The sequence below is a fragment of the Lissotriton vulgaris genome, chromosome 6 (genome assembly GCF_964263255.1).
Source record: "Lissotriton vulgaris chromosome 6, aLisVul1.2, whole genome shotgun sequence".
NCBI classification, from domain to species: Eukaryota; Metazoa; Chordata; class Amphibia; order Caudata; family Salamandridae; genus Lissotriton; species Lissotriton vulgaris.
In genome coordinates, this window is record NC_141694.1 from 612,736,458 (window position 1) to 612,880,636 (window position 144,179).

Here is a 144,179-nt window from a genome sequence, read left to right on the forward strand (position 1 = left end):
ACTTCCGAATTAACGTATAGATCTATTGATAATGGATACATATGTGATCTAGATGAAAGACAAACTTGTATAAACTGCTTCTGGAATAAAAAAAATCCCACAAACAGGTTTACTCAAGTTCTTGTCAGGATCACATAGAAACTTTATAATAATAATAATAATAATAATAATAATAATAATAATAATAATAATAATAATAATAATAAAGTTTATTGTTTTAGTTATTAAAACCAAAACAGGATAAATATACCTGAACAGTAAAATACAGGATAAAACAAGCACAGAATGCACACATTAAAAGGATTCATATGATAAAAACCAAAATTCTCTAGGAAGCATATATTACTTTCATATGGTCTCAGGTGCATTATGATCATAAAGTGCCTATTACTCTTTATCTTATGTATGCTTGGGTTTCCTACTCTAATAAAATACCTACTGCTCTCATTTCACTCCTGGGAGAAAGAAAAGTGCATTCTCCCATGTTTGTGCTGGCTGCTTCTTAGTTTGAAAGGTGACAATAGTGGAAAATGCCATATAAGGTGTTTCTGCAAATATTCATGAAGCAAGATTTAACCCAACATCTCTGGCTTAAGGGAATCTGGTATAATCGTCATTAGTAAAGTGCTTTGTGCAAATACCCTAAGGTAGATAATATTCTGACATATATTAACATCTCCTGACATTTAGAATGAGTTGACAGGATTCTTTGTTGGATGCATTTAGAGATAGCTGTAGTGTGATAATGAGAACTGTTAGGGGTATGTTAGCTCGGTGGGATAGCAGAGGTGTTGATTGTACTTGTCATACTCCACTAGCAGTCACACATATGGGTAGTTATAATCACATATGACCGTGGGCCTTCCCTCAAACACCCTCAATCTTGCTGACTCCCCCATACAAAACTAGTGTGCAAATTCAGATCTGTTGATGATAATAGTCTGTTATCAGTGTTTGTACCGTCCTGGGAAGTGGTGCGTTGTCGCTTGCAAGCACAACAAGGCTCTGTGGTTCATCTAAAACTTTCCCCACCTAGCTAGAACACATGGGTTTGATTGTGAAAAGCAGAGCACTGATGCTTCTTGGCAGGTGTGAATGCCTTGTGCTAGAGGGATTGATTTCAGCAGTCCACTCCTGGGTTGATCTAACTTGGGGCAGCAGACAGGAGGGGCAACCATTATTCATATTTGTAATCGCAGAGTCTTCAGGCTCCAGCCCCATCCTGATGGACCCATGCTAGATTAATTCTGTAACTGGTAAACCTAATAGTCTCATATAAAGAATTGGTCTGCTGGCCCTTTCATTTATTGTTTCCAGAAGGTATGGTTGAGTTTTCCCTTCCGCATAAGGGTTGCTCAAAGGGAGAAGGATAACCAAGTTCTTTATTTATGTTAAATCCTGCACACTTGAAGTTGTTTTCACCTACCTGCCTGTTTAGAGCCTTTTTTCCAGGCTGTGTAGGAAATTTCCCCATTCTGTATCGTCAATTGTTCAATTTGGAAGGAGTTAATGACATTGTGCAGATATTGGTGCCAGGAGTTGCCTTGGATCACAAAGATGATTTTCAGGGGGGCTGTAGTGAGTTGGCAGGTGCCATTAAGACTCTGACATAATAATGTGATGTAAGGTCACCAAATTTATATAGCACACTTTCATCCAACGGATATCCTGGCGCTGAGAGAGTTACTTTGTTGTTTGAGTGTGTAATTATTCGCCATCCCGAGGATAAGGCACACAGATAGGAGGGGGAGGAGAACAGAATAGGACATCATGATCAGTCAATGACAATAAATCTGTGTATTACTCCTCCCTCGGGAACAGCCAGGTTTTCAGCTTCTTCCTGAACTGCATCAAATTCTCAGTCTGCCTAACGTCAATTGGGAGTTCATTCCACAGCTGTGAGGCCGTGGAGCTAAAGGCTCCCTCTCCTGTCCTAGATCTTTTACATTTTGTTGTTTTCACCAGGTTTGCTGTTGACAAATGGAGATTTCTCGGGGGGGATACCAAGTAAATTTACTCTGCAGTGGTTTAGGACCTGAATCGGCAGCCAATGAAGATCCCTTAGGGCCAGGGATGGGGAGGCCCTGCGCTGCAAATTCCGAGCGGATTTTGCTTTTATTTTTTGGATTATTTGCAGTTTCAGTATCAGGGAGTTTGGTGCTCCAAGATACAGGGAGGTACAGTAATCCAACCTGCTCAGAATAACGCTCCTCATTACTTGTGCTCTGGCAGAGATTGGCAATAGTGGGAGAATCTTTCGTAGAACTCTACTCAGGGAAAAACAGATACCAACTGTTTTATTTACTTGTGAGTCCAGCTGAAGATTGTTGTCCATCATTACCCCTAGATTACATACTGTTTTAGCTGGAATTAACGGAGTATCTGTGGAGGTGAGCCGAAAATCAACAGGAAGAGAACAAGCTATTCTACTCGTGGTGCAGAATACAACTTCTGTCTTTTCCCCCTTAAATTGGAGGAAGTTATCTCTAAGCCAATTTGTGGTGTTTTGCATGCACTTGTGAAATTTATTAATGGAGATTGTTTGATTCCCTTCCAGCGAAAACACCGGCTGTGTATGGTCAGCATAGTTGATTAATTCTGCTCCAAAAGATGTAATAATAGGAATAAGTGTATGCAGGAATATGTTGAATAAGATCAGACTAATTGCCCACCCCTTCAGGACTCCAAGTTGGACGGATGTCTTCATGGATGTGAAAGGTTGAATACTCACTGCCTGTGTCCTGTCCGATAGATGGGACTAAAGCTATTTTAATGCCTGACCCTTAACTCCAATGTTCCTAAGTCCTTTCAGCAGAATGCTGTGGTTTACCATGTCAAATGTGGCTGACATGTCCAGCAGCACTAATACAACTGATTGACCATTGTCAGCTCGCATTCTCAAATCGTCAAACACAGTCACTAGTGCTGTTTCAGTTCCGTGATCAGGACGGAAACCAAATTGCAGATGATTGCAGATGATTATCCTCTAACTAATGAGACAAGGATTTACTAACTACTCGTTCAAGGATTTTTACCGGGTAGGGTAACAGGGAGGTAGTATTTCACTATGGCTAATTCGCAAGCCAATTCTTGTTTTTCCACCCAAACTCCAGTCCGAGACTTGTACGACAGATGTAACGTGGTTGCTGAAATATTTTCCTGAGCCCTGTGCAATGATAAGATTCCAAAGCTGGTGTGCAGGGCCCTGGGAAGGCCTTGCAATGAAACTGCAGAATAGGAACAATGGTTGCATTCACAACCCTAAGTATGGGTGCAGCTGAAACACTAATTAGTGCCCTATTTAATTGGTTGATGCTATATATGATTGCTGCACCTTTCTTTTTCAGGGAGTTTAGACAGACGTTATGTTTTGAGTTTTCTGAAAACCATACTCCCAGATAATTATATTTCCTCGCTGTATTTATGGTCTTTTTTCCTTATGTATCAAGTGAGAAGCGTCTTAGTCTTATTTCTTCCAAAGATGACAACCTTAGTCTTGTTCTGATTTACCCTGAGATGAAAAAGAAACTTTATGAATTTTACAGAGAACCCAGTCCTCTCGCATTTTATCACTGACTTTTCTCCCAGTTAACCTTTTCTTGTCTTCATGCCATGCACTTTTTTCCTGCTGCATCTCATCTTTTCTTCCCTCTTTCTGAAACACCTTACACTCCTGCTCCTCTGTGTCATTCTCTAAATTCCGTCACCTCCACTGGAGTCTTTCTGGCAATTGTCATGAGCAACATAAACAATTCAATGAATGATTACTGCGAGTAAAAATAATTATTTATGGAAGTCTGAAATGTTGAATTTTTGTTGAACAGTATTTTTTAGTCGCTGAGGACACTACTTCATTCTGAATGTCATTAATGTCAGCGAACCCAGTCTTCTTCAGCTCTTGTGAAGGGATCTATTGCAAATAATACGTGAGGCTCCATGTTGGATGCCCTTATTTCAAGCAAACTCATTTTTCTGTGGTGCCAGGTCAACAATCAATATTGCAGCCTTGATTTGGTTACTGATGAAATTATTCCCACCTCCAAAGACCATCAGATGGTTTGTGTTACTTGAGACTCACAAAGCTTTCTATTCTCCAGTAAAATACGAATATCCTTAAAGGGAAAACAGGATGCATTTCAAATATAAAAATAATACTTTGCAGTTTCATTTTTTAAGAGCAGGCAGTCATCCGTGGGACCACTGCCTGCTCTTTAAAATGTGTTTGCTGCCAATCACAATGGGAAGGTGTCCCCTGGGGAGCCCTTCCCCTTTGCAAGTGGTGTACCACCTACTTGAAGTAGGCAGTAGACTATGATTGTTTTGCAACCACATTCCAGTCACAAAACAATTGTACATGCCCTTGCGACTCGCTATTAGGAAGGGGCACCCTTGGCACCCCCCTTCCTAATATGAACTCACAAACCTTATTTTGCGAGCAAGTAACAGGTTACAACTCACAAAATAGGGTGGATACATGCTACAAACCTTTTTAGCAGTCGCAAACAGCCAGAATCTCCATTTGCAACCACTAAAAACGGGTTGGACATGTGGCCCTTGATTAGGAAGGTCAATTGCCATCCCATTGGGAATCTGAGACACGTTAGTACAATTCATTTTGTGTGTCAAAAAAATATCGCAATAAGAGAGTCGCAAAATGAAATGGTCATACATCTGCCACAAAAAGTTTTGTAAACTTGCAGAGATTTCCACTGAACTTTGTGATGGTTACAGCACTAAATTTTTACATTGTAGTTCAGAAACTTATCAAAGTCTTCTCCTTCTTTTCTCTATTTTGTCTCGAGGAGGAACCGTAATACCCTTTTTCTCTGTTGCTCTAGTGTTCCAATTATTTTAACCAATACTGTCTGATATGCATAGTTCCATTTATTTATTTTGTATGTATCAGCCATTGTTTATCTCTATGTTATATTTCAAATGTACCAGTGTTGTGTGACTCGTCACTGACGGTCAGTGCAGATGGATAGATGCACATCACGCTCCTCGCCACTTGATCTATATCATAAGACACTGACTTGGAGTCTGCAATGTAGGACCTGACTATACGGCTAATTAAGAATATACGTACAGGCAGATTGCTTCATGCCGTTTTGGTTGGTGAGATTGGAATCTCGACTTAGGATTGGTGGTTGGCTCGGATGAATTTAAATCACATGTATTAGACTGTGGATGGTGGCAACTCAGTTTTGGGAATAAGTCAGGCGTCAATTGTCCTGAGGAGACCACAAAACTCAACAGGGTTAAAAACATCGACATTTGTTTCACTTGGTTGCTTCAATTATTAATTAGTTGTCATGCTGTGATGTGATACATATTTACAACAAGGGGTGGTGAGGGACAGAGTCTCTGAATTAAACAGAATACTCTCACCCAGTCAAGAGATCAGGGCTAGATCCAACACCGTTTTTTAGCTCACTGCACCATCCCAGTTTCAGAACCTGGCTGTATGCAAATTAGTCTGTTCCTGTCCCAGTGCATGATGGGAACAGGGCAAACCAAACTACAAAAGCCAATTCTTACACTGGGAAGGAAACAAGCTACCGGGGACCGGTTTCTGGCATTTCAGCCTCTTCGGCCCGGCTTGCTTGAATCCTGATGGTGCAATGAGCAAGGGACTCACATCTGAGTATACCCTTCCACGCTTAGGGTGGACAAAAATATTTACAACAAGGGGTGGTGAGGGACAGAGTCTCTGAATTAAACAGAATACTCTCACCCAGTCAAGAGATCAGGGCTAGATCCAACACCGTTTTTTAGCTCACTGCACCATCCCAGTTTCAGAACCTGGCTGTATGCAAATTAGTCTGTTCCTGTCCCAGTGCATGATGACACAGGGCAAACCAAACTACAAAAGCCAATTCTTACACTGGGAAGGAAACAAGCTACCGGGGACCGGTTTCTGGCATTTCAGCCTCTTCGGCCCGGCTTGCTTGAATCCTGATGGTGCAATGAGCAAGGGACTCACATCTGAGTATACCCTTCCACGCTTAGGGTGGACAAAAATATTTACAACAAGGGGTGGTGAGGGACAGAGTCTCTGAATTAAACAGAATACTCTCACCCAGTCAAGAGATCAGGGCTAGATCCAACACCGTTTTTTAGCTCACTACATGAGTCCCTTTCTCACTGCTCCATCAGGATTCAAGCAAGCCGGGCCGAAGAGGCTGAAATGCCAGAAACCGGTCCCCGGTAGCTTGTCTCCTTTCTGGTAAAGAATTGGCTTGGTAGTTTAGTCTGCCCTGTTCCCATGATGCACTGGGCCAGGGACAGACTGATTTGCATATAGCCAGGTTCTGAGCTGGGATGGGGCAGTGAGATAAATAACGGTGATGAATCAAGCCCTGATCTTTGGACTGGGTAAGAGTGGTCTGCTCAATTCAGACACTCTGTTCATCACCACCCCCTTTTGTAAATCGATTTTGGCCACTATAGGTGTGGCAGGGTATACTCAGACATGAGTCCCTTTCTCACTGCTCTATCAGGATTCAAGCAAGCCGGGCCGAAGAGGCTGAAATGCCAGAAACCGGTCCCCGGTAGCTTGTCTCCTTTCTGGTAAAGAATTGGCTTGGTAGTTTAGTCTGCCCTGTTCCCATGATGCACTGGGCCAGGGACAGACTGATTTGCATATAGCCAGGTTCTGAGCTGGGATGGGGCAGTGAGATAAATAACGGTGATGAATCAAGCCCTGATCTTTGGACTGGGTAAGAGTGGTCTGCTCAATTCAGACACTCTGTTCATCACCACCCCCTTTTGTAAATCGATTTTGGCCACTATAGGTGTGGCAGGGTATACTCAGACATGAGTCCCTTTCTCACTGCTCCATCAGGATTCAAGCAAGCCGGGCCGAAGAGGCTGAAATGCCAGAAACCGGTCCCCGGTAGCTTGTCTCCTTTCTGGTAAAGAATTGGCTTGGTAGTTTAGTCTGCCCTGTTCCCATGATGCACTGGGCCAGGGACAGACTGATTTGCATATAGCCAGGTTCTGAGCTGGGATGGGGCAGTGAGATAAATAACGGTGATGAATCAAGCCCTGATCCTTGGACTGGGTAAGAGTGGTCTGCTCAATTCAGACACTCTGTTCATCACCACCCCCTTTTGTAAATCGATTTTGGCCACTATAGGTGTGGCAGGGTATACTCAGACATGAGTCCCTTTCTCACCGCTCCATCAGGATTCAAGCAAGCCGGGCCGAAGAGGCTGAAATGCCAGAAACCGGTCCCCGGTAGCTTGTCTCCTTTCTGGTAAAGAATTGGCTTGGTAGTTTAGTCTGCCCTGTTCCCATGATGCACTGGGCCAGGGACAGACTGATTTGCATATAGCCAGGTTCTGAGCTGGGATGGGGCAGTGAGATAAATAACGGTGATGAATCAAGCCCTGATCTTTGGACTGGGTAAGAGTGGTCTGCTCAATTCAGACACTCTGTTCATCACCACCCCCTTTTGTAAATCGGTGATGTGATACACGCATCTGTTTTATCAGCCATACATAGAACCACTAGAGTACTGCTTCACCTGTACTTATGTTATTAACTATATTATCACCTGCACATGAAATGAAATATGTTTTGATACATAATACAGAAAAATAACCACAGAAACCATTGTCAGCATTTTTAACCAATTTGTTTCACCTATTTTTCGATTAAGGAACCTCAAAGTGTGTAGATACCACTTGGAATTTTAGTTAATGCATTGAATTAGAGCTTCCCCAAATGGAGGAAGAGGGTTGCTCATGATTTTGAAAAGAGTCCCACTGTGGACGCTGTTTGCATATACGTACTAGTAACCCTGGTCCACATGGGCAGATAAGGGGTTGTCCTTGTGAGAATATAGACTTGTGGGCTTGTAGCACTGGTTGTGCCACCCATGTGAGAATCTCTGTAGGCTGCAGAGTGTGCTTTTGAATTGAGAAATTTGGATCTCTGAAATAAAACAAGGAACCAACATTACGTGTACTTAAGGACTTTGGTGTCTGATTTGGAATTGGATTGCAAATGGACTTGTATCTTCAACTACATTTGAATGAACTCTGAAATAAGGATAATTGTCATTTGAATGCTCGGCAAGAAATTCTGTTAATTTGTACACCCTGAGCTTCTGTTCAGGGAATATTGGGGGAGTGAGGTGACCTTCCCTGCCTTGCCTTGAGCATCTACTGTAATTTGTGCATCTTTACTTAAGCCAAACTTCTTGCAGTGCGCCCTCTTTAACCTGTTACCTATCTTTTTGTACAAAAAGAGCAAAGGACTGTTTAAGGAACGCTGCCTTTCCTGAGTGAGGGATGGGTTGACCTGCAGTTGCTGCTTCAGCCTGTGGTGGAAGAAAAGGACTGACTCCTTTTGCCCTGCTGTGGTATCCTGCTTGTGAAGAATCTCCAAGGGCTTGTGTGTGCTGCCGCCCTTACTACCCCTGAGGACCAGTTGGGGAAACCTTGGACTCTTTTGCACCTCCCCAAAAATACCACAAAGGAGAACTGGTGCAGGGAGTTAGAAGGACCAGATTTTGGAGGACAGCACCACTTTAGAGGTGAGGAAGGTTGCTCCCCTGTGGATAGAGTTGGTCGCCAGGAGTAAAAGGAGCCCAATATCATCCAAATTGTCCCAACAAGGCCTAAGTTATGCCCTTCGAAGGTTTGGTGACCTTTGACCTTTCTCACCGGGAGCGCGTGGAGCTCCACTGCAGTTCGATCGGATTCTACTGGGTGTACCAAGTCCCGAGGGAGAGTGGCTGTGGTAACGTGTTATGTTGGGGGAGGGGGCATGCATGAGTCCCCCCGTTCTTCCATCTCGCCAAGGAACCTTATCCGCTTTGCAGACTCATGGTAAAGGGGGCTGTGTGCCCCGTGTGCTTCCTGGGGTGGGGAAGCACTTTCCTGAGTCTGCGCTTCCCGAGAGTAAGGACAGGGGAGGGTCAGTGCCTCCCCAGCATGGTCCACCCTCCCTGCTCCCAGTGCCCTTGTCTGGGGGGAGCGAGAGGCGACCATGGAGTGCTGCTGGCTGCCTGCTAGAGCAGTCAGACCTCCATACCTGTTGCCGGCTCCTGCAGCAGCACATGTGGGTGCTGCTGGGGCAGGGAGCTGGCGAGGACAGCAAGGAGAGGACTCTCCGAGCTGCCCTCCACCAAGGATCACCGTTGAGGTACCCGGTGGGATGGGCACCTCCATAAGACCCACCAGACCCAGAGGAAACAATTCCTGAAGCTTCAATGGCACCCCCTGGCTCAGCAGGAGAGCCAATACTATGATATTCACTGTACTCTAGAATCTCGCCCCATATTGTTTTTCGGGGCCTTTGGTCGGGATTGTATTTTTGCCCATATTTTGCTTGGGGAGGTCGTAGGGGGATAGGACCACTACTGAATCGTTCAGCATAATGTTCTCTTTGTGTTTATGTCATCTGCTTGATCATCGCCCTAGGTTAGGGGGCCCCCAAAATTATAAACCTTCCTCACTGTTTGATATGTTTTGAAGCTTCATTTTGTTGGGACTATATGTTCTTCAGCATGTAAAGATAGATTTACTTTACCAAAGGTGTGTGTGATGTTTTCAAATGATTACTGTATTGTGATTTGATAAGATGTACTCTTAATCAGGTACAGGTTGATTAAGAATTATATTGTATTCACAAAATTATTCATGAATGCATGTGCCCCTTTGTGACAAGCTATGTGGTCTAAATGTGTTTTATGATCTAATGTGTGTTATGTGTATATAATACAAAGGGTATTTTTTATTTACCCTTGTGGGCAGTCTCTTTTGTGATATGCCTAGTGTGTCACTGGTGTGTGTGTGTGTGTGTGTGTGTGTGTGTGTGTGTGTGTGTGTGTGTGTGTGTGGGTGTGTGTGTGTGTGAGTGTGTGTGTGTGTGTGTGTGTGTGTGTGGGTGTGTGTGTGCGTGTGTGTGTTTGTGTGTGTGTGTGTTGCACAAATGATTTACACATTGCCTCTGGGATAAGCTTGACTGCTCTTCCAAGCTACCAAGCTACCAAGTGGGTTCGCTGGGGTAATCTTGGGTGTGTAAATCCCTTACCCAGACTAGAGTGGTGGGTTCAGCCTGGCTTAGGTATATACCCCAGCCAACCAGAAAACCCATTTCTAACAGAGACCATCTTTTATTCATAAAAGAGGCTTAAATGGAACAGTTGATTATGAATATTATATTGCCCTTCAGTGGGCTCTTTCTTTATGAAAGATATGCAATCTGCTGTTCTTACTCTAAATAATAGTTTAAATGATTTTATATATTAAATGTTTGTATTGGCCCAAATTATTTGAACATTAGAAAGATTAAGGGCCTCATTTATTAGGCTGCGCATCACTTTTACGCCACCGGTGCATCACTTTTTGTGACGCACCAGTGATGTAAAAAATGCGTCTTGTTGCGCCATATTTACAAAGTGAGGCGTCTAGGTAGATGCGTCACTATGTAAACCCCTGCGCCACATTATACCTGCACCAGGTATAATGTATGCAAGGGGGGCGTTTTGACACAAGAAAGGGTCATAAAAGTGGCGCAGTGAAATTTGGCTAAATCCCACCTCTGAGCTGGAAACTCCGCCTGCAAGCTCCGCCTACGGGCCGTAAGCTCTGCCCCCAAGCCGGAAGCTCCGCCTCCGGGACGGAATTCCCGGCCCGAGGGCGGACGTAAAGTTGGTAGTCCTAATTCTATTCTGTGAATACCGAAAGTAGTACGTTCATTCTGTGAATCCCGAAAGTAGTAAGTTCACTCTGTGAATCCCGAAAGTAGTAAGTGCATTCTGTGAATACCAAATAGTAGTAAGTTTAGGATTTAGTCTTAAATTCATTCTGTGAATAGGGCCCTGTGGATTTAAGGTAATAAACAAATCAGAGGCATGATTATATGGTTGACCATCTTGAAACTATAATTTGTCTTAATCAACAAGAAGAATTTTATTCCTCCACTTTTCTAACACATCATCGTATGCTTCTTTCATTTCTATCATTAGATTATTTTCCAATCTGAATTACACTGTATGTATACATGCCATTACAATGGAAGAAAGCCTATTACAGCCATGACCAAAATCTACATCTCGTTATAATGTGCTAGCTTTAATGGACTTTGTTTCTGAATTTCCAACTCCAGTGTGGTAGTTGCAACATTTTTTCTCATGTTGCGGCCAGCCAATCGACACCTTTCAGAGATGCAGATCCAATTTTGGATCCACAGATCTTAAATGACTGATCGGGGAAAATGCTCCCTGAACCATAAAGGGTTTGAGTATTCTTTGAAACGTTTAATACAAAGATGTTTGTGGTAGTTCAGATATCTATTACCTATTTTAAAATATAACCTCTTCATGCCCTATCCGAGACCCTCTTTAAATGATAATTTCTCATAAATTACTGAGCAGATTTACATGAAACCAAACAAAGTACTTGCATAAGTGAAGTTGTAAAATCATGCCAATTTTGGTGTCAATCCAGTTGCCCATTTTTTCTGCATCAAAGATCGAAACTTCATATGGGAATTTAAATGGGAAATGTTACCTTTGGTATCCGTCCTCCTCCACCTTTTCTTGGCCCCCGCTAGGTGGATCAGCAAGAAACTTGCCAGTAAAGGCCCAAAGAGGATAAACACATTTTGGAAAGTTTAGTGAATATTTGTTCAACAACACAAACATTATTAAGAACATTAAAAAATGCCTTTTCTATGGTAACTCTAACTCACCTATAATTACAGATGTGCTAATTCTGCCTCTGAGATAGATAGAGAGATAGATATAGATAGATAAATAGATAGATAGATAGATAGATAGATAGATAGATAGATAGATAGATAGATAGATAGATAGATAGATAGATAGATAGATAGATAGATAGATAGATAGATAGATAGATAGATAGATAGATAGATAGATAGATAGATAGGTAGAGAGATAATGTTGCAACATTTCACAAAAAAAAAAGTCTGAAAATTGATTTTGGATGTTGCTGAGTTCACCTCACTTTTATTAAATACAATGTAATTTCCACCCCTATTAGAGCTCGAGGAAGTTTAAATTGTGATGTATTCTAGGGAGTAATGTATTGTCTTTAGGAGCGTTTTAAGGTTGTGTGATGGTGTCACTAAGTTGTTGTACCAACAATTTTAACTTTCCTGAAAGGTGTGTGTCTAGTAAGAAGTATGGAGTCAAGAGTGTGTTTTATCAGTGTTTTAAGCGGGTGTCTGTATCATGTGAATTGTGTGTGCTAAGGGTGTACATTACATGAAGTGTATATACCAGTTTTGTATATCAGTTCCAATGTATGTAAGTAAGGAGGGGGGCTGTTTTATCAGTATGTGTAAAAAACTATTTTGAATTACCAATAATTGTGTTTAATCAACAGGAATGAGCTCCCATTAATGTAAATGTATTGTATTGAGCATAGTGAAGCTTCTAAAGTTGACATAACGGGGCCTGGCACTACACACGGAGGACCGGTGGGCCCTAGACAGAGGCCCTCGCCTGCGGCCCTCAAGCCTGGCGGGCGGCTAGCCAAGATCCCGATCAGAGACTGGGGATACACGACCACTGAGCCTGGCTCACGGACCTTGCCCACCCACCCCTCGGCGTTGCGCTTGCCCTGCGCCGACCCACGCCTTCCAGGCCCGTTCCGCCGTGAGTCGGCCCCCGGCCAAACAGCTTCAACTTTCGGGCCCCAAGCCTGACTCACTTGCGGCCATCAACTGGCCCTATAGCGCAAGGAATAGGAGACCGGACCTTGGCACACCATAGGGGAAGGGAACACGCAAGCAGCGACAGAACAACCCCACTGGCCCCCATTGCCTGCAGCCGCGTGCAGAACCCCAAAGACCACCGGACTGGGCGGTAAGTGGAGGATACCTCGGCCCTGGACAGCACCATCCCGGTCTGGCTGACCTCCCCGGGGCGTCCCCTCTGCACCCGCTTGCAACCAGCGTCACCCACCGAGACTCCGGGACGCACTCTACCTTTGGAGCCCTCCTGACCCGCTCCGGTGACTGGGGTTATGGCAAACACAAGCCGCAGGGCAGGCCGCACCATACTGGATATGCTAGCCAAGACCGCCTCGAAGGGAGACAGGGCCCGCACACCCCCATCACCTACCACCCAGGCCACCACTACATCGCAGGACGACGGGAGCGCCGCAATCACGAAGGCGTTCCTGGAAACCCTATTCAACACCCTGCGGGACGACTTTACAGCCTTGAAACAGGAGCTGGCCAGGGAACAACGAGAATTGCGCAGGGATGTGGACAGCTTGGGTGAACGGGTGGAGGCGGTGGAGACAACAGACCAAGCCCACAGCGAAGAAGTAGAACTCCTGCGACAAGAGGTGCTCCAGCTCCAGGAACAACAGGTAGACCTTCAGGCACACACGGAGGACCTCGAAAACCGTTCCCGGAGGAACAACATCCGCGTGCGGGGAATTCCATTAAAGGCCGAGGGGAACAGCGTGACGTGCTACCTACAAGAGCTCGTCAGGGAGATCCTGGGGGAACCAGCCGACTTCGAGGTTCGCATAGACCGGGCTCACAGAGTGGGTCTGGGTGGACGGGCCCCAGCCCCTCCACCAGACGTTCTTGCCTTCCTCCCCGATTTTCCGCGGAAAGAACGTATCCTGAGGGAGGCACGCCAGAAGCAGCATCTCACCTTTCGAGGCCACTTGGTGGCCCTATATCAGGACCTCTCAGCCATCACACTCCAGAAACGGAAATCCTTCTGCACTGTCACGACCTTCCTCCAAGAGAAGGTGATACCATATTCATGGGGCCATCCTTTTTGAATAATCTTCAAATGGCAAGGTGCCCTACACCAGATGAGATCCTACCGGGACACCTGCACCCTGCTAGGCCTCGACGCCGAGGAAGGGGAACCGCCTGAGGGGCTGTCGCAGAGGCGGTGGAGCGGGAGCCCCTCCCCATCGCAAGCTGATGGCTGGCAGCAAGTATGGAGACGGCGCCACCCTAAGAAAGGACTCAAGCCAGACCCCGAGACGGTGGCCCAGGAGCAGGCTGCTGCTATACAGGAGGTAGTCAAGGACACGACAAGCCCGGGCTGATGGAATGAGGTTTGGGGGATTTTCTATGGCTTCGTTTTGCTGAAGGGGGGAAGGGACCGGGGTGCCATGAGGGTTCACGCTGCCAAGCTCCTCTACATTGACTCTTCACTTACTGACTCTACAGGCCTGTTTGACTCTGGATAGGTCTGGGACTATGACTCAAATTTGGGACTTTCAAGTTGTGGTTGGGGGGAGAGAGCGGAGTGGGCGGTTGGGGAGAAGTTGGGGGGGTTCTCTCTGGCTTTTGGGGGTGCAGAATTTAGAAGTTGGGGTTAGGGTGAGATCCGGGGGTGTTTGGGGGCGGGGGAGTGGTGGGGTAGAGGGTGGGGTGGGCTCTCCTTGTCCAAGGCCATTTTATTTTGCTGCTCCAAGTCCTGTTCGGCGAGATGCGCTACCTGGCACAGACCACGATAACCAGTTAGAATGTCCCGTCCACTGAATATACTTTCCCTCAATGTGCAAGGGCTCAATTACCCCATTAAGCGCCGAGCGGTCCTCTCCCTTCTAGAAAATACAGAAGCTGATATTTGCCTCCTACAGGAGACGCATCTGCTACCAAAGGATCATCACCGCCTTAAATCCCGAGCCTTCCCCTTGCAGTTCTTCTCCTCAGCGTCTAAGAAAGTGGCAGGAGTAGCAATATTGGTGTCTAGATCCTTTCCGGGTCAGGTCCTACAGAAGGAAGCGGAACTCAAGGGCAGGCTGCTAGTGCACCGCTTCATGATGGGGGGTAACACATTCCTAATAGGTTCTATATATGCACCTAACGAGGGCCAGGAGAAATTCCTACACGCAGCACTAGAGTCAGCCACCGCCAACACACACCCACACTTGCTCCTGGGCGGAGACCTCAACATAGTGTTCCACAACACAGCTGACCGCTCTAACCAGCTATACGGACAAGTAGGGGCACTCTCTGATGCAGCTCGCACACACCTGACTGATCTGGGTTTGACTGATTTATGGTGACACTTTCACCCTCAAACCACGGCATACACCTACTATTCGGCAGCTCATAAGACATATGCAAGACTTAATTACCTTTTATGCTCCCCACAGCTGCTCCTCCGCGCACAAGATGTGGACATCCTACCGACCTCACTATCGGACCATTCCCCGATACTGGCATCCTTTCTAAACCCGAGCACGCCCGGCCTGCAGCGGCACTGGCGACTTCGGGACAATCTGCTCCAGAGCCCTACTCACGTTAAGCAGATAGAGTCCGCCATCTCTCAATTCCTCGCTCATGACGCTAATGACGACACTTCCAAAGCCACTCAATGGGCAGCGCTTAAAGCAGTTCTCAGGGGAGAGTTTATTTCCAAAGCCGCGGCTAATAATAAGGACCGGGCTCAGAAATGGGCGGAGTTAACCCAGCGGGTTAGGGAGCTGGAGCAGATGCATCCGCGCACGGAGGCAGCACGAGCGCGCCAACTTTGCGTAGAGAGGAAGCTATTGGCGGCCCTAGACCAGGATGTGGCGGAATATGCCGCGCTCCGTCTCCGGCACGCTTACTATACCGGAGGGGACAGATGTTGGAAATTACTCGCGAGCAGGCTACGAGATCACCGCCAAAGGCAGAGTGTCCACGAGCTTAGGACAGATCAGGGCGAGCAGATCATAGACGACGCGGCCATCGCCGCGACATTCGGGGACTTCTATGCCGACTTATACACAGCAGATGTACCCGATACGTCAGCGAGCCAAAGATACCTGGACGAGGTGCCTCTCCCGTCGCTGAATGAGGCACAGGCGGAGCTCTTAGATAGGCCTATCGGACTAGAGGAGGTGATATCAGCGATATCCCGCCTCAAACTAGGGAAATCGCCGGGCCCTGACGGCTACTCAGCGGCCTTCTATAAGACACTCTGCCATCAAGTTGCCCCGATATTGCGGGACCTATTTAACACCTTTGATCAAGCAGGGGCGATCCCGGAGGATCTGCTGGAGGCGGCGATATCAGTCATACCCAAACCTGGCCGTGACCCTACCCGCTGCAGCTCTTATAGGCCAATTTCCCTCCTGAATATTGCCTTAAGCTCTATACGGGTATTCTTGCCCATAGACTGGCACCATATATGCAGCAACTAGTGGAGCCTGACCAGGCGGGCTTTATTCCCAGCGCCAGACCAGTGACAACACCAAACGAGTCCTTCATCTCATAGAGGCAGGATCCCGGGCACGGCCGGACTGCATGCTGCTCACGATCGATGCAGAAAAGGCCTTCGATAGGGTACATTGGCCCTATCTAGAGCTGGCATTGCGGCGATTTGGTCTGGGAGAGACGCTATGCAACCGCATATTCAATTGCTACCGCCGCCCTAACGCCACAGTTCGAGTCAACGGCCACACATCCCCAAGATTCTCGATAGGCAGGGGCACCAGACAAGGGTGCCCCCTCTCCCCGATCCTATTTGCGCTTTATATGGAGCCGCTGGCGCAGCGGATCAGGCAACACAACCTTATCAAAGGGATCAAATTTGGCGGGGACATGCACAAAATTAGCCTGTATGTGGACGACGTCCTGCTCTCGTTGACCGAACCGATGCAATCCCTTAGGACCCTTTTTATTGAGCTCCATGCCTTTGGAGCTGCTTCAGGTTTTAAAGTCAATATTGAGAAATCAGAGGCCTTGAACATGTCCCTATCCGCGGAAGTGCTCGCCGACGCCAAAGGAGAATTTGACCTAAAATGGTCCGACTCCACAATCCCGTATCTGGGGGTCCTCCTGTGCCCGACCCTGCAAGCTACCACGGAGGGGAATTACACCAGGCTGCGCTCCCGTTTCACTGACGACCTCCGGAGGTGGAAGCAACATTCCCTTTCCTGGCTGGGTCGGATAGCGGCCGTCAAGATGACCCTGTTGCCGCAGTTTCTGTATGTGTTCCAGACACTCCCGCTGCGCCCCCTAATGGGCTGCCTTCAACGGGCACAGGCAGATCTGACGCGTTTCATATGGAACGGCCGCTGCCCGCGATTTAAGCGTACGGTCGCAACGCTTCCCCCCGAGCACGGGGGAGTGGGGGTTCCTGATCTCACTCTGTATTTCCAAGCAACGCAACACCGCACCTTGGTTGAATGGCACCAGCTGGAGTCAGGTAAAACCTGGCTCTTTCAAGACCAAGCGGTGGCAGCCAGGCCTCTCCAAGGCATCCCGTTTCTGCCTAAGGGACATAGACCACCTAACCTTTATGCGTCCTACATCACGAGCACAGTCCTGGAGGTGTGGGACAAGGTCGCGGTCCGGCATGAACTGACCTCATTTCCCTCACCGATGACCCCGCTTTTTGATAACCCTGACTTCACCCCAGGCCTAGACCCCAAAGCCTTCACGGATTGGAGACGCACCCCCTGCAGGGAACTGGGCCACATGTTTGATTTAAACGGGATCCTCTCCCTTCAGAAAGTGAAGGAGGATTATGGCATTACGGAAAATGATCGTCTGCCCTACTTACAGGTACGACATTGGGCCTTACAACCCACGGTCAAACCTTGTGCACAACGCTTCCTCACCGCTTACGAGAAGTGGCTCCTAACGCGCTCTTTGGAAAAGAAATTGATCTCAGACTTATACCAACAACTCCTCCTCACGTACCAATTCACACACAACGCAGGGAGGGTCCGGTGGGAGAGGGACCTGGGAAGGCAACTCACACACAAAGAGTGGGGGGGCATATATCAGAGGGCCAGACACTTGGCATACCACACAGGCCTCACAGAAACCCTGACTAAGGTAGCCACCTATTGGTACCATACACCAGAACGCCTACACCAATGGGACCCCCGGGTTAGTGACAGGTGTTGGAGGGGCTGTGGAGAACAGGGCACATTGGAGCACCTACTATGGAGCTGCCACTGCTTGCAGCCCTACTGGAAATCCATACTAGACGAAATAGACTCCCATCTGGACACTCAACTTCCCAGATTCCCAGCATATGTCTTGCTCGGTCTCCCTAACACACTAATGTACCCATTGAAGTCCAGGAGAGGGCGACTTATAACAATAGCACTGGGGGCAGCTGTTCGGAACATTGTGGCGCACTGGCGGTCTGCTCAGCCACCCCCGCACAATGGCTGGCTGCACAGACTCTGGACGATATTGGGGATGGAAAAGTTATCTCTAGCTAGATCAGGACAGAGCGAAGAGTTCGCTGCTCTTTGGCGGCCGTTCCTGACCCTGCTCACCGGCGAGGTCAGAGAACTAAGTTGCCCCCGTTACTTGCGCTTATTGCGGCTAGCTGACACTCCAATTGAAGAAGCTGCAACTCGACCACGGAGACGGGAATCTGTCCCTAGGGTTTAACATGCTTCCCCCCGCCAGAGACTGGGACTATCTTCCTGCACTTGGCTTTTTCTCTTTTTTTTTCCCCTTATGGCTTGGTGTTACTGGACAAGGAGGGGTCGAGGAAGGGGAGGGAGGGGGGTGGGGACCGAGACCCAAGCATTCTACGACAGGGGCCCTATTCTAGGGATTCTGCTTGTATTTCCCTTGCATTCCACATGATAGAAGCGCCCTGTAAGTGGCTCAGCACTGATATACTGATTGACATTTGTGGTCTCTTTGTTTTTTCTGTTCTGCTGAAAATAAAAGATTTAAACCATAAAGTTGACATAACTAGGCCTCAAATCCATTTTGCTTATATTGGACTGACAATAATTAAAATGAGATTTCTTTTTTCTGTGTGGCTCGAGTTAAAATATGTCCTTCAGTGTTTTGTAAAAATATTCTTAAGTCAAACTGTTTTACGGGCCTGTTCTGTTGTAACATAAATTTCATTTTTTTCTTGTTTGTGATGTTTCTGAAGAAAGGAGCAGAGCTCGACTGCATCGTCGAATCCCCTCCAACTTGGCCCACCTGAGGTTCCGTGACAATTGTAAGTGGTGTTTTCGACTCACACGAATATGGTCGAGTCTAGTATCTATGAACCGCAAATGACGAGTTTAGCAAGTGTGCGCAGTTTCGCTGTGCTAACTTAAACCGTTCGTTTGTTATGTGGGTTTGTCATCTGTACCCACGGGTTCCATCTTAGATACGGCATCCATTTTGTCTCTTGCCCTCAAGTAGCCAGCGAACGGACGCTGTCCGCTTCGCGACCCTGGGACTTCCAAGATATTTGCGGAAGACACATGTTCTTTGAAAGTGTCTTTATGACGAGGGGGATGCTACTGTAAGGCAGATGGCGCCGCTCGAGGCTCATCTTGCCGCACGGGCTTATTGTCTCAGTTGTGCATCTCATTAGGCACGTCCCTTTGATGCCTGTATCTCGTGCTTCTCGACACTCCCCTTTTACACCCTTTCCGATCTCCCCACTGTTTCCGTCTTCCTCTGCACCTGTCTTCGTTCCTGTTTCGATCTACTTTACTGCTGATTGGAATTTGCTAATGGTGGGAAGATGGGTTTTTACAGTTGGGAACCGCCAAATGTTTCCGCACTTATGTTCCGGATCTTGTGTGTTTCAAAGTGATCTAAGCGACCCCTCTGAGAGCGACTTGTGGGAACCAGGTTGTAAACTATTGTGTATCATGTTATCCTATGGGTAGAAACTGTATAAAAGGAGCGATCCACAAATACAATTTGAAGCAGTCTCCCCGAACTACACTCGATGTACTTCTTGTGACTTCTGTGTTCCCTGCAGTAAATAAACCTTGACTCTTTGACGCCGAAGGAAGTGTCCCGTGTCTCTGTGACTTGTACGCCGGAGCAGGTTACCCACGAAGGTTTCAGGTGTTGTGCCCTGGCACCGCTGGGTCCAAAGAACCCAGTCCTTCAGTTGGCGCCCAACGTGGGGCTGCATCAGTGGTACCGGTCCAAGCCTGACGATCGTGAGGAACTTCGTGTGAAATCTCCGAGGGAAGGTGCACCCCGCTTCATCGATCCTGTTGTCGAAATAAGTGGCCCGAAGACTTTTCCCGCGAAGATTCCCGCCTCCTAACGGCTGCGACGGACTGCTACCCTGACTGTAGACCTGTTTTGGCGCCTGGCGTAGACCTTGGTATAGCGAGACGATTGACGGGCCTTCCTGAGGACGCCATTGATCTTTGAGTTAAGTATTTGTGGGTCGCTCCCAGAGTTTTTTGTTGTAGACACTTTAGCGAGTGTCTTTGTTGTAAACACTTTAGCGAGTGTTTTTGTTGTAGACACTTTAGCGGGTGTCTTTGTTGTACACGCTGTGTGAGTGTTTTTGTCGGTGACACTTTGCTAGCGTACTTTGTTGTTGTTGTATTTGTTTGACGACTGCAGCCGCCAAAGACCGAGGGTTTTGTTCTTGCTGGGACTTGGTAAATCCCGTAACCCTTGAAGTTTGTGAAACTCGGCTAGTGTGCAAGATGCCTGGTCGCAGTACTTTGTTTAGTTGCTTTAGACCTTGTGGTGCGGATTCCCTGCTGGAGGACTCGTGTCCGATACCTCCGGTTGGAACTCCTACATATGACTTATATAGCAAACATGGGCTAGGCCCGATTGCTTTTAACGATTATTGGATCAAATATACAAAGAAAGACGGCGATCTTCGTTGGCCACCTCACGGTAGCTTCGAAGCGTCGATCTTAGATAATTTGGAAATGAAGTTGTTCGAACGTAAATCTAGGCCGGCCATGTTTGATGCCTTTCGGTTCTGGCGCAAAGAAGCCCGACAGAAAGAGATCAGACAAAATAAACGTAGTCAGCGAGATACTGTTGCTACTATAGTGAAGAAAGCTGAGCAGTTTCAGCGTGATAAGGAGGATAAGGATAAGGAAGTGTTTGAGAGATTACAGCGTATGTCCATAGACAAATGCTATCCTGTTTTGTCTACGGAGTCGGATAAGAAGGAAGAGGCAGTTGAGGATTCTTTAATGTCCTATCTTATGAAGTCGCCACCTCCGTACGTACAGGGTACCGCAGTTCCTGTGGTCCCTGCCGTACCTGCTCTCCCACTTGTTATTCCTCCGCCTATTCCTCAACCTGCACCCGCTCTTCCGACTGTTCCTGCTCCTGTGCCTGTGTCTATTCCTACTGCTCCTCCGCTTCCACATACTCCTACTCACACTACTGCTCCTGTGTTGTTAACCCCTGTCGTTGCTAATGTCTCTACTCCTTCTCTTGTTAGTCCTGTGTCTTACTCTTCTCCCTCTACTCGTAATCGTGATTCTCCCCTTGCGACAAACTTCTTTCAGTCGCTCGGACCTGTTTTTGGGTCTGCTGGTTCTGATGGTCCACAGAGACGTAGCCAGCTTCCTGGTAATAGAGAACGTGTTGCGCTATACAATATGGCGATGGGTTGGATGATAAACCCTGTTAGAAATCCACCTCGTGTTGTCCTCGAAACGTTTGATCAATTCAACATACCTACTCAGAGATATGTGTTTGATGAAATGTGCAAGTTCTTACATGATCAGATAGCGGCTGTTGCGCCTGACGAGGTGCTGACCGCCCTGTCTAATCTTCGGCTTCAGTTCGCAACTGGACTGATAGTCGACACTAATGTCCGACGTGCTATTGAACGGTTGCTATCTCTTCGTCCTGCTCCTATTCCTCATGCATTGTTCGTTGAGGACATTGAACAACGAGATGGGTCTGGCCAATATCCTATGCGAGAAGTTCCGCCAGTTTGGGTACCCGCTGATAATACTAATGCTAATGCTCCAATACCAGCACATTTCCAGAGAGTGTGGATACACCTCCCTTGGAAACGATCGGAAGTGCTTCAGGTGAAACAAACTTTGCCTGATCCTCGCAAAAACCCTGCGGGGTATTACAAAGAATTATCGCAGCTCGTAGACGCTACGATAATGAATCTGGCCGATATCGACATGTTGTTTGGCAATGTCGTACCGCAACCGGTATGGGCCAAGATTCGTCACCAAGATCACGCGAATGAATTAGGTGGTGATTGGGCTGCCATTACAGCGGCAGACGCTGGACAAGTGGCTGCTACTAAACCCGATCAGTTGATTGAACTTCTTCCCCAGCGAATCATTACGTTAATGAAAACGCTTATGCCAGCTATGAGGGTAAATTGGGACAAGTTGTCAGCCTGTAAGCAGAAGAAAGATGAGAGTGTTTCAGACTTCTTTACGAGGTTCGAGGAAACATTCGTCGATCATAGTGGGCAGGATATGGGTACTGAGGGTGGACAAAGGCTGTTTGTGGATAAATTTGTATCGAACTTATTGCCCGACTTGTGCAATAAATTGAAAAATTCAGAAAGTTCATGGGCCGTTTCTACCTCAGCTCAGATATTGGCTACGGCACAATATTACGAAAATAGAGAAAAAGAGGAAAATGACCGTGCCGATAAAAAGACGAAAGAGCTGAAAACTAAAGTGTTGTTACAACAAGCATATCCGCCGCGTTCTAATCAGAATGCGCCTCAGCAGAATAGATCGCAGTCGCAATCAAATCGATCGCAGCCGCGTAATGATTCATCTTTTCAGAGATCTTCGTTGGGGTACAACCAATGTGCTTATTGTAGACTGGAGGGACACATTAAATTCAATTGTCCTGCTTTAAATGACCGTAGTGGTGGTAATTCGTCTAGAGGAGGTCGTGGTGGTTCACAGAACGCATCACGTGGTAGAGGTCGTGGTGCTCAGAACGACCGTGCTGATAACTCGTCAAATTCTAATAATTGTTTCGACCAACGTGGATCATCGCAAGGACGATCTGCGCAGTACAATGTAGACGATTATTACGTCGATCAGGGAACTGACGATAGTAATTACTAGGACAGCCAAAGACAAGGAGAGGGAGTGGTATCAGTTCCGGTTGATCAGAGAGGGCCTTACGTCGCAGTTGCTACATCGGGCGTCGTTGAGCCTTTTCTGTTGGACACTGGTGCAGCGAAAAGTTCTATCATGCATTCGAAACTCCCTGGCGCACCTTTGTCTGGCTTAACAAATGTATCTGTTGGATTCTCTGGCGCCCCCGTTAGCAATCCAGTTTCGCGCCCTTTGCCCCTTAAAATTGGGCCTCGTGAGCTCGAAGCTCCGTTGATTTTAACCACTGGTTGTGGTGAAAATCTTTTGGGTCTGGATTTGCTTAAACGCTTGTATGCGACTTTGTATTGTTCTCCTGCGGGTGTAAAGCTTACGTTCGGAGAGAAAGTAGTCTCTCCCATGTATTTGTCCCTCGACAAGCTTCCACCGGAATTGGATTCTCTTCCTGCATCTTTGTGGGCGACGGGTCCAAATGACGTGGGCCTACTTGATATCTCCCCTTATGTTGTTCAGTTGAAATCGAATGTGCGATTGCCACGTATTCCCCAATATCGTATCTCCTTGGATGGTGAACGAGCTTTGTTAGCGATCATCTATGATTTGATCGAGAAAGATGTCATTGAAGAAACTCGGGGAAACGTGTGCAATAGTCCTGTACTGCCCATTCTTAAACGTACTGATCCTACCAAACCGCCTGTTTATCGTTTTGTTATTGATTTACGGGAGGTGAATAAAATTGTGGTTCCTCAATTCCCTGTTGTGCCTGACATTACGGCGCTACTGACTCTGATTCCAGCTACGGCTTCATGGTTTTCGGTGATTGATTTGAAAAATGCGTTTTTCAGCATCCCGATTGCCGAAGAGAGTAGGGACCTGTTCGGTTTCTCTCTTGGTGGACGTAGCTTCCGGTTCAAACGCGCTCCTCAGGGCTACTGTGAAAGTCCATCGATTTACAGTCAAGCTTTGAAGGGTCAACTAGATGCGTTTAGGTTGCCGGTTGGTGCGGCTTTAATCCAATACGTCGACGACTTATTGGTGGCTGCTGATACTCAGGACATTTGCAAAATTGCTACAGTGTCGTTGCTGCAACATCTCTGTGAGTTAAATCACAAGGTGTCACCTTCTAAACTCCAATATTGTTGTCAAGAAGTAACCTATCTAGGTCACTTATTGTCAAAGGAGGGAAGGAGATTGACCCCAGAGAGAATTGCAGCGATTGCGCGCATGGCTGTGCCACAAACCCAAAGAGATGTGCGTGCCTTTCTAGGTATCACATCGTACTGCAGGCAGTGGACTCCTAATTTTTCATTGCTAGCGAAACCATTGGTGGCTCTTACGTGCAAGGATGTTTCGACTCCTTTACCATGGACGGAAGAATGTCAGAAAAGTTTTTCTGAATTACGTGATTCATTGTGTTCGGCCCCTGTGTTAGGTACCCCTGATTACAGCAAGCCGTTCACGTTATATGTTCACGAAAGGGAAGGTTGTGCTTTAAGCGTTTTAACGCAACCTTTTGGTGGTAAGCAACGTCCATGTGCATATTTTTCCTCGACCTTAGACCCAGTAGCTAGAGCATTGCCGAGTTGTTTGAGAGCAACTGCGGCAGCTGCGGTCTCCATCCGACAATCAGCAGGATTGGTCATGGATAATATGCTTACGGTGATGGTTCCGCATGCAGTCGATACTCTTTTGAACCGTACGAAAACTCAGCACTTGACGAGTGCGAGGTTATCTGGGTACGAATTGACGCTCTTGGCAAGCCACATTCAGATAAAACGTTGTAATGTCCTAAATCCGGCAACTTTGTTACCAATTAGTGCAGAGTCAGATGCAGTAACAGAACATGACTGTTACTTGCGTACAGAGGAGGAAACAAAAGGTCGTGTGGACCTTAAAAACACCCCATTGGAAGACCCGGATGGCATCCTGTATGTGGATGGGTCATGTTTTAAATTGCCGAATGGTGATGTGACTACTGCTTATGCTGTGGTGACATTGAATACTGTTGTTGAGACTGCGAGATTGAATCAGAATTCTGCCCAAGCTGCAGAGCTGATCGCTCTTACTAGAGCATGTGTATTAGCAAAAGGTAAACGTGTGAATGTGTACACCGATAGTCAGTATGCTTTCGGTGTAGCGCATAGTTTCGGACGATTGTGGCGAGAACGTGGTTTCTTGACGTCGCATGGCACGAAAATACAGCATGGCCAGCTTGTGAACGATCTTTTGGATGCATTGACTTTGCCTGCTCAAGTTGCAATTGTTAAATGTAGTGCGCATCGTAAGGTGACGGATGATGTTGGTCGTGGTAATGCGTTTGCAGATGAGATTGCTAAGGAGACTGCCCGGAACCTTAGCACTCGAATGTATGTGACGAATTCGGTTAGGTGGCCTACAGAATCAAGTATGTGTGAGAATACTATAGAGAGTGTGAAAGCAATTCAGAATGAGGCCACCGACACTGAAAAGATGAAGTGGAAAGAAAGTACGGGAAGGTTGGATGTGAATGGTTGCTGGATTGATTTGTCAGATCAGAAAAGATGGATGTTGCCTGATGCGTATGTACTGGCCGTTGTGCAAATGGCACATGGGTTAGCACATATTAGCGCGAAAGGTATTTGCAAGTTGTTGGCTGATGTGTGGAAGAATGATGGAATTACTAAGTGTGCTGAACGTTTGGTGAAGAATTGTATGGTGTGTATAATGTATAATCCTGGCAAAGGAACCCCAACTCCCCCTGGCAGTTTTGCTCCTCCTTCGTATCCCTTTGAGGTGATCCAATTGGACTTCATCCATATGGAGCGATGCAATAACCTGAAATACGTTTTGGTTGTGGTTTGCGCATTCTCCCGATGGATCGAGGCCTATCCCCTCAAAGATAATACTGCTTTGTCTACTGCGAAAATCCTACTGAAGGAATACTTTCCTCGGTATGGAATGCCTAGAGTCGTGTGGTCAGATAACGGAAGTGAGTTTGTTGGAAGTGTGATGAGGAGTGTGTGTAAGGGCCTTGGAATTAATCAGAAATTCCATAGCGCCAATCATCCCCAGTCAGCTGGATTGGTTGAAGGGTACAATGGCACCCTTAAACTAAAATTAGCGAAGATCCAGGCTACGACTGGACTTTCGTGGCCTGACGCTTTGCCTCTAGCATTACTGTCAACTAGGGCGACTGTACACTCCCGAATAGGGCTTAGTCCCTATGAAATAGTGTTCGGCCGTCCTGCGAATGTGTGGGGGGTTCCTAGGCCAGGTATGTTTGTTGATCTTGAGTACCCGATGTTGATTGACTACTTACATGACTTGACTGCTAAACTGAGGTTAATTCATCAACAGGTTTACGACGCCTTGCCGACGCAGACGGAGGGTCCAGGCCACCAGCTCCAGCCTGGTGATTGGGTTGTCACCCGAAATTTTTCGCGCAAGAAGAATCTGGACCCCCGCTTTGTTGGACCTCACCAGGTGCTTTTGGCCACGAGGACTGCCGTTCGTCTTGAGGGACGGAAGAACTGGGTACATGCTACCCATTGTAAGCGAGTCCCTATTCCTTTGCCGGCAGACCCGTGGGTGAGGAAAGGCATTGCGTCAACAGAAGCAGCGATATTGCCGGCGTTTGTACCTTTCAGTGACGCACAACTTGTTGATGAACACTCAGCGCAGCAGAAAGCCATTGTTGGAACATTGTCAGCAAAAGACTCAAGACCAAATCAGCAAACTGATCAGCAGGACGCTGTCTCTTCGACAGATCCTTTATTTGACGAGCAGACACGTCCCGGGAAACATCGATATTCTTTGCGTTCTCATACTAAGGACAAATAAATTTTTGCTTGATTTGCTGAAACTGATAACTGCAATATCTTCGTTTCCCATGATCAACTTTGAACATTCGTATCATTGAAAATTGTTTTGTATATATATATATATCAAGATTTTTTTCTTGTATCTTTTTCCTTCCACAGCTGAATTATTTGTGCTAAATAAAATACATATTGTGTATTGAGGGCCGTAGGGCCGCGCGCGTACTTCCTTCTGGACAGTAGGTCTTGACGTTAGGTTAAAGGCCGTCGGTTCCTAGGAACTCCTGGGAATTGACTATTGCTGCACAGAACGAAGTGCGTCAAGAAACGTTGCGGACGGTCGTAGGGAAATGGCATTTTCAAAACTGAACGATTTGGAAGGAACGCAGGCGTATAGAGTCAAACTGCAGAAACTTAGTCGTACGAAATGTTTTGTATTCCAATTGTTTGTATTGTTTTTAACTGCTTCTGCATTTTTGGCGGGTGGGGTGTATTACACTATGTCTTACTTCTTACTTCCTACCCCTACTCCTACTCCTTACCCTAACATTACTTCTACTGCTTCTCCTCATTCCTTTCATATGTTACCAGAACACGAACAGGCTAGACGTGTAGAATTCCGCAACAATTCCTTTATCCAGCTCCTCCATCAGCATCAGTTAGTGGTTAACACTACTAATTGTTGGGTGTGTGGGTTGATGCCACATACTACGGGTAAGGGAATTCCATATCTGGTGTTACCGTATAGTTCCCAAGGGTCAGCTCGAGCATACCAAACAATGCTTCGAAGCGCACTAGGTTTCCACCCCTCTCCAGAACGTTCCCCCAAACCGGGTCCTACCTCATGGCAGTGGGTGGTATCGATGATAATACAGGATTTGGAAGATGAGATCTATGATGCTTATCTCATCCCTAAGGCAGAGGTACAAGCCTATAGGGCACCGAATAGAGGGGAATATAGTACGTTCACTAATGAAAAGCAGCTTAAAAGCTCGTCTCCAATATGGGTCGTACCCCACACTGGTAATCTTTGTCTTGTGGGTCGTGGCTCGCAAGCCTCACTTGGAGTAAGTGCTTGCACTGAAAGTTACGTTCTGTCAATGTCCCCGATCCCTGTGCTTCTGGCTGCCAAGGGTACGTACTTCATCTGTCATGATCGTGCATACACATGGTTGCCCGCAGACTTCATGGGCTCATGTTTTGTTGCAAATCTGTTGCCTCCGACGTTTACTGTAGATGCCGATTATCATAAGACTAGAGTTGTACGAGGCGTAATTAGTGAAGAGGATACTGCCGGTCAAGAGGCAGGAGACTTTTTCAAGGGTTTCCTCCCGTTTTGGGGACCTATGGTTAATAGTAGGAACCTGAGACATTTGACTCGAGTGGTAGAATCGACAGCTAACATTACTGCCAGTGCCCTTGGTAATATCACCACAGAACTTCAGGCGGAGAGACTTATGACATTACAAAACCGTATGGTTTTAGATGTTGTCTTAGCAGATCGCGGTGGGGTATGTAAAGTGATCCATTCGAGCTGTTGCATTTTCATTCCAGATAATGCTCCTACTGTCTATCAAGCCATCTCGAAGTTGCACAAGATCTCCGAATCCATACACGTGGATGTAGGGGATTGGACGCTACTTGGTTGGTTTTGGGGCCTGGTGTCGACTTGGGGTTGGAAGATTCTGACGATCATCGGGGTTGTGGTAGTGTTCCTGTTCACGTGTTGCCTTTGTGTGCAGTGTGGTCCTGCCTTATGTGGCCTCTGTGCTACAACGTGTATGAGACAACCATCTGTTACCAAGGGGACTCGGTTGGACAGAGCTATGCTACAACGACATCTTGATGGTCTGATGAATATCGAGTATGATTCCGACTAGTGCTTGCCTACATGAGGGCAAAAGGAGCGTCTGAGGTTCCGTGACAATTGTAAGTGGTGTTTTCGACTCACACGAATATGGTCGAGTCTAGTATCTATGAACCGCAAATGACGAGTTTAGCAAGTGTGCGCAGTTTCGCTGTGCTAACTTAAACCGTTCGTTTGTTATGTGGGTTTGTCATCTGTACCCACGGGTTCCATCTTAGATACGGCATCCATTTTGTCTCTTGCCCTCAAGTAGCCAGCGAACGGACGCTGTCCGCTTCGCGACCCTGGGACTTCCAAGATATTTGCGGAAGACACATGTTCTTTGAAAGTGTCTTTATGACGAGGGGGATGCTACTGTAAGGCAGATGGCGCCGCTCGAGGCTCATCTTGCCGCACGGGCTTATTGTCTCAGTTGTGCATCTCATTAGGCACGTCCCTTTGATGCCTGTATCTCGTGCTTCTCGACACTCCCCTTTTACACCCTTTCCGATCTCCCCACTGTTTCCGTCTTCCTCTGCACCTGTCTTCGTTCCTGTTTCGATCTACTTTACTGCTGATTGGAATTTGCTAATGGTGGGAAGATGGGTTTTTACAGTTGGGAACCGCCAAATGTTTCCGCACTTATGTTCCGGATCTTGTGTGTTTCAAAGTGATCTAAGCGACCCCTCTGAGAGCGACTTGTGGGAACCAGGTTGTAAACTATTGTGTATCATGTTATCCTATGGGTAGAAACTGTATAAAAGGAGCGATCCACAAATACAATTTGAAGCAGTCTCCCCGAACTACACTCGATGTACTTCTTGTGACTTCTGTGTTCCCTGCAGTAAATAAACCTTGACTCTTTGACGCCGAAGGAAGTGTCCCGTGTCTCTGTGACTTGTACGCCGGAGCAGGTTACCCACGAAGGTTTCAGGTGTTGTGCCCTGGCACCGCTGGGTCCAAAGAACCCAGTCCTTCACACCCCTCTTACCTACAAAGGACACTCCTGCTGCTGACTCTGCGCAAGATCTACCTGCCCTGCATTTCAACCTGTTACAGTCTTGTCACTTTCCTATAGCATTTGTCCCCCCGTCCTTGTCTTTTTCATTTCTAATTGCGCCCTATGCTAAATTTCCATCCTTTTTACCTCTGAAGTTCCTTAAAAGGCTTTCACTTGTATCTCTCTATGTCCTTTTTCATGCTAACAACTATCCATCGTCCTTTGCCCTATCTCTTTTCCTCTACTTTGCCATGTCTCCTCCTCTCCAACTTCTCCTTCTCTCTCAATCGCACTGGAAAAATCAGGGGTAGGTACTCAGAAGGGGAACACCTGGAAGCAGGGGCATAATCGACAGAGAATCATCCCTGCAAAAGTAGATGACAGATAAAATAATGTCATCAGATAACATTTGTAAAAGTATAAAAGCTGGACGCACTTGCCTAAAATCCAGTAATGTCAGGGTTGGAATAATAAAAAATTTCCGTGGAATTTTATACAAATTACAAAACATTAAAAAATGAGGCATGTCCTGTGGAGACTTACCATTGCAGCCACAGGACTCTAAGCTCTGGCCTCTCCTACACCCACGCGTTGGTCACTCAATCTCTGTTCTTGCACCTGTCATACAAGAGCAACACAATTTTCCTGTGAGAGTGGGTGCCTTGCTGGAAAGCAGATTAAAAGTACATTTTCTCTAGGAAGAGGAGGAGACAGGAGAGGAGGGGGGAGGGTAGAGGAGGGTAGGGTATGGTAGGGTAGAGGGGAGGGGAGGGGAGGGGAGGGGAGAGTAGAGGAGAGGAGAGTAGAGGAGAGGAGAGGAGAGGAGAGGAGAGGAGAGGAGAGGAGAGGAGAGGAGAGGAGAGGAGAGGAGAGAGGAGAGGAGAGGAGAGGAGAGGAATGGAATGGAATGGAGGAGAGGAGATGAAAGAGAGGGAAGCGACGGAGGAGAGGAGAGGAGTGGAATGGAGGAGAGGAGACAGGAAGGGAGGGAAGCGACGGAGGAGAGGAGTGAAATGGAGGAGAGGAAAGCGACAGAGGAGAGGAGTGGAATAGAGGAGAGGAAAGGGAATGGAGGAGAGGAGAGGAGATGGAAGCGACGGAGGAGAGGAGAGGAGTGGAATGGAGGAGAGGAGATGGAAGTGACGGAGGAGAGGAGAGGAGTGGAATGGAGGAGAGGAGATGGAAGCGACGGAGGAGAGGAGAGGAGTGGAATGGAGGAGAGGAGTGGAATGGAGGAGAGGAGATGGAAGAGAGGGAAGCGACGGAGGAGAGGAAAGGGAATGGAGGAGAGGAGAGGAGTGGAATGGAGGAGAGGAGAAGAGTGGAATGGAGGAGAGGAGATGGAAGCGACGGAGGAGAGGAGATGGAAGCGACGGAGGAGAGGAGAAGAGTGGAATGGAGGAGAGGAGTTGGAAGCGACTGAGGAGAGGAGATGGAAGCGATGGAGGAGAGGAGAGGAGTGGAATAGAGGAGAGGAGAGGGAATGGAGGAGAGGAGAGGAGTGGAATGGAGGAGAGGAGATGGAAGCGACGGAGGAGAGGAGTGGAATGGAGGAGAGGAGATGGAAGCGATGGAGGAGAGGAGAGGAGTGGAATGGAGGAGAGGAGAGGAGTGGAATGGAGGAGAGGAGATGGAAGAGAGGGAAGCGACGGAGGAATGGAGAGGGAATGGAGGAGAGGAGATGGAAGAGAGGGAAGCGACGGAGGAGAGGAGTGGAATGGAGGAGAGGAGACGGGAAGAGAGGGAAGCGACGGAGGAGAGGAGAGGAGTGGAATGGAGGAGAGGAGACGGGAAGAGAGGGAAGCGACGGAGGAGAGGAGAGGAGTGGAATGGAGGAGAGGAAAGCGACAGAGGAGAGGAGTGGAATAGAGGAGAGGAAAGGGAATGGAGGAGAGGAGAAGAGATGGAAGCGACGGAGGAGAGGAGAGGAGTGGAATGGAGGAGAGGAGATGGAAGTGACGGAGGAGAGGAGAGGAGTGGAATGGAGGAGAGGAGATGGAAGCGACGGAGGAGAGGAGAGGAGTGGAATGGAGGAGAGGAGTGGAATGGAGGAGAGGAGAGGAGATGGAAGAGAGGGAAGCGACGGAGGAGAGGAGAGGGAATGGAGGAGAGGAGTGGAATGGAGGAGAGGAGAAGAGTGGAATGGAGGAGAGGAGTTGGAAGCGACTGAGGAGAGGAGATGGAAGCGACGGAGGAGAGGAGAGGAGTGGAATAGAAGAGAGGAGAGGGAATGGAGGAGAGGAGAGGAGTGGAATGGAGGAGAGGAGATGGAAGCGACGGAGGAGAGGAGAGGAGTGGAATGGAGGAGAGGAGATGGAAGCGATGGAGGAGAGGAGAGGAGTGGAATGGAGGAGAGGAGAGGAGTGGAATGGAGGAGAGGAGATGGAAGAGAGGGAAGCGACGGAGGAGAGGAGAGGGAATGGAGGAGAGGAGATGGAGGAGAGGGAAGCGACGGAGGAGAGGAGAGGGACTGGAGGAGAGGAGAGGAGTGATGGAGGAGAGGAGATGGAAGCGACTGAGGAGAGGAGAGGAGTGGAATGGAGGAGAGGAGAGGAGTGGAATGGAGGAGATGAGATGGAAGCGACGGAGGAGAGGAGAGGAGTGGAATGGAGGAGGAGATGGAAGCGACGGAGGAGAGCAGAGGAGAGGGGAGGAGCAGCAGTTGTCAATAGTGCAGCAGGGGCAGTAGCGGTCCTCTGCACCCCAGAAATAGCTGTATTTCACACCCTAAACTGGATCAATGTTCCTTAATTGCGGTAGGGCCATCAGCACCTTTGATACTCGTAGCCAAATTCGTGCATAGTATAAAATCACAAGCGTCAGAAAGTAGTATGGCTAAGTAGTATTTATTGCAGCTCTAGTGAAGCCGCAGCTTTTACACAACATTTGTTTGCAAAAGGCTCACATAGAATCTACTGATCTACACGAAGAATGTTGGGAACCAAATACTCCGTAGCGAACTACGTCGCCAAAGTGGAAATATTTGAGCTACCCAGATTTCTCACACCACGCCACTGCTATGGAATTAACAAAGTTATAAGTAAGCAGGTTTTTGTATTCCGAAGATTTCCTTGGGTTTGCCTGGTTTATAATTGCATTCTGCTGCAACATGTCCCACTTCTAGTCACCTATTCACATCCAGCCGCGGCCTCGGGCCATTCAGCTGCAACATTCAGCTAAACAGCTAATCCCACAGGACACGCGCCGCATTTCAGAAGTCTCCAATTAACACGCAATTAGATTTGATTAGACCTTTTTCGGTGCCTTTTGCTACTGAATTCAATAAGAGTACACATTTCAAGGCACGCCCCTTTGCGTTGGGCTCCGAAAATGGTTTTCGAGGTAAAAATATTCTCACCTACACTAGCGTGGCAGGTTTGTCTCAGTCCTGTGTAAAGATTTAGTGGTGGATTTGAGACTGTGTGTAGAATCTCAAAGTATATATATCACCTTGTTAATGCCGGAGCCGTTCAAACCTTGCCCCTGCACTGTCCTCGAGGAAAGAGAGACATGGAAATCAGCTAATTAGCTTCTGAACACCTTGTTTTGGTCAGGGGTAGTTAGGTAACAATAGACCGATTTGTCTAGCAGCCTGTTAGTGATGGATGGCTGGCCGCATTTTGGATTGGTTAGAAACTTTCAAATGGTCAATGTAATAAAAACAACTGTTTCGATATCGTGTTTTTAAAATATACACAGAAAGAAAAAAAAGAACTGGTCTTGCTCAACAAAGAAAAATCTCAATTTACAATGTTTACAACTGTTTGAAAACACTGATAGCTTTTTTTAAATTACATTATATTTAAAAAAAAAATCATCACGGTGAAATATTTAATTAGAAACATGAACAAGGCTAAGGTGTTTCAATAGCAAAATCAACAGACGCCTATATTTGTGTGGTAGCGCTTGTGCTGAGCTGAATTCGCATTATTGACTTATATAGCCGATGTAAGTGCACCTAGCACATGTACAAAAATTTGTTTTTCACCCTTGTGAAGAATGAAATATTTCTTTTTAAAGTCTGGTAGTATTTGCGTTGCTCAATGGTGTTTCTAGAAACATCACATGGGGGTGTTTTATTTTGGGTGGATGCCGTTTAAAAGAAGCCAGAACACTTTCATCAACAATGCAGTAGGGCCCACATTTTCTACTGTTTTGCATCAGGGTTACATCACTTTTGCGCAGTATGCGGATAAAAAAATCAATTTTGGTATTTGCTAGGCAACGCAAAGTCAATTTGCATGGCTCTGCGTGGTTTAATAAATTCAAAGTAACGCAAGGCAGCGCATAATGTTGCCTTGTGTTACTTTGCATCTGGAAGGCGTTACATGGGTGGAGCTTGGTCTGTCCCATGCATCCACCCATGCATTTGACGCAAAACCAGATTTGCAAAGACTTGTAAAACTGGGTTTATGCCAAAAAGGTGCGCCTACCCACAAAAGGCGTAATAAGGAGAAATATAATTATTTCTTCTTGCTACTTCCTATTCCTATGCCTGATGGATTCTTCATCACGCATAGAAAGAGGAAGATGCCTCTTGTGATTGTTTTTGTGCAGAAAGGTGTCCCTTGCTGGACAAAAACAAACGAGTTTGTAATGCAGGCACCCTTGCAGCATGAAGCAATCTTGCCTGCATTGGCGCTTGGCAGCACATACCGCACCAGCAATAGGCGAGAGAAGTGTGCTGTATCTTATTAGACATTTCTGTTTTCTCTCTTTCACTCAATGCAGTATGTTGCTTTGCTGCCTTGTGTGAAATGTTACTAAATCTGCCCCCGATACACTTCAACCACTCAATGAATCTTATATATTTACCTTCTGTGAATTCTAACTACATATACATCTCTCAACATCCTCTGATGGAATCAATGTGCATCCACAAACCTTTAGCCGAGGACTGCTTAACGACCTCTCACCTAACAAAGGTCCTGATTTAGGATTCAGCTGACAAGTTACTCTTCTACAAGCATGAGAAATATCCTGTCTGCCTTATTACAAGTGCATTATATCCTACAGCACCTGTAATAGGGCTGAAAGAATATCCTCCACATTTTTGACCTAATACACATGCGTTGAACTCTAAATCAGGCCCTGAGAATTCAAATATCATAGTGGGTTGTATTGTTTTGAGCACAGTGATAGCCTCATCACAGTAGTGATGGCGCTATGCGAGGTGTGTTTTTGTGTGATGTTTTCATCACTATAAAGCAGGATAAAGTGATTGTGCATAACAAAATGAAATCGTAGATCAGTGGGAGCACAGAGAAGGTCGTTCAAGTATTCAAGCAAAAACACATTTTAAGCAGAGCTAAATGAAAGAAAAAATGGGGAAATAGGTTATGGAAAATGCAGAAAAAAGGAAGGAAGCTCCCACTCCTTCAGCAACATTAAAATAAGTTTATTTATTTTTTAATCAACAAGAACTCATATCATTTAGCCTATGTGGTGATATCTCAGGAGCAGCAAAATATGTGTAAACTCACACAAAAATGGTGCCTGGATCCTGTATTTCATAGCACCCTGCCTGCTCCCATTATAATAAGCATTGGCTTATCTAATAGGTCTCGCCTACTTGAAAGCTGTTGAATGACAATGTATTTTTAGTCATTTTATGCAGCAGCACAGTTTCTGTGCAGCATGGCTAAAAAAAAGTACCATGACGCAGTCAGCTCTGGCAGCAGCCATATCAATTTTCATAACTTTCAGTCATGCTGCACAGCAGCCCCACTACAGTGCAACTTAGCCCCCCAAAAAAATCACAAAGCCAATATCTATCACATGTGTGTGTGTATATTGGCTCTGCAAATGCTTTTTTTTGGCAGGAGTTGGCTGGGAGAGACCAAATGACAAAGCAGGCAGAGGGAGAGGAGAACAGGGAAAGCAACAATGTGGGAGGAGGGTGGGGGAAGCAACAAACAACATGCAAATAATAAACAATGGAACAAGAAACAAACAATGGTTCAAGCAACAAACAGCAGGGCAAGCAACAAACAACAGAGAATGCAACAACACAGAGTGGTACAGTAGAGATAGCCTGCAAACACATGGATTGCTTTAACTAAAAAAAACAAATTGCCTCTGAAAGCCGACAAGCACTGTAAGGAAAACAAAGAAGCAGTACTTGATAAATACTCCAGGTAAATGACAAACACAAGAAAAAGAAGTGAAGCTGGCACGCGCTGACCAAAGAGAAGCAACAAAATGAGAATGACTAAGAGGCCAACCGATGGTAAACAATGGGCAGGCTCTAAGACTCCTGTAAGTAAATAAGATGTCTCGCAAGGGACAGCGACAAGCTGTCTCAGGCTAGGCCTAAAACTGGTAACGAGAAAAAGCAGATCACAGTACACTAGTGACAGGCACAGACTGCAGGCTCCAACTTTGATGTGCTGAAAACAAATAATGCACTAGTTCACACATGTAATGCTAGTTAGAGGAATGAAAATAGCAGCCAAATTTAAAAGAAGTCAAGCTGGCCTGAATATTTTCCAAATACATTTTATAATGACTATACTATGTAAAGACTGCTCTATTCCACACAGTCATTTCATGTATGTATCTATCTATGACTAGTAGGGCAACCTTGTGACAAACTATTATGGTTGTATTGATTAAGCTTGCCCTTCTAGAAAGACAGGTGAATCCATATTTTCTCAGTGTTCAGAACAAAGCTTCAAAGTGTGCCACAGTTTTTATCCTGTTAGAATTCTCCCATGGTCACAGTCTGTAACTTTCTATGTGCTTTTGGGTACTCGTTTGCCCTAAAAAGCTAAATTGACATTCATAGATTTTTTGATGCAATGTATGTTGGACTGGTGTATTCAAATTAGTAAAATTTGTTTAACCTTAAAATGCATTTAGAGGATCGTCGAACGGGTCACATTCCCTTATATTCCACTACATTAATTTAAGCCAAGGTTGAGGGAAACATCCTTTACAACGCAACTTTTACAACGCACTACCATTATGACGCAACTTTTACAACGCAAGTCATTACAACGAATTGTGCTGGAGGGCGCTCTAGGATAGGGAATAGTTTAATTACTATCCAACACCTTCCATACTATCCACGGGGACCGGAGTTGGAATAGTAAATTAAACTATTCACTATCCAACACCCCCCAACGCAAGTTGTTGTAACGACTTGCGTTGTAAAAGTTGCGTTGTAATGGCATGCGTTGTAAAAGCATACGTTGAAACGTCATACAACCCAAGGTCGATGTATTTTCAAAGCAGATAATTCACTGTTCTTGAAAACCTGCCTTTATCTCTGAGTTTACAAAAAGTAAAAATCATTTCAAATGGTCTTCTTCAGTGGTGGCGTAGGAGACTTTGTAAGGCTCATAAGGAAATTCTCAGGCGGAGCAGGGCATCGGAAACTGGAGAACTAGAAAGCAAGGGAAATAAAGGAAATAACCAGGACTTTAAGTTGGATGAAAAAAGTGGGGTCTCAAGAAGCGGAACTGCCTAAGGAACATAAGTAAGAATCCTTTCCAAGAAGCCTGGCCTAAGTAATTAGGGGTGTTGCTTGAAAACATGTAAACTAAAGTTCTGTAATTCATATAGCTTGTCGATTATTTTGGCTCCCCTCTGTGAGCTTTCTGTTATTTCATCCAGACATGTCAAACAATAATGGACATGAGCCTAAAACAAGCCGTATCTATGGCCTTTGCTAATGCTTGTTAGCAGTAGCAAATGAGTAACAATAATTTGGTTGTGAAAAATTACAAAGTTAACAATCTCAATTCTAAAATGATGAGACTCTGAATTGAACATTAACGAGGACTGTGAAAAAAGGAGTGGCTCCTCTTAACATATTGTGTTTCTGCCGTCTCTCAGTTTGACACTTATACCCTTTACCTCCAAATATATTTCTGATGCATATCTCACTCAACATGGCTTTCCAAATGTATGACGTTACAACGCATGTTTTTGCAACGCATGCCTTTACAACACATAGTGCTTTGGGGCGCTGGATAGTGAATAGTTTAATTTACTATTCCAACTCCAGTCCCCGTGGATAGTAGGGAAGGTGTTGGATAGTACATTAAACCTATTCCCTATCCTAGAGCGCCCCCCAGCGCAATGCGTTGTAATGGTTTGCATTGTAAAAGTTGCGTCGTAAAGGCACTGCGTGGTAAAAGTTGCGTTGTAAAGGATGTTCCCCTGGCTTTCCTCTACAGCACCCTCTTTTCACTCTCTCTTGCATATACTTCCTTACCTTTCCTTCTCTTCACCATCATCCAATACACACAATACAACCACTCCTGTGTAAGCACTGTATTTTCTTTTACCTTCACCTTGTTTATATTTCATCAGCTGTGTACCTCATTCACATACTTTTTGCATAGAATCACAATTACAGTTGGCACATCTGACCAGTGCTCTGCGGAGAGGCCAATGATTGGATGAGCATGTATTCTGAATCATTTTATTACCCATTGACAGGTACTGTAAGAAACTCACACTGCCTTTGGCCTAAGGGCTATACCGTGTGTTCGAACATTGGAATGTTGAGAGCTCAATTGAAGACAATGGAGCATCAGCGGGCCTATATAAACTGATATAGAACCAATGCTTTTAACATTTCAATATTCTAATGCACAGCCTTTGCACCCCAGACCCTTCACCCTCTCTCCTCCCATATCTCATAGAATCTGTTGAATTTTGGAAGGAGAGAGGGGGAATACTGCTCAGCTACTGGATCTCCCTAGCCTGGCTGAATGAGAAAAATCAGTTTAGCCAAGCCCAGCGATAACTAGGGACTGACTTCTAACCCCTTTCACAGCTATTGCTGTGAATGTTCAATGGCTAAAAGCTGTGGTGCTGCGCGTAGCTGTTGGCTGTTGAACCATCACAGCAGCAGCTGTGAATTAAAGGCTTCGGAGATTCAGGGATTTCAACCCCCTCGCACTCCAAGTGGGCTTTGTTTTTTCCCTCAATTGGCAGAATGTTCTAATAGCCCTATTGCCTGTTGTAGCGGGCTGTACTGGCCATTAAAGACCCTTATAAATTCATACCCACAACCAGAACCCCCAAAGTTGCCTAGAGGAGAAACTTTTCACAGTACATGCTATTCAAGAGTAACATGATGCATATAATAGTACAGAAATACAACACCCCCGCAAAAGCAAATATAATTAGGGGATGCAAGCCTACGTAAAATATATTAAATGTAAATGGGAAAACATTGCTGACATGGATTACCTTAATGCTTTTTCATTCATTGTTTAGAAATAGATCAGGGTTTTTGAATGTATAGTTAGAAATTTTAATATAGGGTCTGGTAGGGATCTGCTCATGGTCCATTTTTATTTATTGCTGGGTCTGAGACCTGAAGGGACCCGTCTCTCTGAAATTCATGGGAATTACCTTAGCTTCTTTGCATGCATGGTAACTTGAGGACATTATTAATAATTTAGGAACATGAGCGAGGAAGATCCAATACGTTTTAGGGCAAAAATGAGTTTCGTTTGCCAGAGAAGTTTTATTTCATAATCACAAGGGTTTTAATTGCTAAATGAAGTACTCTGCCCACTGCAGCCTTCGATTCTGCATTGTATTCAATTGCAGCTCATACCATGAGTCAGCACAAACCTATAAAAAATAGCTCATGTCGCAAACCACAGCTCAGAAGTCTTAATGAACTTCATGCTGATAAGCTTTCTTTTAATTAATTTTTCAGTTTTGTTTATTATACAAGCTGCCAAATTGTTGCTTTTGTGTGTTTTTTATAAGCTGCTCATTTTCACTGTGAGAATGGCACTGGTGTTGAAAGCACTGACAAATGCATTCAAATTCATACCACAAGAAGTCAAAATTGTAGTCTTTTTCATTTTGGGGTTTTATGTTGATCTTCCAGATCAGTTCTTTGCTCAAGACAGTCTTTTCCTACATCAAAACTGGTACACAGATGTTTTCCTTTACCTACCACACGTGAGTGAGGCAAAGACACATTGATTAACATTACTAAATGCCCAATCTATCTGGCACAATGCTTTGTATATAGTTATCCCAACGTTGCAGCCAACTGATCTGCAGAGTGCCAGTCACCAGAAGATTGCCAAGGGAATTCAAGAGCTAACAGCAAAGCTGTTTTTTAATGTCAAATATCTGAATTATTATCTTCTTTGTCCAAGAACGTTGTTCTGCCAACTTAGTCCTAACAAGGCCTGTTACAAGTGTCACTTAGTTCCTGGTGTGGTCGGTAATGGGAGTTACTGCCCGTGCTGTCATACATATTTGTGTGGTCCTGTGGTATAACATTTGGTGGGGCGATTTGGCACAGAGTTCGGGGCAGCGATGTTAATTGTTTTACAACAATTTTTAATTGCCTGGCTTCAGCTTCTCCTGCAATCATCTAAGCACTGACATTTCACATGTCCCTCTTCTCTTTCTCCTCCATTGTTACCTATGTATCTATCTTTCTCTCTTTCCTGCACTAACACTTCTCCAACACTCATGATTATCCGTATCTTCCAAGTTACCCAATGTCATTTATGACACCATCAGCTAATGTTGACTTCTTAACCGGCAGTTTTGCTATTGGGTCTTATTGTTTAGGCTTTTCGTTATAGGTATGGTCTCAAAAATCCCAACATGAGAAGTGCTGTTGGCTAAAAAGTCAGGACTTGGGAAGGAGTCAAACATGACGAGGGGTCGCCAGGCAGCTATGGCTCTTATATCTACAACTCTCCCTTCTGGGCACCCTACTACAAGAGCTGAGCCTCTACTGATGAACCGTGAATGCACTTGCCTCATGTCAGCTCATGTCCCTATTTCCTGTACATCTTTCCTCCACCTGCTCAGGGGGACATCAGAAAGCAAAAGGAAAAATGCTGCCTTCACAAGTATGTGTCTAAAGGTATGCAACCGGTACAAAAGGGGTGGTGATGGAGGGAGCATCTGAACCAATCAAACACTCACACCCAGTCAACAGATCTGGGTTTAATCCAACACCGTTCTTTAGCCCACTCTGCCACCCCAGTTCAGACATGGCCATATGCAAATCAGTTTGACCCTGTGCCTCATGGGAACAGTCCAACCCGAACTGCCAAGCCATGCCTTCCCTGGACCGGACTCAAGCTTCCTAGGACCGTTTTCAGGCATTACAGCCGTCTTCAGCCAGGCTTGCTTGAATCCAGTGGCAAAGTGAGCAAGGGACTCCCGTCTGAGCATACGCTGCCAAAATATGGTGGCCAAAGCGGTACAAAAGGGGGTGGTGATGGACGGAGCATCTGAACCAATCAAACACTCACACCCAGTCAACACATCTGGGTTTAATCCATCACCGTTCTTTAGTCCACTCTGCCACCCCAGTTCAGACATGGCCATATGCAAATCAGTCTGACCCTGTGCCTCATGGGAACAGTCCAGCCCGAACTGCCAAGCCATGCCTTCCCTGGACCGGACTCAAGCTTCCTAGGACCGGTTTCAAGGTATCCAACCGTCATATATTTCATAGGAAAGGAAAAGTGCACTTGAAATGTAATAATGTCACACAAAGGACCCCATGAGTTTCGCCTGTCTTCTCAATATAATGGAAATAATGTAGTCACAGAGTATGGTTGTTAATTGTTTTTCAAGAAGCTCCATTCACTTGCTCAATTGAACCACTTCATCTTGCGGGCATAGCCTTGGAGACCACCAGGCTTGAGTAAAGTAGTCCATGCTGCCGGTACCCCTTGTCACGGACCTGGTTATTGACCCCATCAGGGATCAAAAAGTGTGCTGGAACGTCTCGTTTCTCAAGTTTTTATAGCAAAGTAGGCGAAATGTCTAGGTGAAAATTTGTCTGAAATGGAGAAATGTTTGTGGCAAATGGAGCAGAAACACTGACTCTAGTATGCTATACCCTGATATCATCACAGGATATTGCCCGGGAATTACTGATGTCTATGTTATCTGTAATTCTAGGGCGGAGAAACACCGGATCGATTACGGGTTCACTTGTAATGGGCCCCTAAGACTTCTGGTCTATCTACCTCCTACAGTGATGAACATAGCGGGAATTTAGGTCAGACAAGTGCTCTCATTGGACGGAAGGCTTCTTCTTGGCATATAGGTGTAATTTTAATGTTTGCTTTCCAAATATTTGAACAAAAAAAATGGAAAATGACTTGAAATCATTTCAGTCCTGTTGAGAACAATGCAAAATGTTCAACTCGGAGTATGTCAAAGTACAGAATGATGGTGTTTGTGTTATCTTTTATATAAACTTAGCTTAATTATATTAGACGGTTCAGCATGTTAAACATTCAACGCTGACAGTATCTCTGATCTGAGGTCTGAATCAAGGCAAATCTAGATCACCCTTCCATCCTTCTGAGTTTAATGAATAGAATAGAATTAAATAAATAATAGTAACACCTGTGGTTTCTACTGCTTAAATAAGGGCAAGTACAGGCAAATCAATAGGCCTCGTCTTTACAATATGAGTGCCGAGCTATTAGATTTATTGGTTTGGCATTGCCACCAAGTTTTTTTTTAAGATAAAAAAAAAAGATGGCCCTTGGTGCATCATAATGCATGCACGCAGGGAACATCCTTTTCAAAGCAGATTTTACTCCCCAGTACTTTTAGAACGCGTCCGTTACAACGCAAGTCGTAACCACGACTTGCGCTGGAGGGCGCTAGAGGATAAAGAATAGTATATTTACTATTCCAACACCTTCCTTAGTATCCACTGGGACTGGTGTTAGAATAGTAAATTATACTATTCACTATCAGCGCCCCCCCAACGCAAGTCGTTGTAACGGCTTGCGTTGTTCAACACGCGTTGTAAAAGCATGCGTTGTGACGGTACGCGTCGTACCGTCATACATCCCATGCACGCACGTGCACGCACAGCTGGCCATTCAGAGCCATGTTACATGTGCATACATACGCACCCATGGGTAGGCATTTTTGAATGTTTTATCTCATCAATAAAAGAACTATATATTCTAAGATGACCACTCGCACATGTGCATGGCTGCTGATGCACAGGCAAACATTTTGCAATTTAAAAAAAAGTTTAATTTACAGTTCCAAGATGGCCAATTGCCATCTTAGAACAGTAAATTTAAATAAAGGCCTCACACGAGTGCAAAACGAAGTAAGTAAGTGGCTTAGCAGCAGAATGCAGTTGCCAGGCCCTTGCAAAAAAATACAAATAAGGTGGAGAGTGGAAGAGCGGGGGAGCAACGGGTGAGAGGAGGTGGAGAAAAACAGGAACGGAGAGCGTGGTGCTGGGAGAAGAGTGATTAAAAACATGCCCCCATGGAGTACTGAAGCACACATTTTAAAGAGAAATCTTTAAAGTAAGCATTGGAAAAAAACAATTCATCCAATCAGAAACATGGTAAAGCAGCTGTGCTCCAAGGCACGGACAAATGCAAGAATAGGGAAAAAATGGCATGAAATAAGGAACAGGGGGTCTGTAATAGACAAGAAAGTCACCCAGGTAAGTGCATGGAGCAGACCCAAAGCACTGTATTGTAGCCAATAGGTATTTGTCAACAGACGGCTACAGATGTCTGTAGGCAATACCTAAAAATGAGTTATTTATTTTACAGATGAACATCCCTCATGAGGTACATTGCGTCAATGGAGGTTTTGGACACGGCTTCATTTGCCTTGTCCATGTCTGAAAGTGTAAACCAGGCCAGATTTACGACCCAGCTGTCAATCTACTAAGCACCACCACTTACGTCGAATACGTGGTTCAGCAAAATATATAAAAATCGTTGTGACCGGGAGTATTTGGCTGTTTTTAGACCGGCTGCAGAATCCGTGTAAGCTGCGAAGCTCTCTCTGGAAGAGAGATGCAAGTGATAAGTGGCTAGTATGGGAATTGCGCGCGCGGAGCAGGGATCAGAAGAATTATGAGCGGCGCTGATTCCCCAGGCAGGGCGCTCGCGCAGCTGGCCCGGATCCATACTTTGAATCAGAGCCTGCGCTCCTACTGATGAGGCCGCATTGTCCCCCGGAGCCGCCGCTCATCAGCTCTGGCAGAGGTGGCGCAGCGAGAACAATGCGCTGATGACAAGAGCGCCTTTATCTGCCGCTCTGTTATTGAAGGGGGCTCTGTAACGCAGACCTCCCATTCACGCCAGCTTTGCCAAGCTCTCATTTGAGCATTATTAGTATAATGCTCTTTCCGAGGCATTCCGACGAACTCCGAAATCCTCTTTCTTGGCATTTGATGGAGAGCAGCTCGCGGCAGTGTCTGCGGTGGGCTCGGTGGCTGGCATTGTTCAGCGCTGTCTGACTGTGACGGCATTTTTTGATGCGTGCACTCCCGAGACAGGCGCCTTCTTTTCCTCCGATGCGCGCCACTTTTCTGTAATATGGATCATCTATCACAGATAATGGAGAGCGCGTCACTTCCAAAATATCTGCCTAGCTGCAGAACGTCCAAAAAAGGGCTTCTGCCCCTCTGGGTATCAAAGGTAAACATGGTTTCGCAGGAAGAAGCAATTGTATTTACTTTTTAAATTGTGTTATTGCTTCTATTTATTTAATGTCGATATTGCAGCTAATGCTACCCACGATCCAGCCACTAAACAAGTAGTTATGCAGGTATATATAGGGCCATATGCAGGAACACATTTTCCCTTAGACACAGAATAGGCAAAACCCTTTGATGCATCTGGCCCATAATGCCATAGAGAAACAGGAAACGTGAATAACAGGCGTCTTCATAAATTACATGCAGTGAGAGTAAGATAGGCCACAGGAAAGAGTAAGGGATGCCTTGTTTCAAAATGTGGAAAAGAGAGGTGGTGTAAATGCAAATTGTACAATAGTGAGGTACAACATTATGCAACATTTTAACCTATGCATTATACTATGGTGTAAGATTATCCAAAAGTTTGGGGTTGCACCAGAGGAATTCCTAACTCTGAATGAAGATTTTAGAAAAAAATTGCCCAAATTATTCTTTGCAATGGTAGTAAGGATGTATGACGGTACAACGCGAACCGCTACAACGCGTCCCTTTACGACGCAGTTTCAACAACGCAAGTTGGGGGGCGCTGATAGTGAATAGTTTAATTTACTATTCCAACGCCAGTCCCCGTGGATAGTAGGGAAGGTGTTGGATAATAAATTAAACTATCCCCTATCCTAGAGCCCCCTCCAGCGAAAGTCGTTGTAATGACTTTCGTTGTTAAAGCTGCGTCGTAACGGTACCGCGTTGTACCAGTTACGTTGTAAAGGATGTTTCCCGGTAGTAATGGCAAAACCTCTGCTTTGCTCCTAAGTAATTTTATGGCCTTCCAAATCAAACATATTAAGACTTAGATCAGGGGCCAGATTTCGTTTTAGTGCCTACTTCATCGGCCTGGGCGGTAAGTTCCATTCCGCTTGCGGAATTTGGGTAATTTCGTGTTCCAAGGAGAACGTGGAATTGCCAAAAATTCCGCGAACCGCAGCTTCTCGGAATTTTTTGCTTGTTCGTGCTTTCAAAATGCAGGTTAGCGAGATATTTCTCACCGAGCACGCAAGCATTGTTCGCGAACAGGAAAAAACCATCGCGAACGGGCGGAACAAGTTATTCCAAGTGTTCACTAACCTTTTGCGTGCTCGCAGAGATTTTTTACAGTTTCGTAGAGCTTTGCGTAGCCCGACTACGCAAATTCCGAACAATCCTTACTACTTCATTAATAGCAGATGAGTTTAAATAAATTGGCAATGGAGTCAAATGTCTTTAAGTGGGCATGCTTGTGCATACATACAAATGTTTCACTGACATGAATGCATTATTTGAATATTTGGAAAATTACCATCCTTTGAGAGGTCTCACTTCACTATACTTTTGTACCACCTATCATTAATAGGTTTTGTATGAAAAAAGTATTGAAGCACTTTGTAATATTGTGTGAATATTCATTTAAAGTAAGTGGAACACTGCAATCCCTGTACAAAAACATATCTCTACTATCATTTTTTCAGTCTAGTTGAGCCATTTTTAAACTCTTGTAATAAGAAAAATGATATGGGGAGAGGATTCGGCCTAACGGCTAGAGTGGTCGACCAGCCTCGGCAGGGATGTCTCGGCAGGGATGTCTCAGCGGGGATGCTCAACATCCTGTGATTTTGGGCAAATCACATAGGGCCTAATTATGAGTCTGGCGGTCCAAGGACTGCCAGACTTGTGGTGGCATGGCATTGGTGGGCCAGCCACTGCCACACCAACAGCCTTACCATCCTATTATGAGATTGGCGATCAGACTTTAATTGGACCGCTGGCTCCGCCAGGGAACTGTGGCGCTGCAGTCAGGGCCATTGTAAGATGCATGTTGTGCCACTGCAGCACCCTCATATATATTACAAGTTTTAGGACTGCCAGCGTTTTCATGGAGGTCTTTCCTCCATGAAAAGGCTGGTGTGCTTAAGTGAAGGGGGCCCTACTGCACCCCTTGTACCACCTCAGCCTGGTGATGCATGCAGGGGAGCACAACACTTGCCTCCCTGTGTGCATGCACCCCAGTTCCTGCACACCATGGACTTTGCAGTCCATAAAATGCAGGAACCTGTGTGGTGTTCCCATTGCGGTGCCTTTTTCAAAGGCACTGCCACCTTTGAAAGAGGCACCGCTGCGGGAACCGCCACATCACCCGCCCACCAGACCACAAAATTACTTGTAATCTGGTGGGCGAGCGGCAGTGACTCTTGGCAGTGCAGGAGCACAGCAGTGAAAGCCACCTGCCCCTGCACCTCCAAATGTCATATTCAGACCCTTCATCTCGCCGTGCCTAACAAAATGAATGTGTCCGTCTGTAAAGCAAATGGTGGTCATGTAAATCACTGTGATACCTTTGGGTCAACTTTGCACTAAATAAAACTCAGAAAAAAAATTATGTCATAACTTACTGCAGCTGGGTTGTGACTTTATATTGCCTCACATACAGAGGTAGGAGCATGATGAAAGTAGGTGATAGAGCATGATTATAGCTTCAGTTTAAACATACATTGTTCCTATGATCTGTTTTTCTAAAATGTACAGTGATGGTTTCAAAGGAGATATTTTTTGCAAAATGTTTATTTTTTGTACACTGTAGCTCATTACAGGACAGAAATAATCTATCTGCATGTTACTACTCATTCTGAGCTACAGCCCTTTTAAACATACATTCTGATTTACATTAAACTAATCCTAATATGCTCTTTTTGAAAATTACTAACTAATTTTCAGATTTTTAGATTCTGCTTTTATTCTTTATGTCTCCAACCATACTATCTCTTTCATACGAAGGAGCAAGACAAGCATTTATATTTATGTGGTATGCATCATGGTGTAACTATGTATTATTAGGAATAAAATAACTCTGACTCACTTTATGATGATATTGTAAGTCTCCTAGGGGCTTCATGACGTAAATAAACTCATCCTTCAGCCTGTTCTTCTATGTGAACATGAATCTCCACAGGGGGATATTCTCAAGAACGTGCGATAATCATTATAAAAATAGGTTAACACAATTTTTCATATCGCCGTCTATCGCGGAGGAAATAACCCCATGTTAACGTCGTATTCACAACATGGCGGAACATGCAATTGTTTCCCGATAACACGTCAAATATCCGCAATGAAATTATCGTCATGGCGATAAAAATCTAAACCTAAACATGAAAAATGTGGCGATGGGCCCAACTGGGATAAAAAATTCAGCGATAAGCACCATGGAGGTAGCCTGATCAAGAAAAGAGGCCAACCAGAACCCCACAAGCCCCACGGAGGATCAACCTGGGACCTCTGGGTCAGGGAAGGGCAAGGAGAAGAAGAGGAACCCGCTTTTCAGTTCACTGCCTGAGGTAACATGGTTGCATCCACTGTCCACAACACTACAAACACCAGCAGAATATGTCCACATGGACATGTCTGTGCTCTGCATACTGGAGTCTGTCCAGCACATCACCGCCACACTTGGCATTGTGTACTTCTTATTCATGGGTGACTTGCCTCCTTCACACATACTCGGTTCCCACCTCTCTCCACATTCATCAATTTTGTGGCTGAGGGACCATGCTGTTTTCAGAAGGTCAGCTGTCTTGTTCTGCTCTGGCTCTGTGGTAGTCAGGGGGGAAGAGGGGTCTGGGGGGGCAATGAGTGGTGGCGGTGGGTGTTGTGGTCCTCTTGGGTCTCCGAGCTGCATGATCAGTAGCTCCATAAGATGTGCTGGTCTTCAGATGTGGCTCTGGGCTGGGCTCCCTTTCGTACTGCAGGTTGTCATCCTGCTTAACACCAGTCAAAGGCAGGTGTCAATTCCCTGCTGCTAACGTGCCTTATTGCCTGTTTTTGGATCGCAGATCTGGCTGGTTGTTGAGAATGTCGCGAAGTGGTGTTTTCATGTGCTTTTGCACGGGAACACCTACTCTGCATATCATTAGCGTTAGTTGTTGCTCTCATCTGTGGCAATGGTTTTTGCTGCAGCTATCGCTGGAAAACTGGCGATATCGGCAGTTTGCACCAGCTTGAGAATAGGGCGATAAATCTATAGCCACTGTGGCCGCGCTAAAGTGCCAATAAATCAGCGATAAGTCCTTGAGACTATGTCCCACAGTGTTTTCCAATAGCTTAGCAATGTATTATAGGGTGTTCTTTATCCCATATATAGCATACAGCATTAAAAACCTTCAACCTAGCATTAGTTTGAAAATGACCCCGGTCACTCCAGGAATAGCACACACATCTCCATTTGTATAAGAAACATATTTATTGCAACCAGGAAATCTCAGAGCAGGACAGTGCTTTCTTACCTCTGACAGGGGATGGACAGGGATGAGAGCACTTACAAAAGACAGGTGTCATCTGTGACTGCAACCCTTCACCAAGATTTAGGACCGTGGTACCAACAAGGCTGCTTAATAAGAAGGTGCTCATTTAAAGCAGTTGGTAAGATTAAAATTTTTAGACCCTCTTTGAGGTAGAACATTAGGATGTCATGCACATGCGAAAAGATGGATGAGATATCCGGCATGTTTGTGGCCAAGTACCCACCAGCCACACTCTAAATCAGGCTGATATGGACTTTGGCAGATGGGTACTCTGTCACAAAGGTGACGAGTAGCCTCTCCATCTAATTACAAGTGCATAAGGATATAATGGACTTATAATAAGGCTGGCAGGACACCCGTCACATTTATAATTAAGTGCCCATCCGCCAAACTCTAAATTATGGCCAGCGGATTCAATCTGTACACATATAAGAATTAACTAAGGAGGTACTGTGACCATGGGTTTACCTCAAGGTACCATGAGCAATAAACCAAGATCACTCAGCTCTAATGATGGACCATGTTGGACCACACAGATCCCAGTTTGTTTGTTCTTCCGCGCTGGGCAGGTTCGGAGGCAGAGAAGGCAAGCAAAGCACCAATCTTGCCTAGTCCTTGCCAGAAGGAATTGGAAAGAAGGCCAGCTCCAAACTCCTGATGCACCACAGGAGCAAGGGGCCACATGGGTCCAAAGTCCAGGTGACTTTGCCTGAATTGCAATGCAGTTCAGAGTGGTTCCAGCACATCGTTTTCAGACACTAGTGTCTTTAGGAATACATGATACGATGTTCGACAAATTAGAGGAGGAATTGGCTAACTGGACAGCCCCAATGATAGTATGTGGGGACATGAATATTTCTGTGGATTGGCAACTGGGGACTACCTTTACAGGCCGCAAACGTAAAGTTAATACAGCGATCAGCTCCATGTTACAATCCCATGGTCTGCTTGATGTATGGGGAGAAAAGATGCCAGGTGATCATGGTTACACGTACTTCTCTCATCCAGCACAAAAGTATTCCAAGCTGGATTATTTTTTTATTACACAAGAGGAGATAGGCAAGGTAAATATTCAGAAATTACCGAGAGTAATTTCTGATCACAACCCTTTGATACTTGATTATAAAGTTCCCAGTGTAGGTAGGAAAACATCCAGATGGACTTTTGAGAGAAAGTTATTAAATGATGAAAGGTTCTTAAAACATATGAAAAGATGGACAAAAGAATTTTTTGATTGCAACAGGTATAGTGCCTCCAGGAATGGGGTTTGGGAGTCGTTCAAAGCCGCATTAAGGGGGGAGACGATTAGCTGTTCATCGAGAATCAGGAAAGAGGACAAAATCAAGATAGATAAACTTACAGCAGATCTGGCAGAAAAAGAGAGATACCACATTGATGAAATAATAACTGGTAAGGATAGTAGTGAGACCATAAGAAATATGGCCAGGATTAAGGGGGACCTTTTAAAACTAATTACCCAAAAGGAGATTTGTGAATATCAGACTCAAAGAGCTAGGCGTTATGAGACAGGGGAACAAGCTGGGAGAGCATTAGCATTGCGCATAAGACAGGATCTGAACAGAAAGAAAATTAGTAAGATGAAATTTAATGGGAGAGAGTATAATGACCCAAAATCCATAGTACAGGTGTTTCAAGAGTTTTATCAAAAGCTTTACGATCACGAGCCAGGGAGGGTGTCCCATAGACAAGATCAATTTCCCATAACACCTAGGGTTGGGGAGGATGATAGAGATCGATTGGAAGCGAGCATAACAAGCGAGGAGATAATGAATGCTTTAAGTGAACTGGCATTGGGCAAAGCAGCTGGCCCAGATGGAATTCCAATCGAGGTTTACAGGGCTTTGAGTGAAGAAATTCTCCCAGTTTTTGTGGATCTTTTTAATGGAGTTATATGTTCAGGTGTTATCCCTGATACGTGGAAGCAGACTAACATTGTGGTATTTCACAAAAAGGGGAAGCCAGAGGATAATCCCGGGTCATATAGGCCAATTTCATTGATAAATACAGATGCGAAATTATATTCAAAAGTTTGGGCTAAGAGACTAGGAGGGATTATAGGTCATCTAGTGTCACCCTGGCAGCATGGGTTCGTCCCAGGGCGAGGTACCACTGAACATACGGCTAGGGCCATTACATTATTCGATGCTGTTACGGCTGCCGGGAATGACATGGCTATGATTTTATTGGATGCCGAGAAGGCGTTCGATCGGGTTGTATGGAATTTTATGTGGGAGGTGTTGGAGAAAAGGGGTTTTGGAGAAAACTGTAGGAAAGGTATCAGGGCTATGTATGTGAATCCGGTGGCTAGAATTACCACCATGGGGCTCCAATCAGAGGAGATATCGATTAAAAGGGGCACACGTCAGGGTTGCCCGTGTTCACCCATTTTGTTTGCCCTATACATAGACCCTCTGAACAGGAAAATTGTGGCGACAGAGAGAATTTCCCCTGTGATATCTCACGGTCATACTACTAAGATTTTAGCATATGCAGATGATCTAGCAATAGTTACAAATAAACCGGATACTGCAATACAAGAATTAAACAACTTGGCTCAGCACTTTGGTATATATTCAGGATACAAACTCAATACTGATAAAACAATAATAATTTGCACAAAGAACATTCCGAAAAAAGATCAAAGATATGTTGATGCGGCGATTTATTTAGGAATTAAAATCAATGCTGATGTGGGTAAAATAACTCAGGAAAATTATCTGCCAGTATTAGCGGAGATTGAGAAAGAATTAAAGAGGATTGACGTCTTACATCTCTCCCTGATTGGACGAGTTAATGTACTCAAGATGACAATGTTTCCAAAATTGTTGTATTTATTCCGGGCTATCCCGCTGCTAATTGATGAATCCCTGATGAAAAAAATGGACTTAGTTTTTTCAAAATTTCTTTGGCAATACGGGAAAGTTAGAAGGTCATTGGCTAAATTGTCATTACCAATAGAGAGAGGAGGGCTAGCAGCTCCTAATCTAAGGTTATATCATTGGGTATGTCTACTGTTACATATGAAACACCTACTTTGTTTTAATATATCTGATGATTCCCCTAGGGTTCCTACAATATACGAATTGGCAGTCGGTGAAAAAGCCAATGGAATTTTAACCCGGGAAGTGAGTGCTCAATTTTTTAAGAGGAGCAAAAGTAAGGTCATGCTAGGTGTATGGGGGGTTTGGAAGTTAATCTTGAAATTTCTTAAAATCCCTAAAATCAATGGAATTATAGACCTGTGGGAGTCAACCCCATTCATACACCTGGGACAGAATAGAAATAGTGCTCTCTGGAAAAGGTTGGGTATTCAGTATTTGGGGGATGTTATGAATAAGGAAGAGATGTTGGGATTTGAGACCCTACAACAAAGATATGGTATCTCAGCGAATCACTGGATGTTGTACAACCAGTTAGAACAATCGGTGAAATCCATAAGACCCAAGATCTCTATTCAGGAGGTTAATCCGATTGTTCAATATGTAAGGAATGGGGGTAGGAAGATTAAAATAGGTTATGGTTTCCTGTTACAGGCCATGGAAGATGATGTTGTACAGGTGGAAAATGCTTGGGCTATTAAAACCGGGGACCCAAATGTGGATGTGGATTATGCATTGGCATTGAATAAGAAAATTTTAAGAGCAACTAACCTAAAAGCTCAACATTATAAGATGATTTTTAATTTATACTACACACCTGCGAAACTGTATCAATGGGGAAAAAGGGATACGGACAGATGTCCAAGATGTGATCAAGGCCCAGCAGATTTAATCCATATGTTTTACTCTTGTCCAAATTTAAAACCGATCTTAACTGAAATGGAGAAGTTTTTATCGGGGCTGCTAGAGGGCCAAATTCTTCTATCCCCAACGACTGTTTTAATTGGCAGGGATGAAAATCTTAATATTACTCAGGATGCGGAAGCCTTTGTATTCTTGTGTGTTGCAGTATTAAGAATTTTAATAGCGGCAGACTGGAAAGATCCAATAGCACCTTCATTCCAGATATGGTTAACTAGATTGCTCGGGATTCATAATATCGAGGATTGTCTGTATAACTTTAAGGGACCAAAGAAGAAAGATCTTGGGAAAAAAATTTGGGCACCCCTTAGTAAATGGAGGGAATCAAGAGGATGAAATGGAGTATATGTAAATTTAATAATAAGAAGCTAGTGTGTAGCTAGATATTGACCTTTTTAATTCTCCATGTATATTGACATTTTTTTAAACCTCCATGCATATTTCTATGTTTTTACCCAGCTGATAATCTATACCTGTGTATGTATGCTTTCTGTTTTTTTCTTTTTGTATTCTAATCCATCTCATTAATAAAAATATTTTAAAAAAAAAAGAAATCCACCTTCACAGTGGCTAGATCCTCACATCTGGGGAACTGAATGTAGCTGCCCACATGTCTCAACATTGCTGTAAGCACCTCTGTGAGGATCTGACTAAATATCAGTTGTGACATTCCAACAGAAATAGCAACGGTGAATTGAAATGAGCTTGTGGCAAAAAAATGCAAAACGGACATGAGTTTCACTAGTGGGGGTATGATGTAGGATTATTGATGTGGGACATAGATCCACAATTGTTTGTCTATTTAAATGGAATGTTTTGATGATGTGATGTTCTTCCATGGTGTGTAGGTCTGTAAATAGGCAGTACACAAGTGGCTGTCTTTTTCTCCCTCTCCCATGGTACCTGTGTAAGGAGCAGCACAAAAATGTATGCAGGTCTTAGTGTGCAGAGCAACATTTATTAAAAAAATAAGCCAAAAGTCATGTGTCTGAACATCAATCCTTCATGAAGCAGTACACATTTTGCATTATCATTGTGAATTCTTGAACATCCACCTGTCATCCCCAAGGTGCCCTTCACAGGTCGGTAACTGACCAATGCACATCATCAATTCAGAATAATGTGAATGTCCACTACAGTGAGGGTAGCAGATCATGTAATGTGAAAATTCTGCCAACTGTGCTGTACAGTGTGCAATGCACATTTGGCCTATGTACAGTTTTCCCAAACGCTAACATGGTGGCTGCCTGACCTCTCTAATAGGACATGTTAAACCTTGTCTGCTGGCGGAAGTCGCATGAGTGATGGATGATCACATGCATGGCAATCACAGCCATTGTCTGACTTTGGGAATAGTGACAGTTGTAGCCCAATGGCTGTGTACACCTATGCAATGATTGTAGGATAGCTCACTTACCTCCTGACACTTCTGCTATCAACTTTTCCTCCATTATAGCTGCTGTTTTCAACCACTGGGAGTAATAATGTCATGCCCTACCTAGGAGAGGGCCCCCCCTTCACTTCAGAGAAGCTGGCGACCCTAATAGATGAGGTCCTTCCCCTGTATTCTCAGTTCTATGAATCACCAGAGGAACAGGTAACTATTTTGGATGCAGTTTTTTACTCTGTTCAACGTTTCCCGTTCTGTTCCACAGGGCTACAATGTGGCTCTGAATATTGTAGCTACAATAATTTCTAAAGTAACATCATGGTACATGCAAATGTGTGCTGTATGGATTCACACCACGAGCCATGTCTGTATACTGTTATAAGCATTTGAGGATGATGTTAGCCAAGTGTGCCATCCCACTTATCACCCAGTCCATATCAGACTTTGTAAAACAGTTGACTGGGAAGTAGCTATACCTTACAGACCCCTTCAAAGTGTCAAAAACATTTGTTCACATATGGAATGGCAAGAAGTTTAAAATGTCAGTATTTATGTGGATAGGATAGTGAGGTTCATGTGGGATAAGTAGCCTCAGCCTGCAGAGAGCAAGACCTGACATTGATATGTGGGCAGTATCTGGGCCATGGCCCAGCCTAGGACTGAGTTACTGTGGTAGAAGAACTGCTGCACAGAACAATGTCCCAGTATATCTGCTGATTCATGGATATTCCCAGAAAGAGTGATCTCTCCCACTAGTAGCCCTGATTGCTGTTACAATGATACTATGAGGCATGGTGACTGAGGTGATCCCCTGACCTAATACTTTCCATTGAACAACAGTGTCAATGTGTGTCTGTTAATAATGACTGTCCCTTTACTAAAACAGGTCTGTTTACTCTTTTCTAATGCTGTTGCTTCTACTGTAAGGCCTATTGGACATCTGAGACATGAACAGTGTAGATAGAGGGTTACTGTTGAAGAAAAATAAAAATGTGAATCATCTGCTTGGCTACAATCTTTCCAATCACACAACACATACAATAATATGTTTATTGCCATCTTTGTTACAGTGCCTCATGTGGCCAAAGGGTGTCCTGTTATAGCAGTACATACCACATACACTTATGTAGACTTACTAAATTCCTCAAACAAGTAGTCTATATGTCCACCCAACCCCCAGAAAGATAGCCCACAGTGTCACACATATCAGTCATTACCTTGTGACCTTAGTCGTAGGATGTTATGTATATTATGGTACTTACCTCTATGGACCATATGCATTAATGCATTGGGCCTGCAAGAATGGTGTCTGGACAGTCATGCACACATAGTGTTTCCTTCAGAAGGTTCTAATGGTGATCATGGTCATCACATTCCATGTAGGATGGGCCTGGCATACATACTGTTAGTGGGCTACCTCAGACAGTGTAGGGCATGACCATGGTTGAGGTTAGTCATCAGATGACCACTAAAGTGCGTGCCATGCTTTTGCTCTGCACAGCATGTGACATGGACACTTTTAAAATGATGACTATTGATGAAGGCTTGTGTTACATGTCAACGTAATGTGTATCAAGATGACAGTTATATGCAAACTTCCACTTACAATCTGTTTCTTCATGTATTGCCTCCATAAAGGCTAACACCCATCAGAAGAAGGCCTTTTAGAAATCCATCGCCAGGAAGATGCAGACCCTGGGGTTCTACAACTGGTATGGTGCCCACTGAAGGAAAAGCTGGGAGGACCTGCGGCGCTGGACCCAGAATATCACAAAGGTCCAAATGGGAAAGTCCTCCCAACTTGGAAGGGACAAGTGCCAGACCCTGATTCCCCCTGATGACCCCTATAATGGTGGTGGTCTACCTGAACCTTGGTGGGCAGTTGAGGGCCCAACAGCAGCAACAAGGGAGGGAGTCCTCACCAAAGTCATATACGTTACTCTGCCAAATTTGTGTGTTACAGTCAGGCATGTCCACACCAAGATTAGTGGTGGCCTATGTGCCACACACAAGCTGAGTCATTGCTGGTGTAGGTGTGGTAGTAGGTGCATGATGTTGTGCGTTGGTTATTGTCATTCTGAGCTAGAAGACAGCCAAGTCCTGTCAGTATCCAATCCACTCCTTTTGAGTTGACAACTGGCTGAGTGAAGTGAGTAATGATCTCATGTTCCCTGTGAATCTGGGTGACAATTGTACCACACAAGCAACTGGTCATGCTTGTGTGTGGAATGATGTACCGTCCCTACTGACTCTCATTCTATCAATCAATCATAGCATTTGTAAAGTGCACTACATACATGTGGGGGTCTCAAGGCACTGGGGGGGGGAGGGGGTTGGGGGTGCTGCTACTGCTCGAAGAGCCAGGTCTTGAGGAGTCTTCTGAAGGTCAGCAGGTCTTGGGTCTGCCGCCGGAGGTTGCTGTTCGGATACGGGGGACTGTGGCGAGGGCAAGGTCGGTGAAGCAGAGCTGACAGGTAGGGGTGTGGAAGGAAGCTGACTCGTCTGTTGAGTTAAGTTGGTCCGGTGTTGTGGAGTGCCTTGTGTGCGTGGGTGAGGAGCTTGAAGATTATCCTCTTGTTGACGGGAGCCAGTGCAGGTCTTTCAGGTGGGGTGTGAGGTGGCTACAGCGGGGGATGTTGAGGAGCAGGTGTGCAGAGGCGTTCTTGATGCGTTGAAGTCATTTCAGGAGATTGGCCGAGGCTCCTGCGAAGAGGGCGTTTCTGTAGTCCAACCTGCTGCTGACGAGGGCCTGGGTGACCGTTCTTCTTGTTTTGGTGGGGATCCACTTGTAGATCTTGCAGAGCATGTGGAGGGTGTTGAAGCAAGACGAAGAGACGACGCTTACCTGCTTAGTGATGGAGAGGGTGGAGTCGAGGATGACCCCGAGGTTGCGTGCATGGTCATTGGGTGTTGGGGATATTCCCAGTGCGGTCGGCTACCAGGAGTTGTCCCAGGCCGAGGGGGTGAATCAGAGGATGAGGACCTCCATCTTGTCTGAGTTCAGCTTCAGTCAGCTGTTCCTCATCCATTCGGCGACGGCCTTCATTCCTTCGTGGAGGTTGTATTTGACGGCGTGGGGGTCCTTGGTGAGGGAGAGGATCAGCTGGGTGTCATCGGCATAAGAGATGATGTTGAGGTTGTACAGTCGGGCAACATTGGCGAGCGGTGCCATGTAGATGTTGAACAGCCTTGGGCTGAGGGATGAGCCCTGCGGTACACCGCAGATGATCTCGGTGGCTTCGGAGCAGACAGGGGCAAGGCTGACACTCTTTGTTCTGCCGGAGAGGAAGGAGGTGGTCCAGTCCAAGGCCTTCTCTTGGATCCCGGCGTGGTGGAGGCGTGTGCATAGAGTGCGGTGGCAAACCGTGTCGAAGGCGGCTGACAGGTCCAGGAGGATGAGGGCAGCGGTTTCTCCGTTGTCTATGGCAAGACATTGAGCTCACAGTAGATGCAGTGACTGTACAACAGTTCCCATTGGTAAGGACTCTGTATATAGTTAAATGAGTGTGCAAACCTCACTGGTGCCAACAGCATTAGTGCCCACATGTTGGCCAGTGTGTATTTGGCAGTTGATGCTTCATCTGAGAAAGTGTTCCTAAACACTCATTCACTGACCGGTGATATGCATAAGTGAGTGAGGAGTAGAACTGTGGGTAATCTATGTGAGTGTCTACATTGATCCTTCCAAGCCAATCTGAGTATGCAGTATCAAAGAATGGTGGGATGTGTCTTCCCATTGTGACTCTGCTGATCCCACATCTTCATGTCATAGATTTAAAGCATGGGCGCAAAATCCGTTCCGCTCGCGGATTTTGCGGATTTTGCAGATTTTCGTCAAATTCGCGATCCGCGAATTTCCGTGAATTTGCCAAAAATCCGCGATCCGCGAGCGGAACGGATCCGGGGGGCAAAAGTTCAAGCTTCAAGCTTGTAACTATTTTAGAACGGCGCTGGCAAGCTGCCAGCACCATTCTAAAATAGTTACTAAGTTAGCTTCAACAGGAAGCACTAATAGATAAAATGCAGGTGCTCGAGCACCTGCTTTATTTTATCTATTAGTGCTTCCTGATGAAGCTAACTTAGTAACTATTTTAGAATGGCGCTGGCAGCTTGCTGGAGCCATTCTAAAATAAAACAGGAGTGGGGCAGAGGGCAGAAGGTCACAACAACGAGTGGGGCAGAAGGCAAAAGGGCACAACAACGAGTGGGGCAAGGGGCAGAACGGCACAAAAACGAGTGGGGCAGAGGGCAGAAGGACACAACAACGAGTGGGGCAGAGGGCAGAAGGGCACAACAACGAGTGGGGCAAAGGGCAGAATGGCACAAAAACGAGTGGGGCAGAGGGCAGAAGGGCACAAAAAACGAGAGGTTGGCAGTGATGAACCAGAGGGCGCATCGCGGTCTCGCACAAAAAAAACCCTGCGAACACGCAAAGCGCCCCGCGAACACGCCATGGAACTTTATCTGTGAAATGTGATACATAGTTATAGCCATTTTGATAGACTTTTCAGATAGTGGTCAAATGATGTATTGGGGAGTCCAAAGAGTCATCAGTGTACAACGAGCATTTGTATGTGACATGATGTCTGCCACAACAGAGACTGATGGTATATTGGTGTTCAACTTGACCCTCATGACATAATGATGTATTTTGAGGGATAATTAGATATTTTGGGCTCTGGGCCTTGTGTGAGAATTTTGTGAATGTCAAAATTGTATCCATCCGATTTGGTTGCATCTCTTTACAATGGTATACACCAAGTGTCAAAATATGCATGGTGATAAACTATCCTAGTATGGACATAAGGATAGAGTGTATAGAATTCCATCCATGCATTTGGGCCATTCTTGAGTTCTGATTTGAGTTGACTCAACTGTTTGCTAGACATGTTGCACGCATGTACGTCTTCATGGTCAAGTAGACACCTATGAGTAACCTTGAAGGCGGTGTGCTATGTGGACTTCTTCAATAATTTCTGTGTATTTGTGATGGTCAGGTGCGGAAATGCAGTTGCAATAAACCCATGTTTCATGCCATTTCAGATGCATCCAGGCCAAGCGGAGGAAAAGGGGCCAACATTAGTAGGGACAGAGCTGGTCACAGCAGTTGCGGAAGTGAGACATCAGACACAGAGGGACACAGTGACCAGTAAGCTGTGAGGAGTGTCCGAAGGACATCATCATTTGATCATCTTCTAGTAGACACTTTGACGTGGTGGCAGACCGCATTTCAACAAGGGGGATCAGGAAGGGCTTTTATTCAGGTCCAGTATACTTGCCCAAAACAATCAGAAGCTGTAAGGGTATGCAGTTCCTAGGTGGGTCACCCAGAGGGCGAGTACAGAGAGATAAGGGGTTAACAATTTTCCTTAGGGGTACAGTGACCTCCAAGGAAAGTGAATAAGGAGGCAGGGGAATTCCTGCTCCTCGTCGGGTCGGCACTGCAGTACCTGCAATACCCGTCGGGCACCCAATGATGGGGCTCTCTGGCGGAGATCTTCTGTTCCTTGCCGTTTGGTGAGGTGTGGGTGAGGGGCAGTGTAGATGGGATGTATGACAGTACAACGCGTACCGTTACAACGCGTACCTTTACGACGCAGGTTTAACAACGCAAGTCGTTACAACGACTTGCATTGGGCGGCGCTGGATAGTGAATAGTTTAATTTACTATTCCAACTCCAGTCCCCATGGATAGTAGGGAAGGTGTTGGATAGTAAATTAAACTATCCCCTATCCTAGAGCGCCCTCCAGCGGAAGTCGTTGTAACGACTTTCGTTGTAAATCCTGCGTTGTAACGGTACCGTGTTGTAATGGTACCCCGTTGTAACGGTTCCGTTGTAAAGGATGTTTCCCGTGTAAATGTTATGTGGTGAAGGTGTGATTTACAACAGGTCATGCACATTAAATACCACCAGTAAGCAATGAGACGGATTCAGTACTTAGTTCAACTGTGCCAAGGAATATCATCATTTAGCCCACGCTTGTCAGTGGACAAGCGTTGTATCCATCTTTGTTCAATATTGAAGAGTGACCTCAGGGTGATGCATAGATGAGATTCAAGTATCTGGGGAGTGGTCTCGTTCCTTGAAGGGTGCACACATTTTCATTGTAGTCTGTTGGCACTAGATGTTGCTTTTATGCTCTGTGATCCTGGTCTTGGAGGTTCTCATCGTCATGCCTATATACCTAAGTTGGCAAGGGAATGTGATCATGTAAATAGATTGCATTGTATTGCAGTTTGTGTGTTTAATAAGGCAACATGTGAATGTGTCAGAGAACACAATTTATTTAGCGGATGAAGTGTGGCGACATATCGAGCAGGACACGCACAGGAAATTACCCTGTAAAGGCGGGAGACCCCATAGCGAACGTTGGTGAGCAGGCTGTAGGGTCTTGGGTCGTTTGTTGACAAGAATATCTCTAAGATTCCTAGTGCGTTTGTAGGCAAATCTAGGTTTAGGTTGTTGCAGTGCACCTGTGTTCAAAATCCCCCAGTGTTTGTTTATGATATTTCTCATTTGGCTAGAGTTCAGGGGGAAGGATGTGACACATGTCAAGGTATCTTCGTGTTCGTTTTGCACTACTTCCAATAATGCCTCACGGTTATTATTTTTCATCCTTTACATAGATTTCTTTTTATGATGTTCACGGTAATTTCTTTCTCTTAGGTTACTGGCCAGAATTTTTGACTCAGCTCTGTAGTCATTGATATTACTACAATTCCTCTGGATACGTTGTAATTGCCCGACTGGTAGGTTGTCTTAACGGGCCCGTGGATGGTGACTGTCATGTAGTAGCAGGCTGTACCTGTCTGTCGGCTTCCTATAGAGTGTGGTGCTAAGGTGGCTGTTAGCTAATGTGATCCTGAGATCTAGGAAAGATACACTAATGTGTCTGGTATGGTTTTGGTAAATTTCAGGTATCGGTTCTGTACATTGATCTACTGGCAGGAATGTTCACACGTGTTACGATCACCCTTCCAAAAGATGAGGATATCATCTATACATTTTTTTCCTAACCTCAGATTCCGGAGTTATGGGTTGTCGGCATGAGAGATGATCCTCTCTTCGAAGGCTGCCATGTAGAGGCAGGCCACACTGGGGGCGAAGGTGCTCCTCAACGAAGTACCCTGGCACTGGTGGTAGATCTGGTTTTTGAATTAAAAAAAGTTCTCAGTTAGTGCCAGGGGGGTACATTCCATTACAAATGGGATTGGTGTAGGTGAATTCCATTCCCCTTTGTTCAGTGCTGCCTCGATGATGCTAGGAAAGCTCCCTGCGGGATATTAGTGTAGAGAGCTGCAACGTCTAATGTAACTAATAGGTCATAGCCTGCGTCATCTTGTAAGTTTTGTATTGTGCATAGTACGTTAGTCGTGTCTGTCGGCTTCCTATAGAGTGTGGTGCTAAGGTGGTTGTTAGCTAATGTGATCCTGAGATCTAGGAAAGATACACTGGTGTCTGGTATGGTTTTGGTAAATTTCAAGTATTAGTGCTGTACATTGATCTACTGGGAGAAATGTTCACACGTGTTACGATCACACTTCCAAAAGATGAGGATATCATCTATAAATTTTTTTCCTAACCTCAGATTCCGGAGTTATGGGTTGTCAGCATGAGAGATGATCCTCTCTTCGAAGGCTGACATGTAGAGGCAGGCCACACTGGGGGCGAAGGTGCTCCTCAACGAAGTACCCTGGGACTGGTGGTAGATCTGGTTTTTGAATTAAAAAAAGTTCTCAGTTAGAGCCAGGGGGTACATTCCATTACAAATGGGATTGGTGTAGGTGAATTCCATTCCCCTTTGTTCAGTGCTGCCTCGATGATGCTAGGGAAGCTCCCTGCGGGATATTGGTGTAGAGAGCTTCAACGTCTAATGTAACTAATAGGTCATAGTCTGCGTCATCTTGTAAGTTTTGTATTGTGCATAGTACGTTAGTCGTGTCTCGCACATAAGAAGGAGTCTGTTTAACCAAGGGTTGTAAGAAATGGTCACTGAATTTGGACAAGGGCTCAAGTAATGAACCTATGACCGACACAATAGGTCTCCCAGGTACAGGTGTGACCCCTTTGTGAATCTTAGGTAAGCAGTAGAAGTAGGGTATTTGTGGTTCTTTGACAATGAGGAAATCCCCTTCCTTCTTGCTGATCCACCCATTGGTTTCAGCCTCAAACACCATTGTAGCGATCTTGGTGGCTAACTTGTTAGTTGGGTTTACAGCTACTGGAGTGTAGTACTTGGTATCGTCAAGTAGACGCAGGCATTCCTGGTCATAGTCCACAGTTGACATAATGGCCGTAGCCCCTCCATTGTCCGCCTGCTTTATGGTGATAGTTATGTCATCTGCAAGGGATTTGGCTGCAAGTGCTTCCGCTGTTGACAGGTTGTGAAAATGCGCAAGGTTGGAACTCGATTCCAGGTCTTTCAGGACCGCCTGTTCAAAGGTTAAAAGTTCCGGGGGAATCATACTGTTATTGGGTGTAAACGTAGAGAGGTTCCTTAGCCCTGTCTCTTCGCCAGTAGGTTGTGGTTTGTCTCTATCTTGGAAAAAAGCCTTGAGGCGGATCTTGCCGAAGAAGTTGTGTAACTCACAGTGGTCACTGAATTTGTCAATTCTCGGTGTGGGAAATACCCTAACCCTTTTTCCAGGACTGACTTCTCAGTTCCTGTCAGACTCCTGTGTGACAATTGACTACTAGTTCTTCTTTCCTCTGGTCTGGCACCTCGTTTCTACATTGTACGTCTGCTGGTCCTGCCACTGCACTTGTTTGTGTGTCCCTTTTCTACACCCTTTTCCTCTGCCCCAACCTCTGCCTGAAAAACATCAACATCTTATCATCATTTGATCATCTTCTAGTAGACACTCTGACGTGGTGTCAGACCGAACAGGATTTGTTTCACCTTCATCCGTGTCTGCCACCCCCAGGTCCAGGGCCACCCTCCCGGTGGCCCCCCACACAAGTTGTCTGGTCCTGCTTCCCTAAGAGGGGAGTGCTCTCCTTAGCTGCAGCCTAGGCACCTAAGGCCCGCCCATGTTAGCCACACTGCATGAGTGAGGAGGCTATTGACCTTCGGAAGAGTATCTCTGTTGGTCAAACTGTAGTTCTGAATGCCATCCAGGGGATGAGAACGCTGATGACCCCGATGACTGCCTTCCTGGAAGTGTATTAACACTACCATATTTAGTCTACAGAGATCTTTTCAGGCTCTGCCCTCAGCCCTTATGGCAGCCCTCCACCCATCCCACCTTCCACCATGCCCTTTCCCCATCCACATTCTGTCTTCCCAAATCTATCCCAAGCACAAAGACACCAAAGCATGCACACATTTCAACAGACCCAAGTACCAGACACAAGCACAAGTCATCCAAGGCAGTCATACAATCATGCACACAGCATACACTTACGTCCATCAACACCCCCACCACCTCCAGTATACCCCCTGGCACCACAGCAACACACCGTGCTCCCTTCACAGACACACCATAACTGCAGGCACCACTGAATCAGAAACTGCTCCCTCCAAGGACACACCCATACCTGTAGACACCAACACACACTGACCGCTTCACAGACATACCCATACACGCAGGCATCCCATCTACAGCCACAGACCCCTCCACAACATGTAGCATATCAACAACACTCCGCCCCAAAAAACGCAAATATACTCGCAGTTACCCGCACAGCAACCCCCATCACAACACACAGTGCAAACAGCAGACCCACCACACACTTCCACTCCCACTTCCTCCCAATCTGAACTACATCCCAAACACCCTACCCATTTTCCCATTAATCTCCCTTGTTCCCCTTGCCCTTCCCGCTCTGAAACCTGCCCCCTAAGTCCCAAAACCTCTTCCAAACCCAAACATATCCCTTCCACTTCCAACACCACCCCTGAAAAACAGCCTCCCCACCCCCTAAACTCAGGCCTAAAGAGAAAAAACCTCCTATACTCACCCTCAAAAGCCCAAAACCCAAGAAGCCAAGAAGCCCCCTCCCAAGGATAAACCCATCCCTTTCGAAAACTCTACCCGCCCCCCCTTCCCACGTACCATCTTCGAGGTGCTTGCTTTGTCCAATTGATGCCCATTTGTGAGGAGATTCCCTGGCAGTGTCAGTAAGAGCAAGTTATGTCTCACAGCCTTGTGCTTTGGCACATTTGGATACTATGGGCTTGCCATTGGCCTTTGTTTCACTTGATGGGTTGTTAAAGCTTGATTAAAATGTGTCTTCTTTTGGTAGACATTGGTCCGGCCATTGCGTTTCTATTTCATGTTCTTGGATAGTTAGAGATGTACAAGTACAGATGTGTTTGTTTGATCCATGATTGCTGATCCAGTTGATGTGGTTAGCATGATGTGCCCTTGGAACCAGTGCTGAAATTAGACAGGACAAGTGTAAATATTGGATGTATGTCTATGTAGGTTGACATTCAAATGGGGCAGACATTGCATTATGTTGCATGTGTATGTGGTAAGTATTACAGCTTTTCCTGGCCACTGTCTACATCATTTAGGTTGCACTTCTCCCTAGGATGTAGGATGGACATGTGTTTGCTGTGTTGTAGTTAGATATTTGTGTATAGACACATGGAGGGTGCCAACTTGTCATCCTTTGTGTAGTTTTGCATGGACATGTGTCCATTTTGCAGTGTGTAGCTTACAGCTACTTTATCTAGATGTGTGCCAGATGCTGTTAGTGTTGTATTTACCCATTCCCTATACATGCATGTCACTTGGAAATTAGACAGGACAAGGGTAAATATTGGATGTATGTCTATGTAGGTTGACATTCAAATGGGGCAGACATTGCATTATGTTGCATGTGTATGTGGTAAGTATTACAGCTTTTCCTGGCCACTGTCTACATCATTTAGGTTGCACTTCTCCCTAGGATGTAGGTTGGACATGTGTTTGCTGTGTTGTAGTTAGATATTTGTGTATAGACACATGGAGGGTGTCAACTTGTCATCCTTTGTGTAGTTTTGCATGGACATGTGTCCATTTTGCAGTGTGTAGCTTACAGCTACTTTATCTAGATGTGTGCCAGATGCTGTTAGTGTTGTACTTACCCATTCCCTATACATGCATGTCACTTGGTTATGTTATTGAATGTCCCTGATATTCTTAAGTCCCCAGGTCCAGTGCACATGGAGTTTGTCGGGCATGTGCAAAATCTAGAGTGCCCAAGCCTTTCAAATTCCCCATGATTGTGGCCTAGCTTTTCTGCAGAGGCTGTTTCTATTGTGCCCTTGAAATGTTTCTCGCAGTGACTCTATGTGATACCATTGCCTGACACTGGCTTTTTATTTGGGTGATTTGTCAGAGTCTAATACAGTGTTGTAGCAGGTACGGTGTGTGTTACTTGCTGACTCATCCATATACATATATCATTACAACACAATAGAACCTAGAATATGTGCAATGCGGGTGTGTCACATTCACTATAGCATCTGGGTTATAGTTGAAATGAGAGGGCCTCATGGTAGCTGTAGTCTGTTCTATGACACTTTAGCAACATTTGAGTCCTGGTAACATGCATGACTTGTGAACTTCTGTCGTGACATGGGAGACAAGTGAGAAAGGGCACAAGGAGTGTAGCGGTATACACCTGTTACAACGCATTTGTTACAACGCAATACTGTTACAACACGACTTTTACAACGCATACCATTACAACGCATTGCGCTGGGGGGCGCTCTAGGATAGGGAATAAGTATAATTTACTATCCAACACCTTCCCTAGGGTCCACGGGGACTGGAGTTAGAATAGTAAATTATACTTACCACTATCCAGCACCTCAAAGCGCTATGCGTTGTAATGGTATGCGTTGTAATGGTCGCGTTGTAACAGTAGGTAGTTGTAATGGTATGCGTTGTAACATGGTACATGCAGTGTAGCATCTTGGTCAGAGTTCCAATCACAAGGCCTCATGGTAGTTGTACTCATATCTGTCACTTTAGCAACATTTAATTCCTGGTAACCTGCATGACTAGTGTAGATCAGTAGTGACATGGCAGACAAGTGAGAAGGGTCAAAAGGAGTGTAGCATCTTGGTTAGAGTAGGAGTGATAGGGCCTCATGGTACTTTAGTCAGTTCAAGGTCACAATAGCAACACTTGAGCAGGAACGTCCGCTCGTACTGTAAAGTGGTGGGACAGGGAAGGGAAAACACAGAAAAAGGCAATTAAAAAATAAATCAAATTCCACATCTCTTCCTAGACAGCTGCAGCCTTCCTCCCGATCCTCGCATCCTTGTTAGGCACCTAGTGATCACTGTGCAGGCAGCCAATTCCCAATCCCAGCGCTGCTCACATGCTCGGAAGTCCATTCCCAGCATGTGAGTAGCGCTGGTAGTGGTCTGAGCGCCTCGGTTCGGCACTCAGACATAGACTGGGAGCCTGCGTTGGTTTCTCCACCCAGCTGTACAACCCAGCTAGGTTAAGAAAGGCTAAGTGTGCGTAACAGTTTGGCCGGCCATCTGGGGCCGGCCAAACGATCATGCACATTTAGCAGTGTGCACCACTCCCCCCTCCTCCCTTGTGCTGCAGCTGCAGCACCAATGTGGCTGACAGGCAGCCTGCAGGACGCAAAATACAATGATTCTAAAAACTTTTTATTATCATTTTATTTATGTCCTTGCCTCTACTGGCTTTTAGCGGGGGCGACACTCCTCCGCCATAACAGAGGTGTTGCCACTGCACTTGAGTAATGATAACCTGTATGAGTAGTGAACTTCAGTAGTGACATGGGAGACTGGTGAGAAGGGGCAAAAGGAGTGTAGCATCTTGGTTAGAGTAGGAGCTACAAGGCCTCATGTTAGTTGTAGTCAGTTCAAAGTCACTTTAGCAACACTTGAGTCCTGGTAATCTACTTAACGTGTGAACTTTAGTAGTGTCATGGCAGATAATTGAAAAGGGTCAAAAAGAGTGTATGAGCTTCCGTAGAGTTAGAGTGACAGGGCCTCATGGTAGTTTTAGTCAGTTAAAGGTCACTTTTGCAACACATGAATAATGGTAACATGCATGAGCAGTGAACTACAGTAGCCACACAAGAGACAAGTCATAAGGGGCAAAAGGAGTGTAGGATCTTGGTTAAAGTAGGAATGACAAGGCCTCATGGTAGTTGTAGTCAGTTCAATGTCACTTTAGCAACAGTTGAGTCATGGTAAGCTACATTATAAGTGAATATCAGTAATGGCATGGCAGACAAGTGAGAAAGGGCAAACGTTATGTGTGAAAGAGATTAATAGGTGTGATATTGTTGAAGAGGTTGTGTTGTGGAAGACCAAAAAACGCACACAGCACTCTCAGTGTATATAATTTTTAATCACATGTCCATTTGTGTACAGTGTGCCTGTGCAGTGCCACAGTGCCGGTGTTTTGGCATAGGAGGGTATCCTACAGATGTATTTGCAATGATTGATAAGATTCAATCCAAGACAGGGTCCCTGTATATGTGTGAATTTTTGTGCTTGGGTCTGTAAACTTTACTACCAAAAACATTTGAGTCCTGGTTATGTTTCAGACTACTGATTACGGCAAATTCAAGTGAAATAAAATGTACAACCTACAAAGGGACATGAAAAGTGTTTTGCTTGTCAATAATTACCTTCTGAAACATTAATTGTATCTCATGCATTAACTGTCACTGCTGTTCAAGATAAGAACCTGTTATTACATTAAACGGAAACAGGTGTGGGGAGATCTCATTCTCTTTTCAGCAATTGTGAGCAATTACGGGCATACTTTTTCACACAGCAATAATGTTGAGATGAATTTAATTGTTTTCTTTTTTCAGTGTAGCGAAAATCGTGCATTTTTTTTATCAAGGAAATTGTTGTGCTTTTGAGAGTTCCGTCCACCTGCTACCCACGAGTGCGATATTACAAAAAAAAAAAAGCTCCCAGGACCATTTTTATTTTCCTCCACATACTCTTTGGTAAAACCCGACATTTTTCTCTCACCATATGTCATGTTCAGAATATAAAATAGCATGCCAATGAAGAAAAATAGTAGATTACCATCAAATCCTATCACACCACACCAAGTACAGTATCAACAATTTTCCTCTGCCTTTTTTTCTAGAAAAAAAGCCTCTTTTTTTCTTAAACTAAAGTCAAAAAGCAGTGTTTTCGGGGCGATGCCACAGAGGCTGAGAAGTGGTTGCCCAATGCCTCTGGCTCTTTGATGTTTCGAGCTGGTGCTTCATTATGGGATTTTTCAGTGGTGTTTTATGAAATGACTGAGAGAGTATCGGTTCACTAGGCAAACGCGCGCGCATAACGCTCTGGTAATCATCACAAACTGCTGCGACTCCGTTCATTCACAGGAAGTGCTCTTTCAAATGGTATCTAGAAAGAAAACAAAAGCTAGAAGCGGGGACCGTATGTTTCACTTGCTTTATAGCACAGCCTGGGCGAAATGTCATTACGGTTGCATAATCTCGTGTAATTTCCAGCATTTTTCGTGACAATTGCTATACGGAATGCGTGAGATTATGCCACTAGGCCACCACGTAATGGAGGCTTCCATCAGGCAAAAATTCTATTGCAGCGATGGAAGAACGTGAAGAAACTGAAAAGGAGCAGCTGTAGATTGATCATGTGTGATCTTTTGCGATTTTAGTGTGAAACGGGAGCTTGTGCCAAAACTCAAAACCAGGACACATTTCCTGCTACAAAAACGTGCAAAATTCTGAATCTGGCATTTTGCGCAATAACGTATAATTTTGTATATTTGTTTCCACATTTGGGGGTATATTTATGAAGGTTTTGCGTTGCCCTTGCACCATGCAAGGGGGCGCAATGGCGACTCAAAATCTGCCGAATTTATCAAGCCATGCAAGGCCGTCTTGCGTGTCCCTGTATGGCTTGATAAATCCAGAGTAATGCAACAAAGCACACATTGCTGCACTTCGTTACTCTGGCCCAGGGAGGCTTTCCATGGGTGTTCCAATGCATGCACCCATGGATTTTGGTGCATTGCCAGATTTACCAACACTAGTAAACCTGAGAATGCTTCATAATGCTACCCCTGCCCAGGTAAGGCATAACAATGAGAAATTTCTTTATTTCTCCTAGCTTTTCCTCTTTCTATATGTGCTGCAGGATGCAACACTGAGCAAGAGGAAAAAGCCTCAGAGGATTGTTTTTGTGCAGGAATGCGTCTCTTCCTGCAAAAAACAATTGTTGGACTTGGCCCTTTTTGCAGGGTCATCCAGAATTTGTTGCCTTCCTCCTGTATTTTGTCTGATCTGGTGTTGGTGGTTTTATGACTCTGGGAACTTCATCACTGCTGATTAGTGCTAAAGTGCATGTGCTCTCTCGTGTAAACTTGGCAAGATTGGTCTACATCTGTTAGGCATATTTAATTTACGTGTGAGTCCCTTGTACAGTGATATCATATATACCCAGGGCCCGTAAAGGAAATGCTACTGGTCGGCTTGCAGTGCTGCTTGCGCCACCCACCGAAGTAGTCTTTCAATCCTGTCTCAGGCCTCTGCCTCTGCAGGGCCTGCGTACGCCGGTTACTGGTGCTGTGACGTGGCATATAAATTGGTTGCCATGTCTGCAACTCCCCTTTTACTACTTATCAGTCACCCGTAAAGGAGGCCCTAGTTAAGCCTATGGGCAGGGTGCAGTGTAGGGATCACTGAAATAATATCAACCTCACTAATATCGAGTTGACAAAATATCGTTGACAAAATATCGATGGACAAAATATCGACTGGCTATCTTTAAACAGGTAAGTACAAAAATATCGACTCTAAAATATCGAGTTACTAAAATATAGACTGTAAAAAATATAGTTTTTTTTAAATGTCTTTAAATTAAGTTAATACTAATGTAGTAATAAATATATTTAGTCTAAACTTACTTTAAATTATTAAAATAATGTTATATTAATAAATATTTATTTTAAAATATAAATAAATCTAAAAAAAGAATACATATATATTTATATATATATTTTTATATTAAATGAACATATATAATAATTTTACCGTAGCATAGCAAAATAGTTAACAATTATTGTAACAACTGTAGTGAATTCTACAATAGCTAAAGCGTTGGATAGCGTAGGGGTAAAATTTACTCTTCCCACTCCAGTGGGTGCAACAGTAGGGAAAGCGTTGGATAGCGTAGGGGTAAAATTTACTATTCCCACTCCAGTGGGTGCAACAGTAGGGAAAGCGCTGGATAGCGTAGGGGTAAAAATTACTATTCCCACTCCAGTGGGTGCAACAGTAGGGAAAGGGTTGGATAGCGTAGGGGTTAAAATTACTATTCCCACTCCAGTGGGTGCTACAGTAGGGAAAGCGTTGGATAGCGTAGGGGTTAAAATTACTATTCCCACTCCAGTGGGTGCAAAAGTAGGGAAAGCGTTGGATAGCGTAGGGGTTAAAATTACTATTCCCACTCCAGTGGGTGCAACAGTAGGGAAAGCGTTAGATAGCGTAGGGGTTAAAATTTCTATTCCCACTCCAAAGAGTGCAACAGTAGGGAAAGCGTTGGATAGCGTAGGGGTTACAATTACTATTCCCACTCCAGTGGGTGCTACAGTAGGGAAAGCGTTGGATAGCGTAGGGGTTAAAATTACTATTCCCACTCCAGTGGGTGCAAAAGTAGGGAAAGCGTTGGATAGCGTAGGGGTTAAAATTACTATTCCCACTCCAGTGGGTGCAACAGTAGGGAAAGCGTTGGATAGCGTAGGGGTTAAAATTACTATTCCCACTCCAAAGAGTGCAAGAGTAGGGAAAGTGTTGGATAGCGTAGGGGTTAAAATTACTATTCCCACTCCAGTGGGTGCAACATTAGGGAAAGCGTTGGATAGCGTAGGGGTTAAAATTACTATTCCCACTCCAGTGGGTGCAACAGTAAGGAAAGCGTTGGATAGCGTAGGGGTTAAAATTACTATTCCAACTCCAGTGGGTGCAACAGTAAGGAAAGCGTTGGAAAGCGTAGGTGTAAAAATTACAATTACCACTACAGAGAATACAACATTAGTGAAAGTAAATCTTTCATATATAAATCAAAAATCTAACAAGAAATATCTAATAATAATTATTAAAAATCAAATAAAAATGTTACGTAATAGAATAAATAATAATTGACATTTAATAATTAACAATAATTCTTTTAATTATTCACCTATTAATACAAATTAATTAAACATAAACAATTATTTTTTAATAATTAAAAATTATTTCACTATTATTTCCAAATAAATAACGTGTATTTTATTTTATTATTTTATTAATTATTAATATATTACTTTCCACCTCATGCCCCTACAAACTCACAACCCGCTACAGAAATTAAATTAGTAAAAATCACATAATAACCAATTAATCAATTAATATAAAATAATTAACAATTATTATTAAATTAATTAACACATATAAATTAATTAACTATTAATTACTAATTACTATCAATAAATATATTTACATATTTAATTATTTTTAATTAAATTACTTCCCACCCTATTCCCCTATAATCCCGCAACCCGCTACTGCATTAAATTAGTAACATTTACATAATTACCAATTAATCAATTATTAATAATTATTTTGCAATTACTATTAAATTAATTGACACATATAAATTAATTACAATTAATTACAAATTAATATCAATTAATAAATTTACATATTGAATTAATTATAATTACATTATTTCCCACCCTATTCCCCTATAAACCCACAACCCGCTACATAATTACATTACGCAATAATTATAAAAACAAAAATCATTTAATAAAATTATTTATAACATAAATACACACTTTTCACACATATTATTACATAAAAATACACTATAAAATATTATATATTATAAAAAAATCGATATTTTTGCTATCTATATTTTATACAGTCGATATTACTTCACTTACCTTAAAAACAATATTTTTGTAGTCTATATTCTGTCCAGTCGATATTTTGTCCAGTCTATATTATTTACTCGATATTATGTCCAAACGATATTTTGGACTCGATATTATGTCTGTGCACCGCAGTGGATGTAAACAGTAGGACATGTGCCTTAATTGTGTGGCATGTCCTGGTAGTGACAAACAGCCTATTTGTTTTCTCGCTGCTGTGAGGCTGCCCTCTCATAGGGATGCATTGGGGATTACCAGATATGTGCTTCAGTGGTAATTCCTGACATGAGAGAGGTATCATAACCATGTTTGGATTGTTTGGAACAGTAGTGATACATCCTGCTTATTGGTAAAATCAGATTTATTATCACAATTCTAGAAATGCCACTTTTAGAAGTGGGCCTTTCTATGTGCTATATGTCTTTGTGCCCTGCCTGATGTGTATTGACCTTCTGGTTCTGACTGACAGGGGAGATGAGATGTGCATTCACTCCAGCCAATCCCTGGGGTGTTGAGGTGTGTCTTTCCCTGCCTGGGTGACTCAACCCTAGGCTGAATAGACCTTGACTGAATATAGAGTAGAGGAAGGAGTTTTCCCATGCACTTGAATAGGCCTGGTCTGCATTTGGACTGGTGGAAGGAGTAGCACCTAGACCTGAATAGGGCTGGGACTGCTTTTCACAATGCTGGCTCCGCCCGCCTGTGGTGTGTCTGGAGCCAAGGTTTGCACTGTGAATGGTGGTGTTGTGCACTTGTAATTATATGTTTAAGTGCCCCTAGAACAAATACATTTGGAACTTTAAGTAAAGGGGCTATGACACCATGGCCAGAGCTTGGGCCTGGAAAGAGAAGACGCTGCATGGACTGTATCCAAAGGACTTCTTTGTGCCAGGAGGAACCGCCATTTGGGACTATCTGCTTGGGTGACTGACCTGCTGGGTGGCTTAAGCAACTGACACTCTGCAGGGTGACCCTGTGTGCTAGCCTGCCTGTGCCCTGTTCTATGCCCCCCAGTGACCTCTCGTGGCTTCGTGGCCACCCTGTGTGATTTTCACCCAGCGCGTGGTGAGCGCTGTGTTTTCCAACCCTGTTTTTGCAGAGCATGTGTGGAGCACTGTGCAGGGTGTGGGCATCGCTTTGTCCTTTTCTTATTGTAACCTAACGTGAGCACTTTGTGGGGCTTCATGCCAGCCCAGTTCTATGCTGAGCCCTCTCCCGACTGAAGAGAAGGCACAAAGCTTGGCTGCTCATCAGAGGTCGAGCACTGCAGGAGATCCAGGTATTGCCTAGCAACCTGCTGAAGACGCCGGCGTGCAAGGAAGAAAGCCGCAAGCAGGAAGAGCCTCCTGGCAGAGGTGTGGACAGAAGGAGTTCTCCAGCTTTGCCTGGCAACCTCCCAGAAAGCATTGCCTTGGGTGAAGCAAGCCCCGCCTGCCCCCAAGCCAGAGAACGAAGAGAGTCACCGGGAGAGAGAAAGTCGCAGCCCCTCCCAGCAGGATGCAGCATCAAGCCTCAGAGCAGCGAGGACGCGCTCCCTTTAGGAGGAAGCTACACCGCTCCCCTCTTAGTGCCGCAAGGGCACTCATTGGAGAAAAAAAAGCTCACTTTTCCCAGCACGGGAAACAAGGTGGGGCTGCCCATATGCATAGTGTTTTCAGCTGTCTGCATGCCCAGGAGGTATCTGGACGGGCTGCAATGCCGTCAGGCTATGGGGAAGGAGGAGCGGGATTGTTGCTCCTACCTAGCAGTGGTCTGCCCATTATCAACAGAGACTTGGTGTGCGTTTCACTCCCGCCCCAGATTTGGTGCGCTGGGCCCCGGGGCCATTCTATTTGGGCAAGAATGGGGTGAAACCTCGATGGAGGTCCCCGAGTCCTGAAGGGGGAAGGAACCTCCATGGCATTGCCGCATTGGCCCTAAGAGAGGCCCGGTGGGTTCTGGGCTTCCTGCTGTGTGGAGAATCACTGCATAACGGGTAATGAAGAAGTATTGGGCCCTGATAAGGTGTATGCAGTTATCTTTGGATTTACAGTATCAGGATCCTGAGTGTTAGTTCAGGAAGTTGACCAAAGGGCTGTGTTATGCCCTGAAGTGATTATGTTTTGGATAGTACATTGCCAATAAGGATAACTAATGTGTGCACTCCACAAGTTTGTACTGTAGTGCACTGCTGATGATAGGCATAATGTTTTAAGCTGAGTGTTATCCTACTAGTAGTTACTGGCTTCCCTAACTGTGATGTTTATGACCATGGCCCAATTGGCCAAGTGATTTATGTAATCCATGTGAAGTCACGACAAGTGCCAGGTGGCACAGTGTGATATATCTGATTGTGATCTAATGTGTTTTTGTGGATAATACAAATGATAATTTTATATAACATTATGTGGATTTTCTTTTGTGGTGTGCCTAGTGTGTCACTGTTGTGAGAGTGTGTTGTGCAAACGCTTTACAAATTGCATGTGGAATAAGCCTGACTGCTCTGCCAACCTACCAAGGGGGTGAACAGGGGTTATCTTCAGTATGTAACTCCCTTGCCCTGACTAGAGTGGTGGGTTCCTCCTGGCTTAGGTGCATACCCTAGCCAACCAGAAACCCCATTTCTAACAGGCACATTTACAAGCCCTGTGCGCCGCTGCAAAGTCACTTTTTGTGACGTTCCGGTGGCGCATAGGGCTTAACCATAACTACAAGGCGTCATAAAGCCACCCTGCGTGGCTTTTCATGGCCTTGTCGATATGGAGTAAAGTAAAGCAGCCTAAGCTGCTGCCTTTCCTTACTCTGTGGCACAGAGGTGTTCTATGGGTGTCACTGTGTGTTTCCACGCAATAGCCATGGACATTAACGCTGCCCCAGATTTACAATATCTTGTAAACTTAGGGTAGTGCCAAAACCTTGTGCCTCCCTAGAGCTGGCGTAACGAGGAGATATCTTTACATTTTTCCTTATTTTTTCCTCTTTTTATATGTGCTGCTTTCTGCTGCACATATAGAAGGAGGAAAACACCTCTTATGATTGTTTTTGTGCAGGAAGTTGTCAATTCCTGCACAATGTATTTGTATGTATGTATTTGAGCTTATATAGCGCACAGCTACCCGCAGTGGGCTTCCCGGCGCTTGCTTAGGGAACCCGTCCTGGTATTCCCCTGTGAGATAGCCCCGGCAGGGTATCCACAAGGTGAAAGCCAGGCATCCCGCCACGAGGGGCCGTTGTAGAGATTAAGCAAGCTATTGCCCAGAGTCGCAGAGTGTGAACCCGTGAGCCGAGAAGGCACCGGAGCGAGAATTATCAAGTCAGTGGAATTTTTAGCCCAAGACCCGCCGAGGCGGGGAATTGAACCCTGGTCCAGGGCCGACCTCAGCTTCCGGGTCTGCCGCCTCTAACCCCTGAGCCACGCTTCTCCACAATGGAGACACCCTTGCACCATGGTGCTAGCCCACATTGCCAGCGTTGCTTAAAAATGAGGGAGTTCTTTTTTTTAGTTCAAAGGAATTTTATTGAAAGAATAAAGGTGTCAATATACAATATATAAATCTAATCATAAATCATTACATCACATATTTACTCCCCAAAAATATGAATTGTATTAATAAATAGAAACAATACCAATGAAATGCCAAGTAGTAATATAATAAATATTCAAGTAGAAATTTAAGGAAAATCCAGAGATTTCATGTTGGGAAGGGTTTAATGAGGAGGCTTGCTTGGCACATGCTTCAAAGAACATTGTAACAGGTGACCATAACTGAATACGTTTCGTAGCAATGTGTGTAAGATAGGCGAGGAAAGCCTCTAACCTATGATTATGGCAAATATCGTACCACCAGGCTTTCTAAGACATTTTTGTGAAATCTTTCCAATTCCTAGTTATTTGCTGAAAAGCAACAGCTATTAATAAATTGATAATTTTGACATTGAATGTGTAATTGCTCCAAATCAGTGAGAGGCTTTCTAAAAATACATTAATAACGGAAAAAGAAATGTTGGTACCAAAAATTGAGTTAATTTGAAACCATACACGTTTCCAGAAATTATGCACTAGAGAGCATGAAAATAGCATATGGAACAAATCAGTGTTTGGAGACATGCAGGTCCAACAGATATCCGGTACATTGGGAAATCTTTTAGTTAACGTGTTCGGGGAAAATAAAAGCCTGTTATATATGTAAAACGTATGCGTTAGACTAGCTGCTTGTGAAGACTTATGTATCTTGGTCCAAATATTGCTTCACATAGATAAAGACCAGGATGTATTAAGATCTTTTTCCCAAGCAGTCTCTATTTTTGATTTTTGCCTGACAATATCAGTAGATTGTAAGAAATTATAAATAGTAGATGCTTTAGGTAGGGTGTGCAGTAGAGTGGATAAGCCTTTAGATGAATCACAAGTATGAACAGTAGAAGATGTACTAGCAAATTGAATGCATGCGTCTAGCACAGCTTTCCTAAGAGTGTAATGTTTAGAAATGAATGAGGCGGGTAAATCATATTATTGCCTAAGTGAGGAAAAGGAAATAAATTCTGAATGCGAGAATAATTGGTGAACCCATAATAAACCCTTTGCCTCCAAGTATTCCAATAAAAGGATCTATTGCGTATTAACAAAGTTTTATTGTGCCATTTTGTTGAGCTAAGGAAAGAATCAAAAGTCTCACGAGTTAAGGGGCAAAGTGTGCCAAGGAGTTTGGAAGTAAGCTTAAGTAAAGGAGTGGAAAGGGCTTGGGGTTTACGGGAAAAGGATTGGTATTCTTGAAAAGAAAAAGGAGATAAAAACGAGTTTTCAACTAATGTCCACAAAGGATACTCTGCTGTAGATTCAAGTAACCAATATGAGGCTTGACGTAAAAGAAATGCTTATTGATAAGCAGAAAAATTGGGAAAGTTAATTCCCTCTTCAGCTTTAGGACGGATTAGTTTTGAGATAGACATACGAGGTTTCTTATTACTCCATGAAAAGGAGGAAAGTATGGAGTTAACGTTTTAAATAATTTAGCAGAACTAGGGACTGAAATATTGGAAACGGCCTATAACACTATAGGGGAGAGCATCATCTTTATAGTATTGAGACAACCCCACCAGGATAGATAAAGCGGGTACCATTTAGTTGTAAGCTCAGAAACTCAGAAATAGATTGACACAACAGCCCCGGAGTTCTAGGCTGGATAGTTGACGACGTTTCAACCTGAATGATTACAGGTCATCATCAGGTCAATGGTCATGCAGTTTGGGGTAGTGCTCTATCAAAGAGAGAAAGGATCCAGGCTTATTCAGGGTCAGCAGGGCATCAAATGAGCTTGTGGAAGCAGAAAGGATCCTGGTGGGTACAATGTAAGTAAGAGGGAAGCCCTGTGATTCTGGGTAGACTGCAACCAGTTATTGGGCAATTGGGATGAATTCGGCATGTAGAAAATCCGGCTGTCTGATGGCACGAGGGCCGCGTGGGTATAGTAGATGCTGTAGCAGAGGAATGAAGCCTCTGTGCTGCGAGCGGGGCTGGGACGAATGAAGCGTCCAGGATATTACTGAGTGCATGCCTAATTCATAGAGGAGAGTTCTCACAAATGCTCCTCCCCTTGCTCTCTTTCATCTAGGTATAGCTTGAGCAAAGGGAGGCAAGGCACGATAAAATGTTCAACATGTTGCCGACTCCTACGTGGTTAAACTTATTCATTCTAGACATGCATTTTTCTATTTTCACCACTTATTAGAAATGGGAAATTAAAATAATTATTTTTAGAGAAAAGGCTTTGGTAGGCCTATTTTATGATATATGGTTCTATCGCACGCCTGGCTTAGGGTATGCTACCTATGCAGGGTTCCCGTCCCTCTAACCAAATTGGTTTGGGGAAGTTGGGATCTAATGAATATCAAACTGCTTGACATGCTCCAGATATTTAGGAATGGAGGACGGGTCAGGAGGGCACAGGACTAGAAACTTGCTCTCACTCCCGCACTGTACGAAACGGGGGACGATCTTTCTCTTTTCTTGCCCCCTTCCTCTGGAATAAGCTTCCATGTCATCTTCCTTCCATTGCTGATAATTACTGAATTAGAGGGCATATTAGCAAGGTGGGCGATATGAAATTATCGCCGCTTTTGCGGCTGCTTTCGGCCGAGAAGCAGCGATAATTTCATCGCCCTATTTGCAAGCTGCGCTAATAGCAGTTAGCGACAGTTTGTAGGCGATAGTAAGCGGTTTGGGGCCCGCTTTACATGTCAGCGATATTTATCGCTAATGACATGCAAAGTGGGTGTACCCAACCTGTTAGCGACTGAAAGCAGTCGCTAACATCGCTATTGCCTATTATCAACGCAGGAGTAGCGATTAAAAAATTCACTTTAAGCGCAAATATCGCTGAAAACTAACACCTGCTCAGACCACTTCTTAACCTGTATATCCAATGGGATGTGGATATTCAGGTTAAGACTCTATTGGCGTTAATGCCTGAATATCGCTGAATTTCCAGCGATATTCACACATTAAGCCGCTATCGCCGGATATTTTATTGCATTTGAGATAAACGTTGCTAATAGCACGTTATCTCTGCTATTAAATCCGGCGATGCACAGCAATAGAAAAATGTTGCTAAGCCTATTTAGCGATAAATATCGCTAGTTGTTGATAATAATAAATTCATGGCTATTTGATCGGAAATAACGCTGTCTGGATATCACCACCAGTCCTCCACAAGCGCCATGAGGCCTTTCTGGTGATATGCACGCTCAATAAGTTCCTTTGACTTTGACTCCCCAGCCACCCCACAGAACGCAATTTTCTTCTGTGACCTGGGGGCATGTGTGCTGTGTAATCTGAATCCCAGACAAGAGAAACGTTTTTGCAGCGTTGCAGCCTTGCAGGTAGGGCCTTTATGAATCAGACCCCAAGGTTGTAAGGTAGGCGGGTTAATCATAAGTATGGTTTGCAAACAAGTGGCTAATCCAATCTGTCACCCAAATTTCTCTGCAGGTGGATCCTCATATTTTCCATTTTTGAAAAAAACTTCACCAACTGCTAGTTTTTACTTATGGCCCTCATTTTATAAAGAATCATTGAGACTACCTTAAATTAGCCCCTTTCATTACACCCAAAATATTAAATGGACTGGAATGTCGCAAATCTATCTAACATATCAAAAGAAAGAAATATGGGGCATATTATCAAGGAGCGCGTTAAATATTATCGCTGGTTTAGCGGCTGAAAACTGCAGCTAAAGCGGCGATAATGGACTTGATAATATGCCTGTAAGAATTCCAATAGAAGTCCATGTTCTGGTGTGAACATGGGCTTCTATTGGAGTTCTCTACGGCATATTATTAAGCCCATTATCGCCACTTTAGCAGCAGTTTTCTGCAGCTAAACTGATGGTAATTTTAACGCCCTCCTTGATAATATGCCCCATGTTTTTATTTGAGCAGTCTTTCCTATACAGCAACGTGGAATAAACACTACCTTCCCTGTGCAATGCTTGTCATGGCATCTATAAGTTGCGCTGCATCAACTCTTCACATATGGCAAAATTTTATTTCTCATTGTTCGGGGCAATGTGAAAATTCACAATGCATTTGCATATTAATGAAGTGCTAATTGCTCCCAGGGACCAATATTTATGCATATTGCACTGGTATTTGTATACTTCTGTAATTTGCATGTTGCGTCTTCAACAACAGGAAAGTCATGAAGATTATCCATAACAAAATTGAAAATGCTATGTAATTAGCAATTATCATAAAACGTGAAATAAATATGTTCACTCGAAAGGGGTGTTAGCAACGATTGCTAGTGAGCTCGGCTTCTTGAAGTACATTTTCCAACGGGCTAACGAACCTCGTCGAGGCAATTTTTCGGTTATGATAAATTATTGCTTGCATCACACTAAAGTGTGCGCAACCACCGTGAGCTTGATAATGAAATGATGCCATCGTCATTAAGTTGTACACCTTCCATGCTCTCTGCTTCTAAATTCCAATACATTGTTAAATAAAACGTTGTGCCAATAGGATCCAATGCTTAAAACACAAGCATTCAAATGAACATTAATGGGTTTATTTATGTGATGCAAATGCATGACCACAAAATGAATTATTTGTGTTTTGGCCATGCTTTTCAATAACGCAGTTAGAAACACCAGGGGGCATATTATCAAGGGGGTTTATCTCCGCTTTTTTGGCTTTAAAAGCCAAGAAAGCGGAGATAAAATTATCTCCCTATTACCTAGCTGTTGCTAACATCAGTTAGTGACAGCTAGTAGGAGATAGCGACCATCTTGGGCCCCGCTTTGCATGTCACTGATATTTATCACTAATGACATGCAAAGTGGGCGTGCCAAGATGTTAGCGACTGGAAAAAGTTGCTAACAGCGCTATCTCCTATTACCAACTTTTGGAGATATTCGCGCTAAGCGCGAATATCTCCAAAAGCTAACACTTGCCCCTGAGCAGTTCTTAGCCATGTTATCCAATGGTAGGTGGATAACATGGCGAAGAGCATTAGCTCGGTAATGCCTGAATATCGCTGACTTTTCAGCGATATTCATGCATTATTTCCGATTTTTATCGCATTTGCGATAAACCTTGGTAATACCAAGGTTTATCTGCGATAAAAATCGCCGCAGCTCGGGGATAATTTTTTCCCGTTAACCAAGCAATAGCGATAATTATCGCTATTGCTTGGTAATATGCCCCCAGATCCATTTTACAAAGACAGCGATAAATTAAATTATAGTATGCAAGGTCCAGTTCCACAGAGGGCCCTCTCTCCGAGTTGTGCAAGGTAGTAAGTCCACCATTTTTGGTTAGACTGTCTAAGATTTTTCTGATGTGCGATCAAGTAGACATTTTGCACTTAAAAATATATAATTATTTCATCTAGAATTTGGCATGGTTAAAATGATTTAGTATTGTTATGCCAAATTTGAGTGCAATACAACATTTATTAAATCACATGGAGTTCATGGAGTTCTACTCATCTTGCTCTTCTCAATCCCTCCTCCTAATCAGCTACACCGATACAAGCCTCCCCCCCCCCCCCCGTTTCTGCGGAACACAGAATGCTATGACGCAAATAGACTGTTGTATTAGAAAGCATGTCTTATGAATGAAACTTTCCATTGTGTACCCTATGTATCATTTTGAAGGCTTTTGTCTGGAAGTTCTGGCACACATGCAGAACATTTTTTTTCAATTGACTATTGTAAAGAAATGTTTCACATTATATGGTACATCTCCGAAGTGCGTTTGCTGAGGAAGTAAGAGAAAGTTTTCGCTTACCTTAAGAAATGGGTTAGTGCTAAGAATCGTTTTGAATTACGAAATATTTTTTGATTTGCCACTGTGATCTAACCATGAGCTTACAATACTGAATATGCATACATTGTGTATACAAACCCCTGGTTTTGAGGGGTCCATTTTCCTCGAAAGTCGCTGTCTGAACATTTTGAGATTTTCCTTTACTCACTTAGGTTGCTGTCAGTACTCTTTACAAGTTTCACACTTAGGGCCTCCTTACGAGTTTGGTGGTCTTCCAGTGGAACCGTGGCAGTACCAGGAAGACCACCAAACCGTAGTGAGCCCTACTGCCGGATTACAACTTGAATCCAGGGTGGGTGGGCAGTGCGGTGGCGATGTCATGGCACCGTTCTGTTAGGCTCATAGGAGAGCCTAACAACCAGACCACCACATGAGTGTGCCTTCTGCATGTTGCTGCACGGTCTGGCATGCACCATGACGTGAATGTCATACCATGCAGGAGTGAGGGTGCAATTCCAGGAGGGGCACAACATGTGCCCCGCTCAAGCACCCCATGCCCAGATTCAACCATGGGCCCTGTTAGAGCCCCTTGCCTGCATGTCTGCCACCCTTTTCACGCTGGGATCCCTGCAATAAAAAGGGTGGTGGATGTGCAGGTAGTAATATGCTGGTGATGCCGGCACTTAAACGCCTGCATAATTAGGCCATATGTAGAACAACTCCTCAGCGGGATCCTTGATCCCGGCAGAGGCAGTGGTCTTGTGGCCGTCCCACCGCCACACTCATAATGCGGCGGGTAGACCTGCCATGGTGGTCGGACCACCACTGCGGGTAAGGCAGTCCCAGGACCGCCATACTCTCAATTAGCCCCCTACTTTATAGAGGTATTTTTATTGTCTAACAAGGGTTTTTGTTATGATGTGTAATTCTGTATTTTGCATCTGATCCTTTATGGCAACTTATACCTATTATCTGCAATGTTTTATTAACTATTCCAAAATAAACCTTTTTAAATGTAATGTTGCTCTGGGACTCAGATCTTTAGTGAGCCCAGTTTCTAATTGTGATTTTACTCTGATAGTTTTGCATTCTTAATGAGGATGGTAGTCTCTTGCAACTAGATCAATGAGAAAACTCACAGATCTGAACTGCCTAAGGGGAAATTTGAGGGTCATGCAAATATTGAGGTTCAGGAGAATATTAGGGTTTACTCACCCACATATTTGGTAGCAGAGAATGATTAGCATACGATAATCTCCCCTTAAGGGCACCTGCATAATTTTATGGTTTCTAAATCATTTATGCCTAGATTGAAGGAAAAAAGAGTTTTTGTAAATTTGACATTTTTCTGGTGTTGGAACCTCCTGGGAAGGGACTAGCTGCATTGGCTGTGTGAACAAAATTAAAGTGTAATAATGAACAGCAAGACATTAAGTTTGTGAATGTTTTTTGAAGTATGAGTTGTAAAAATGGATTACTGTTTCTGTGTTGAATTAGTTTAATATGTGAGGATGAGCATGGGCTCGATTGGTCACTGTTGTGATGATGTATTATTCATATTTATGATCCCATTTGAGGAATGATGTATTATTTGCTTGAATAGAGTTGGTTCGCGGATTTGCCGCAAATCCAAGATCTCAAGATATTGATTGTTTCTTTGTAATCTGTTGTTTAGAGCCAAGCACTGCTCACACATCTGTAGGTATTCTGTATTCATGGATTTTCTTTTCTGGCTTGAAAACTTATCTTTGGTCATTGTGCTTTGCCTGAGTGCATGGGGTGAGGTACATTGACTTAAAGGTAGATTTCTGCTGGTCGAGGCTCGCCTAGTGAGAACTTTATTAGGATTGTTGAGAATTTCTTTCTATGTTATGTATTTGAATCTCTATTTTTTTGATTGTTATTCTACTTAAAAAACTGACTTTTATTCATTTCTAGGATAAAGAGACAATCGGTTTATTGCTTTAAAAATAATTAACGTGGTTTCGTAATTGTTTTCCTCATCATGCAGAAGTCAAGCTGTGATTGGTTAGCCAGGGAGCTGCTCTGGGACTAGTGAGATGGTGTGTTATGTATGTTAAGTTAATTGTATTTCTAAAGCACAACTGTTACCCGGGGGTGTCCTGGTGCTGGAAGCTAACTCTACTGAGATCAAGATTGCAGGGACGGTGTCAATGGGAGATTCTATAGGTTAAATAGCTATGTTTTCGGTTCTCTCCTAATTATGAGGAGATCAGTCGAGTACCTCAGATTCAAAGGAAGGGCATTCCAAGACTTGGCTGCGCATGTGACGAAGCTTCTCCCCCCACCTTAGCTTTCCTTGTGGGTGGTATGTCCACTAGTTTGGCTCCCATGTGAGGGCAGAGCTCATTTGGGAGTGTACCATTGAAACCGGTGTACCAAAAATTGAGGACCCTGGCCATATAATGCCTTGAAGATTGTACATAAAGGCTTGAAACACACCCGCTTCCCGATAGGCAGCCAGTGTAGTCTTTTAATTTCCTTGGCGACAGAATCAACTTTAGGGGAACCTGTCACAATTCTTGCAGAATCTGCAGTTTATTAAAGTACATCTCCTGAATATTCAAGTAGAGACTGTTACAATAATCCAGCCGTGATAAAATGGGGGATGAGATGACAGTTCGTAAACTGTCTTCCGGCAGGAATGGTTTAACCTTTTTAATCAGTTTAAGAGAGTCGTAAGTGGCTGAGGTCATGGTGTTTATCTGGTCCTCAAAGCTCAGTCTATCATCCACTATAACACCCACACTTTTTACCTTCCTCCTGGGATTAGGAACAGTACAGTTCTATCGGCCACCAGTCCGGGGTCCAGAAGTTGGCCTTATTTCTGAACATAAGGATCTCGGTTTTGCCTGAGTTTAATTTCAGGCAGTTCTGTGTCATGTGCAGTCATGAAACTTCTTACTCATCCCTGATTCTTGTCCCTCTAGCAGTGACACTGCAATGTGTGTGTCATCTGCATATGAGGTAAGACTGAAACCATAGGATGTAATCAAGGGGGCCAAGAGCACCACATAAACATAAAAAAGGGTAGGGCTGAGGGATGACCCCTGTGGCACTCAACATTGCAGAGAAAAACGTTTTGGAGTAGACTTTTCCTAGGGACACTATTTGTGTTCTAGCAGTTAGAAAGCCACACTCTGATTGGCTGGTTACTGGCATTGTTGCACTGTCATAGTTTGAAGGTTGGCAGAGCTGCACTGTTATTCGTTGTTGTTTGCTAAGTGTGTTTATAAACTTTTATTGTGATTTCAAGTTTGTTTTGAGTCTGTTTAGCTATAAACTTGGGTGTTGTCTTCAGGAAACCCAAACCAAAGAACGAGATACCTAGAGAGGGTCAGAAATTGGCAGCATATGAAAGGATTGTTGACGTTGGGTATTTCACATGCACCTGGATCACTGAATGGAATAAAATTACAGAACATTAAGATGTTTTACAAGTCCCATTAGAGGTCACCTTTAATATTTATAAGCTATTTTTTCTTTAGACAAATCACGTATGATATGTGGCCATGTCTGGAACTGTGCAATTTGAGGCGCTGAATAAATAGGAAGAATTGGAGGGAATATATGAAGGAATGTGTAAGGAATGTTCCTGCTATAGTTAATGGAAAGCCTCAGGATAAAGAGGAAATTAGGAAAAATAATGATGTGGAGTCAGATGATGATGATGATAAAATCACAAGTGAATAATTGAATTCTAGACCTCCTCCGTATACAGATTGATCAATGGAGGCAGCACAGACTGTTGTATAAGTTGGTATGGATGCTGGGGGGGATACAGGAATGGCACAAGCCCCTGCTGGGATTATACCTTGTGGCCAGACAAAAGTTATTGCCATAATTGCAGTTCCTACTACAAGTAGAATCGGCATACTGGATCATCAGACACAGGTTACTCCTGCAAGTGGTGGTAGAGCCTCCAACTAAAGATATTTGTATTGGAATTTCGAAAATCAAATTTGGAGAAATGTTGCAAGCCAATGTGGATCTGACCCGATTATAGAAATATAATGCTGATAAAATGAGATATTTTGTAAAAGAAAAAGCTAGGAGTGCTAATGAAGTGCATGATACATTTGAAGATTTAGCTGATGAGATAAAAGTTGACATTAGTAAAATGTGAAACGAATATATAAAATCAATTTACCATATGGTTAGATTAAAGAGATGGGCTTGATTGCTTTAAGAGTTCACCTTAAAGATCTAATTGAGAAAACAAGCAGCTGGAAAGAATTTTAAAAAACATCAAGAAAAATGGAAGAAAGGTACAACAAATGAATAGAAAAAGAAAGGGATTGAAGGGGAATGCAAGAGATTCAGAAGTAGGGACAACTTCAGTAGTAGAATCCCCTTTAAGGGAAGTGCAAGGAGGGAATGTTATGAAATTGTGGGAGGACCCAGCAAAGAGGTATGAGGAAATGTGTTGGTTGAGATACATTTCCCCAATGTGATGGACTGATTTAAATATGCTGTTTTAGATTGCAGTACCTGGAAATCTGTGGTTAGAATGTAAGGTTATTACTGGATGACAGACAGAAGAGACAGCTAGATTTCGTCCAAAGAATGCACCAGCAGCAGAGATAGCAGATAAATACAAGGCTGTGATTGGGCATTTGAAAAATAAGTTTCTGAAAAGGTTATAAATTGTGAAAAGATTTTGAGAATGACACAGGAGCCTAAAGAATCAGCTTGATGCATGTTTTCAAGAAGCATAGCGGAGTCAAAAACTCAGAAAAGGATGGAGCTAGTAGTTTTGTTTCTGCTTTCATAGATGAATTGAGATCAGAGATTAGCAATGTTATTCAGTAAAGTTGGCAGATGAAGAGCATTGATGAGAACTTGATATTGGTGAAAAATAGTAGTAACTATTTTGAACCATGGCAAAATAAGCTAAAGTAGAAGATGATGATTTCCTGGTCGAAACAGAATCCTCAAATAAGTTCATTATGAATAGAATGAATGGGGTGAGTCAAGGAATGCAAGGTAGAGGTGATGGGAAAAAGGCAAATGTTGACATATTGAAAAGAAATAGAGCGCGTCACTATTGTGGGAGGACTGGACATATGAAAAGAGAATGTAGACAAAGCCCTAACAGGATCCAGCTAAATTCGGAACAAATTTAGCAAGCCCAGTAATATGATATCAAACTTTCAGAATACAGAGCAGAAAAATCAAATTAAAAACCATTTCAAATGTCTATGCCAACAGCTCCTGTAATGCAACAAAACTTGAGAAATGAAATGCCATATAATGCAGGGCACCAACACAATACTCTGATTTTGAATGATGAGATGGCAGGGAACAATTAGCAAGAAGATAAGAGAGTTGAGTTGTACCCAATTTTGACAAAAGGTGACCTTTCTCTGGGTTTGAGACATACTGCCAGAGACGAGGTATGGGAATACACTGGTAAAGCATTTGGAATATTTTTTTATAATAATCTTTATTTGGTTAAAATATATAACCATAAAGATACATAAACATCATAAAATTGATAAAACTGATAAAACTTATGTACATTGAACAGTTAAAATGCATCATAAATCAAGCAGTGCCAATAATAATAATACAGATCACCCACTAGTCAGGTCTAAGGGCAGGCGTGAACTCCACTCCGCCCGCGGAGTGTGCAGAGATTTGCCCACTCTGTATCCACAGAGAACGCAGAGTATAGGGCAAATGTCCTACTCTGCAGCTGAACGGAGTTGGCCAGCCCCCACCTCCACAAGAAACGCGCATGCGTGGGCGCGAGTGCATGTGCAGTTTTTGAAAGATTATCGACCCAAGTAGGAGAGAGACAGCGGGAAGAGGAAGAGGGCAGCCTGGGGACACTGCAAGACAGGTAGGTGTTCATTTTGTTGTTTTTATTAATGTATATTTGATTTTTAATAGGGGGGTGGAGGCGGGTGGAGGACCAGGCAGAGTTCCACGGAGTTTGTTCCCAACTCGGTGGACCTCCGTAGTCCCACTATGCCAGCTCGGCCCGGGGTTAGTCAGGTCCTCCTTGGTGATAAATGTGACTTAATCTAGTCCCACACCTCCCACAATTTGGTCACACAGTGTAGGAAAGTAGGATCTGCTTCTATGGTCACCCCCATTTTTTGCTTGATGTGATGCTGTTTTGACTAGTTGGATTGGGATCCTCAAATTAGGACCCCAGTCTATCTGCTTTCTCTTTAAACTGTTGTGTTCAGTACATCCAAGATTGGATACTGGGGTACCCTTGTCAGTCCCTAGTATATCGTATCCATTATCCCAAAACATTGGTACCCCAGAGGTCTCCATAGGCTGAAGCATGTATTACGCCACTCATGAGAGACCATTCAAAATGGAAATACAGGAATGCCATTGCAGCCTGTGAGAGTTGGTGCATGCACCACTTACTAAATATATAGGTTTACTATAGCTAACGTTCACTGCACTTAAAACCTAAACGTCACCCCTACACCAGGCCTTTAGAATCCTGAAGGCAGGGTACTTGGTTGTAAGTGAGAGGGTTCCCCTGCATGAGCAGGACATCCCTGCAGCCTACGGAGTACATTCTCCTTGGTTGTCAGTGAAGCAGCCATACACTATAGAGAGGTGCACTGCGTAATTACACGATAACCATCTCGAAAACAGCTGCAACGAATCCTATCATGTTTAGTATCAAATATGTTGGAATCAAGCCCCCACACTGTAAACGGTGTGGGAGGTATGATTCCAAGCACTGGGAGAGCGCTCCGTTAGGCTCTCCGTGTTCCCAGTACCAGTATTCTAGTCCCAGATAGCACAAAATGGTGGCTGACGACCTGACACACATTTCTGCCCTTCTGCTGTTGAGCCAAGCTCGAGCAGAGGAAGATAGAACAATAGGCATCCTGTCACAGGGAGGTGTGACCACTTCCCAGGCAGGATATATTGCCTGCACCAAAATGTCTGCAAGAGGGGCACATTTAATGTCTCTGTGCATAGTCCAATTCAAACCGCGTTGGGAGCAGTTGGCTCCCACTCTGGTGCAAAACTGGACAAAGAACATGGGAGTAACCTCCCCTGGGAGGTTCACTTGAATCTTCCCAACCCTTTCCCTAGGGTACTTCAGGACTTACCTGGGTGTAGGTCCCTAAATTAATCATGGGATAAGATTCCGATCCGACACCACTACACTTCTACCGTCTTGGCACTCTGTACTTCGCTGGATTAGTTTGGGCCTGACTTTGTCTCCCTTCCAGTCTGTGGCATCGTCTTTGCCTGTGATTCATACAGGAACCTTCTAAGGCCTGTGAAGCATAAAAGACACCTGAATAAATCTCCCTTGGAGTAAAGGAGTCACTCCCCTACATTTGCAGGCACCACAACTAAGTTGACGGGTCTGCAGATCCTGAGCTCCTCTGGACTCCATGTGCTGTGCAACACAGGTGGTGGTTTTCCACAGCTGCTGATGCCTGGCCTGACCTCTCACCAAGTTTGAGGCCAGTATCCCTCGTGGGGGTTGCAATAAAGGAACCCCTGTATACTCTGTCCAACTTGCAGTTGCAAAGTCTTGTTGGCTTTCTTCCAAGAAGATCTTCAGTCTTCACATAGCCCCTACCTCGAGCATCTACTGTGACCAGAATTTTCAGCTACACCACACCATGTGCATCGTGGCCTGCATCTCTTGGTGACCTGCTTGAGGTCCTCCTGCGACTCCAGTGCCTCTGGCCTGTGGGTACATTTAAGGGTCACACTTGTTTCCTTTGGGCTCCCCTGATTGCTCGGGGCCTGCCTTGACAACCCTGCTTGTGGTGAGTCCCCTTGCCTTGCTGGTCCCGATGTTACACCTTCTCGACTTCCTGCATGGGTTGCATTTGCCAAGGCCTGTTGGTGCTCCCACCAGACACCGATCTCTAAGCACTCCTTTGCGGGACAGCTCATACCCGGGTCCTGGTCTTCCTCCACATCGCCTGGTCCTCACACCTGCAGTGTCAAGCTCATCGTCATCTTCCCTGAAGCACCCAACAAGGGAGGGCATCCATCTTCCAAGTCTCCTGGTCCCTCCTGAGTGACATAGACTCTGTCCCGTATGCTTTCAGGTAGTCCTCTTCAAGAATCCACGTTTGGATTCCCACTGGCACTTTCTCCTCTTCCAGCTGTGGCACTTTTCTGAAGTCCTCTATTTGGTTTGACAGCGGTTCCCGACACCACTTCACACATATGCACCCGGCTTTCCTGGTGTAGGTAACATGGGTGCTATGGTATCAATGGGTGGGGTGGCTCTCCAACCTTATGTCTACCAATAAATGTTTCCAGGGTCCACAGGGAAGGGTCCTTAATCTTTAATAATCCAATCGCACATAGACTTGTATGGAGCACGCAGTCGTGTTCACACACTGCACACGCTCTCTTGTGATGTCCCTACTGACTCAGCTTGGGAGGTTCTGTGGGTACCAGCAAATCTACATCCTCTCGACATTGTCCTGACTCAAGTCATGATTCTTATACCGCTTTCTTAATATATGGTTTGGTCCCTCTGTGGGGCCCTCTGTGTATTTCTTGTACTGATTTTAATGTATCTTTGGAAAATGTATTTATTAACAGTAATGATAAAAGAATAAAATGTGCAGAGTATTTGAGAGTGGTTGCACAAAAAAGACCTAATACAAATTTGGATAAGATGATTTGTGTTTACCAAGCAATGAAGAACGTGATTTTGTATTTCAGAACATACTGAGAGAGGAGTGAAGCTAGTGAAACATTTAGAGGAGCAGAAAATTGCTTTGAAAGAAATCAGAGAAGAATTGGAATTTAGGTCTTCAGGTTTAAATCATAGGTTGAAGATGGATCAGGAATGAAATGGTGAGTGGTGCATTCCTGAGAAAGAAGAGAAAGTAGACTTTGTATGTGAAATTGTGTGTAACAAATGTTATGAGGTTAGATGAGATCTTTTGTTTAGGAGGAAAGTATTATGAGGGAAATTTACAATGTTAATGAAAGGACTGCTTTTTTATAACCTTCTGAGATGTTGGGTAGGTTCATGTTATTTGGTTTTAGTTTTCCCTAGAATTTATCACATAGATGAGTTAGATGAAGAACATGGCATGAGGGGAATGATATGTAGTTTTGGACAAGAGGTTTTAGATATTTTAGGATCAAGTATTCCTGCTATGGGTGTAGCTATAAATGATATGCAAATTAGGTGGTTGCGAATAGTAGTGGATAGACTTGCTGTGGATACAGTGGGGTCTTTTAAATTAGTGAAAGTTAAAATGGTAGCAATGAGAACAATGGTCATGCAGAACTGTCTTGCTTTAGATATTGTTTTGAGAAAAGAAGGTAGGGTTTGTAAGGTATTGTACTTACATTCCTCAATGTAGAGGAGTGATTGATTCTTTCATTATTAACATAACTAATTTCACTCATGAGATTATATTATTGCCAAAACTATTATTATGGGAGAGTGTAAAGTCTTGGGTGAGTGATTTAGGGATTAGATTTGGTATGGCAGCAAACAGAATGCTATGATTCAAATAGACTGTTGTATTAGAAAGCATGTATTGTGAATGAACTTTCCATCCTTTACCTCATGTATCATTTTGAAGGATTTCCACTGGAAATTCCAATGCAGCCATGGAGAAGATTTGAAGACAATAAGATATTGTTAAGAAATGTTTCATATTAAGTTGTACATCTCTGGAGTGCAGTTGCTGAGGAAGCAAGCAGAAGATTTTTCTAATCTTGAGAAATTAGTTGTTACTAAGGATCTTTTAGGGCCAGATGTACTAACGTTTTTTGCAGGTCAAATGGGTTTTAGACACGTTTGTGACCACAAAAAACATGTGGCCATGTACCAATCCTATTTTGTGAGTCGCAAATCAATTTGCGACTTACATTAGTACCAGTTGCGGGACACAATGCACCCTAATTAAGGATTTTTTTAAAAGCACCCATTGAATCCTTTTTTATGCCTCTGCTCCTCCAACAGTGCCTAACGTACATATGGCACAATGTATAAACAGAAGGGAATGGTATTAACCAACATTCCTGTCTTACAACTTTTTTTCCAAACCCCACAGATTCCACTTTGTTTTTGTAAAATTTGACTTCTATTGTAATGGATAAAATAACAGCTATACCTTTAATGAAGGGAAAATATTTCAAAGTGAAAAATGGATAAAGCAAAAGTGACTGAGGAGAAATAAAATTAAAGGGTCTAGGCAAATGAAAACAAGCACTGGCAAAGCTAATGGGTCTGGCTTTAATGTACTACACTCAGAATGCAAACAAAGGAATACACAACTGCTGCTATCATGCATTGGATCCATAGTTGCTACGTATCATAAAAAAGCCTGTACAATTGGCTTGACCAGTGCTAGGGAAAAAATAGCAACAACAAAAAATCTGAATCAAAATAGTCCCAAATGAATTATTATGGAAGCACATCTTAAAAGGTGGAATGATACACCAAATAGCATAAGGCAAGAGAAAAACAGACCATTCATTGCAAATTTTAAAAAATTCGTAACAATGCGTATTGCAGACAACTCTATTGTCAAGCCAGAACTAGCAACATAGTAATGTGTAAGGGGGTACCAATGCGTTATAGTCAAATAAAACACAGGAATTGAAAAATAATTCTTTCTCGGATTATTCAGAAGTAGGATGAGCGATCAACTGCCATCTAAGCATGCTGTTCCCTAGCATTTGCTCTTTATTGCACCAATCTAACAATTGCCACATTCTCTACACTGACTGAGGTTTACACCATGTGAAAGCAAGCAATCACTATTATAGATGAGGAAATTATAATTAGTGGTATTAATTAATCTCTAAAAAAAACATTGCTGCTGCCTTCTTGTGTTAATTTATCTTAACAGATATTCACAAATGTATTTCATTCAGGGCAGGCTTTAGTGCTGGTGGTGCCCAGTGTAACAATCTTTTTTGGTGCGCCCCAATGACCAACTTCTCAACAGAAGCACCCGAGGTGACAATCTTTTTTAGCACTCCCTATCACCTACTTCTCCACTGATTCCCTCACTACTATCCTCCAACAGAGCCCCTCATCTCTCCATAGACCCCTCACACACTGTTCATTTGTTTTATAAGCTGCTCATTCCAGTGTGGGGTTTCAGAGCACTTTATATCACACACAGATTATACAGACAGTGAATCATATGTGTGTAAATTAGTCTATAGGAAATGTTACATGCAACAATAAGGATTACAGGGTGTAGATTTCACATATAATTCATACTAATAGGCAGTGTATTTTAGGAGTGCTTGGTCTGGAGATGCATAAACTCTAAACTTAAAACATACCACAGCGCTTGGCGTTGGCTTTACTAATAACAATGTATTTCTACTGAAGTTAGTCCTTTTTAGCAATATTAGGATAATGAAAGACTGGGGGGGGGGGAACATATGGTTCTAACCAGTGGCTGGTCAACGTAAAGGGTGCAAGAGTGTTGCCCCGCCTGCTGTGAACGCATCAGGTAAATGTGAATTAAAAAATGGTCAATATTGTTTTTATATGATGTGCCGCTGGCCTGCACACTTCTAGCGCAAGTGTGTGGGCAGGGGCGGGGCTGATACCTGCTGATTGGCCGCGGCAGCAGCAGGATGACTTGCCAGTGCAGGGTGAGCATGTTGAATTGTCTGGCTGTCTTGCGACGGCCAGCCTGACATTAGCACTTCAGACCTCAGTAAGTCAGTTGTGTTAAAATGCAGAGGGATTGCAGACACAGGTCCCTAGCCTTAAAAATAGCACTGCATTAGCCTGCTCAAACCAATCTCAGTGGTTTTCTCATGCTCATTTCTCATGCCTGGTGCAGCAAAGCAGTTTGAGGGTATACGTGCCCTGCCTGGGTTAGGATTATAAAATAAATATCTTTAACATATTATGATACAGAGTTTTTGCAAGGCTCTAGTACATTGAAGCACTGTGAGAGAGTACGAGGTTTTCCTTATTCAGAGTTACAAGATACAGACCTTTAGCAGTGCTCATAGTGAAGTGAAGCAGTGTGATAGTGTAAGATCTCTGTCTAGCTTCTTCTCACATGATACAGAGCTTTAGCAGGGCCTTGGTGCAGTGAAGCAGTGTGTGAGTGTATGAGCCTTGCCTTATTTAGAGTTACAAGTCAACCACCTTCCTTCCCTTTCCCTCCCTTTCGAACCTGATGTCTTAGCTAGATGGCTGCAATCTGAACACAGTCGTTGGCTGAAGGCCTTCTGGGATACCAGTTCGCTAGTGACAGGAGGTATTTTAATTCCATTTTCTACTGGTGTTCCGCCTGCACACCTGTCTGCTCCTTTTCTCTGGATGCTCCTGCTTCAGGCCTCTGCTCTCTCACCTTCTGTATTTCAGATCCCACATACCTAGTGACAGATGCTACACCACGATTTTAGAGTGAAAGGCATATTTATTATTTTGCATTCATCTTCACTTGACCATGTTGATGGCTGAGGCTGACTTTGGACTACAGGTAGGCATGAGCAGTCTCTGGAAAGCTTTGTCATTCAGGTAGACAATCAGTTTTTTATGGGTGCCAATTCACAATGCAAGGTAATGTAAAATAATGTTAGCTGCTTCCAGGATGTTGTTTCTGTACGTTTTAATTGTAGCACATTACTCTTGTACAGTGCATTCTTTTAACTGAGTGGTGCCACTTGTTTTCACGATTGAGAGCTCTGGAGCTGTGTTTGATCACACTGCTTGTTTCTCACAGGGTCTGTCAGTGGGTCAAAAAGATGTTCAGAATACATGGCCATCCAATCATTGGCTGTCTGCAGAGTGCACAGGATTGTAGTCACATATTTCAGATGCAGTTGTGATTCTATGCAAATGGGTGTGATAGGGCCCCATCAAGGGGGTACACAGTTTTCAAAATTATGACAAGGCAAAAATAAACAGAAATGCAGTGGTTGCTTGCTACTTAAACTCATCAATTACGTTTATGCCCCACCACTTTCAAATGTCACCAGCTACCACTGGTTCCAACCCTATTACTTGCAGTTTGCATACAGCTCTTTGATGACAGTTCATAGGTCACTGTGTTACATTCAGATTTTAACTTATGACCTCCAAGTAACAAAAGAATCTCTGTGACAAAAGCAGTGAGTAACCCCATGAGCTATCCACATCAAATACAGTTTTGTGATCTGCATGGTAAACATTCTTTGTAGTAGGCACATTACCTTCTCCTCTACTTAATGATGAGTCAGAACTGCCACTAGACTATACTCGATAACTCTCCAGCAGGAACATTAATCACCAGAGTTACCTTGACATGTTTAATGTTGCCTGAAAACTGCCTGACACACAAGGAACTCTGCAGCAGGTTCTATTAAACCCATAAGTTATTTCTATACACAGTGTCTCGATAAGTGATCACCAGGTGCAGCTGCACTGGTGGCACTGCCCTAGAGAGGGCCCTGATTTCATTTCATGTACTTGCTGCTTCTCGCACAGTTATTTGCCATGTAAAGAAATTAGATTACCCTTTATGAGTTAACTAGACTATTACATTGAGCATGACCAACTAAATCACTACTTCAAACTCACTATACTTGGAAGGATCCTGTAAAGTGAGGAGAGGGTATTCCACACACTAGTTGTTGCACCTGAAAATATTCTGCCTCTCAGATGGTGAGCAAACCAATTACCAACAGCTTTACACCTTGAATATTCTTATATACCATCATGGATATTTGAACCTGATGCCCTACATCACTGGAAGCCAATAATGGTGATAAACAGCATCTTGTTAAAAGTTTAAGATGCAGTGTGGAGATTGGTGCAGCTCGGTTTGCACAATTTTGGGAGGTAATTTCTAAGCCACATGTCTTGCTGAAGGACTGTAGGTTTCTTAGGCAGTCCCCATTTTTCTAATGGAAGAGGGCATTTAATGCCCCCCTCTGGCCTTGCTCCAGGGTAGGGCACATTTGATAGTGCCCCCACCTTGCCAAGAATGAGGACATTTGTTATTACCCTTACATTGCTCAAGTGTAGGAGGTATTTGATAGCATCACCACCTTACCCATGGGTGAAGGTATTTGTGCTCACCCCCACTTTGATCAAGGGTAGCAGGTATTTGTTGCTTCCCACATTTCTAAAGAGCAATGGGAAACTCATGCCTTTCACCCCCTTCCCAAAACATCTACTGAGCATTTGGAAACTCCCACTTTGCCCAAGTTGGAAAGTCTTTGTTAGCTGCAACATTGACCAACGGTGGGGGCATTTGCTGCATTCACAACAACCCCAAGTGAGAGGTACTACAAAATATTCATGGAGCCATTCACAGCTGCAGTGTTTTCTTCCTTGTCAGTTCTAAGGAGCGTGGGAGGCTTGGGACAGCGGAACGTGCTGCAGTTCTGTAGCTGTTGATCAGTAGACATTTTTATTTGAATCTCTTCTGGTGCTTGAAAACTCCAGGGGAGACAAAAAAAATGATGCAGGGAATGTTGTGTAGCTCCCTCATCTTGTAGCTTACCCAATGCCATATTTCAATTGTGCATTCAGCACCTGATGGACGTGAGCTGACACACACTTTTATTTTAACCTTGGACAAGCCGAGGTAGCATTTCCAAGGTAGGTGAAGTCAGCACACTCCTCCCTTAACCTTCAGCAAGGCTGTGGATAAATATTTTGCACACTATACTTGCAGCAGGTCCAGGAAGGATTTTGCCACTTATTCAGGCCAAGAGCCAAAGTGGGTGCACACTAAGCTGTCCTACGTATGCACAACGCAATATCAAATTTCCCCATGAATGCATTCCTTCACACAGAACTTCCTTCGCTTATATGCTCCAACAGAAACTCACATCACAGAAAAAAGACGTTACTTCTTCTGGGATGGGGATTCTCTGACAACTTCGTATAAATTGACAGCCAATTTGGAGGCAGCCTGTTATAAGGCTTCACCATGCCCTCTTATTAAAAATCATCGTGTTCACTTTGGAAGAGAAGAAGGAGACGCTCAATTTTGACACATCTCCTCCAGTATTGTATTCTGTGATTCAACTGCCGCCATTTGTGCCCTCAACTCTGAAGAGCTCATGGAACATCCCTATGGATGTTCAAGCACAAACACAGAAACAACACGGCAGCTCTGGCAGAGTGGATCCTCAGCTATTCTCTGAGCATGGGGTTTCATAGCACACAACTGAACATCGTCAATACTTCCTCCCTTCTCTGCACACATATAACAGTTTGACTCACTACTACACTCGAAAACTAAATTCTGTGTTTGCAGTGGCACAGAAGAAGTACTGATAGCTACATGTAAAGATATTAAAACAACTTTTGGCGGCTCAAAGAGTAACAGTACTCTTCTTACTTTCATTGGTGTCTCATTCAGAAACTGGATGTCATAGAAGCTACAGCAATGGTTTTAATGTGGATCAGCTCATTCTTTACTGTTGGAGATCTCATCATGTCACTTCAGATCATGAGCTGGAATACCACAAGCCGCAACCATTGCTTCCTTTCTTTGTTTTCATTAGCCTCTACCAATCTCATGTCCTCATTTGTTATCAGTTGCAATAACTGTGGTGATGAAATGCTTATAATACTAAAACTGGAAAAGGTACCGGATCTTGCCTCCTGTAACATTGGGCAGTATCTAGCAGTAATGGACCACAGTATGCTACTAAATTGCTTCAAATTAATTAAACACCTAAATACCTTGAACACAGAGGTGCTATCATACAGCAAGTGGACCAACTACCAACCTTCAACTATCTACCCTCAAGAACGAGGGCTACTTTTATCTCCCACATCTTGACTTCCCTCAAAAAGCCCAATCTGGCATCACTTTCATATTTTCTTATCTTGACCGGGCAAATGCGCAAACATTGAACAATCTTTGCACATACTTGAGAAATTACAGATAATACAGCATGCTGCCAGAAAGAAGTTTCTCATTTTACTACTATGGACTCGCATCCCACCAGGTATCAAATACTTACACTGGTTTGCTGTAGTTAGAGCCATCACCTTCTAAGCAATCTGCATTTGAGAAATCCACAGGATTAGACCACTTTTCTTTCAACAGACAATCCACACCAATCACCAAGTAATATCATTATGTTCCAGTTTGGATAGTCTTTTGTCAATCCTAACTTTCAAAAGGTCACACTGTCTGCAAAACCAAATACTTATGTGCAGCGCCATACAACATACAATGTTGGAACCCTATCAACATTACCCAACATTTACCCTACGGGAAATACTACAAGCAATACCTTAGTAACCATACCCTCCGGAGTGGTAACAAGAAATGTGTTGTAAATTGGAGCACATGTTATTCAAATACTGCAACACAATATAAGAAAATACAATACAAAACACAATAAAGTACAAATGACACGAACAACATAAAAATACAAAAGTTAAAAAAAGAAACAAAGCAAATCATAACAACGCAGTAAATAGCACAACACAAAACTACAACACAACACCTCAACAGATCAACATCTTAACAGCACAACATAACTGCAACAAATATTGTCCACAGCCCATTCACTGTTATAACCAACTGCTTCGATGAAGTGGATATTTCCTATTCTATATTTTGTATGCTACATAATTGTAATGAAGTATGAAAACAAGAGACATAAATACTTCAAGAAATGGGTTTATTGGTCACAGCTGCAGCAGTCCCCAAGTAACTGTGAAATGTAAAATCCCCAGAACCGAGAATACACATAAAACATTCTGTAATATAATGACATGGCGTCATGATGTAATACAACCAAATCACCACACTATCTCCCTTCTTTATACAAAACTAAACAAATTAAACATAAGTAACTGATTGCATTCATATACATGCAATGACCAAGAAATATAGTATAACATAGATACCCTAAACCAATGGAAAAGAAAAAGCATATCATTAGAAACCTTAATCACAAAACCTTAAAGGTCTAACTATATTCCGTCTACTAGTTCTACGTTCAGATAAAGGATGAGAATAACAGTTAGTTTTACCAACATGAATTTTATGAGAAAGAACTGCAGGAGAAGCATTATGAGAATGCAAAGACGACTTGGTTAAAACACCAGAATCATGGGAAGGAACATCATGAGTATGCTAATCCTATGTGCTTTGCACGCGTGGGTTCATAAACCATACTCGTCGCCAAACTGTAATGAAGTATGAAAACAGGAGACATAAATACTTCAAGAAATGGGTTTATTAGTCACAGCTGCAGCAGTCCCTAAGTAACTGTGAAATGTAGAATCCCCAGAACCAAGAATACACATAAAACATTCTGGAATATAATGACATGGCGTCATGATGTAATACAACCAGATCACCACAATAATGAAATAATTGGCCTAGGTACATCAATTTTTTCATGCGTATCTCTTCATTTTAGTGATAAGTACCATGTTTCCTCTTTTATCAGGTGTCTTGATAATTAAGGTTTCGTGTTTTTTAGAGTTTCTATTACCATCATTCTTTATTTCTCCATCCTGTTAAACAGTCTTTTATATTTTCTTGTACTTTTTTAAAGATCTGTAATCACCATGTCCTAGAATATCTCAATTACATCCCCAATCATCCTGGGCATAAGTCTGTACTTTCTTTTGAGCCCACTTAGCTCAGTGCCAATGACATTGTCTATTTTCTACAATACAGATAGCATAGTATATGCAACACAATTGCCATGTAGAAAGAACTATGTAAGTGGCACAAATTCATTTTGCTGTGAAGAGGAGAATCTTCCAGCTGGATCATGGGAATTACCCTCACCTTTTCATTTACTGTAGCATCAATACCATAAACTAGATATCAGATTATACTGAGTACAGGGATTATAATTCTCATAAATATTTTTGCAGTTTATCGTTATGATTTGAAAAAACTGGCAGTTTTCTACACTTTCAACCTGAGATTGTCCAACCATAGACATACTGGAGGTCATTTGAGCCTTAGGTATGTCCTCGCCATATATATTCTTTGACTTTTGGCTTACCACTGGTGTATTAGAGGCTACCATAATCTCTATTTACGTCCTCTTTTCTCCAATAGTAGGCCTCTTTTCTACCATTAGTCCTACAGAGGACGCACCACTGATGCCTTTTACTTTGGCACAATGTTCATATGTGCTTCTCATTGATAAGCTGGCACACCTTAAACTCCTTACTTATTCTTCACACACTAGCACATGGGTGTTTTTTGAACATAGGGCTTTATCCCTCATCTAATTGGATTGGATACTATCCCATTTTTCTTCCCTCCCTCACCCACACTTTTCATCCATGCATTCTTTTCACCACAGATTCACTTAAGTAGGTTATCCTTCGAGATCCTTCTCTTCTTGGACTATGTTTTTCCAAACTCTCAAACTCTCATTTTTTTCTATTTCTGTTCCTTCTTGCTTTCTCGCTCACCATTTTTCTTCAACTACATAGTAAATATTGTGGTCTCTGTAACGCGAATTCTAAAAATACCTATATATCGTATGCCATTACAGCGCTGAAGAAGCCCATGTTTGGGCGAAAGGCGTTGGCTGTCTAAACTGATGCAAATTGAGCGCACTCGAACTAATGAATCCAAGACTGCAATCAACGACTTTTGTTTATTTATTTTTATTTATTTTGAAATAGAAAATATAATTTTGAGATTTTCAATTTCAAAATAAAAAAATCTATGTGTGGTGCAGGGTTGCATTATTCTGAAGCAACCCTGCAGCAAGCTGCAACATGAATTGACAGGATCTGCCATGATGGCGGTTCCTGCCAATGCTTTATACATGACCGCCAGCTTGGTGATCATTTTTAAATTTGGCGGTCATTCCGTCCACCAAGGGGGGGCAAATTAATTTACTACATCCCCTTGGTGGTACAATGGACCGTTTGCTATATTATAAATCAAGCCCTTAGTCTTTGAATAGAAGTATAAAAATCCTAAGCATGCTAAGACACCAGATTGTGGCAAAAGAGAGATCAATGTCATCGGTTAGTCATTGGACAAGGTCTCGATGAAGCTGTTGACTTTTGGTGCATGTCCTGGCATCAGTTTGTACTGTTCCATCATCAACTGTTGTTCAGCAAGGGAAGACGTTGCAGATGACATCTGTGGCCACACACAGAACAGGACAGGACCATGGGTCAAGACCTGCATCAGGGACAGTGACTGAGAGATTCCAAACCTCATTTCATACAATGGGGCAAAATCTGGTGAATAAAGATTAAGCCTGGGTGGTAAATTCTGTTCCGCACACGGAATTTGCGGAATTTGGGTAATTTCGCGTTCTGCGGAGAACACTGAATTGCCAAAAGTTCCATGATCTGCAGCTGCATTGAATTTTTTGCTTGTTCGTGCTTTCAAAATGCGTGTTTGCAAGATATTTCCCCCAATCAAGCAAACAGTGTTCGGGAACAGGAAAAAAGCATCGTGAACGGGCGGAACAAGCAATTCCTTATGTTCACGGAGCTCTGCATACTCGCTGAGAGTTTTTTACCATTTCAGAGCTTTGCGTAGCATGACTAGGCAAATCCTGCCCACCCCTAATAAAGATAGCCCACTTCAGGGACGAGTTGGCCAGATAATTACCTAGTAAACTGTTGAGGGCCAAAAATAAATCAGTAGGACCCAACATGATTTGCTGGAGTGGTATCAGTGTCTTCAGACCTTACACACTGGTGTGGTGCAGGCTCATTTTAAGTCTGTACGGGCAGCATTGTTAAATTTAGATGACTTATTCAATTGGGGGTGAAAGAAATGCAACTTCAAATCCACCTACGTCTCCAGCTGGGACCACCATAGAATGGGATACACTGTTGACTCTGGAATCACCTGCCACCACTTCCCCTGTAACAACTTAGGCCACACCAGTGGTCCTATAGAGAGGTCACTCTCCTGGCCCATTTGCAAACAAACTACCCCCAAAAGGCAAATAAATAACTGTCTCCTGTGGGTGGCAGCAATAGACTTGAATCCACATTCTGTCTCCTATTTACTTATGGTCTCATGGTTATTTGTTTGTAACATGGGCGTCTCAATATTGTTGGCTCACCCTTCATTTTTCATTGACCATAGCTGGCATTTATTCTGTCTAAGTATTTTCAACTATACTTTTACAATTGTTGCAGGGATTCTGCTCAGGAACAGAACTATGCTTGGGACCATAGAACATCAGCATGTAGGGACTAGGTCATCGTACTACCGCAGTATCCATGAGCCCGAGTCTGAATAGCTATAGTGTGCTTCATTTGCTCTCCTAACTTTTCCAGAGAAACAAGTGAATTGGCACCCCAGAACAAAACACTCACTGCCCTCTCAGGGATTGTGGTAACAGGACACACCCTTTCGATCTCTCACTCCTACTTGGCCACAATATCGTAAACAAAAGACACAAAGGAAGCTTATAATATTTATTTAAACTATTGTGCTCTAAAAGGCAGTATTTGCACCACAATTAGAAAATAAATGCATACCACAAATATCATTAGCATGACTATCGAAACATATACCTTAAAAAGCCCTGTCCTATTAGAAGACAAATTAGGCTAACCCGCCCTCCCTTTCTGCTGAAGCAAAATGATTATATATTTTAGATCTCTGGGATTAGTGGCAGACCCCATTCCTTAGTATACATAGGTGGATGTTCAACATCTCAGCTGATGCAGCACTCTTGCTTCAAAACCTTCTCTCAGTGTGTGTTTTTTCAGAATCCTTGTCCTCTGTTATATGACAAAAACTGTGTGTTCACAAACAGCAGCTGCACTTCCTTGCTAAATCTAGGTACTAGTGTCTGACCAGAGAGAATAACAAAAGGCATTATTGTTTGATCGTGTCTCATATGTTGAGAATAAATCCCAGGAAGAGAATAAAATATGAACACATGTGCAGGTTCTGTGTGAAAATACAATGTGGCACAAAACAAGCGTGCTACGTAGTAACATGTGCAAAAAGACAAGCAGCCTACAACGTGAACAATTAGGCAAACATAGGGAGAACTACAATGGGCTGTGCAGGAAATACACAACACAATAATGCCATGTAAATAAAATGTTATCAAACATAACAGCTGTGTGCCTGTTAATGTTACCTCCTTTTGTCCATGCTATAAAATGTATACAATGAATAAAACATTGATATTTTTGAAAGATTGGTTTTAAAGCAAATACACATTTAAAACTCAGTAAAGATAATACCCACAAAATTAAACTGGTTTGTATGATAATACAAGTATTATTGTTTGATTAATTAGTAACATGCCCTCCTCAAAAATACATGAAACAAGGGTGACGAGACATGGAAAGAAAAGTTAAAAGACTTACCAATCTGCCTACCATGTTGTAGGAAAATACATAAAAAGACAACATTAAAGCATTAAGCAACATTGAAATAATAATATTAATCATAATACCAACAATAATAATAACAATTATACTGATAATAACTATAATAAAAATAATATTTTTCTGCGTTAAGTTTCCAATTTCAGTGGAACCCATAGCACAAGTGGGAAGTAGAAAAAAGCACCAACAAAGCGAAGATTTCTTAAATGCTTACCAGACCAAAGAAGCTAATAGACTAGCTAATAACAGAAGGGAGGGTAGCAGAACCCAAAAATGAACTCAACTCATTTCGGTGCACAAGCCAGAAGGAGGGCCAAGTCCCTGTCGGCAGCTCTATATCAGTCTAATAAATCTTGCATTCAGGACATTTTACATCTACCTCCTGAAGCTATCCCATTAATGATTATTCTAAAGGATGAACTGCCATTATATTCAAACATAACTGAGGATTGCAGGATGATAAAAAACAAAGTTGCCCATTGGATGGCGCTTGGTTCCCAATATACCTAGCTTATACACAGATATTAAAACAGTGAGGAGAGTAAAATGACTCAGCACAGCAATAAAATCATGCGAGAGTGAATGTATAGTTGTATATTTTCTCATCACTGCTCATGTCAAATTGGTGCTAACATCATTATGTGCAACACAAACAGGAGATAATATCTCAGGAGGGAAAATTATAGTTGTTCTATTGGTACACATTTATAGACCTGAGCTATTTTTAGATGCTGAACCAACATATCAGGATGACAAGCAGCAACAACATAGAAAGTATTACCCTATTAAAAAAATTTGCCCTTGGGAGACCAAACAAAACTCACTTACTTGATGAGGCCACACTTCTAATTGTTATAGTGGTGTTATATCAGAAAATCAAGGAAATAAAACCCAATTTATTGGAACACTTGTAGGAACGCATAAAACGTTAAAACCTCACTGACCTTGACCTCTTGCAATATTGTAGATCTATCAAACAAAGACATTTCCCCATATTGGTCCAGACACTGGGCCACAACACATATTATGTGTATACTAGAGACATGGCTAATAGACACAATTCATATTAAAGGTTTCTTATAAGTTATTACACCACTGCATCCTTATGTTTAGGGTGGGCAAAAGGCTGGCTTGTCACTTTTATTTCAACCTTATTAGCAGGCAAAGTAAAGAAGAAATACACAACATTCCCTTTCTATCAATTTGCATTATTAGCTATTGAGAATAATCTATATATTGTAAGCGTAAACTTCTATTTGGACTTATTCCTAAATGTGGGTGTAACTGATTATTACTAAATATGGGTATGAGATTTTAATATTAGTTGATGCACCTTTCTGCCTAAAGACATGTGTGGCATACTGGATGCCTATGGAGAAGGACAGGTACATATCTATCACAACCATATGGGAAAGGTTTTAATAAATTGTTGTATAAATACAATCTGACCCTGTTAGAAGCTGCATGCACCATGGGTTTGATCGCAGTGCCAACATTTATTGAGAGGGGTGCAAGGAGCACGATTGATCAAATACTAATTTCAGCAATCGTTATGGGAAACTTTTCAAATTTTACTGTAATACCCAATATTAAGAGTGATCATAACCCACTCTGGCTAATCCTGAGGTTAAACAATAGACAGCATACACAGCACTCTAAGCTAGAGAATGTTGAAGTGGAAGGTATAAACAGGGTCAGGTTAAAATGGTCTGTGGTGGACCCAAATGGATTCCTTTTCAAGTATAGTTGATTGCAATGGAGATGACTTTCTCATATGTACAGATTATGTGTCAGATTTTAGTGACATTAGGTTGCTTCACAAGAATATCAGCAATTCAATTAACTCCATATTAACAAGGACAATGAAGGGCGTGTAGTAAGGAAAATAACAGCCGTAACAGAAAAGGATGGTTTGACCATAAATGCTCTGTTATTTAGAAACAGTTAAAGGAGCTACTTCACTAAAAACCAAGGGACAAAGAAGCAATTTTACAACTTAGATCTTGTTATAAAAGAATTACAAGCACAGACTTGGAGCAACCTAGTCTAAGCAGCTGAGATGAATAACAGTTCCTGATTCTGGAAGTCAAGAAATGTGCCATAACTGATGTACAGTTCACCTCCCCAATTGGAATCATTGGTTCTGGCCAAAGTCTGGGGTGAACATTTTACATTGATCTTTTATCATTTCAATAATTGTGTTGCCCTGGGCTATTATGAGTCACTATTTCCTAGTTCCTTTGTGAGCAATATTACCGTCACACTGAAAGAAGTGATTTCTGCTATTAACATACGCTTAAAAGGGAAGGCCGCAGGCTCAGATTGTGTTCCTGAAGATGAGTATAAAAGCATTGCCGCTCTGTGGGCACCTGTTTTAACACTGGTTTTAAATGTGACAGGGGCCGAGTACATCCCTACTACTAGTCAGTCAGTCAGTCAAATAGTTTATTCGATAAATTAATATTATAAAAAGACATAGTACAATACGACAATTAATTACACAGAAAAAACATCATAGACAAAGAAGTTCATTATGTCAGTGTAAATATTATACAATATAAATATGTCTAAAAATATGATAAAAAGTTGCATGGACTTTTGTCCTATAATAAAATCATGGAATAAAAAGACAGACAATCTAATTAAGACATTGGTCAAGGGTACTCCTTTTGGCTCTAAAACCGTATTGTGCATTGGAAAGGACCCCTCTTTCAGACAACCAATCTGTTAATTTACGTAGGACCACACGGCCCAATATTTTTACAGACAAATCAATAAGGGAAATCGGCCTGTAACAGGACGGGTCCTGTCTATTCCCCTTCTTAAAAACTGGAATTATAATTGAGGTGGCCCAGGTAGCTGTCAAACTATTTGGTCCCAGAGAATTAAACACATTTATCAAAATTTTGGAGCAAAAATGTGGAGCAGTTTTAAATAAATCAGCAGGGACCCCGTCAGGGCCTGGGGCCTTGTTCTGTGACATTTCTCTGATGGCCCTTTCCACTTCGGTGGCATCAAAGACCACCGCAGGGGTAACATTCTCCGGGAGAATATTGTCTGTCATATGGTCATTGCCTGGCAGCCTATTGATTTTCTCAAAATGAGCAATCCAGTCGCTATCGGGAATATTACAACTCAAGGGGGAATTTTCATCTTCTGAGAACAGGGGTTGGTTTATGGTGGCCCAGAATTTCCCGCTGTCTCGCAACACTTCGGGAGATAGAAGTTTAATCCAGGCCTCCTCCTTCAGTTCCCGTTTTCTAGTTGATAATGCCTGTTTATAAGCTGATCTAAGGCTAGCTATGATACCCCTGTCCTTTGGAGAGGCTTTTAGTGCTTTAAGAAGGGCAGCATGGGCTCTAGTGCAGCTGCTATTGAACCACCTCTTACCAGTATGAATTGTCTGCCTTCCCTCTCTCTGTAGACTTAGATTAATTTGTTGACAGATGATACCAAAGGCGTCGATTGTATGTGCACCCTGTGACTCAGTATCCAGACATATATTAACCTCCCTTTCCACCTTGAGTAAAACCTCACCTAAAAAGCTTTCGGGGACCACTTTAGACCATCTCAGTCTTCTACCTTGGTGAATCAAGGTCACATCTTTCTCCCCCTTTTGCAGCGTATCGTTAAAACAAAGGAGGTCTCCCGGTTACATCTCTAGTATCACAGGGTTGTGATCACTGTAGACAGAGACTTCCGTAAGATAACTTAAAACTCTACACAGCATAAAAGATGTTAGGAAAATATAGTCTATGATTGTCCCTATGTCTCTCCCCTTAAACGTTGGAGTCCTAGTACTAGCCTTCCCACAGCTGGACTCATAGAGGGTCCAGCTAGCTAGAAATAGTTCCAGGTCCTCACCCTGCTTTGAATGTTCAAAAGGAGACAGGACTGAGAGCGGAGGACCCTCATAGCCTTCAGAACCGCACAATTTATCACAGGGGTGAGTTTTGAAGTCTCCCATAAATATGATCTCGAATGTATTTGACTTTATAGAATATGAAAAAAGAAACTTTTCTAATAGCGCTAAGTTATTGTCTACGCTATCCATAGAATTATAAAAATGTATAAATAGTATTTTATTTATCCCCGATACTGACAATTCCACTATTAGACTGGTATCGGAACCCATGTCGAGTTGGGTAAACAAGCCCTTTAGTTCTAGGGAGAACAGGCTTATCAGGCCCCCCTTGGCTCTGCCCGCCCTACTACGTTGACCTGGAATGGAAAAGTGCTGGTAGCCATCTAAGAAGAAACAATTCGTTGGGTCCCAGGTCTCCTGAAGTGAAATTATGTCAAACGTTTTTAGGAACCCCACCCATTTTTCATCCCCCATCTTTCTCCTTACACCTGCTACGTTCCAGCTTACAATTTTGCAGGGCGGGACTTGCTTCATCGTATGAGTTGCAATGTCTATGTTACCGTTTAGTCAGTCATTTTCGTCCATTCCTGATAAAGGAGAAAAACGATTGGATAATGGTATTCCCAAATTACTGGGGGTCTCTACGGCCCGCAGTGAGTTCCCTGCTGAATTGTGCTGTGGGTAACGTGGTGCATTTAGGGGGGTATAGGGGGTCTAATTGACTGAGCATCCAAATTCCGCCCCATTCGTGTGGATGGTGGATAGAAAAATCCCAGGGGAAGCGGCCTAATACCTGAGTTTGTCAGTTCTGACCCGTCCCAAAAGAGACGGTTCGCCATGTCCTGTGCCTTAAAATTAATGACAACACAATCACCTTTTGCTGTTTTCTCTCTGGGACCCACCCACCCCATTTGTCTAACCATACTTATACAATCAGCCATGTCAGCTTCCCCACTAGAATACTGAGTACACCAATTCCTAGTTATTCTCATTAGTTCCTGGGTACTTTCTACCGCATTCGATTTTAGAGGAGGTACCCCTGTTAGGACCGCCACTAAGGGTGCGGCCTGAGGTGGAAGATGCAGCTTAGATTGGCAGGGAACGAGGGATGACTCTTTGGCAGGTTGATACAAGACTACTGGGCTATGCCTGTTGGCCTTTTCTGGTATAAGTGCCCTAGGGTATAAGTGCCCTAGGGAGGGGGTGTTTGCCATTTACAGTGGTTGCTATATCTACAGCCGGAGTCTTAACGTTTAAAGGCAGATTTCCCAAAACACAAGTCGCAGCGATATTTGTCCGACTGGAATTGGTAGTGATGGGGTTCTGCATCGTTGGTACTAGGCTCAGAGACCTGCGATGTTCTTGAATAAACATGTCTATTGCCTCACATCTCTTCAATAGTCCAGCTACACATGTGTTTAACGTGTCCACTATATCTTTCGCGATACTAGTCAAGACGGGCTCCAGGTGTGAATCAATTAGACCTTCAATTTTCAAACTCAGTCTATTTGTTAACTCATCGTCCATGTCTGGAAGACAGTTATTAGTGTGCTTAGTCTTCCTTTGGCATTTCTTCGCGGCCCTGCCCCCTTTTCCTTGTTGCCCAGATATACTCTCGGTATCCTCCTAATGGGGTGACGATGCCTGGGTACCTGTACTCGTTTCAGGGACAGAAATTAGCGAGGAACCAGGGTCAACCACGAGGCCCGGCTGTGGGGGGACAATGTCTTGTGTGACTCCCTCTTCACCAGTGTCAATATCGCTCCCTGCTGATGGTGACATGCCTAGCTCTTTTTCAGCGTTAGCGATTTCCTTACTAATCACTCCCACAGCTGAAGTCAGATAGGAGATTATTGTCTCTGCTTTTCTGGGCACCTTAACTTTCTGGCCCCCAGACCCCTCATTACAGACGTGTTTCTGCTTACCCATTTGTACTCCTTAAGGGGGTGGCCCCGCCCGGCCTCTTCTGGTTCCTGATGGCCACAGATGGCCCTTGTCCCGGGCTTCTCCCAGCACCACCCGCGCCCGTCCCGCGACGCGGGGGCTGATCAGGAGATTTAAATCAGGTAGGATCGCTAATGGCTCCCAAACGAGGGAGAGCAGCCCCCGCTCCACCGGGGCTGATCAGGAGCTTTAAAGCGCCTCCGGGCGCCTAATTGGCGTTGGCGGCTACTGGCAATGCCGCTGAGGAGTCTGGGGCAGGTAGTTCCTCCCCTCCACTAGGCGGCCGCTGTGGTGGTGTGGCGGCGGCAGGAGGGAGGACAGACAACCCAGGGAGCAGTCAGGAAGCAGGTAGGATCTCTAATGGCCCCCAAACGAGTGAGAGCAGCCCCCTACTACTATAATCGTATCGCTATTCAAGAAGGGTAATAAATGCAACCCCGAATGTAATCGACTGATATCCCTCCTGGACTCGTCTGAAAAAAAATCATGGGAACAGTCATTTTGTGAAGCTGGAATTAAGGTGCAGACAAGAACTTTGTGCTTACTGACTCACAATATGAGTTCAGTAGGTGTATCAGAACCGTGGAGCAGTGTCTACTCTTGAACCTTATAATAGTTAAATATAGCAGGAAAAAGGTGAGTCACTTACATCTCTGTTTTATGGATTGGCCAGTGTCTTCAATCTTGTCAACCAAAGGAAATAATGGCAAACCATGCTATCTCTGGGAGTCCTTGTGGACATAGTGTCTGATTTAAGTCATTGTCCCGCCAGGACGAAGGAGTAAATTGCTCTGTCACCCTGATGGAGGGACCGCCCACCAGATTTCTAAATGACCACTAAGCAGGTGGTCATTTATAAAACATTGGCATAAACCACCATGAAGCTTTTCTGTTTGGTGCAGGGATCCGACAGTGGGATAGAGCCCTGTAACAAACATGTTCCTTTTTTTATTTTCGAAAAGAAAATCATGAAATTTTATTTTCTCTTTAAAAACAAAAAATACAATGCTCCCCCGCTATTGAAGTCTTTTCCCATGGTGAAGTGAGTACTTAGCACTTAGCAGTTTTCACTTCTGTCCTTTACCACCAGAGTTTTTCTGGTGGTGACAAACATTGAAAACTAGCCTCTAATTCCATCCATCTACATTAGTTGAGCGGTATGACTGGTCGGCCTACGACAACCCTTACTCGGCAGGGCTGTCAGAGGGGAGTAATCACAGTGGAGACGGAGTAGTCTCTGATGTGATTAATCCTAAGGTCCATCTGCATATAAATTTGGCAGGTGGACCGCATTCTTGGCAGTAAGGATACTCAACAGAGTAGCCTTACTGCCAAGAATTAAATCTGTCCCATAATCTTGCTACTGGCACAAATGTATAGCAATCTTACTGACAAATGGACAGTGCACCCATCTATTACAATAGGAGTCAGGCAGGTTTGTGTCTCTGCTTCTTGTCTCCCTTTTTGGAGAGGATAGAGAGCACCAGGCATTATTCACAGGCTCTCCTAGAATAGGCACTTGGTCTGTTCTACTTTTATTGGACGCAGATAATGCAGTCCTTTTTTCCCTGACTGCAAATAGATTGCAACAACTCATTGGTTGTTTCACCTCATATGTGGGGAACAGAGACCTGATGGATAATTTAAAAAAAAACTCACACCTGCCTTAATCACACCAAAGGTGTGCCCTTAATCAGGGTTTCATCTTTCCTATTTGGGGCTACAGTTTACTTCCTCTGATACTTGAGATAAACACAAAGAATAATGCTGCTCAAAAATTATTCACTCAACTGAGGGCTTGTTTAGGTTTGAGTCCAAACTAGGCAGCAAGCCAATTGGGGAAATGTTGACTATTTTTGGAAAACTAGATGCCGGTTTCGTTACCAGCTGCTCTGTCCTGACCAGACGGAGGGGGTAGGTGTTAGCGGTGCTGACCGCACGCTATCCGGGTAAGTTTGCTTGAGATCCCTACTACGTTTTTCCGCCTCGTGAACCCAGCCGGTTGTGTTCTTGCCGATGGGGCAGAAAGCGATCCCTTGCTCCCAATTGCTCGACGCCGTCCCTTGGACGCTAGCATTGTCTCTGGTGGCGCCTCTCTTACGTACGCCTCTGTCGTATCCTGGACGCGGTTTTGGCCATGGCTAGTACCGGCTCCCAGGTGATCCCCGCTTGGGTGTGCAGGGACAGACTGTGCCGATTCATTGTTTGGGTGCCCACCTTGGCTTACTTACTGCCGCAGGTTCAATTGTTTCCATGTGGCTATATAGGCGCGCAAGTGGTCTTACTGACTTGCAACCACCCCGTCGGCAATTTCCACTCTGTGAGCCTTGACCCATGACGGGCTGCTATCATAATACTGTTGAGCATTATTCAGTGCTCTACACCGACGCACTCTCTCTATCCTCCCAGGTTCCTGACCTATACGTGCAGGCCCCACTGGATCAGACTGCGGGGACCTTAGGATCTCCCTTAGGGTAAGATCGGTTATTATGCGCCTCTCTTCATGTCCCTCACGGTTTGCGTCTTTTTAACACTTTTTAACCTTGCATTGCAACCCACTGTATTCCCAATGGGGATATACCTGTAAACATTGTTGTAGTCACTGTCCCTTTACACCCACGAGTGTGTTTTCGAGCGTGCTGTTCCTTTGACCTTGTAACATGACAAACACAGAACTACAATTATTCCTTTGTTATGTACTTTCTTTTAGGTCACCCCAGTTCAGCAGGACCTGGTTGCCTGCCCTTGTACTACCTCAAGGCATAAGGTGTATGAACATCCATTTTCACTGTGTAGTACGTTTCACATAGGTCCTGACGAATTGCCATCTGGGCAAGAAACATGTTGACCTGATTAGGGGGTTGTAGGTATCCTGCTTTGTAGTACCTTAAGCACCTATCTCCCCTCCCACCATTTTAATCAAGGGCGTCAGCCACGCCAATAAAACTTATTGTGGACTGACCCACCTTTTTTAATTCACCACTCTCTCACGACTACACCTTTTTCCTTCCCTCTCACCCGCATGCACCATATGGCTGGAACAAAAGATCTCCGATAAAGAGCCCCTTTACGGGTGCCCGTCAGACATTGCAGCGCCAGTCTGACGAGGAGCAGAACCCATATGATGAAGCATGACATCTAGCTTGCTAGGTGTGTGAGGGTTTTAGTTCCAACAAGGGAAATTCCCCTTCTTTGGCTTTTCTTTCCTTCTCTTTCCACGCTCCACTCTGCATACTCTTGCTTTCCACCCCCCCTGGGGAACTTTGTACATTGTTTTGTTGCTAGTCTCTCGGACATATACACTGGACCCCGTTAAAAGTCGTCCACTTACGGTTCCACCTGTTGTTGTAATACTATGTTAAATGTTGACAAGTCACACTGAAAAAATAATGCTCCCTGCATTTTAGGAAATAATGCCTACATTGGGGAAATGTAGTATTCCTCTAAAGAAAGTTTTTGGCCATGTCAAAATAGGGTATCGTAAAATGCAGCTTTTAAATTGCCACAGTCAGACAGAGATGGCAGGCCTGAAGCCATGCTTTAACATGGTATTATATTGGATGGCACCATATCTAATAGAATACAGGACTAACAGATATTTTATATTCGTGGTTGCACTGATTAACACGTAGTATGTATTAATTGCCAAATGCAGCACGCTGTTTACTTGGGACAGTGCTCTTGCTCCCAAACTGGAAGGGTGGATGAAAGATATGGTATATTGCAAAGAAACTCTGGCAACGTACGCAGAAGAACTGCCTGTAACGTCTAGACCAAAAGACATTTGGGGTCCACTTGCTCATTTCCTCACTCTCCAGACAGTCGCAAACGATGATGTACACATATAAATTCTCATGTGGAAGTCTATGTTATTGTGTAAAGCGACTCACTGTGGTATATCGGTGCAATACGTCAACCTTGTCGCATCCCTGATCATTAAGGAAGTCGTTGCTAATGTATTGTTGAAATCTCATGTGCACCATGTTCTCGCCGTTGCTTACGGTGGCAAATGTATGTTATCTCAAAACTCAATAAAAAGAATTAAAAAACAAAAACAAAAAAAACAAGTAGTATGTATTAATTTGTTAAATGTTTTTTTTTTATTTAGAAAAAATGCATCATGTTAAAAGGGTAATCAAAACCACCTTGATGCAGGGTATCAGGAGCTAAGTCGACATAGATGGACATAGAAGCACGTTATGGATAGGGAAATATCAACATAACTTTAGTAAAAAAACAGAAAGTTTTACTGTTCTAGTTTGTGAAATACAAATATCCAACATTGATGTAAAAATTCGTATTTTCACCTTTTACAAAATGTCAATTTAATTGTAATACAGCTAGATAAAATATATAAATAATAGTGGCCTATAATTCATATAAAAATTATTTTAGAAAAACTATGTTTAGATTGAATATTAACATGATGTAACAAACACAGCATTTTAGAATTACTTAAACTCTTTAAAAAAATGTACTTGCAATTTTTTTATTACTGATATATAAATGGTGATTTGTAAATTTCAGAACAATAATCATTGATACCCTATAGTTATCAACAGTTAAAAAACACAGAAATAGAAATAGTTAATCTTGAACCTATTAAAGGAGATCAGAAGGACCCCACCAACATGATTGGTGTAGTATCCAACCTGTGCTACGTTGAGTTCGACATCAAGGTATGGATGGGTCCCTATATAAAACGCAGGTCTTTCTTTAGCACTTTAAAGAGAACAATGAGAATGCACCTTGCATTTTAAGGTTGATTGAAGGTTAATGGGATTATTTTAGTAATGTTTGGCATTTTATACCTCGTTTCCGCCATCCTAGGTGAGGAGGTGGCACGGCCATAGTTTCATTGTGATGGGAAGGGAAATCTAAATCCCGAGGCGGAGTTATGGCTCATGTAACTACGACTGCCATATTTATTACTTTGTCGATGGAGGAATACAAAACCGGCAGCAGACGTTTGACAGCGTTAAGTCGAATGTTCAATTCTAATTTTATTGTGAGCGTGTGTAATTAAATACAAATCATTGCATGCGCAAAGTATTCATAATATGAACAATGAACAGAATGAAACAAAAGGATTAATCATATTAAAAAGCATACTGTTGTACAGTTAGGCGGCACATAAAATCATCTATGGAAAATATGATATTGTGTACAGGATGGAGACAGGGTCGAAATCCTCATTACTGGTACAACTGTACATCCAGGTAAAAGTTTTAAAATAAAGCTTGGTCCACAATTCGCCTTTAAAACTTTAATTGTGCTGGTCAGAAAGGTGTGCTCTGGGGCCTTGATGGGACGGGGGTTGATTCCTTTGGTGTATCGATCTCCATTCCAAAGGGCCAACCACTTTTTTCGCTGCTATTGCAAATAATTTAACAACTATTTGTTGGGTTCAAGGCTTCTATAGGAGCTAGTGACTTTCTCTATTTTAAAAAATGTGGGTCATATGCAGACAAGGTGTATTACTGACTTCACTTCACTCCACAGAGCCTAGATATTTTGTCTGCTGTTTCTTAACCATTTCGACATGCGATCCAGTGAAGGAAGATTACCAAAATGTAGTACCGTAAACTTGCTTTTTATGTGTTTGCAAAAGGTGTTCGCTAGATAGGGCAGAATTTTCTGATCGGAACCAGATTTAATTACCTTGTGGATTTAATTACCCACCAGGTGTGAAAACGCAGTGACATTTGTTTTTTGTCCTCTAGCCAGGATAGATCCTGGACAATCTTATTAACACAGCTTTAAATGCTGGTTTGATTCTTTTACAATCAGAGTGTTTATGGAATGTTTCCAAGTAACTCCAGTGAGACACCATTTTACCAGAGTTTTTTTATTGCTTGCCAAAATAGCCAGTCATCTTTCGAAGCTTGGATCTTGTGGGCGATTTAAAAAAATGCCCCTTATCTTGCCACAGTTTTTTTTTTTGTAAGTCCAAATTAAAGCCGTACGTGGGCCACAGAGGCAATCCTTGGTAGAATAAAGATTACCTTTTGGACTCTTGCCATTAAGATTTCTAGTAGTATGGCATCACTTCCCAGCAGGATCTCACTTCTGTATGTTATTATAGGCAGACTTTTTTCTAATGACTTAAAGCATTGTGTCCAAACTCGAACACCATAGAGTTTTAGACAAAGTTGAAAATGCTGAGAATAGGGCAAGGCTTTAGCCTTTTTTACGTTTCAAAAGATTAGTTTATTACATTTAAAGAGAGAAAAACAACAATGTATCATAAAGTATAACATCAAAAATTACAGTCAGAAGAGAATTAATAACAATGTGAGGGCTGAACTTAACACGTAAACTCATACTGACGGCGGCAATTAGAGAATGAAAAGCAAGGCTTAAACACTATAAAACATGAAACTAAAACGAGTATAGCTGGGTAATACAATAAGTAATAATAAACTCATTGTAATGAAATTCAAGGAAGCTTAACAACTTCCTGTATAAAAGGAAAAGGGGCAAAGGATATTTTAGCACTATCATCCAAAAACTGCATAATGGGAGACCATAATTGTAGTCACTTTTTGGCAAGAGGCATAGGAAATACAAAGGTTGTGTCTAGTCTGTGGTTATGGCAAACAGAATACCACCAAGCTAATTATGAGAGTTTAAAAGCATTTTTCCAATTTTTTGTTATCTGTTGGAACGCTGCTGACAACAGCAAATCAATAATTGGTGGTGAGCTGCCCGTATATCCCAACCAGTGGAGAGGCTGCCCATAAAGATATTCCCAGGGGTCAGAGGAACTTTGCCATGTAAGATTGAGTTAATTTGTGTCCAAACTTGAGTCCAAAAGTGTAGGACTTGAGATCATGAAAATAATAAAAGTTTAAAGCAGCGTGCATAAAAGAACAAGACCAGCAAGTGTCAGGAATTTCGGGATGCATCTTATGTAAAGAAATCGGTGAGAGAAGGAGTTATGAATGAAAAAAAGGGTTTGTGTAGCAGTGGCTGCTCTAGAGGATTTCCTAATTTTCAACCAAATCTTATCAGATATGAGGAATAGGCCAATGTGTGTCTAGGTCGGTTTCCAAAGAGAGGCTTGTGCTTGTTTTGTACCTGTCAATGGAAGATTGTGATAGGCGAAGGTAAAAAGTAGATGCTTTTGATGTGTTGCGAAGTATGCTAAGCCAAGTAGAGTCTGGTGGTGGAGAAGGAGGAGGTAGGGATTTAAAATAGGAATACACAGGCACGGGCCATGCCAGGCGTTACACTGGGGCAGTGACGTCAGGCAGGGGAGGGTCAGGGTGGGGGATGTAAAATACGGGATAAGGACCATTAGAGGTAAGTATCGAAAAAAAAACCACATTTCGTTGCCCACTTTGCATCACATTTGGCGATGCAGAGTGGGCAACAAAATTCGTTTTTTTTTCTTCGATACTTACCTCTAATGGTCCTTATCCCGTATTTTACATCCCCCCACCCTGACCCTCCCCTGCCTGACGTCACCGCCCCAGTGTAACGCCCGGCACGGCCCGTGCCTGGGAATACAACTCTAAAATAGCAGTGCATAGGGCTAAAATGTATTTGGAAAATAGGAAGGCAACTGGAAAAGAGAACATGCGGTGGAAAAAGTAAGAAAGATATCGTTATCAACCAGTTGGTTTACCCATATTATACCCTTGTCTCTCCATGTTTTCAAGTGGATGGGTTTAGTTTTGATGCATATGGATCTATTATGCCAAATGGTTAAAGAGAGGAATGAATCAATATTCTAAGGCACAGAAGGAAGGAGAGAATTCAAAACCTTGCAGGAGTGATTAATAATAGGTGAATAAAGTTTCTGTGGTTTGCGAGTGAAAGACACAAATTCTTTAAATGAAAAGGGAGAAAGAAAGGATCTCTCTAGGTCAATCCATAACGTAAAGGAAAGAGGTGTGTCAGATATCCATGTGGATAGGTTTCTTAGTAGGAAGGCTTTGTGGTATATGGGGAAGTCTGGGAAATTAACACCACCCTCAGATGTTGGGCATGATAACTTTAATAAAGACAATCTGGGTTTTTTATTTAGCCACAAAAAAGATATGAGTATAGAATTAATCTTATCGGTATGGATAAGGGGATGTTAGAGATGATGTAAAGAACAATAGGAGTTAACAATATTTTGATGGTATCAAGGCATCCCCACCACCAGAGATATAGGGGATGCTATTTAGTTATGAGGGTAGTTAACGTATCTATGCATTTATCAAAATTTAGGGAAATGGAAGATTTATTGGAAGGGGTAAACCACAATCCAAGATATTTGATCTGCTAAGGACACAAAGAAAAGTTGGAGATGGAAAAGTCAGCTTTAAAAGTATATTTAGTTATGGGTAACATTTCGCATTTATCATTATTTAATTTGTAACCCAAGACTTTTGTAAAGGGTTGAACTTCCTCCAAAAAAGCTGGGAGGCTAAGATTAGGCCGGGAAAGAAACATAAGAACTTTTGGGGGCGCTAGAGGGCGCACAACGGAGTGGCCACACATACGTGAGGCTCCTGATGGCCGGACCCGATATCATACAATTATCCTGCTGATAACTAAGGTGCTGACTGATAAAGACTAGCCAAGTTGTAACTTAAGGCCTGGAGCGCACTCGGTGAAAGTCTGAGGCTGAATAATCAAGAATTGTGGAAAAGGGAGCTGACTCGAGTTTCACCCGAGCGCTGAGCTGGAAACCACCGGAGGCACGCAGCGAGTGGAAGGAGATGCTGTGAAGAACTCGAGGTACGGCTGACTGCCCGGACTGTGCGAACAGGTATTTCTGAGACAGTAAAGCTACCAGGAGTGGTGCACCTCATGGTGGGATGCGGCGGATAATACCAAAGAATATCGGGCCCGTATTACAGCAGGGAGGAACCAACGCTGAGGCCATCGACGAAGCGCTATGAGGGTCCCGGTGCACGAGGAGCCACAAGGGGGTAGATGCATGTTGCATAGCTGCGGGGGACACATCCATGCGTGGCAGAGGTGCTGGTGTCGGCGGCGAGCTCCGGCTTCGCAGTCGGATGACTGAGTTGGAACACCAGACTGCAGGGCGCCATTTTGAGACGCGAGGCAGCAGAATAGATTGGGGCAGAAGTCTGAAGGACTACCACCACCGTGGGAAGAGCAGCATATAGTGCTGTATGGGGAACAGTGTGACTGTGAGAGAGGCCTGGAACTCTGTGAGATTCGACGCGAGCATTGGGGCCATAGACCGTTGCTGAATGACTGGGGGGCTGAGGCTCGCTATCCTGCATTGGGCCCGAGGAGCCCCAAAACACACCCGGCATATATGCGTTCTGCTGCAAACTTCAACAAGGAAATAGTGGGGTGGAGATTGAGACTGTAGGAGATTGACACTGATAGCATCATAGCCTTGACCCCCCCCCCTTCCTCACCTCTTCTCCTGCAAATGCTCAGGCTGTCGGGCTGACTGGGAATGGCAACCATTGCGCTAGCAGAGGGGGTGGACAACAGCGTGGTATAGCAATAGCGGCAAGGACAACTCCATAGAGAAGGATACACAAGAACGCTGCGAAGGCCGCTGCCCTAATTCTGCCCTATGTTTGAATGGGGTACTACTGGATGAATCTTGCTACAGTGGAAGGCTTGAGCATGGTCAAAGGTGCGGTTGTGAGGCTGTAAAGCCTGTCAAGATCTGGTCAACCTGAGCAACGTGCAGGGAGGGGGCACAGGTGCCTGAAATCGACTTACAGTGACCCCACACCGGCTGGAGAAACTTAGAGGGGAGTGTGCACACTGTTCCCATTCACCAAAAGCAAGACACTTGGCAGAGCAATGGGGAACCCAGACACTAGGCAGCCGTAACTCACCTTTGAAAAGACTGTGTCCAAAAATAAGCAACATGAGGCGGAAACTGTGGAGGAGAAACGAGGTGCTGGGTCGCAGAATGCAGTCATGGCTAATATACTGCAAGAAATGAGGCAGGGCTTTGCAACGGTGGTGGATAAGGTTGACCGCATGTCTTCAAGAATGGACGCGATCGCACACAAGCTGGATGCACATGAGGAACGCATCATCAAAACGGAGAGGCAAATATGTGACAATGATGACATTACAGCGGGACATGCGACTCAACTTGCACAAATGGATAAAACCCTGAGGACCATAGTGGCCAAGAATGAGGACTTGGAAGCGCGTAGTCGGTGCAATAACAAAAAGGGTGGTAGGTATTCCGGAAACTATCAACACTGGCAAAATGGAGGAATATGTGGAGAAACTATTGACATCCACTGTGGGAGCAGAAGCATTCTCCCCGCAATTCATGGTAGAACGCGCGCATAGATCCCTTGGTCTGAGGCCTGTGCTGGGCGCTTTACTCAGGCCCATTACTGCACGGTTGTTGAATTATCCTGATAGAGATGTGGCCCTGCGTGCGGCTAGAAACAAGCAGTCTCTGTCTTATGAAGGTAATACTTTTTCAATCTATCCAGACTTTACACCCATGGTGCAAGAGGAACGTAGAAAGTTTATTGATGTCAAGAAGAAGCTACGGGAAGCGCAGATTGATTATGCTTTGCTATACCTGGCGAAATTGCGGGTTACACACCAAGGCAAACAAAGATTCTTCACTAATCCTAGCCAAGTGGAAGACTATCTCCGTACAGTGAAAAGAATGAATCGAGACAGAGGGAGTCGTAATGGTTCCAAAAGATCCTCCCCAGCTAGAGAGGAAGAAAATCTACATTGAATGTACAGTCAGTGCTGCACGACCGATATTTTGGACTTGGCAAGTATAACATGGACAAGGTAAATTGACATAGAAAAGTTTTTGTGAACGGCACCAGTTGTTAGAAGTTATAGAGTTCCGGACCACCCCTCCCTGAGGTAGAGGACCCGACAGGTTTCATCGAGATGGGCCACTACGGGAGGGGAGTGACTGTGTAGCCCTCTAGAGGTAGCCCCCGGAGGGTGTACCCCAGTAATGAACGGCAGCTCTTTTCCATGCTCTAATCAGGCTAATCCTGTCTGTCTTCCATTCTACAGCTCCAAGACGCCTCGGCATAAGCGCGCTTTACAAATAATTCAGTCATTCAGTCAGCTTACGAGTTGCTGTGAATCTAGAGACTGCATGAACATTGCTGTTGGGGATGAGAGAGGGTGGTGGATGACTGATACTGGCAAAGTTGCGTGGCTTCAGTGGAAGAGGGGAGGGAAGAGAGAGGGGGTAAGGTTGTGAAGTGCTGGAGTTTGGAATTAACGGTCTATAAGTGTGACGACGTAGAGGCCCATCGGTACGAGCGGGATCAAAATATCCATTGCAATGTGGGTTGGAGGAGTGGAGGGTCAATTGGAGGGGTGAGTACTTCCTGTATACTAGTACATATGGTGCAGACACTTAGAGACTATGGCTGAGGCAGCTAGAACTGACCTTAACATAATTAAATGGAATGTGAGAGGATTGGTGGATCCCCGGAAAAAGAGACAGGTATTATCTTATTTGGATAGACATAATGTGCACATTGCTTTGCTGCAAGAGACTCACTGTCAAAGAAATACACCGATCACTTTCGCTAGCAAATGGGCGGAGACTAAAATATTCTATTCCTATTCAAATTATGCCGGTGGCACTGCAATACTAGTTAAGAAACAGGTACCCTTCCAGGTAACTGGAGCTTCATGCGATTTGGAGGTATTGTAGAGCATGGGGAAGACTGGGTACCCAAACTGTCACCTTGGTCTGTTGTTATGGCCCAAACGTGGATGACCCCGGGTACTTTGAAGCACTATGGGCCAAGATCTTTGAAACAGAGTCTACACATGTCATATGGGGAGGCGATTTTAAAGTCACGTATAATCCCAATTTGGACAGATCCCACTCAGCACCGCACCACTACACCAAAGCGCAGGCTGTGGTTAAGGACATTAAGATGAACTATCATCTGATAGATGCGTGGAGGCATAGGAACCCGCAGGTGAGGGAAGGCACTCACTTCATGGCACATGTACACTCGTGGGCCAGATTGGATTACTTTCTGGTGTCCAGAGGACTTGCACCTGCGATAGCTGCAATAGCTGATACGAGACATCTTGCTAGATTATATTCTGATCACGCACCGGTATTATTGGCACTCTCCTCCACGGATTTTAATGTACCGCGTAGCCCTTTGAGGTTATATCCCTCAATACTGCTAGATACCGTTTTTCAAGAGGAATTGAGGGAGGAGATAAGTGATTTTTTCAGATGAAATAAGGACTCAGTTGCAAGTGTGGAACTGGTATGGGAGGCATTTAAAGTAACGATACGTGGATATTGTATAGGGAAAGGAGCAAGGGTACTTAAGGATATACAAGCCACGATTAGAACTCTGGATAGGGACCTCAAACGGTTAGAAGCTGAGCTTGCAGAGGCCCCAAATGGAGAGATACAGGCAGCCTTTAGGGAAAAATAAACACTATACATGGAAGAAGCACAGAGGGAGGTGAGATAAAAGCAAGTACTGGGTTGCCAGGAATTATGGTGAGGGAGATAGGCCAGGACGTATGCTTGCGCAAAAGGTGAAGAGACCGTGTTGCGCCAACTACATCACAGAAATAAAAGACTCGGAGGGCAACGTTTGCCGTGATACCCACACTATACTTAATACATTCCTTAAACATTAAAACGCATTGTATACTACGACAGGGAATGTGGATGTAGAGTTGGATGGATTCCTAGGGGATGTGGCACTGGGGTGGCTTAGTGATGTACAGAGGGCGTTCTTATGTGCGCCGTTTGACCTAGATGAAGTAAGGGAGGCCATCATGAGTATGCAATCTGGCAAAGCCACGGGTAATGATGGTATTCTGGTGGAATTCTACAAAACCTACTTTGAGATCATGGCACCAGTACTTAGGGAAGTATATGAGGATGCAGTGGAAGTAGGACAGTTGCCCCCGACCATGAGAGAGGCGCTAATACTGTCATTGTTAAAGCCAGGTAAGGCCCCTGAACTTTGCGACTCCTATAGGCCGCTATCGCTGCTTAACTGTGATGCGAAAATCCTAGCTAAGCTCATAGCGACGAGACTGAGTTTACTCATTGATCATCTGATATTGCCTGACCAATCGGGCTTTGTGTCTGGAAGAGCGACCTCTCATAACTTGAGGACGCTGTTTGCAATTTTACATACTACATCCCCAGACCTTCCCATGGCGGCAACTTTTTTAGATGCCACTAAGGCCTTCGACTCATTGGAATGGGGTTATTTATTTGAAGTAATGACAAGAATGGGGTTTCCACCATTGTTCTTGGCATGGATCAAATTGCTATACACCAAACCAGTGGGGAAGGTTTTGATTAATGGACACACCTCGCAAACATTTGACATAACGAGGGGTACCAGGCAGGGATGTCCTCTATTACCGCTGCTATTTGCGCTAGCAGTGGAACCACTGGTGGCGAAATTGCGACAAAGCCACAATGACAAAGCACTGCAGTGTTATCAGCCTCAAAATCCATATCTCATTATACGCAGACGACATTACTCTGTATATTCGTAACCCACAACAGAACCTGTGCCCGGTATTGCGAGAATTCATTGTATTTGGAAGATTGTCTGGTATACAGATTAACTGCGCAAAGTCTAGCTTCTTTCCCCTCACAGCAGCGGTTGAACGTTTTGAGATGGATTACCCCTTGGAATGGTGTGCAGATGAGCTTAAATACCTAGGAGTCAAAATTACAAGAGATAAGGAGGAACTTTTGAGGGCAAATTACTGTACTATTATGACCAAGCTGAGTGATAACGTGGCGAGATGGGTGGCGCTTCCTTTGTCCATGGCAGGTCGTGCGTCCTTGATTAAAATGGTGATACTCCCACAGCTTCTGTATCTATTTTTGAATATACCATACTATCCAGGATCTCATTTTTTAAGACACTTAAATCAGAGCTAATACGGCTGGTCTGGGGAGGTAAACAGCCTAGGCTGCAGTGGGAAATACTGACTAGATCCTATTCACAGGGGGGATTCGGAATTCCTGACTTCGAACTATATTGTATAGCGGTGCAAGCCCACTTTGCGTGGTATTGGGTTAAACTACCTCGCTATATGCCACAAGTGGCAGAAGAGCATTGGCTGGCATACCCCATTCCCATAGAAGGGGCAATATACAGCGTGATAGGGAAAAGAGAGAGACAACAACCTAATGCGCTTCATAGCACTATCGTAGCATGGCATAAGATTGCTGGCCATTGGTATACTCACCGATGCTGCCTCTTACATATCACCCCGACCTTCCCCTGCTCCAAGAGGAACTATTTAAGAGCTTTAAGGGAAAGTATAGCATGACTACTTGGGGAGACATGTACCATGAGAGTAAGTTTTGCACCCTTGATCATATGTGTCCGACGGAACCACGGACACCGCTAGATGTTTTCTTGTGCATACGATTAAGGCAGAGTATAAAGGCACTTACCCTGACTTTCCCGAAAGAACCGGAGGTATTGACCCCGCTACACCTAATACTGAACAGGACCAAGCCCATAAGACTAGTGTCCCTGATTTACAAAACAGTGCACACACAAAGAGAACGACCTACCCCGCAGTCACGGGTGAAATAGGGAGCAGAATTGAGGAGGCCTCTGTCGGACGGACAGTGGGAGGCCTGATGCTTAGACACTGAGAGAGTATCAGTGAGTAGTAGACTACGAATTATACATTACAAATTCCTACACAGATTATACTTTACACCAGCTAAGATGTTCCGATTTAAACTTAGGGAAGATGATAGATGTGACAGATGTCGTGCTGATTTCCTACATTTAGCGTAGGATTGCCCTAGTGTTAGGGAATATTGGAATCAAGTATTTGGGGCACTGCAGCAAATGATAGATGCGACACTGAAGCCAGACCCCTTGTTAGCATTGTTAGGATATGTTACACCAGTAAGGCCGGAACATAGAAGATTCATTGGAATGGCACTACTTTTGGCCAAAAGAAGGGTGGCCTGCAGATGGGGGAGGGGGCGAGTGCCTAAGTTTAAGACATGGATGGAAGATCTTATAACCTGTCAGGAAAGGCTTGCTACGTTTGCAGAGCTACTGCCGGTGGCTTCTACACCAAATGATATTTGGGCCCCACTAACTTGCTATTTGCTTAATAGTACGAACGTTGATTGCAGTAGCTGAAAACTCTGCCACATTTGATACGGAGACGGGGGCGTAAAATATTATGTAGGAATGTGTACAGGATGTTACGATATCCATATAAGGGTATAGGGGAATACCGTAGTAATGCGGAGGGATTTTTTCTGGATTCTGCATGTGCACATTGTTAAACTCGGACAGGCCCCAATCGGAACCAAGCTAAACGATTGTGATGTCTCGGCTATGCAAAATGATTGCGGGGGGACAGACCTCTTCAGTTGCAATACCACTGAAGCTTTTTGTGATATTGAAATGCATATGTACCACACTGTTATTGTGATGTAAGTCACTGCTTTGGATATTTGGACCCACAAGATACTGTATTATGCTGATAGCGTGTAATGTACTTGGTTGTTACCTGAAAACAATAAAAGGATTTAAAAAAAAAAGAAACATAAGAACATCATCAGCATAAGCTGCCAGTTTAATGTAAGTCATTCGAGACAAAGCCAGTAATAAATTGGTTATGTCTAATTCTAGACAAGAAAGATTCCAATGCCAAATTAAAGAGGAAATGCGACAAGAGGCACCCCTGTCTCACTCCTCTATGCAGAGCGAAATAAGATGAAGTGAGACAGTTTACAAAAATGGCTGCCTTAGGGTTTGAGTAGAGCAAGGAAATCAAGGAAATGATTTTCGGGCCAAAACCAAACCACGTCAGTACACTGAACATGAAAGGCCAATAGACTCTATTAAAAGCCTTCTCCGCCTCTAGAGTGACGGCAGCGAGAAGCTGCGCTTAGTTTGAAGTTTTCGAAATTATATTAAAAAGCAAAATAGTATTGTCATTAATAGAGCATCCTCTGACGAAGTCTGACTGTTCCTTGCCAAAAAAATGTGGGAGAAGTGAATCAATGCAAAGGGCTAAGGTTAAAGAAAAAAAATTGTAGTCTAGATTTACTAGGGAAATGGGTCTGTCGTTTTTACAATAGCATACATCTTTTCCTTCTTTTGGAATTCAACAGATCATGGCCTTCAATAAGGTTCCTGAAGAACTACCTGTATCAACAAAAGAAGAAATAAGAGAGAGCAGTTTTGGGAGAAGTATGTGGGCAAAACGCAAATATAATTCAACAGTAAAACCATCGGGCCTGGAGCTTTATCTTTCTTCAGGGTGTTAAGAGCAGTAAGAAATTCTGTTTGTGTGATGTCAGTCTCAAGGAGTTCCATGGTCGGCGAGGAACTTGTAGGCTGGTGGATCAAGGAAAGATAAGAATACATATCGTCCTCAGTGGGGTGATTCTCTGGTGTATAGAGTCGCTGGTAAAATTGGACGAATTCTTGTAAAATATCAGCGTCTTTGATTTTGGGATTATTGCTATCAACTATTATAGATTCAATATGAAGTCTATTCTGTTTGATCTTAAGGTAGTTGACTAGTAATTTACCTGACTTGTTTTGTCCTCCATAGAATTTCACACTGGTCTTTAATAGGAATAAAGAGGCGCTGTCTGTAGTATCTTTATTGTACTGAATCTTAGCGTTAAGATCTGTAAGACACTTTTTCGATTTGGAAGAGTAGTAAGAGTGTTCTAACCTCTTAATCTTGGAAAGAAGTTCTATGTACTCTAATCGGGATACCCTCTGCTGATTGGAAACGTATCAGATAATGAAATCATACGCAGAAGCTTTAAAGGCGTCCCAGACTATATGAAGAGGTAATGTGTCAGTAGTGTTAAAATGAAAATACTCTTGAAAAAAAGCTAAAAAAGAAGCATTAAAATTAGGATCCAAAACCAAGGAATTATTAAAGCACCATCGTTTGGGATGTTCAGAGTAGGGTAAAAGGTCCAGCTGAATGGAAACATGGGCATGATCCAAATTAAGTATGGGGCCTATGTCTGCGGAATGTAAGGACTGGGAAATATTGTGGGCGGTAAAAAAGTAGTCTATACATGATTGGCTATGATGAGGTGCTGAGTAGAAAGTGTATTCTTGCTCAGCTGCATTGCATAAACTCCAAGCATCAGTTAGGTGTAAATGATTTAACAAATGTAGGAAAGTTTTGTTTGCTTTGGTTTGTACGAAGGATGATTTAGATTATCTATCGAGGAAAGGGTCAAACACTTGATGGTAGTCGCCGGCTAAGATTGAATTAGCTGCGGGGTATTGAGCCAACAATTGGTAAATATGGGACCTAAAGGAAGTATCCCCATGAGTGGGAGCATACACATTAAATAAAGTAATCGGAACCCCCCAATCTTTAAATTAGTAAGCAACCATCTACCCTCATCGTCTGTATTCTGTGAAAGAAGTGTAGCATGTAGAGATTTATGACATAAGGTTATGACACCATTTCTTTTGCCATCACGAGGTGAAAAAACTATTTCACCAACCCAATTTTTTTTAAGTTTTAAAGATTCAGCTTCCTTAAGATGCATTTCCTGCAACAAAACAATATGAGCATCTATTTTGGATGAATATGTTAGCACTCGCTGTCTCTTAATAGGAGATTATCAAAACGATGCAGATAACATAATGAATCAGCCGTTGCAGTTACCTGAGAGGGATTCAAGGGAGGGATCGATCATGGGTAGCCCGTGGGCCCAGTGGAGTAGCACAGGGCAGGATCTGTGGTACGCCTACTGGGATTACTTATAAGCATACCAGCCTGTACAGTATTTGTTATGCTGAGCTCCCCTGGGAAGGTGACATGGCCGCATCCAGTTGACTATTATCTACAGTTTTTGTTCAGGCACACTGGTGGTGGGGGGCTGTAGAGAAATAAGATTGAGACTAGCATGATATCATATGTCTGACATGTCAGAAAAAGATTAAGCTGTTAATTGAACTTGTATGACCCAGCAGTACGAATAACCTAGTGTTTCTGACATAGGTTTGGCAGTAATCTTGTGATGAATAGCAGTATTATCCTATATGTCAGTGCAGCTGGAACTGGGTTCAGAATAGGGGGTCAACTACGATGTCTTATAGAGAATATATAAAATTGTAATAACTGTTAAAAAAAATGAATAATCCATAATGCTAATAAAGTTCAGAGAAATATATGATATAAATGAGTAAATAAAGACAATAAAACTCAAGAGAGTAAGAAGAAGGAAAAGAGGAAAATGAAAGAAATCGCGTAGGTATAGAAGAGCAATGCAATAGAAAGAAATAGAAAAAAATCGAAAAAAGGAGAGCAACATGCAATTATGATGAAAAGAACTACCAAGGGAAACGATAACATACCTACAGAAACTCCAAGACATATGAAAGGTGGGGGAGAATGAGGCCACATGGAAGGATGAGACGCCCGGACTCCATGAGGGAAGGCAGGGAGGGAAGAGGAACAAACAACAGGAACAACAGATGAGTCACATGACATGACAAAAGTCGAACCTGTAAGGAGAGAAAAAAGGTTAAAGTCAATCAACGAAGCTGGTGTCAACAACATTGTCAGCAGTTAGTATAAATAGAACATTTCTGAAATAAGCAGGTAGATTTTAAAGCCAGAGGCACAACATAACCAACTACTTAGTACGTGGTAAGGAAGTGTACATAATCTCTGCGCTACAGGAGTTGAGAAAACGTTTCAGTCTTGTAGGATCTTTGTGGGTGATGGTGTTGTTGTTGTAAGTTACTTTAAAAATACATGGATAAAAGAGTCCAAATCGAGCACCAATAGATCGGAGGCGTGGTCGAAATGCAAGAAATTATTTGCATCAGTCTGAAATGGACTTTGCATAATCCTGTGAAAAAAATATGGAGTTACTAGACCATGAAATGCGTTTAAGAGACCTTGCAGCTGCTAGGACCTTGAGCAAATCAGTATATTTAAAAAAATACAGGATAGCTCCTCTTGGTCGTCTCATGGTGGAAGAAAGGAAAGCAGATGCAGGACCCAGTCTAGGAGCACGTTGAATATTGAGAGGAGGGCCCTCTGGTAGATTCGGAAGGAAAGATTTGAAGAACACAATGAGATCAGAACCTTCTGATCCCTCCGGTAAACCATAAATGCGAAAAATGTTCCGCCTATTTCTATTTTCTAAATTTTCAACCTGCTGCTACAGAGATGTTACTTGAGATTGAAGAACGTCAACTTGAGTCTTGGATGAACTCTGAATATTCTGTTCTGCAATAGTAAGTCTTTCCTCCATCCGAGACCAACTATCAGTCAAAGCTTGTATTGTGGAGTTTGTTTCTTCCACAGAGGGGCAAAGAACCCTGATTTCTTCTAACATGAGGTCCATGGAAACCGATGAGGGCTGTTTAGGAGGAGAAGGGGATCCTTCTTCAGCCTTTTGCTAGGTGCCTTGTTAGCACCAGAGGGTGTACTAGTAGTCAGTACGAGAGTGCCCTTATACAGTAAATTAGTTGAGTCATCCATTTGATGGTGCTGTAGACGAGGACTAGAGCAAGTTAACAGTTTGTACAATGAGGACAGCAAATGGCGGTTAAAAAGAGTGGGATATGTACGTGGGTGAGAAGAGTTAAATAACCAATTCAACACCAGAGTACTTGTAGCTGAGTAAAGCTCCACTGAGTGTGGGAGGAGCACCAAAGCATTATGGTAGAAACAATGAAGTATTTAGGAGAGGCAGCCCACAGCACACAATTAAGCACAATGTGAGGAAGAGCGAGAGGCCCCTGCCAAAATATATGTAGCAGGAAGAGGGCTACACGAAAATATTTCCTCAAAGACGTAGGCAGAAATGCAGGTAATCCTTCAAAATATATTTAGTGCTCAGTATGTAGTGATGGAGCGATTTTGCAAATAGCTGCAGGAGAGATACACAAAGGTAATTCCTCAGAAACACTTGCAATGTCATAGGTAAGACATTAAAATCTGTGGAGTGCTCAATAAATAACAATATAGAGATTATTATTGCTGGAAAAGGCATATCATAAAGGCATGGAGGACCAAAAACTGCAAGCAGCACTCTGTCAGTCGAACGTTGACAAGAACCATGCCTTTTTCTGCTTTAGAAAATAAAAATAAAAAAATTAATTGTGGAAAAAGTGAAGAAAAGAACCCACAAGAATGGAAGCAGAGCACACAAAGGAGGCGAGCAAGAGTAAAGGATTCTTCAGAATATCAAATGCCGGCGTTGAGGCATCACCTGTTGCAACATCTGAGGAGAAGTTTGCCGTGACCAATATGGTGGACGTCAAAATGACAGAGCCGTGAGAAAACGTTCATGGCAAAAATGAGGCAAAAACACTGCCAAACTTGAAAACGCTCACAGCGGCATGGGCACCAACATGAGCAGAGCTGGTGCAGGCAAAAATAAAGCACTCACAGATCCTCGGTGAGTTGCTTGAACCGCCGCTCTGGCTGCCATCCCAGGAGTATCTGGGGTCCATAGCCATCTTCTGTGGGCGCTAGCCACTACACCGAGTGCTTTAGCCTTAATGTGCTATTTTTGCAGGTGAAAGATGCGGTTGAGATGTCTAGGTATTTGAACCCTTGCTTCTTGTCTATTTCCCTACCATTGATTCTCCATGTTCCGGATTTTTTGATTTTCTTTTCTAAGATTACAACTTTGATTTTGTCAATGTTGAACCCACGTTTTTATGCATTGTATGATCATGGACCTTGTTGATTAACTTTCGAGGGCTAATTCTCATTTTACTGGATCATACAATATCATTTGCCTACAGTTATTTGTATATGTGGGTGCCCCGTAGTTGAGGAGGGTGAATATTGGAAAGATACCAGATGTATAGGCGAGTTAAATCAGCTTGCTTTGCACTGTTGACTATAATGCAGAGAATACTGATTAATATGACCCTCAACTCTTTGTGATAGTACTATGTCTGTACAGAGGAGATAGGCTGCGTCCAAAAGGCTAACTCACAATGCAGTTCAAGCTAGAAAATGTGCTATAAATGCCACATATTTCACTGTGATTACTATGATCGTAAAGGTTTGATTTGATCCCGTCGACAATTTTAAGAGCTGCATCTTCAATCATAGGTGCTATTTTATCACATGTGGCAATTTCTTAACAAGCCCTATATTATGTTGTTAGCACTTAGGTTGGTTTATATCACATTTCATGCAAAAATCAAGTTCAGTTTTTGTTCTGGTCTCCTCAAATACATCAATTTGGGCCCACCCTCTGGTTACCCCACCAGCTCTTTTACTCACCAGAACTGTGGGATGAAGCTTTGAGCAGGTCTCTTCCTCTGCAATCCGCTGTGTGGGGCTGTTTCAGCCACAGACCTTTAAAGGAGCAAGATGCGGAAGGAGCGTCTCTTTTGTTTCCGTTGTTACCTTACCACCACCTACACTGTACTTTCTGATTCAGAGGCCTTCTGCAAAGGGACGTTGCCCTAGGAGCTTAATCTTTGGCTTCAGCCACACCCTTCTCCAGAAGCCTTGATGCCCTAAGAGTCAGCTACTGAACTCTTCAAACCAGGAATGAGGCATGTAGTAGGTCAGTTACTGCGAGGGGTCTGTAGCAGCACCCACTGATGACATGAGCACTCCTGGACACCTCCGCTGCTAGTCAACACCCAGAGTCAATAGCCCAGGGCCTATGAGGTGTTTGCTGGCTAAGCAGAGGCTAAAGGGCTTTCATCTTTCAAGCCTCCCCTATTTCCTTCCGTGCAGCAGCTGCAACCATCGTTCTCACTGGTGATCTCCATGCTACCCGTCAGCAAGAGAGAATTTAGTGTATCAAACCTTCAAACTGTATATAAGGTGCACAGACTTACATGACAGAGGAACGGTTTGCAAATGATTTCAAAAATCCGCGCCAAAGAGTAACGCAGATTTTCCAAAATTACTCTGATCATACCGGCATAATTGAAATTCTGCACAGGCCTTGAGCAGGTCCTGTCTTCTATGTTTTCACAGGTCTCAGACTGCAGGTTCAGTGCACTTCTGGTCTTTCACAGGTCCAGTAGTGAGGGCGTCACATTTATGCCTGGCACCATCTCGTGGGTAGCGGTGACTCCTAGCTTCTCCCTAACTAAAAAGGTAAAAGTTCCAAGGGACTACCCCACCCAGTTTTGCATCACTTCCTGTGTGCCCTACTGAAAACAATCCCACAGTGCTCCCTCCTACCTAAACCCAAGATAGTGAAACCCTTCTCCCTTTGTGCAGCGCCTGTGTGCCAACCCCAGAGGTGTGGCCAGGGAAAAGAGCAAGCCTTCCCAGGTAATCACCCTAAACTAGTTTGGAAGGCAACTCTTTCCCACTGAGATTGGGGCCTGCCTGGTTTTGGTAAAAAGGAGGACCCTGCCCAGGTGTCAGATCACATATTCCTTTCACAGAGTAGTCCTTCTTTGAATTTAATCAAGTTCCTGGGCATAGACCAAATGGCCATCTTGCAAGAGGAACTGAAATACTTCCCCACAACAAAGCCTTTATCTCCTGCTCTGGGAGCAGTTTTCACACCTTGTTCAGGAGTTAGTAGTCATGGGGCTGTTGCTAATGGAGATTAGCCTCCAGAGTAGGCATGAGCGAATTTTGCGGATCTCGCGTTCGCGAATTTTGCGGATTTGCGGATTCGCAATCCGCAAAATCCGCGAATTCCCGCGAATTTGCGGATTTTTTTTTTTTTGTGTTCGCCCGTGTTTCTGCCAGTTCGCGAGGGTTTTGTACACTTTCGCAAATTGCGAACTTACCTGTCGGGTCGCAAGTTTCGCGAACTTGTTGTTTCTACGTGTCCAGCCTGTTTGGGACACTCTTCTTCATCACTGCCACTCTCTGTCACCACTGCCACTCTCTGACTACTCATGCCACCCTCTGGCCCACCCATGCCACCCTCTGTTTCATCACCACACCCTCTGGTTGTCCAGTGTACATTATTTTCGGCAAAGCAAAGCACACCTTCCCTGCCTCAAGTGACCTGAATTCATTTGGGGCTGATTAATGTGTCACAGAATATTTTTTTAGCTGGCACCTGCTTCCTTAGTGCGCCCTGATTAGTGATCTTTTGCACTTGCTAAGTGCTTTCATTGTTGCAAAATTAGTTAAAACACCTGCCCTGCCCCAACTGACAATAATGAATTAGGGGCTGATTAATGGATTTTAACTTCCAGCCTGGCTCCTGCTTGTCTCCCTTAGCTGTAATTCAGGACCTTTGTGGCATATGTGTAACTATTCTGAGGTTCAGAGCAGGGTCACATAATAGTTTCAACTGGCAACTGAACTCTGGAGGGGCCCCTCAGGAAGCACTACAGGAAATGGCTACTAATGATGAGCCTGAACTTTTGAACCTGGTAAGTAGTTACTTTCAGTTTTGCTAGGATCGTATTTCTGCAATTTTGCACTTATTCGCGGGGCGCGAACTCACGCGAACTCACGCGAACAGTGCGAGCAGTGCGAGCAAAATCCGCTGCTCGCGGATTTGCGGATTTTGCGGGAGATTCGCAAATCTCGCGGATTGCGGATTTCCCGAAAATCCGCAAAATCCGCGAGCGGAACGGATTTTCCGCCCACCCCTACTCCAGAGTATTCAAGCAGGAAAAAGGTAACTTTCTAAAAGTACCTTTCCATAATATTTCTAAAAAAATCCTAATTCACCAGTGAACTGGGCTTTTAATAAATATTCAAAGAGTCCAAGAATGAAATTCCTATCTTTTTCCTAGCTGAAAATAACATTATTAAATATAATTTTGCATCCAAATGCTATGCGATGGAACAGCCAGCCTTGCTACAGAGAAAATTGTTTTTGGGGCTTATTAATTGTAAGCGCCTGTGTAACATAAAAATTCTAAATATCCTACCCTGTCGTATTTTGACGGGCCCTATTGGCAGTTTAAAACTGACACCACAAGATTACAAATGGTAGGTCTGTGGGCATGTTTGCACTCACTATAATGGATGACACAATGAGTGCTGCAGTATACTAGTGACATTTAACCAACAAGCCCTGAGTATACTTTGTACCATATACTAGTGACTTAAAGTTACATTTGGCAATTAAGAGTATTCTAATTGCCAAATGTTGAATGGAGGAGCCCAGGCACCTTACCATTAGTTAGCAGGAATAAAATGCACAGAGTTCTACACCAGCAAAAACAATTTATATTTACACTTGAAGTGAAGCACTTTTTGTTGGACAGCATTGTATTCCAGTATTTTTTTAAGTTAGTATGCCCAAATATATATATATATGATTCATATACCCACTCACTTACCAATGCAGCCAGTCACAGATTCAGGTGTAGAGACACAGACACCCTTACACACCCACTCATACACCCACACAGCTACTGACACAGTAAACCAGTTAACCATGCATCTACTCACACACCTACTCACTCACCCATACAGTCACTCGCACAGCCACTAACACACATATTATTACTCAAACAGCACTCAGTTACTGTTACATATACTAGTACATATACTCACTCACCTATATAGTGACTGAGACACCCACATACTTTCCCATCCTTTCCCACATACTTTCCCATACAGCCACTATCACACTCACTTGTTCACCCATACAACCACCCAAACACCCATTCATTCACATATACAGCCACTCATACACCCACTCGCCCACCCATTGATTTTCCAAGACAGCCACTCATGTACCCTGGCACTTTGCTCATATAGACACTTATGTGTCCGTTCAAACACCCATTAAGCCACTCATGTACCCTCTGATTCACCATTTGCAATCACTGATATACCAGCTCAGACAACTATCCAGATACTCAAACAGTCACTCACTCACACACACAGACACAACCACTCACTTACCTATACAAAAACTCACACACCCACTTTCTTATGTGTACAGTCTCTTATATACCCAGTCACTCTTCTATACACCACTTACACATGCACATACTTACCCATACAAGCAATTCTATAGCGAGTTACCTTAGTATATATGTTTAACACTCAGTAACTTTCAGAAAGCACTTACAATCACTGGATGATGTCATAAGTGATTTGATATTTTATCAGTGATGTAAAATGTGAGGACATAAGAAGTGCATTGTGGGGGTGTGATTTATAGTTAGCTCAGGTACTATAACTGCTGAATATCTCTGGTTTTGTACGAGTGAAATATTAGCCTAACTATAACGTCCCTGAAACATGGCTTAACCGGCTGCAAGAGGGCAGCACCTTGAGTAGGCTCTGCCGGCCAAGCCATAATCCGCAATGATCCTGAGGACATCTGTGGTGTTGCCTCCCTGCTCCACGCCATCCAGATTCTCCTCACCCGGGGGCATTGATCAATCCTCTTTGGGCCCACGTCGCTGCCACTGCACCGAATTTCTACAGCCGAGATCAGGCACGGCCGCTGGGCCCTTCTGCTAGCACACGGCTGGTGCTCATGCTGCGCTGCTGTGGCGCTGCCGCATCTCCTCATTGCCTGTGCCACCCTGCTGGGACTGGACTGCCCCATCGGAGCCTGCCTGCTGCCCGGCCTCTTCAGTACCTAGTGAGTCGCCCTGCCACAGGGGCTCCCCACTGTGAGGTAAAGGGCTCGCACGCCGTACCATGGGGCCTGGGCCTTCCCGTCCTCTAGCTGGCACCCAAAACCTTCAGTTGCCTTTCTTGGGCCCCGCGACGCGGGTGGTGTGCCCCCCGCATCTCCCCACTTCCTCTACCTCCATGGGCTTGAACTTCCTGCGGCGCTCACTGCAGGGGCTGGGCGCTGCATGGCTGCCTCTTGTCTGCCTGCCACTGGCGCACCGGACTTCCAACACAGCACTCCTCCCTCATTAAGGCCTGCGGACCTGCAGTGCGGCCTTCATTGATAGTCAGCGTGAGTGGTGGCACTCGTGGACCCTCATCGTCTCCTCCCTTTGCCCTGGGCTGGATTGGCCTTGTGGGTACTCTGGCCTCGGGAGCCAGATATTATTTGACTCCCTCTCCTAGTGCTGCCACCGCCTCCTTCCTGCCCGACACAGCCTCCCATGGCAGGTGCTACTATTGTTGCCTACTGATGCTTTTTGGACTGTATGCCTCACCTAGAGCAGCCCGCACATCTTATCCAACTCTCCTAATGTTTCTGTTTGCTGGGGGGTCCTGACTCAGGGCACCTCTCCCACGTGTGCCCCGAACCTACGGCCCTGAACCGTTGGCCGGATCTTCTTCCTCACCAGTCTCCTTCTCAGGGCTTTCACTTGCTGCATTGCCCAATCCGCCGCCCATGGTCACGGCCTCTTCTACCACCGTCAGCCTCGTCTTGCGCTGCTGCCTCACCTCTCCTGACTCTCGGCAGCCCTTTCTACATGAATGTGCCTGATCATGGGGAAAGCTGACCCCAAACAACCTTTCAATCAACACCGGCAGACACTTCAGGATAGGGCGGTCACTGATGTGGGCGATTAGGCCGCCTAGACCGATTTTGGCCCGACTAGAGAAGATGACTTGAAGGCCATCATGATTGACGTGAAAACCACAGTCACTGGTATTACTGTCAAACTCGATCAGCTGTCAGCCCGTCTGGACACTTTTAGGCCCGGGCTGACTCGCATGCCACATGCTTGTCTCAGGTAGAGGTGAGAGTCTCATATGCTGAGGACGCCGTGACACAAGACCATCACAGGCTTCTCCAAATAGACAAGTTTTTCAAGTTGATCAAGAACAAGGACTTGAAGGTGTGTTCCCATAGGAGCAACCTCTGCATCACTGGCGTGCTTGAATACACCAACATCTCCAAAATGGAGGACTTTGTGGAGCAGCTCATCCGTGATCTCTTTGGTGATGTCCTCTCTCCCGTTTTCATTGTCAAGCGCTCCCACGGCTTTTTTGGCCTCTTCCTGTTCCTGGTTTGCCGGCTCCCCCCATCATTGCCAAGCTGCTGAACTTTATGGACCAAGACGCTGTACTTTGTGCGGCCAGTGAGAAGGGGGGAATCCATCATCAGTGGAATTCCCTGGCCTTTTTCCTACATGATGGCGGTGCAGGCTGCCTGCCGTGAATTTCTCCCAGCCAAGCGAATGGTTCATAAACATGACATCTCCTATTCCTTGGCGTACCCTGCTAAGCTGCGAGTCAGGCATGGATCCAAGGTGCATATCTTCTTGGAACCAAAGGCCGCATTGGCCTATGTGAAGAAACTTGACCAGGCACAATGCTCTTCTCCTTCCGGCTCCCAGGCTGTTGTCGATGGCAACCTAAGCGATAATGACTGACTCCTGCCGCTGCTATTGTGTCTTTGTAATTTGTGCTTCCTGGTGTAATGCTGCCTTCCATAGCTGACTTCCACTTTGCTCCAATTACTGCATGTGACCCTCCTCTCCACTGTTGTGCTCCTGTTTGTTGTTCAGTGGGCCCTGGGGCTTCATATGGTTGTGGGGCTACTCACCGCTCATGCAGTAAAGGCCTCCTCCTTACCTCCTTTCTCCTATGTTCCCCATTTGCTCCCATGTCAGGATTCCCTGTCTCCCAGACACCCCCGCTGTCCTCTACAGATCAAATTGCTGTCTGCAATTGCTCACGGCTTGGCTACCCTGTCTCTACGGCCGGGGCGTACGCTGGGCGAAACCATGCCTCCACTGGATAATTCTCTTCCTGGACACTGAGCTTCCCCTTCCTAGTTGTGGTTCCTCGGGTGGGTGGGGTTGGTTTCTCAGCCTAATTGGGGGGTTAGTGTGAGTGGTGGAGGGATGGGTTCTCTGAGTTTGTATCCTCCTTCCGAGGCGTTGCTGTTTGTTTTATTTCATGTTCTTTTCTGTAACACGACATCTGCTAAATTGTGCTTTACACCTCACTTCCCATTTCCTCCACTCATGGTCCCCGTTGCACATCTGGCTCTATCCATCATCCGTTTCCTCGGCACAGCGACATGACGGACACCACTTTCTGGACTTGGAATGTCTGCAGTTTCAATGACCACTGCAAGGCCCGCCTGGTACATGCCCACCTTATCCGGCATAAGGTTGACATTTGTTTTCTTCAGGAGACCCATTTGCTGGCCGCCACCTCCTCCAGGCTCCTCTCCAGACATTGGTGTGAAATTCATTCCTCCTTTTATTCCAAATTTTCTCGTGGGGGGGCATTCTGCACATCACTCTCCTGGCACAGCCACTGATCCTCGCGGCGCTATATGGTCCCAATTCTGATGACCCTGAAATGTTTGTGCAGGTTTGGCAGCACATCTCTTCTCTGGGTCTGGCCGTGCTCCTTAACATTACCTTATCAGCCGCTCTGGGTCACCTGCTCTCCACCCATGAGCGACCTCTCTTATGAATTCCATATTCACCGATAACTCACTGCTCGATGCTTGACCGCATATTCACCCCCTGGTGCGTGAGGTTGCATCATGACAGGCTCCCAGGGATGTTGGTCCCACTTGGACCTCTGGATCATGACGCCTCGGTGAAACACATGGCGCGCACCCTTTCCAAACACGCTCACATTTGCCTCTGTATGCAACACACACTCACTTCCCGCGGTGTGCCTTCTCTTGGCACCTGCCCCCAATGTGCTCGGTGATTCAGTATTTTGTGATGAAATTCAGACCGCAATCACGGACACTTTGACCTTAACATAGGTTCTGCCGTCTCCCCTTCCACACTCTGGGAGGGCTTTAAGGTGGTGATCAGAGGTGAGTGCATCTCCAAACAATCCGGTGGGCTGCACTCCATTCCTGGTACCCTGGACAGGTTGGATGGAGAGAACAAGACTTTGGACTCCTCACATTCTATAGACCCTAAACCTGCCACTCTTGCGACGCTCCGGCGTAAACTTACTGATTTCACTGATGAGGCTAATAGGAAGCTCTCCTTCTTAGGAAGGAAGGGGAGGGCGCGCCGCTTCGGTGAGGGTGTATGTCCTGGCAAGACTCTGGCCAATCTTTTACAACAGCCCCACGCAGCCTCTTATATCACTGCACTTCAGGACGGATGTCCTGATAGAACGGCCCCTCCTGAGGAAGTAGTGTCTCGATTCACCGCATTTTATTACCAACTCTACACAGCTGGGGTTGTGCCCCCGTGAGACATTCTTGATCAATATTTTGATACCCTTGCGCTTCTTTGTCTAAGCAATAAGAACCTGGAATACCTTAACAAACCTTTCTCCTTGGAGGAGATCCTGGCTGCCATCAACAACCTGCCTGGGTACAAGGCTCCCGGCTCTGACAGCTAACCAGATTCCTTTTATAAGGCTTTCGCACCCCTTCTTGTTCCGCACCTCACAGCTATGTACAATGACTTATTCGAGTGCTGTTAATTCCCTCCCTCGCTCCACGAGGCTTTGCTAACGCTTCTGCTGAAGCCGGACAAGCCCCCGAGCTCCGCAACTCTTATCATCCTCTGTCTCTCCTTAATATTGATAACAAGATCTTTGCCAAATTGCTGGCCTCCCGCCTTCTCCCTCTCATGTCACTAATCGTCCGCTGGGACCAGTCCGGATTCATCCCTGGCAGTGCTACTTCACATAATCTTAGGAGAATTTTTTTTCCATCCTTCATCAAATCAATCCAGCACTTCCAGCTGTGGTGGCCTTTCTGGATGCCACCAAAGCTTTCGATACTTTAAAGTGGTCCTTTCTTTTTTACCTACTTCCTCGCTTGGGCTTCAGCCCAGTTTTTCTACTCAAAGTTCAGCTTCTTTACACCCTCCCCACAGCCCACCTTCGAATCAATGGTCAAGGAGCCTATTCCAATCGCTCGGGGCACAAGGCAGGGGTGTCTGCTTTCACCCATGTTATTCGCTATCGCTATGGAACCCCTTGCCACCAGGCTCCGGCAACACCAAACCCAGAGGGTCTCGACTTGGCGGCTCGAGCCCTGGTCGTTTCCATGTATGCGGATGACGTCACACTCTATGTTTGCAATCCCCAGGAGAATCTCGGCCCTATGGTCAGTGAGTTGGTACGTTTTGGGGGCCTCTACGGCATCCAGGTCAACTGGAACAAATCCATTCTTTTTCCCCTCACAGATGCCACTGCCCCTTCACTCAAGACTACCCATTTGTATGGGCATTGGGACCTACTAGATACCTTGGCATTTGGCTCAGCAGGGATGTGGATGAACTCTGGAAGACCAATTTTGGCTGCGCTGTAGACTGGCTGGAGTCTAAGATCCAACTCTGGTGATGACTGCCTCTTTCTCTGGCAGGCCGCATAACCATTGCCAAGATGGTGGTGCTCTCGAAGTTTTTGTATTTATTCGTGAACATCCCTATCCCCTTACAGCTCACTTCTTTCACAGACTCCGCTCACTCATAATCACCCTTGTCTGGGCGGGACGACACCTAGAATCTCATATAATATACTCACTCTTCCTCTGTTGCATGGCGGACTGGTTGCCCCGGATTTAAAAATGTACGCCCTCAGCGCCCTAACCAGCTTTCTTCACTTCTGGCTACACCTGAGGCCTTTCCAGCCACATGTGGCAGTGAAAGCTGATCGATCACGCAGCCCCTGGTCACTTCTGGCCGCTCTTTTTGCCCCAGCGCAGCCCCCGTGTGGCAAGATCGACACAGTGGACACTTTGCAATGGGTCTGCGATGGGCTCCGGAGATATTCTGGCTTTAGTATGCTCTCTGCAAATGCCATGCCCATTGCACATAACCCGATATTCCCCCCTCAACAGACGGCTGGTATGGTCAAACGCGCGACCCGCTTGGGACTCTCCACGGTGTTTGACCTCTATTATAGCAACACTTTCTTTTCTCTAGTGTCTGAGTCCGGTCCCCTGGACACTCTGCTTTATTATCAACTCAGAGCTCTCTGCAGGGAGCTTCACCCCACATTTCCTCACCCCCCATCGTTGGCTGGTCTCAACTTTCTTTATACTCCCTTCTACCCCCACAACTGGTCACTAAGATTTACGCCCTTGTGCCTGCGGCCTCCTATATCTCGACTGACCACGCCTGTGTGGCATGGAGTGAACACCTGGGCACCGATCTCTCTCAGGAGGACTAGCTGCTCTGCTGCAATCAGACCAAACGTTTATCTGCAAAGTACCGTCTGGCCTCATACATTTTAAATATTTGCATAGACTACACCGCTTTCACGCTCACCTGCACAAAATGGGCGTCACCCCAAACGACAAATGCTTGCATTGCTCTGCTCCTGCGGCAGACTGCTCCCACCTCGCCTGGCTGTGCCCTAAAGTCTCAGCATATTGGCGCGACGTGTGCACTGCTATCACTGAGATTACCTCTAAGCCTGTCACGCTGAACCCACTGTTCTGCCTCCTAGGCTTTGTGAAATTCTGTCCAGACGCTACTCGCCGGCTGAATGAAATGCTTCTCATTCTCGCAAGGCGGAGGGTCTCCATGTGCTGGGGTCGCAGGTCTGTGCCTATAGCTAGCGACTGGCTTGAGGATGCTTCACACTGTCAGACACTTCTGTCTGAATTCTGGGACATGGTGCCAGCCACTTGCCGCCAGATCGATATTTGGGGTCCTCTAGTCTCTTATCTCCAATGCCAAGATGCCTTGCCCTCTGTGGCCTCTTCCGCGCTTCCCGCCGGCACTCCGCCTGCGGCTGCCACTGGAGCTGGTTCGTGAGGTGCTGCCTCCCTACCCACATACTCTCTGGGCCCTTGCGCCTTCTTCCATCTGCATGGGGCCTTCCCCAGATGCTCTCCCCTGCTGCTCCTGCCTGGCCTCAGAATTTCTCTTTCTCTGCAATGCAATGGCTCTCTTGCATATGATGGTTCATATAATGTATGTAACAGATGTGTTTACCTTTGTGATAGCGGACCTTCCGCCTGCACATACTGTAACTTTAAGTGCATTTTTTTCTCAATAAAGGTTTTTAAAAAAAAATGTAAAATAACTATAATGTCCCTGCAACCTTTGTTTTTTTTCAGTGAATTCAAAATTTTTTTGTATTTCTACTTCCTAACTATAACGTCCCTGTAACCTTTAGTTTGTTCAGTACATTTCTAAGGTTTTTTAAATGCTAATTCCTAACTATAACATCCCTGTATCATTTGTGTTTTTTAAGTGACTTTCTGCCACCATCAAATTCAAAAAGTATAACTGCAAAATGGATTATAAACAACACATTATTATCTAAATTACTATAATAGCATGTATAACTCCCTTGATATCTCTATAACACAGTGTATAACTCTTTCAGTGGAATCTGTGACTGCATGCATCACTGTATCAGTAAGTCTCTCATTCACAGTATAAATATTTGAGTGGATCTGTGAGACGGTGCATCAGTCTATCAATGGTTCTGTAACGAACTGTGTGACTGTCACAGTGCATCTATGAGTGGGTGCATCAGTGTCTCAATGGGTCTGGGAATGGTTGCATGTGTCTCTCAGTCGATCTGTGAGTAGGTGGAGGAGTGCCTTTGTTCATTTGTAGGTATATGACTCTCTGAGTGGATCAATGAGTGGATACCTGAGTGTCTAAGTGGGTCTTTGAGTGGGTGAGTGAGTGGGTGCATGAGTGTGTGAGTGGAAATGTTAGTGAGTACATGAGTCTCTCAGTGAGTCTATGCCTAGGAGCGTGAGTTGCTGAATGGTTGTGTGAGTGGTTGCGTGTATCTCTGAGTGGGACTGTGAGTGGGTGTGTGAGTGACTGTATGGGTGTGTGAGTGTCTGAGTGGGTCTGTGAGTGGGGGTATCAGTGTCTGAGGGGATCTATGAGTGGGTGTGTCTCAATGGGTCTGTAAGCAAGAACATAAGTCTCTGAGTGGATGAGTGAATAGGTGCATGCCTGAGATTTCTCAAAAACTGTTTTGCACCAAATAACAAAAAGCACAATCTGCATAACAACATCGACCTTTTTGCTAAATTTGGTGTAATTTCATCCAATGGTTCAGGCTGTAGGTTTAACAATGCATACCTAGGGGAATTAATATTACAAATGCGCCCTTTTATTGCACCCCATTTCACGGTCCCCACTGCAGAGATCACCCTGAAGCTTTCCACGATACAAAGAATCTACTTTTACACTTTTTTGGGAAGATTTCATGAAGATTAGTCAAATGACGCCAAAGTTATAGGCAATCCCAAAAATATTTTTCCTATGGACACTAGGTCCTAACTATAACTACCTACTGGCGACCGGCAGTAGGTAATATATTTATATTTATATATATTCACTGAAGAAAACAAAGGTTAAAGTAACTTTATAGTTAGGTAAAAGCATCACATTTTGAACTCTAAAAACCACAGATATTCACCAGTTATTGTTATGGTTGTCTCAAGTAAATAAAACTCGTGCTCTAAGGTAACTATAACTCGTGCCCCCACCATGCAGTTTTCTCATCAATAATTTCATTGCAAATGCTGTAGTGATATTATCAATTATGCCATAGAAGATGTCATGAATGATGTAAAATGTACAGTAATTAGCGGTGCATGGAGAGGGTGCAAGTTATAGTTCCCTTAAAAATCAAGTTATAGTTACTTGAGATAACTATAACTATAACTGGTGAATTTCTCCATTTTTTAGAGTTTTAAACTTAGAATTTCACCTAACTATAACATTACTTTACCATTTGTTTTTTTCAGTGGATTTCTAATTTTTTTTTTAAGTAAAGTAACATTTTATTATTATTCATAAAGCCAACCAATATGTAAAACTCGAAATGCAGTGTGCACCAGTGCGCAGCGGGGATTTGGCCACAGCGCCTGATCTGTGGCCAGACACTGTGGCTAACACCCCCCTTCTCCCTACCCAACACCCTATATGTAAAGCAGATATATCACCTTTCTCCAAAAATGTGCAATCATTTTAATCAAATGTATATTTCAATCATTCACAAATTACAATGTTTAATATTATTGATTACTTAAAAAGAATTTAATAAAGTTTTATTAAACTGCATTTCTGTTACTCTTTCTTTCTACATAGTTTTTATTATTACATTTTTGGGGTGAAAACTGTGACAATAAGTAGTCAAAGATGTAATATTGTTTCCTTAAGGAAAAGCAAAAAGAAACCCAAACCATATCTCTTACTTTTACTTTTTTACATTTTACACCCCAAAAAGTGCAATTATAAAAAAAACACATACAGGCCTTGTAGTTTATGAGATACACTATATCACACAAACTGTAACCAATCAATCAATTAAAACTTTATTCGGCCACATGTTGGCAATAAAAGTACATTTTACATTTAAAAAAGACATGGATGTTGTAGGTTAAAATAGAGAAAGTTATAGAGACATAAAGAGCAGACATATTCTAATGACCAAGAGCAAGACCACTGACTCATTGTCAGTGAAATTGTTCTCCCACCCTCGCAGCACCACCATTAAGTGAGGTGCCCCTGCCCCTGCACTCTTGAGTTTTAGTGATCGAGGCCCTCCTCCACCAGCAGGTTTCCCTGCGCCTCATCCCTGGTGGTCCAGTGGACCTCTGTCTTCTTTCTCTCACTCTGCTCCTTCACTCGTTTTCTACCCTATCTTTCACCTTTCTGCACCTTTCTGCATCTCTGCTCTTTTGTGCCTTATTTCTGCCCATTTTCCCTTTCTCTCCCTCTGCTCCTTCACTCGTTTTCACTCGTTTTTATACCCTTTCTATCTTTCACCTTTCTGCACTTCTGCTCTTTTGTGCCTTATTTCTGCCCATTTTCCCTTTCTCTCCCTCTGCTCCTTCACTCGTTTTCACTCGTTTTTCTACCCTTTCCATCTTTCACCTTTCTGCCCTTTTCTGCATCTCTGCTCTTTTGTGCCTTATTTCTGCTTATTTTCCCTTTTTTCTTTATCCCTTCTTTCCTCCCTTTACCTTTCCCTGCCGCTGCTGCCCCCGTGGCCCCTCCGCCCCCAGCGCGACCGGCCCAATTCAGCTCCTCTCCCCGCTCCCGCCTCCCAGCTGTCCAGCCCTCCCCGACCCCTACTTAATGGCGGCCACTGCGGGGACAGGCGAGCAAGACCACTGACTCATTGTCAGTGAAATTGCTCTCCCACCCTCGCAGCTCCACCATTAAGGGAGGTGCCCCTACACTCTTGAGTGTTAGTGATCGAGGCCCTCCTCCACCCGCAGGTTTCCCTGCGCCTCATCCCTGGTGGTCCAGTGGACCTCTGTCTCCTTTCTCTCACTCTGCTCCTTCACTCGTTTTTCTACCCTTTCTATCTTTCACCCTTCTGCACTTTTCTGCATCTCTGCTCTTTTGTGCCTTATTTCTGCCCATTTTCCCTTTCTCTCCCTCTGCTCCTTCACTCGTTTTCACTCGTTTTTCTACCCTTTCTATCTTTCACCTTTCTGCACCTCTGCTCTTTTTTGCCTTATTTCTGCCCATTTTCCCTTTCTCTCCCTCTGCTCCTTCACTCGTTTTCACTCGTTTTTCTACCCTTTCCATCTTTCACCTTTCTGCCCTTTTCTGCATCTCTGCTCTTTTGTGCCTTATTTCTGCTTATTTTCCCTTTTTTCTTTATCCCTTCTTTCCTCCCTTTACCTTTCCCTGCCGCTGCTGCCTCCATGGCCCCTCCTCCCCCAGCGCGACCGGCCCAATTCAGCTCCTCTCCCCGCTCCCGCCTCCCAGCTGTCCAGCCCTCCCCGACCCCTACTTAATGGCGGCCACTGCGGGGACAGGCGAGCAAGACCACTGCCTCATTGTCAGTGAAATTGCTCTCCCACCCTCGCAGCTCCACCATTAAGTGAGGTGCCCCTGCACTCTTGAGTGTTAGTGATCGAGGCCCTCCTCCACCCGCAGGTTTCCCTGCGCCTCATCCCTGGTGGTCCAGTGGACCTCTGTCTCCTTTCTCTCACTCTGCTCCTTCACTCGTTTTTCTACCCTTTCTATCTTTCACCCTTCTGCACTTTTCTGCATCTCTGCTCTTTTGTGCCTTATTTCTGCCCATTTTCCCTTTCTCTCCCTCTGCTCCTTCATTCGTTTTCACTCGTTTTCTACCCTTTCTATCTTTCACCTTTCTGCACCTCTGCTCTTTTTTGCCTTATTTCTGCTCATTTTCCCTTTCTCTCCCTCTGCTCCTTCACTCGTTTTCACTCGTTTTTCTACCCTTTCCATCTTTCACCTTTCTGCTCTTTTCTGCATCTCTGCTCTTTTGTGCCTTAATCCTGCTTATTTTCCCTTTTTTCTTTATCCCTTCTTTCCTCCCTTTACCTTTCCCCGCCGCTGCTGCCCCCGCGGCCCCTCCCCCCCAGCGCAACCGGCCCAATCCAGCTCCTCTCCCCGCTCCCGCTTCCCAGCTGTCCAGCCCTCCCCGACCCCTACTTAATGGCGGCCACTGCGCGGCCGCGGGCTGCGGGCGCGCCGCTGGTGCACCGAAGGCGCGCCAAAGGCAAGCACGTCTGCACCCATCCGTGACCCGTCAGCGACCAGCACCAGGAACCCTGGACCTCCGCCCCGCCAACGCTACGACCCAGCAGCACTCCAAGCACTCAACCAAGACTGCAACAACAACTGCAAGCTAGCATCACCAGCCGACACCCATGGGCCCTTCAGCTGTCACCGCTGCCGGCACACCTGCAGCAACGCCAAGAACACGGATCCAGCACAACCCGCCCACAAGAACACAGCCGAACCGAAGACCCTGCAATGCATCCTCCTCAACGTCCGATCCCTCCACAAACACGCCACAGAAATCTAGGACCTCCTCGACAGCACCAC